This window comes from Aedes albopictus, chromosome 1 (genome assembly GCF_035046485.1).
Source record: "Aedes albopictus strain Foshan chromosome 1, AalbF5, whole genome shotgun sequence".
Classification (NCBI taxonomy): Eukaryota; Metazoa; Arthropoda; class Insecta; order Diptera; family Culicidae; genus Aedes; species Aedes albopictus.
In genome coordinates this window covers 94,326,479-94,470,657 of record NC_085136.1, presented here as the reverse complement: position 1 = coordinate 94,470,657, position 144,179 = coordinate 94,326,479, and the positions used below count along the sequence as shown (strand labels likewise).

Sequence of the window (144,179 nt, the reverse complement as noted above, 5' to 3'; positions counted from 1 at the left end):
TAAATTTTTCTCTTAGAGAAACTTGTGCGCCTTGACTTGCTTAACAATTCGTTCTTTGACGTTAAACTCCTAACTCTTATCGTTTTCTTACAATTTCGATTTGAACACCCTATTTCGTATCAATAATTTGCCTCAGTAAATGCCACAGATGAAAGCTCATTTAACCCCACTGTGTCATTGGAGCTGGCGTCTTGTTTTGCATCGTGCAACCGCGCGCACAGCACACTTTGTCCGTCATCCAATAGCAACAGCGTGGCGCGTATGAATGACAAGAACGACGCTGCTGTGGGTTCATGTTGAATGATTTGGTGTGATTACCGTGATCCTGAGAGGCTCTTCATGATGATTAGGGAAGTGGACTAGTGATTCTAGGTGCAGGTAGATATTTATCAACGAAAAATACAGGTTTTGATGGGACGGGAAGCGGCATAAACTGATGGTTCCGAGAAAATAGAGTGGGAGGGGTAAAATTACAGAAGGAATCTTGAAGTCACTGAAGGGAGTCACGTTGTTTCGGGGGAAATTAAATAATTCTGGTAGAGAATGAGGGTTCAAGTGATAGAGTTTCGGTAAAAAAAATAATTCCGGGACACACACTATTCTTAAAAGTGCAAAGTTGGAGCTTAGAACTAATGATTTGAGAAAGAATCTGATTTTAGAAACTTTTGCTCTGCAGAATGATAACAGTTTTTCAAATTCATCAAGAAATTTCCTCAACGATTCATCAAAATTCCTACAGAAAAACTATCAAGCATTCTAGCCACGGTTCTTTCGGGAATTTCTCCATAGATTCCTCCAAGTGCTCCTGCACGAATTCGCCCAAGAATTCTCCAGACCCCTATCCGAAACATTTTTAGGCGTTCCTCAAGAAAACATTCCAGAGGTTCCTCAAAGAATTTCTCCAGAAATTTTACCATGAATTCCTCTCAAAAGATTTTCCCGGAGATTTAACCAGATTTTTTTTCCAATAAGTCTTCCCGGCATCTCTCTAAGGAATTTGTTTCAATGATTCCTCTAGCAATTCCTCCAAGTGTTGGTATAGGAATTCCTCTAAGGAATCTTTCAGTAATTTATGAAAGGATTCCTGTATTAATTTCTCCAAGGATTACTCCACGAATTCCTGAGAGGGTCCCTACAAACCATCTAAAGCTTTCTATCAGAAATTCTCCAATGACTCCTCCAAACATTCTTCCTAGAATTCCTGCAACGATTCTTTCATGGATTCTTACAGTAATTTCTCCAAACATTTCTTTATGAAATTCTTCAACGATTCTCCATGGATTCCTCCAAAAAAAAAATCCAGCAGAAGTTCCCCGGATAATTTATCCTACAATTTCTCCAAAGATTCTTTGATAATTTCTTCTAAGAATTAAAACTGCAGGAATTCCTACCACCAGGGGTTTCAACAGGAATTCTTCTAGAAATTCCTCCAGGAATTCCACAACGAATTCCACCAGGAACTGCATAAGAAGCTTCTACAATAACTGTACCAGAAAATCCACTAGTTTCTCTAGGTGAAGTTTCTCTGGGAATGCCTCTAGGAATTCCTCCAAGTACTCCATCAGGAATTTCCAAAATTGTCAGTCTTCAGGTATGCCACCTGGAGTTTCTCGAGAAATTTCATCAGGAAGTCATCCGCGATATCCACTAGAAATTCTTTAAGGAGATCTACTAGGAATTTCACTAAGAATTCCTCCAGAAATTCCACCACGAAATTCCTCCATGAATTTCACCTGGGATTTGACCTAAAATTCCACTAAGAATTCCACCATGAATTCTTCCGATAATTCTAGAAAAAGCTACTCTAAGAATTCTCTCAGTAGTAACTCTATGAATTCTACCAGGATTTTCAATAGAAATTCCTCTAGAAATTTCACTGGGTATTCGTTAAGAATTACAACTAACAGGAATTCTTCCAGAAATCCCTCCAGGAATTCCAGCAGGAATTGCATAAGAAATTTTCTTCAATAATGATACCAAAAGTTCCGCCAGGAAATCCACCAGTTTCTTTTGGTGAAATTTCTATGGGAATACCTCCAGGAATGCTCCTAATAATTCCACCCCAAATTCCTCCAGGTTTTTATTAGGAGTTTTTCCAGGAATTCAATCAGGAGTTCTTCCACGATTCATTAAGGAATTCTACTAGAAATTCCATCAGGAGTCTCTCCAGGAGAAGATCCTCTTCAAATTCTTTCAGAAATCACTCTATTAATACCTCCAGGAATTCAATTAGAATTCCTCCGAGAATTTCACCAGAAATTCTACTCGGCATTCCTTCGAAAACTTCATCTGGAATTCCTCCGAGAATTTCACCAGGAATTGCTCCGAGAGTTTCACCAGCAATTCCTCCAGAAATTCCACCAGGTATTCCACATGGGATTCCTCAAGAAATTTTACCAAGATTTCCACCTGGAATTTCACCCGGAATTCCTTTAGGAATTTCAGCAGGATTTCCACCAGGAAGTTTCTCCATGAATTCCACCAGAAATTCTTTCCGAATTTTTCCATTGAGTTCCTCCTGGAATTCCACCAAGAAATTCTCCAGGAATTCCACCAGACGTCTATCTGAATTCCATCAAGAATCCTTCTAGGAATTCCACCAGCAATTCCTCCATTCATTTTGCCAGATCTCCCAGGAATTCTCTCAAGTTTTTCACCAGGAATTCCATCAAAAATTCAACCAGTAGTTCTTCCAGAATTTTCAGAATTCTTACTGGAATTCTACCAGAAATTTCTCCGAGGACTTCACCAGGAATTCCTCCAGAAATTTCAGCAGGATTTCCACGATGAATTCCAGCCAAAATTCCACCATGAATTCCACCAGGAATTCCGCCAGAAGTTCCTTAAGGAATTTTAACAGAAATGTTTCTTTACCTCCATTTATTCTACCAAAGATTCTTTGATAATTCTTCCAAGGATTTCTGGAGGGATTGAAAACTGCAGGAATTCCACAACGAATTCCACCAGGAACTGCATAAGAAATTTTTAACAGTAACTATACCAGTAGGTCGACCAGGAAATCCACTAGTTTCTCTAGGTGAAAATTCTCTGGCAATGCCTCTAGAAATTTCTCCTATAACTCCATCAGGAATTCCTTCAAAATTTTCAATTAGTAGTGTCTTTAGGAGTTTCTCGAGGAGTGCCATCAGAAAGTCCTCCGTGATGTCAACTAGAAATTCTTTAAGGAGATCTACTAGGAATTCCACCAGGATGTCTACCTGAAATTCTACCTGAAAATCCAGCAGGGATTTCACTTGAAGCTTTTTCCAATAATTGCACCAGAAATTCCTCCACGAAATTCTCCAGGAATGGGGCACGTTCGGTGTAGTACTAGATTTGTAGTAATGAGCTGAATTTTTGTATGGTGAGAAGGTCAGTTCTCTGTTTCTGCAATGAAATGGTACAAAAAGCGTGGGTATTATGATTCCTTGCCTAATTTGATGCTCTTTGAGCAAAACTTTGGATAACTATGTTGTTTATGTTGCAAGAAATGGTGAAAACAACAACATGTTGCCCAAAGTTTTTCTCAATCAGCATCAAATTAGGCAAGGAATCATAATACCCACGCTTTTTGTACCATTTCTCTGCTGAAACGGAGAATTGACCTTCTCACTATACTAAAATTCAGCTCATTACTACAAATCTAGTACTTCACCGACCTGTCCTATTCCACCAGGAGTCCCTCTATGAATTCCACCTGGAATCCTTCTTGGAATTCCACCAGCAATTCCTCCATGCATTTTGCTAGAAATTTTGCCAGGAATTCTCTCAAGTTTTTCGCCAGAAATTCCTGTAAAAATTCAACCAGCAGTTCTTCCAGGAATTTCTCTTGGAATTCTTACTGGAATACTACCAGAAGTTTCTCCAAGGACTTCACAAGGAATTCCTCCAGAAATGTCAGCAGGATTTTCACGATTAATTCCAGCCGAAATTGCATCATCAATTCCACCAGAAGTTCCTTCAGGAATTCTACCAGAAATGTTTCTAAATAAGAATTCCACCAGGGTTTCCTTTGAGAATTCTACCGTAATCCCTCCAAGAATTTCACCAGGATATCCATAAGAAATTGCACTTTGAATTGCCCAAGGTATTCCTCAAATAATTCCTGCAGGAACTCCAGCAAATATTCCTCTTAGAATTCCACAAGTAATTCAACCAGAAATTCCTCTAGGAATTCCACTTGGAACTCATCCAGCGTTTACACCTAAAACTCCATCCTGATTTCTACCAGGAATTCTACCAGAATATCCAGCTGGAATTCCACAACGAATACCACCAGGAATTAGATATGTTATTTGTCCTGTAACCATACCAAGAGCTCCACCAGGAATTTAACCTGAGAGTCCACCTTAAATTCCTCCAGGAATTCAACCAAGATTTCCTCCATCAATTCTAGCAGTAGTTTCTTTATTAATTTCTTCAGGTGTAACTGTATGAGTTTTTCCAAGGAGGGATTTCTTTATTAATTCCCTTATGAATTTTTCAAGGGATTGTTCTGGAAATTCCTCTTGGGATATTTTTCCGAATTTCTCTAAGGATTCCTTGAGGAACTTCTTCAGCAATTCCTTCAAGAATTCATTACAAAGTTCCTTCTATGGTTCCTTAGGATATTGCATCATGAGATCCTTTGTTTATTCGGAAATCCACCAGGAATTCCTTCAGAGATTCCTTCAGGCATTCCTCAAGGGATTCCTTATGGAGTTATTACCAAAATTCTTCCAGAAATTCCTCCGGGATTTCTTCGGATATTCCACCTGGAAATCCTCCAGGGATTGCTTCATGAAATCCTCTAGGAATTTCTTCCCGATGTCAATTCCCCCAAATATTCCCCTGGAAATTCTTCCTCGGATTCCTTCCAAATATTTTTCAAGTATTCCTTCGAGGATTTTTCCTATAGTTTTTCCAATAATTCCTTTATAGGTTCATCTAGAAATTTCTCCAAAGATTCTCCTGGCAGAACTCCTACTAGAATACATGGAGGAATTCCTGGGAATACTTTAGGAATTTTACCTGGGATTTCCTCAGGAATTCCACCAAAGATTTCTTTAATAATTCATACAGGCATTTTTTTCCATCTGAGATTTTTTAAGAATTCTACTGTGGATTCCTTTAATTTGTCCTACAGGCATTTCTTTGAGATTTTCTCCAGGCATTCTTTCAGGAACTCTTCTTCATATTACTTCAGAAATTTCTTCTGGGATTCTTGCTGCTTTCAGGAACTTCTCCTGGCATTCCTTTGAGATTTCCGCTCCCCATTGAGGAATTTCATCAAGGATTCCTTCGGGAATTCCTTCAGAGAATCGGTCGTGAATTCCTCATGAGACTCCTTCCACCAGGAACTTCTCCACAATTTTCATCAGGAGTGTCTCCTGGAATTTCATCAGGGTTTCTCCAGGAATTCCATCAGGAATTCTTCCACAATTCTTTAAGGAATCCTACTAGGAAATCCACCAGGAACTCCTCCAGCGGATGTTTTTCTTAAAACTCCCTCAGAAATCTCTCCATGAATTCCTACAGAAATTCCACCAAGAACTCCTCTAGGTACAAACTCTTCCGGGAATTCGGCCATGAATTCCTCCAAGAATTTCACCAGGAATTCTATGAGATATTCCAATCGGAATTCCTCATATAACTTTACCGGGATTTCAACCTGGAATTACTTCCAGAATTCTTCCAGGATTTCCACCAGAAATTTCAGCCAGAATTCCTCCAGAAACTTTACCACAATTTTCATCTGAAGTTACACCCGCAATTCCTCCAGGAATTTTACAAGGATTTCCACAAGGAACCTCTTTAGGAATACCACCAGGAATACCTTTAGTAGCTCCAATAGAAATCACTCTAGGAATTTCTCCGTGTATTCTTCTTCGAGTTCTTTCAGTAATTCTACCAGGAATTCCTGCAGAAATTCTACCAGAAATTCCTCCGAGAATTTCACCACAAGGAATTGCTCCAGGTATTTCACTACAAATTCTTTAAGGAATTCATCAAGGAAATCCTACATGTGTTATAATAGGAATTTCACCAGGAATTTCACCAGGATTTCCACCAGGTTTCCTCTAGCAATTCTACCATGAATCCCTCTAAGAATTCCAGTAGTTATTCTACTACGATTTTTTCCAGAAATTCTACCAGGTATTCCACTCGGATATTTTATCAGCATTTCCATCTGGAAATGCACCACAAATCTCACCAGAGATATCACCAGGAATTCCGCCAGAAGTTCCTCCAGATATTCCACCTAAAGTTACTCCACGCGCTCCACTTGGAATTTTTCAAGGAATTCCTCTTTGGAATCCACCAGGAGTTCATCTGGGAATTCTACCAGGCGTTCCTCAATGAATTCCATCAGAAAGCCCTTTATGAATTTAACCAAAAAGTTCTTCAGTATTTCCTCCAGGAATTTCTCCAAGAATTCCTTCAAGAATTCCACAAGTAATCTCTCTAGGAATTTCATCAGGAATTCCGCCGGGAATTCTTTGGAGAATTGCTACACGAATTGCACCAGGAGCTCTTCCATGACTTCCCCTAGAAATTCCTGAATGAAATCCTCTAGAAATTCATTCACAATTTCCTCCGGGAATTTAACCAAGAATTTCTCCAGTAATTCCACCAGGAATTTCTTCAGGTATTCTACTACGAATTTCTCCTGGAATTCTACCAGGAACTCCTGCGAGAACTTCGCCACTAGGAATTCCTCCAGGTATTATACTACGAATTCTTCCAGAAATTCCACCAAGAATACACCGAAGTATTCTACTAAGAATTCTTCCAGGAATTTTATAAGGAGTTCGTATAAGTATTTCACCAGGGATTCCACCTGGAATTCCTACCGGAATTTCACTAGGGATTCCCCCAAAACTATTACCAGTTCCATAAGTTTTGTAATTTCTCAAGATTTTTTTTTTTTTGAAGATTGTTTTTCCTATAACTGAATGAAGAAAATTCTGGTTGATTTCCTGAAGGAGTTCTAGGTGGAATTCTTGGAAGAATTTCTAAAGAAATTTTTGCTGAAATTTCTGGAGAAAATTCTGCTGGAATTTCGGAAGGCATTTCTGGTGGAATCTTAGTGAAATGCCTAGGTGAATTCCTATTGGAATTCCAGGTGAAATTCCAAGTGGAATTTCTGGTGAAATTCCTAGAGGATTTCCTTGTAGATGTTCTGGAATTTCGTGGAGGACTTCCTAATGAAATTCCTGGAGAAACTCCGGTTGGAATTCCTGGAGGAGCTCCTTGTGGAAAATCCTGGAGGAAATCATGGAACCATTCCTAGAGAAGCTTCTCCTAGAGAAACGGGTGAATTTCCTGGAGGATCTCCTAGTGGAATTTTTAGAGGAACTCCTGGTATAATTATTGGCGGATTTTTTGGTAAAATTCTTGGAGGGATTCCTTGTGGAATTCCATGTGGAATTCCTAATGGATTTCGAGGTGAAATTCTGAAGGTATGAATGGTAAAATTCCCTGGAGGAATTCCTATAGGGAATCCTGGAGGAAATTCTGGAGGAATTCCTGAGAAACTTTGGTTGGTTTCATGGACAAAATCTTGAAGAAATTTATGGAGGAATTTCTAGTGCATTCAAGAAAAATTCCAGAAGAAATTTCTAAGGTATTTCTGGTAGAAATCCTAGAGGAAATTCAGGTGGACATCCTGGTGCAATTAAAAATGGAAATCCTTGGAAAAAAAATTAGTGGAGCTCGTTGAGGAACTCTTGGTAGAAGTTCTGGAAAATCTCCTAGCGGAATTGCTGATGGAATTAATGATGGAATTTATGGTGTAATTCCTGGTGAAAATCTGAGTGAAATTCGTGGAGGAATTCCAGGTTAAATACCAAGTGGAAATCCTGGTAAAACTCATGGTGAAATTCTGGTGGTATTCCTAGAGGGATTCCTGATGGAATTTCTAGAGCATTCCTTGGTGGAGTTCCCGGAGGAGTTCCTTGTGGATTCTTCGAGGATATCCTGAATAAATTTCTGGTGGAATTCATGGAGAATATTCTACTGGTGCAATTCTAGAACAAAATTTCAGGTGGAGTTCCTGGAAGAGTTTTAGGTGGATATACTGGTGGGATTCATGAGTCAACTCCTGGTAGAATTCCTGGTATAACTTCACATGGATTTCCTGGGGGAGATGCTGGTTTAATTATTCGAGAAATTGGTTATTTAAGTTCTGGTGAAACTCGTTGTTGAACTACTTGTGAAATTCGTGATGGAATTTCTGGAAGAGTTCATGGTGAAAGTACTGGAGGAATTTTTGGATAAATTAATGAAGGAAATCCCGGTGAAATCTATGGAGGAATTCCTCAAGGAATTTCTCGTAGAATTTCTAAAGGAATTATCGGTAGAAATCCTGGAAGAACTCTTGGCGGAATATCTAGTAGAATTCCTCAATGAATCGTGGAGGAACTCCTGATTGAATTCCTGGAAAAATCCTCCTGATGAAAATCCTGGAGGAATTAGGAGCATTCCTGAAGGTATTCCCATAGAAATTTCACCAAAAGAAACTGGTGGATTTCCTGGCGGAGCTTTTGGTATCATTATTGAAGAAAATTTCTTATGCAATTCCTGCTGGAATTCCTGGAGGGATTTCTGGAAGAATTCCTGGTGGTTGTAATTCTTAACGAATACCCAGTGAAATTTCTAGAGGAATTTCTATTGAAAATCCTGGTAGAATTCATAGAGTTACTCCTGAGAGAATTCTTAGAGTAGCTTTTTCTAGAATTATCGGAAGAATTCATGGTGGAATTCTTAGTGGAATTTTAGGTCAAATCCCAGGTGAAATTCATGGAGGAATTTCGTGGTGGAATTTCTGGAGGAATTCTTAGTGAAATTCCTAGTAGATCTCCTTAACGAATTTCTAGTGGATATCGCGGATGACTTCCTGATGAAATTTCTCGAGAAACTCCAGGTGGCTTACCTGAAGACACTACTGACTGACAATTTTGGAAATTCCTGATGGAGTACTTGGAGGAATTCCTAGAGGCATTCCCAGAGAAACTTCACCTAGAGAAACTAGTGGATTTTCTGGTACAGTTATTGTAGAAGCTTCTTATGCAGTTCCTGGTGGAATTCGTTGTGGAATTCCTGGAGGAATTTCTAGAAGAATTCCTGTTGAAACCCCTGGTGGTAGGAATTCCTGCAGTTTTAATTCTTAGAAGAAATTATCAAAGAATCTTTGGAGAAATTGTAGGATAAATTATCCGGGGAACTTCTGCTGGATTTTTTTTTTGGAGGAATCCATGGAGAATCGTTGAAGAATTTCATAAAGAAATGTTTGGAGAAATTACTGTAAGAATCCATGAAAGAATCGTTGCAGGAATTCTAGGAAGAATGTTTGGAGGAGTCATTGGAGAATTTCTGATAGAAAGCTTTAGATGGTTTGTAGGGACCCTCTCAGGAATTCGTGGAGTAATCCTTGGAGAAATTAATACAGGAATCCTTTCATAAATTACTGAAACATTCCTTAGAGGAATTCCTATACCAACACTTGGAGGAATTGCTAGAGGAATCATTGAAACAAATTCCTTAGAGAGATGCCGGGAAGACTTATTGGAAAAAAAATCTGGTTAAATCTCCGGGAAAATCTTTTGAGAGGAATTCATGGTAAAATTTCTGGAGAAATTCTTTGAGGAACCTCTGGAATGTTTTCTTGAGGAACGCCTAAAAATGTTTCGGATAGGGGTCTGGAGAATTCTTGGGCGAATTCGTGCAGGAGCACTTGGAGGAATCTATGGAGAAATTCCCGAAAGAACCGTGGCTAGAATGCTTGATAGTTTTTCTGTAGGAATTTTGATGAATCGTTGAGGAAATTTCTTGATGAATTTGAAAAACTGTTATCATTCTGCAGAGCAAAAGTTTCTAAAATCAGATTCTTTCTCAAATCATTAGTTCTAAGCTCCAACTTTGCACTTTTAAGAATAGTGTGTGTCCCGGAATTATTTTTTTTACCGAAACTCTATCACTTGAACCCTCATTCTCTACCAGAATTATTTAATTTCCCCCGAAACAACGTGACTCCCTTCAGTGACTTCAAGATTCCTTCTGTAATTTTACCCCTCCCACTCTATTTTCTCGGAACCATCAGTTTATGCCGCTTCCCGTCCCATCAAAACCTGTATTTTTCGTTGATAATAATCTACCTGCACCTAGAATCACTAGTCCACTTCCCTAATCATCATGAAGAGCCTCTCAGGATCACGGTAATCACACCAAATCATTCAACATGAACCCACAGCAGCGTCGTTCTTGTCATTCATACGCGCCACGCTGTTGCTATTGGATGACGGACAAAGTGTGCTGTGCGCGCGGTTGCACGATGCAAAACAAGACGCCAGCTCCAATGACACAGTGGGGTTAAATGAGCTTTCATCTGTGGCATTTACTGAGGCAAATTATTGATACGAAATAGGGTGTTCAAATCGAAATTGTAAGAAAACGATAAGAGTTAGGAGTTTAACGTCAAAGAACGAATTGTTAAGCAAGTCAAGGCGCACAAGTTTCTCTAAGAGAAAAATTTAATTTACCACGCATTTTTCAAAGTTAATAAGCAAAAACTTGTCAAAAATAGATAACTTTTAACTTTTTTGCCCTACAAAACTTACTAAATTACAAAAACCAACAGGTTCAAAGACGTTATTAGATAAAAAATTTAATTATCTTTCCAATGCAATCAAAAGAACTTTGATAAGATGAACCATTTTGAAGTTACAGCCAGTTTAAGGCAAGAATAGTCAAAAACATTAAAAGTTCAATAACTCCGAAACGGTTGAGATTTGACCATATGCGTAGAACAATTTTTTTCACCTATTATGGTCCTCTATCACCCCCCGAAGGATTAGCATTAAGGAAAGGAACACCCTGTATATTTAGAGGAATTTCTGAAAAACTCCATGGAAGAACTTTTGGAGAAATTTCTTTGCTGAGATTCCTGAAGAAAACCCTTAACTTTAAAAAAGGCACTGGAGATATTTTTGAAAGAATGCTTGTAGTAATTTAAGAAGGCGTCCCAGCATTAATTTCCGAACTAATCCCTGCAGCAATTTCTTATATACAGTTGATAGACATCTCATGGAGAGCTCTTGAATAAATCTCTACAGGAATTTCTGAATAAATCGTGGGGAAATTCATAAAGGAATCCGAAGAGCAATTATTGAGGTAATTATTAAAAAAATGATTTGAGAAATCCTTTAACAAATTTATTTTACGATTTTTTGGGAAGTATTTCTAAAGTAATCTGTGGAAGAATTTGTGATCTGTGAAGGAATTCCTGTAGAAGTTGCTTAGAAATATTTCTGAATAAATTTCTTGAAGAATCCATGGAGAAACTATTGGTGTTACCCTGAGAGGAATATCTGAAGGAAATACTGAAAGATTGTCTGTAAGACCTCTTGCAAAAATCTTTATAGCAATTCCTGACTGAATTTTGTAATGTTCAGAAATTATTGGAAGATAAGCAATTCTATTGTAACTGTTTGGTGGTGAACTCCGTGGCACTCCTTTTTAAGGGCTTCCATTGGCAATTTGTTAAAGGAAACCTCTAGTAATTGATTTTGAAGCCCCTAAAATTTCTTTAGGACTTCCTGTTGAATCTTTCTCAGGAATTGCTCCTGAAATTTCTAAGAAATAACACCGATCATTCTTTTAAGCTATTTTTTTCGGAAATTGCTTACTATCTCCTCAGATTTTTTTTTGGAATACCTTATGTAATTTCTTTAGGAGTTCGCTGGCAATTCCTATAAAATTTGTCCGAAAATTTCTTCAGATATTCTTCTGCTAGACTTCTTCCATAAATAATATTTTGCGAAGCTTCTCTGGTTATTTCCATGGAAGAACCCCTAGCCATTTCCTTAGGAACTCTTCCGGTAAAATCTTTAGGAATTGCGCAGGAAATTTTTATACAAATTTGTTTGGAAATTCCATTAGTAACTTCTCCAGAATGTCCTTCAGTAACTCTTCAGCTTATTAACCTTTTGGAGCAGATCTTTTTCGCCGCTTTCGACGCAACCTCGCTGGTGTCGAACACGTTTGTTATGCTGGGTTTCATCGCCGGGGTTATATATGACCCCTACGGCTCCAAAGGGTTAAATTAGAAATGCTTCCGGCAATTGCCTTGGAAATTTCTCGGCAGTCTTTCAAGAATTGCCCCAGATACTCAGGATTAATTCCGAAAATTCTTCCAGGAATATGCAATTTGTAGCTAAATTGAATTCCAAAAGATATTATCAAAAAATTCAAAAAGATTATGTTCAAGAATGTTTTGAGGAAAGTTGCCGAAATTTTAAATTTATTTCTTTTATACAATAATAATTCGTCAAAATTCTTCCCGAGCAGAAGGGAATAACAACAGCATAACAAAATGCGTTATTTTGGCAAAATAACTGCATAATGGAATGAGTTATTTTTATGTTATCAACATAACATACTGAGTTATAAACTTGTCTGTCATAAGCGGCAAAATAACAAGTCACATAACAAAAATTTGTTCCTGGAAAGTCAATTTAATAACATGTTTTGTTAGTGCCAATAACAACTTAATAACAGTGAATTTAGGAAAAATTTCAATAACAAATTTTGATATTAAAGAGTTATTGATAACATCCCGAAAGCAAAATTAGTTATGATATCAAATAATCGCAAATGCTGTTGAATAGGATGCTAAAGTGGAGGCGATATGTGTACACTTTACCCGTGGTTAAATGAAAGCGTGTACGCATATGGCCTCCACATTAGCATCCTTTTCTACCTCATATATGACTTCGTGTTGGCTGAGAATGCTATACATATTTAGACCAGCATGTGAAAATGGCGGAACAATCATTGCGAGCTTCAGTTTCTCTCTTCCCTCATAGGCGTATTTTCAACTATTCATGTAATCTTTTACCACAAATAGGTAGACCCGACTTCATCCTTTGGAACGACAGGGAAAACATGTGAAAATACAAAATATTTCTGAAAAATCCCATTCAAACCCATCTACAATTTTTGATTCAGCTGTCTGTATTAGCTTCGTTTAAGCAAGTTTACTCAATAAGTTTGACATTTTTATCATTGATATTCTCATGTCAAAGTCGGAATCTGGAACGTCCCTTTCAAACCTCACCTTCAATATCGTCTGCTATGTTCTAGTTTTGATGTATGTAGGGTGCTGCGTCACTTGGGCAGTGGCTGATACACGCGAAATCGCGAAATACTGTAAATAACGTTGTTGAATGACGTAGGATTTATTTCAAAACTTGTTTTAGTTTTGATAGCAATAGCATAAAGTATTTGTACACTCTCAATAATACACTAATAACCAAGCTTGTTCCACAACAAAATGTAATATTGAAATGTTATTTAATGGCTGTATACCAATAGCTTGGTCATAACAAAATAATATTGTCCAACAAAACATGTTATGGAAACATGATGCCTTGATAATACAATAATAACAAAACGAGATATAAAAACATGTTTTGTAATTTCGTAGTTATTAATTTGATATTCCCCTCTGCTCGGGTTTCGCATGTCTTGCGGAATTCCTCAAGGGGTTTCTCCTGCAAGACATCCAGTGAGATCTCCTGGAATTCCTCTAGAGATTCCTGCTGTGATTCCTTCCATAATTTCCTCAGGCGTTTTTTTTTTTTCTAAGAAAGCTTTTAAGCATCCCTCCAAAAATTCGTTAATAACTCCTCCGGTATTTTACTACGTAAATTCCTTCGAAAATTCCTGCGTAAATTATTTGAGAAATTTCTTAGCTGCAGCCATTAGGAACTATTCTAATAAATCTTCCAGGAATGTCTTCCGAAGCTCTTAAGAAACATCATCATCATCCAGAATTTTCTTTAGCAATTACAATAGAAACTCTTTCAGAAATCCCTCTAGGAATGCTCCAATAATTGTTTTAAGTATTCATACGGGATTTCCAAAAGTACTTCTTTTAGCTATTCCTTTAGTCACTGCTCTGGTAATGCTTTGGAGATTTATAAAAGGAATTTAACCAGCAATTCTTGAGGAAATTTTCGAAGGAAATACATATGAAATTACAGGTGGGACTGCTAAAGGAAAGGAATTGTCGGATCCCTAAATCCCTGATATAATGTCAGAGAACTTCGTTCGAAAATTGCATGAGGAATTTTCGGGTGAATAATTACTGAACACATTCTCAGAGAAAGAGAGAAAGTCTTGAAGAAACTTTCAGGGAGTTACACAACCGTATGCAGGAAGAATTTTTGAAGAAATTTATAGACAGAATTTTGAGATATTCTACAGCAAATGCCAAAATAATTTCTGAAGTAACTACCTGGACAATTTCCGGAAGTTACTTAAAGAATCGAAAAAAATCTTGAGTAATAGCCAGCTAAACTTCCATAAAAAACTATCATAGGTATAACTGTATGAATTGTTGTAGGAATACCTAAAACAACTGCTGGAGAAATTTCTAAAAATAAATGCAGGAAGACTCCTAGAACGTTTCGTAAAGTTTAAAAATTATCGGAAAGTTCTTTCGAACATAACTGAAAAACTCCCGAAGAAAACTCTGCGGAACTTCAGGGGATTCACAAAAAAAAAATCCTGAAAAAAATTGTTGAAACAATTTTTAAGAAAATTTCTCACACAATTACTACAGAAAATATCGATTAAATCAGTGACAATCTATAGTTACTGTAAGAGAAAAAAATCCTAAGGGAATAAGCAATAAAGGAATACCGAAAATACATAAAATAAATTGACAAGAAGTCCAAACGAAATTGCCGTCAAATTCCAGAACAAATTGCATATGCAAGCAATTCCCGAAGTGATTATTTGAGGGACTTAAAAAAAAATCCTTAGCGATTTCAATAGGATTTTGCGGAAGAAATCTTTGAAAAGCTGACTTGGAAAGTAATAAGAAAATGTCGGTCTAATTTTCAAGGGAATTCCCGAAGTATCGCATCGCAATTACTGAAGAAAACCCTATGAGAATTTTTGGATATATTTGTATTGAGTGTGCCAGAGGAATTCTTTACTAAGTTAGCAGACTGGAACTCCGTCCGAGGTATTTCTGAATCTTGTAAAAACCAAAAGAAAATCGTTAAATAGATAACCGCAGAAAATCTATAAGCAAAATTGCAGAATTTCCGAAGAAATTGCTACGGAAACTTCTGAGAAAAACTCTCAAAAATTGCTGGAAGCGTTTCTAAAAAAAAAAAACTTTGTTTTTGTTTTTTAAGGGATTTTTTACTGAGAGCGTAAAAATTTTTAAAAAAAGAAATTTTTGGTAAAATTCACAATTATAATTCCGGAAAAGTTCCTACAAGATAACGCCATAAGAATTCCAGTGCGCTGCAGTTTTTTTTACGACGAAAATGGTACCGCGTAAAAACCCTCGTGAAAAACCGTGTCATTAAAAAAAATAACGTCCTAAAAACCGCGTAAAAATAGTCAAGTCACGTTATAGATGTGAATAAAACTACAATAGCTTTCAGGATGTTCGAGGATGTTTCAGGGGGCTGCAAGGGGCGTTTCAAGAGGTTACAGGGCGTTCCGGTGAGGTTGCAGAGGCGTTTCAGTGGGTTTTTAAGGGGTTCTAGGATGTCTCAGATGAGCTTTCAGGAGCTTTTCAGGGGGTTGCAAGTTTATAGGGGTTTCAGAAGGTTCCATGATGCTTTAGTGGCGTTTCATGGGGAAGATTTCGGAGACAATTCAGGGGATTTCCGACGGGTTTCAGTTACGTTACAGAGACGATACATAGGCGTTTTCAGAGGTTTCGGGGGGTTTCAGATGCGTGACATGGGGTCCGAGGGCGTTCATGAGGGATTTCGTGCGCATTTATAGAAGCTTCAGGAGCGATTTCGGGTGTATCGGACAGTCTCTGATGCGTTACTAGGGATCCGGTGGGATGTCAGGTAGTTCTGGACGATTCAGCGGGTTTCAAAAGCAGTATAAAGGGCTTCAAGGGCGTTTTCGGGGCATTTCAAGGGGTTGCAGGGCATTTTTAGGCGTTTTAGGAAGTTTCTGGGGTTTCAGGGAGTTTCAGGTTCAAGGGGATTTCTGAGGCATTTTTCTGGAGTATCGGAGGGTTTCAGGTGCGTTACATGGGGTCCGATGAGGTTTTAGGGGGATTTAGGAAGCATTTTAAGAAGCATCAGAGGGTTTTCGGCGGGTTTTGAAGACGCTACAGAGGCGTTACATGGGTGTTTCCAGGGGCAGGGGTTTCAGAGGGTTTGAGATGCGTTACATGGGGTACAAGGTGGTTAAGGGGGAATTCGGAGACATTTCAGGAAGTTTCAGAGCATTTTCGGTAGATCTCCGAGACGTTGCTGAGGCGTTACATAGACGTTTTCGGTGGTATCGGTGGGTTTCAGAAACGTAACAGAGGCGTTACGTAGAAGTTCCTGTAGCCATCTATAATGCTTATGAACTCCCTGAGATCCCATAGGACCCCTTGTAACGCACATGAATGCCTCCGATACCCCCGAAAGTGTCTCTGAAGCTTCTCGAAATGGCTCCGAAATCCACCTTAAACCTCCTCGGCCCGAGCAGAGGAGAATATCAAATTAATAACTACGAAATCACATAATCTGTTTTTATATCTTGTTTTGTTATTATTTAATTATCAAGGCATAATTTTTCCATAACAGATTTTGTTGGACAATCTCATTTTGTTATAATCAAGGTATTGATATACACTCACTCAGTTACGTTTCAATAACTTGTTTTGTAGAAGAACAAGTTTTGTTATTGTTTTACTATTGATCAACTTATCAACGATAGCACAACAGTATCCAATTTTGAAATCAAAGCAACAATTCAATAATGACGATTTTTCCTTTTGTTTTGATCCATTTTTGTACATATTTAGTTAGGAAGGAAATTTCCAAAAGAATCCTCTGAAAATTCCTTAAATAATATTCGGAAAAATACTTGGAAATTCTGGAGGAACCCTTCGATACCCTGGAGAAGTCTTTAAAAGAACTCCTGGCGCTATCTTTTTTAGAAATTCCAAAAGTAATTCAGGCCAAACATATCTAAAGGTCCTATCTGCAGAAGAGAGCTCTTTTTGGTTTCCCTCTCTTTCGTTAATATTGCAGCTGTTTATTTGAATTATAATTGTCTCCTTGCATAAAACGATGGTCAAAACAATCGTCTTTTGATTTGTACTGCAAAAAGTATTTGAAAAGTTTACCATTACATTGCAATAACTGAAAAAGAAAATGAATAACGAGAGCCTCTCAAATGCAGATAGGACCTATTGAAATGTTTGGCCTGAATTCTTCTGAGCAATTATTAGAATTCTTGGCAAAATGTTTTGAAAATCTCCAGAATTCTTCGAAAAAACTCCTGATGAAATTCTCAAAGAAATCTCAAGATGAAATTCGGGACAAATAATCACGCGAAATTCTGAAGAAATCCTTGAAGGGATTCTGTTCATAATTTTGGAGGAATTTCTAGAGGAGTCTTTGAAAATCTGTGAATAACTTCGTGGAAGAACTCTCGGAGAAATCTCTGGAAGATTTTTTTAATTCTCTTAGAACGAATTAAAAACTGAATATAATATTTTTCGATCATTCGTGTTATTGGGGAATTTGTGAGACAAAGTGAATAATTTTATATAATAAATATCATAATTCACTTCGATATAACATATTTTGTTTTCCGATTATTATCAATAACAAATTAATATCAAAATTTGTTATTGAAATATTCTTCAAATTCACTGTTATTAAGTTGTTATCAAAACTAACAAAACAAGTTATTAAAATGGTTTTCTAAGAACATTTTTTGTTATGATATTTGTTATTTTGCCCCTTATGACAGACAAGTTTATAACACAATATATTATGTTAATAGCTTAAAAATAATAGATTCTATTATTCAGTTATTTTACCCAAATAACACAACTCTATATGCTGTTGTTAGTCCCTTCTGCTCGGGGGACCACATGTAACGCGCCTTAAAACCTCCGATACCCCTCAAAAGACCTCAAAGGCCGAAAATCCATTTAAACTTGCATTTAAACTTCCTGAAATGTCTTCGAAATCTTCCTAATACACCTTCAGACCCCATGTAACTCTTGAAACAAGCCCGTGTACAAGGGAAGAGATTTGAGAGTTAGAATCCTTGGATTCCTTGAAACGCCCCTCAAACATCCTGGACCGCATAAAAACGGCGTAAAAACTTCAGTGTGCAATCGAATAAATAGTTACAAAGATGAGCAATGGGAAGTACCTAGCTAGAATTAGACCCTCTCTGATATTGTATCTTATTGGAAATCTTTTCCAATGTCAGGGGTTGATATGTGAGGTTCGAATTCATCCGACTATAAAATTTGTTTAACATTTGTTTTCTCTCCTCTTCTACTCCACACAGCTAATAGTTGGAAACACAACTGAGCGACAGCCGCCACCGCAGCAATCTGAATTCGCCGGGCTCAGCCTGGACGGGATGGGCACCGGTGACGATCGAAACGCCGGCGAGGACGACGACGAACACGACGATGACGACAGTTTGGTCACCTTCGGGTGACCAAACTTCATCCAACAATAATGCTTCCAATTGTACAGACAGAGTAACTAGAGAGAGGAGTTCTAGGAAAAAAATACAACAGTCAATGCAAATCGCAGTTAAACGCAAATATGTAGCTAAACAAAAAATGAAACAAATCAAAATCTAACCAAGGCAAGCAGAGACAAGGGAGGGTATCGGATGAACAGAACTTGCTATAAGAACATGGTGAACTGAGAGAAAGAAAAGTTAAGTTCAGTATTCTTTCCGTTAACTTTTGTACGGTTCAAGTTGCAATCGGATCACGAAGCATCGAGTTCGAAGAGTAGCCAAAGGTGGTGTGGTCAGCACGGAACGCATTACTCCAGCCAAACTCGACAAATTGGCATGAATTGTTGCGATGACTACCTCGAATCAGAAGAGGAAAGTGTTTCGTGGTTACCAACCGAGTGCCGAGGTGAGCTGAATTAAAATGCATCACGTGCGGCAACGCAGCTAAGCCACCATCAGCTGAAGTGAGTGTCAGGGTATCGAACGAATTGAAAACTTTCCAAAAAACAAGACAGGAATTATTTGAAAGTTGCAAATGATTTTTCTTTAATAAACTTTTTTTTTCGAAGATTGTCAGGTAGGATTGAGAAAAGTGGAAAAAACATGGACTTTTATCGCATTTCACGTATAATTTTCCCACCGTGTTTGCACTGTGCTGTTAACGAGCGCAAGAAGCGGACGGATGCTGCATCACCCATCCCAGAAAGCAAGCGCAACGATGGCGAGGAGACGAAGCAAACTCTATTAAAAGTTTGAAATAATTTGTAAATAATATTAATGTAAAAAAACAACAACTACACCGGGTAATCGAAGGAACGGTGGTGAGGGGAGGGGTAGTTGCATCAAGCTTCTATAGGATGGTGGGTGATGATGATGCTGCTGGAAGAAGAAGAGGAGGATGAGGAGGTAAATTGTAGCAAATAAATTTCAAGCTGAGAAGACTATAAAAAAGGTGATAGCTGCTGCTACTACCAGAGATGAGGCAGGAAGGGGAAAGAAAGCAGATCGTGAAAAGCTTGTTTGTAGGAGAGTGAAAGCGCAAAAAACGAGTATAGCAGTAAGGGAAAGGGAGTTTCCGTAGTTAGCCGTGTGCTATGGCTGGAAAACTCCAGGAGGTGGAAGGTGGGAGCACTCTTAAATTCAGTTCACATGGACAAGACAGGTGAGGAAAAAAAATGGTGGGAGACGACGGCGTAGATGAGACACTACTGAATAAGCATCGTGGATGGTACTTTGATGGAGTATAAATTGTTAGAGAATGACCCTGCGGCGGTGGTGGCGTGGGAGGGTTAAGAAAAATATGGTTTGAACTTTTATTTTGAAGTTTTGCTTGTCGACGGGATTGTGGTTATGGTTTTCTGATCATATTTTTGAGATGTTGCTTTTGGCAACATATTTCCATTGAGACAGAGCACAATTCTCAGCTTAGTGTTTTACGAGAAGTTCATAGTTATTTGACCTTGGTCACTAAATTTATGGTGCCTACTGTTGGGGCGCACTTGGCTGAAGCTGTAACCGTGCATGTATTCAACAAGGCCGGATCGACTCCCGGCTGGTCCAAGATCTTTCGTAATGGAATTATTATTCTAGCATTCTTGATACATTGAACAGAAAGCGATTGGCGAGGTCAATCTTCTTCTTCTTCTTCTTCTTCTTCTTCTTCTTCTTCTTCTTCTTCTTCTTCTTCTTCTTCTTTATGGCACGACGTCCCCACTGGGACTTGGCCTGCCTCGCTTCAACTTAGTGTTCATTGAGCATTTTCACAGTTATTAATTGAAGGGTTTTCTTTGCCTGCCATTGCATGAATTTGTATATTGTGAGGCAAGTACAATGATACACTCTATGCCCAGGGAGTCGGGAAAAATTTTCCCGACCGGAACGGGAATCGAACCCGCCGTCTCCAGAATGGCGATCCATAGCCTTAACCACTAACTGGAGACCCGAGGTTAATAATCTCGCAGCTAATAACTGAGGCAGTTCTCATTGACTTTACCATGATACCATGATAGCTTGTTGGCTACAAAGTAACTTTACTTCAACGCCGAGCGTATAGTCACAGGCAAACAGACATTACTTACACTGGCAACAAATCCAGTAACCATGGTTTGAACGATCATTTCAAATCTTGTAAGTTCTGATCTCCACAACCAGAGGTGCGCGCATCGGTATTCTTCGCGTTTGACGTTTGACACTAGCGCATTCTGTTGAAGATTGTAACCGTTCAACGACTCGAGGTTTTTATATACAAGATGGCTTTAGCGCCACTCTCGCTAGCGAGATTTGTCCGACTGAATATGAGACTATTCCCTCAGGGGACTCGTGAACGGCTATATTATATAGGAAAATACCAACGTGACAAACCGGTACCTTTTCTTGAACCCGTTTATACGCGAACTTAAGCTCACTCAAATCAAACGTACGCAATTGAAGAACAGAAGCCTGAAAGGTCAATCTACCAAAATAACGGAAACGGAATAAAGATATACGTAAAAGGGTGAATTCTCTAGAGAAATGTCCAAAACGGAATCAACTTACTCTCAGAAATTCAAACTCAAAAATTACATTTGTTCAAGGAAGTACTAGGCTGATTCGGGTTGAACTTTAACGAAAATGTCTATAACGGGGAGCTAAACACTATGGGAAACAAATCATGGCCATGAACAGAGTTTCCACGTACCTGCGCAGGTTTTTGTAGCGGTGCGGTGTCTCGATCTCCGATGCTGTCCTGGCCGCGGAGTTCCCGGCCGTTGCTGTCGAAGACGGCTCGTTATGATGACGTTTGATGCGACGTCCTCAGTAACGATGGCGGCAGATGGCTTGCCGCTTTAGCTGCTGCTACGGCGCGCAGCGATGCTGATTGAGCTCGGGAAGATGGCCGAATTACGGTGCGGAGGAAATGGTGGCTGGACGAAAGGCTTCCGCTTTATTACCCACGAGAGCTTAGCACGGACAGAGTCGTGCTTCCCGGGTTGATCCTCCAAAGGTCAATAGGGAAGCTACAGAACCCAGCGACCCGGTATCGTGTACTCAGATTCCTGCTAGGCCGAGGGGGGAATGCCACGTCTTCTACTTCCCAAATTCGGACCTGGTCCGGCGTACGCTGATTAGCGACGTACGGGGGACCGAGCTCTCGGACTCTCTCCACCGGGGTTTTTGACGTGTGGTGGAGTCGACGACGGTTTTTGGCGACCATCGGAGCTGTATCGTTCGACTTTGACGACGAACCTCGCTTCTCTCCGTTTAACTGCCTCGAAAGGCGGGTCTTAGTGGACACCCGAGCTCTATTTCCGTCCTTCCTGGACGAGGTTGACGCCTGAAGACTCCGCTTGTCGATTTCTCACACTTGCACCAGACCGTACAATAAAAAACGCCTAAGGGGCTGTCCATTTATTACGTAAGGGAATTTTTACGATTTTTCGACACCCCCACCCCCCCTTGTAAGATTTTGTGTAAGAGTCCAAAAAAAATGTATGTCTCGTAAGATTTTTCAAACCCCCCCCCCCCCCCTCTTCCCCCATAAACCCTTACATAATTAATGGACAGCCCCTAAGCGCTGGAAAAAGTCCATTGCGAATAAGTTTTTTAAGTTAAATAACACGAAAAAACACTGAAACACACTAAGTACGTTATAGAATGTCGCAAACACGGTCGCGCAGACCGGAAACACGTACTTATCAATAGCAGAGAATCAGAAAATGACGTTTAGGACATAATACGAAGAATTCACTATTTCACTAAATTACCTTCGGTACGTGTAACGAAGGGCATAATTCAACTTTAAAACGAATTAATTAACTTCGAAACTTTAACTTCCAAAAATCGCAATCACTTCTATACTCCAGCCTTGCAGCGGACGAAATGACTGAGCTTAAGTCATTTTGTTTCTAAGAAACTTACCCTAACAATCCCCCTATTATTTCATAAAATTGCGCCAACGAACTATGCGAATGACAATTTTAGTCAGTTGGCACCTATCTAGGTTCGTCAAGATGGTACACTTGAGATACATATGTCAGGAGCCATTACTGCACTCGCTACGTCGGTTATGGCATATGAGTTAGTCGAGACGCAAACCAAAAGTCGACATACATAATTTTATTGCTAACATAAATCAGTCACGAGCGAATTCAGGTTATGTTCAGGGTTTATATTTAATTCAAAACATTCGGTCAAGTACTAGACGTATGCTAATAAACTAAAACTAAATTAAACGAACTCAAAAAGCATTTTGCTTTAAAAAGAGAAAAACGTCAAAACCGTTTTTCAATCAACTCTATACAACATAAGTAACAGCAATTAATCTAAACCTAATCTAAACCTTCTCAAATGTGTGAATCAATTTCAAAATTATTTTACTTAAAGAAGAGAAAAACGTCAAAAGATTACATGTTGTACAACGCAGTGTTACGTGAAACATGTTCACCGGGTAGTGGATGTGTAAACGGCGCGATGGATTTTTAAGAAAATAATGAAAGTGTTATGTCTGTTTGTCTGTGGTATAGAAGATCATCATTTTCGTCCGCCTTCGAAGATGTACCTCCAGTGTGTAGGGATCGCAGATCTTCTTCAACCGCGTGCAACCAGCGCGTTTGGGGTCGCTCACGAAGTCGCCAATCTCTACCTTAAATCTAGCGTAACATGTGAAAAGGACCTAAGTGCTTTTTGTAAACAGTTTCGGTCGCTGTAGGGCTCCTTTTGATCCACCCACGAACATCAAAAATCTTAACAGGTAGCCCGAAGATTGCTCTTTCTGATAAGGGTGTTGATGTGCGTGATATTGTTTTCGCCCAGGTTTTCGCTATTCTTTCTTCCGACTTTCGCACTACATAGCCATTATAGTCAAGTCCGTCGTATTTTATACACAGGTGTTCCAAGATAAAAGGAAGAATTTTCAACAACTTCAAACATATCCCCATCAATCACTACCTCAGCACTAACACCACTAGACCTGTCTCTATCTCTACCCAATATCATGTACTTCGTCTTGGTAAAGTTGATGGTATCCTCTCTTCAGAGGAGCTAAGCATCTTTCGCAGCCCTACAATCGATGCTGATGAGATCAACATCGTCCGCATAACTGAGGCGCAGGTGCGACCGTATGATGATAGTGCCATGCCATTCCACTGCACGCCAGACTTCCTAATCGCTCCTTCAAGTGCAACGTTGAACAGTAAATTTGAAACAGCATCACCTTACTCCGATTCGTCCAAAGTCTCAAACGAGGTAGACACTTCGTCTGCGATCCGAAGACTTGATTTTTATCCATCCAGCTTTGTTCGTATCAGCTTAATTAGTTTCACCGGAAAACCATGCTCTGACATTATCCGCCAAAGATCATTTCTTTTCACTGAAAGCATCGCACGCTTTAAAATCAATGAATGGAGAATCTGCGACGTATATTTCCGAACTTTATCTAGGATCATCCTCAGGTTAAACATATGATCCGTCGTAGATCGGCCATCGGCCATCACGAAAATCAGCCTGGTATTCTCTGAAAAGGGACTCCTCAAGAGGTCTCCCGTCCCTATGTTATCCACGCCATTCAGGTGCTCGTCGGAGTGCTGCTTCCACCTTTCGATCACCTCGCGTGCGTCCGTAAAGAGGCCTCCGTCCTTATACCTGATTATATCGGTTCGCGGCACGAAACCGTTACGGGATGCGTTGAGGGTCTTGTAGAACTTCCGTGTTTCATGCGAGCGGCATAGCTGCTCCATTCCCTCTCTGTCCGCCTCTATTCATAACCTTTCCACGTACCCGAAGATGCTGTCGGCTGCGTCGTTGATGGCTGCTTTTACTGTTTTCCAGCAGTCCTTTAGAGGGATCACATCGAGCTCACCCCCGTCGGGAAACGCTGCTTCGAGATTCTGCGCGTTTGCTGGGGCAACATTTGCACAGCAAATAATTTTGTAATATCCAGGCACGTAATTTCTGGCGATGTATCCATGTTTGGATGTTGTTTCACCCGATTACATCGTTTTCCAACAATTATCACACTCACCATGTACACCCTGGTTGGCATCAGAAAGTGTCAACAAACTTGTTTCAGCAGAAACCTAAAAGCAGTATCATATTTATCATGAAATTTCAAATAACTCAACGTACATATGTACAGATGGGTAAATTATTGGTTAAATTGGGAAAAAATCCACAGCTCAGGTGAGATTTGAACTCACGACCCTTATTCGTTAGACAAGTGCTTTACCAACTAAGCTACCGAGCCAATTAATGACCCGGCAACCTAGTTGTCATAAGGTTCAATTCTAATCTCATCGATCTATATCATCTTCCCCTAAACCGCAAATATAACCATCTCTGTTGTACATATGTACGAAGAGCGAAAGCGATTTGTTAATTGTTTGAAACTGTTTGCCTATCGTACAGGCAACGCTTCCTCAACCACTTGTAGAGGAAGAACAATGCTACCTGGAAGGCGATCAAACGCGTCGTTCGCATTTTGTTTGATACGACGGGTAACTACGTAGAGGTAGATGCTCGAAAACGACTCACTCAAAGTGCAAATTTAGCTTAGTTGGTAAAGCACTTGTCTAGCGAATAAGGGTCGTGAGTTCAAATCTCACCTGAGCTGTGGATTTTTTCCCAATTTAACCAATAATTTACCCATCTGTACATATGTACGTTGAGTTATTTGAAATTTCATAATTGACCACACTGATTGGTATTACCGAAAATTTGCACTTTGAGTGAGTCGATATTTATCATGCACATTCTAACTCGGTGAAATAGTTGAGAAGTAAAGGATATGCTTCACAATCAACGGATCAGTATACGAATCCATGCCAATATTTTACCTATAAATGAGCCATCTATCAATTCAGCTCTATAGCGATTGCTAGACTCGCTTCAAGCTGCGGCGGCTAATTTGCTGCGTGGAAAGAATGTAATCTGTACATCACTTTTACGACGCGACTGATGTGCAGCGAAAGTGATGTGATATCACAAGAAATTTTTGCTGTGTGGTTGCTTTAGTCGCCGGAGTTGCCGGAACCAACATTGGATGCTCGTAATACATGTCGTGTCCATTGTCTACTGTTAAGTTTCGTTCAGTCTGTACAGCCTCTGGCTGAAGACGGTGTCCGTGTCTTTAAATGTTGATCGATTTTACTCTACGGGGACTCATATCCGGATTGGACGGGTCATATATTGTGAGGCTTCGCGATAGCTCAGCTCCAGACAGCTTCTTGGTGAAGATCTTAAGCCGGGATGACGTTATCCTCATTGGATCATCTTCTGCTTCCTGCACTGTGTTGTTGATGAGGATGTTGAAGCCATCAACGTCTTCTTCCATCTTGTTCTTTTTCACCTCGAAGTTCGGTACGGCATTGTTGCAGGTTTATAGGAATTTCTCGGCTCTGGCAGTCTGAGCGGGTAGCAAAAGGCTGTTTTGCTCCTACATCCTACATCCGACGTTTCGGTTTTATTTATTTAACCTTCTTCAGGGAATCTAAAATATTTGCAAAAACAATTTCTTAATTTACAACCCTATTTTCGAACATTTTTCCCATAGTGCTACTTACAGGAGTTAGCTTTTTTGTTAGGTTGTGTGAAGCTCTACATTTGTTTAGTACACTTCAAAGACCGACGGTCAGTGGGTCGACAAGTCCTCTCTTTGGTGTCCTCACTGGATGTCACCGACGACGGTGACAAACTCCTCTTACCGATGAAAATCCGGGTCGCCTTGTTGACCAGAGGAACAAACCACTCAGGGGTGATATTCTCGTTCACATCATTTCACGCCATTCGACGTTTGTTTCATGTCGCTTATATCCAACAGTTTTCTTCACTGATAACAGTAGATCTTCTGATTACAGTAACGTACCCGACTTACCTTACCGGTCAGGCTAAGGCCGGGGTGGCCTCTGCTGTACATAGTAGCCGCCTCCATTCCACTCGGTCCATGGCTGTTTGTCTCCAGTTCCGCACTCTGCGTAGGGTCCGCAGATCGTCCTCCACTTGGTCGACCCAGCTAGCTCGCTGCGCTCCACGCCTTCTTGTACCGGACGGATGACTCTCGAGAACCATTTTATTCGGGTTGCTATCCGACATCCTGATGACGTGACCCGCCCACCGTAGCCTCCCGATTTTCGCGGTATGGACGATGGTTGGTTCTCTCAGCAGCTGATGCAGCTCGTGGTTCATTCGCCTTCTCCAAGTCCCATCTTCCATCTGCACTCCGCCGTAGATGGTACGCAACACCTTCCGTTCAAAAACTCCAAGGGCGCGTTGGTCCTCTGCACGTAGGGTCCATGTTTCGTGCCCATAGAGGACGACCGGTCTAATAAACGTTTTGTAGATGGTTAACTTCGTGTTACGGCGAACTTTATTCGATCGTAGAGTTCTGCGGAGTCCAAAGTAAGAACGATTTCCTGCCACAATGCGCCTCTGAATTTCTCTGCTGGTGTCGTTGTCGGCGGTCACTAGTGAGCCCAAGTACACGAATTCTTCAACCGCCTCGATTTCATCACCGTCGATATGAATTCGGGGTGGCGGACGCGGTGATTCCTCCCTGGAGCCCTTTGCCATCATGTACTTTGTCTTTGACACATTAATGACTAATCCGATTCGCCTGGCTTCACTCTTTAGTCGGATGTACGTTTCCACCATCGTCTCAAATTTACGAGCAATAATATCAATATCATCGGCGAAACCAAGCAGCTGAACGGACTTCGTGAAAATCGACCCACTCGTGTTTATCCCCGCTCTTCTTATTACACCCTCCAAAGCAATGTTGAACAGCAAGCACGAAAGACCATCACCTTGCCGTAACCCTCTGCGAGATTCGAAGGGACTCGAGAGTGTCCCTGATACTCGAACTACGCACATCACTCGATCCATCGTCGCCTTGATCAACCGTATCAGTTTATCCGGGAATCCGTATTCGTGCATAATCTGCCATAGCTGTTCTCGATCGATTGCATCATACGCCGATTTGAAATCGCTGAACAAGTGATGTGTGGGCACGTTGTATTCGCGGCATTTCTGCAACACCTGGCGGATGGCGAACATCTGGTCCGTTGTAGCGCGTTCACCCATAAATCCAGCCTGATATTGCCCCACGAACTCTCTTGCAATCGGTGATAGACGGCGACATAAAATTTGAGAGAGTATCTTGTAGGCAGCGCTCATTAGTGTGATCGCGCGGTAGTTCCCGCAATCCAACTTGTCGCCGTTTTTGTAGATGGGACACACGATACCTTCCATCCATTCCTCCGGTAATACTTCCTCCTCCCAAATCTTGGTAATGACCCAGTGTAGTGCTCTCACCAGTGTTTCTCCACCGTATTATAACGTAACGTACCCGAACAAGAATTAAAAAACAAGTTCTTAGATCTTTGTCAAAAATTCCTACCATGTTTTTGTCGTGTTCATTTCTTTATCATGTTTTTGAGTTCTCAATTGCGGCCACGCGCAAGCTCTCTCAATCAGAAACCAATTGCGACAAGATGAATGAGGTTATTTGTTTGACAGAAACAAAACAAATTTACCAAAACCTCATCATCAATAAAGTTTAAATCGCTACCTTCCTTTCAACAGTGTACCAGACTACCAAATGATTTAACATGCTCCTCCGCACTGAACCGTACTTGATTACGGTCAACCCGCCACTTTCTAACCTCAATATGGGCGGATTCCTCAACTCCTTCCTTTTCAAAACGAACAGCCACAATTTTGGGACATCGTGTCCATTAATCAATCTGTTCTGTTGCTCTTCAACAAACCTTATAAATGTCATCATGTTCATTGCGTCTACCAACCCGAGCAAGGGGCAACCTTTGTGTGACCCTGTCTACATCTTGAACCACGAAATCCTTTCCGAAATCTTCCTTTCGGGATTTGGCCGCTCTGCCGTCGCCTTCGTCGGAGGCGAAAGGTTAAGCATCATCAATCAAATTCACCACCAAGTCGTTGCCGCCGCCGACACCGCCGAAGCAGGGTCCCCTACAGTAGTCGAGGCAGGAGATTAGGTTTGATTAAGTTTGCAATGCTTGACCATTGCGGTCGCCTGAATTGGAGTTTAGTTGTTTAGAGACGAAGGGAACCGGAATGATTCGTTTCATTGCAAAAGCCGCAAATCTCAGGTTGAAACTTCGAATTGATTGTTTTTCTCTTGATTTTGAGATGGGACAATGCCGATTGGATGAGACAGGGCGAAGGTGTTTGCTCTGACAAAAGGTGGAAATAAGTCTGCTGAATTAGTATACTAAAATAAAGCAAATCAATCAAGGCACTAATCGTCGAGGTGTAAATATCAACCGTTAGGAAACAAAACTGCTCTGAACATAAGGAAACCATCATATCCTGCAAAATAGAAACCCACTAGCTTAGGATGTAGAGACAAACATTTCGGCAAACCGAGTTCAGTTGTTTGTATTTACGAAACCCAAAGTAAACCAATCAAACTTGTGACAAAGCGATGGTTGAGGACAAACTGAAGCTGAACAAGAGGAACGTCAGCCGGAGTCAATAAACAAATTAGTTAATTTAAAGAAAATTCAAGTAGCTACAAAAACAAATCAAGCAAAAAAAAACCTTACCCGTTATACATATTGGAAAACCACATATCTCTCATGTAATTGTTTAGACGAATTTGGATAACAATCACAGAAAAGACAAAACCTTAAGTATGTTGTAATCGAACCTACTAAGCCTATCAATACTGGGAAATGCTTATGAAAATGGGGCTGCGCGCGCGATCATACACGAAAAATATGCACAAAAATCCAACAACGCACCAACCGCATCGTACCTACACACAATACACATGTACGTATGTATGTAGTGAGGTGAGGGTCATATCTACTTGTAAACTAATAAAATCAAAGGGACGAATGTTGTGTTGTGTATATCATCATAGGGCGGTAATGGGCAGGGGCAGGGAAACTACTATCTGTTCAGTGCTATTGATTTGTACCGGGAAGCTAAACAAATTGAGTGCGGGGTGGAACCCAGTGCGCAACTATATATATATTGAACCATTGTTTAAAATAAAGGAGGGAAATTGCTATTGAAAAGGGTGGTTTGTTGGTAGTTTTTGTTCATCCGAAATCCACTGAACCGTTCCCACCACTGGAGAAACGATGGGCTAGCAGTAACTGCTCTGCAAGTATCAAGAACTGAAACAGCTTGCACCGTGATTTCACCTTCTGAAGACTAACACCAAATGGGACCTACAACTGCTACGGACCTTGTCGAGGTCTCCTTTTCATCCACGGGCTGGCATTGGAGATTGACACTACGACAGCGACGCTACCAAGATGTTCTCCGCGCGACCAGAGTTGAACTCTACCGTAGGACACCGGGCCATGACATTCCATAACACCGGACCTAGGGTGGAACCTTGCAGGATTCCTGAGGTTATGTAAAAGCAAATCCGATTCACCTCTGTGTTGTAAAATAGTAAAACTGTAAACACAGTAAAACTGTGTTGTAAACGCTTTTGAACGTGTTCCTTACATCCAGAATCACTGCTGCACAGATGTGAATCCCCCTTCTCTTACGCTGAATCGCTATTAAGACGGTCTTTGTAACCGACAAGATAGCGTTTACGCTCGACTTCCCCTTCCGCAAGCCGAACCGGTTGCTGGTTTCATCCTCTGTGTCTCAGCAGTCTGTAAAGGATGATCTTTTCGAGCACCTTCCCCGCCGTGCCTTTCAAGCATATTGGTCTATATACTGACGTGTCTCTAGGAAGTTTTTCCCCCTTTGGCAATAGAACCAGGCTCTGCCTCTTCCAAACTTCTGGGAAAACTCCCTCGCCCAAACATTTCTACATAGCAAACATCTCGGGAGCCTCTGCAAAAGCTACTTTTAAAGCCAGGTTCAGAACTCTACTCTACAAACCTTACTATCCCCGCAAGTTCTTCATCGGTGACCCTCTTCTCATCGCCAGCCCCAGTCCCCGGCTGTCCTTCGAAAGGAGGCCAAGGACTAGGATCATGACGCAGAAAAAGCTCCTCGATGATACCCTCACACATCTGGAGATTGCTTAGTAGCAGCCATTACACCTCTCGTCTTGGCCATACTGTAGCGAACCGCCAGGTGATCGCTGTGAGTGTCCGTCTACTCTTCAGTTCGAACTAGTTGTTAGGCCAAGAATACAAAAAATAACATCAATAATCAACTCCGCACCGTCCCGACCAAAGCTACTTTTGGTATCAACATTAGCCAGGTCGACATCTAGTATGGCCAGTGTCTCTAGCAGGATCTAACCCCGCTGGTTCATGAAAAGGCTTCCCCAATCCACGGCACAGGCAGAAAAGTCCCCGCTATTACCACCAACCTTCGCCCTGTTAGCATGGTCGTTATGCGGTCTAGCATTTGCTTGAACTGCTCGATCGGTCACCGCGGAGGCGCATAACAACTACAGAAGAAGACCCCGTTTACTTTGGTGACCACGAAGCCCTCATAGGTAGTAGACACCAACCTATGAACGGGGTATTTACCCGTCGCCGCCATTTTTCTGGACCCATCCGCGACCCAGTTGCATCAGTTGCGGATTTCTTGAAGGCCGGGCACCTTGGACCTCCCGTTGGATGACTGTTGTTTACGGATTTCCCGGTACAGATCACTACACGGTTTGCGTCTGTCAGAGCCTTTGCAGTACATACCACGACTTGTGTCCTGGTTCCAGCAAACCATACGCCCATACGCACCAGCCTACATTTATCTTCCCTATTGAGTGATACCCGAGCAAAGGCAAATAACAAAGTGATATCACTTTGATAACAAACTATGTTATCGGTGTTATCTTTTCGTTATTTTTGTTATCATTTTCTCCAATTGATGATATCCAAATGATAACAAATTTAGTTATCAATAATCAATAATTATCGATAGCATAAAAATTCTAAATGATAACAAAATATGTTATCAGCTTCCAAACGCACATTTCAAAGCTTTCCCAAAACTGAGAGTATGATGAACCTCGAATTAAAAAAAGATTCCACTTTCCACATACAATGCGACTGCGGTACGAAAGCGTAGCCTTTTATTACTCTCACACTCAATGAGTCCCGTTGGTATAGGGGCTATCGGCTGCGACCGACAATTACTCGATCAGGGTTCGAGACCCACCTGGGCGCAATAGTTGAAAACATTGGTTGTAAATTATAAAAAAAACTTTTTTCAATAGGTGACGATGTCGGTAAAGTAGATTTTTACTATTTTGGTCGATAAAATAGCACTAAATGATAACTAAGTGATAACAAAACCAGTTATCATTCAGATGTTTTTTTCGTGTTGATAACTAAACGAAATGTTGAACAAAATTTTGTATAACACAATTAGTTATCAACTTGAACTCAATGATAACTTAACTTCTTATCATTTTGGTATTCGAGAACGAAAATATGAGTTATCATTTTTGTTATGTTGGCTCTTAATTCAACCTAAATGATAACAAACTCAATTATCAAACGAATGATAACCAGGTAACAGAACTTGTTATCATTTTGTTATCCGCCTTTGCTCGGGTAGTGAGCCAGTGTAGGTATGTAAAGCCGCATCGAATGGAGTACGCAAGAGAAGCTGCACTGGGTGAATTAGTGAAAGAGTTGATCGAAGCTCATATTGTGGAGGAGTCAAATTCACCGTATAACAGCCGAGTGGTGATGGTGCCAAAGAAGGACGGTTCGTTTCGTATGGCGGTGGATTATCGTTTGTTGAACACTAAGGCAGTGAAAGACCGCTAACCCATGTCGGACATCGTGTGGTGTTTGAATAGACTCAGCGGAGCAGAAGTGTTTATTACAGTGGACCTTTTCTTCGAATTTTCGGATTGACCAATGGCTGTTCCGTGTTTCAGTGGACCATGAACCGGTTAACGTCAAAACTTCGAAAATAATGGATTGTGGCCTATATAGATGATTTGGTTATGGGTGGGAAAACCGTGAAAGAAGTGTTAGAACAGTTCGCACAACTTCTAGAAGTGCTACAGGAAAGCGGATTTATTATTAACCTCAAGAAATTACATTTCTTCTAGACGACTGCTGAGTTTCTGGGATTCGAGGTTCTGTTACGTGAGAATATAGTTGCGAACCTCTGTGCATTGTCGGAGTTGACTGTTTGTACATGTGTATTGTTTTACACTTTGTGTTCTCCGTCATTCTCGTTCTGTCAAACGAGTCACACAACAGAGTCAGTGGAAATGAGACAGAATGGGTGCGTATGAATCGTGAGGATTTGTTTGTGGAGAAACCATCGTAGTTGTAAGTTGTTTTATTTGTTTTTATGTTTGAGTCTATTAATTAAGTATGGTTTTAGCTTTGTAGCTTGTGGCAAATAGCATGATCAAGTGTTTTATTTGCCCTGCTAAAAGATCGGTGCCCTCATAATGTCCCATTTTCAACAGTGTCCAAGAACGGAATCCGGCCAGCCGCGATGAAGACTCGTGCCGTTGAAGAGTTCCCGGTGCCGGAGAGTGTGCTACAGATACAGCAATTTCTGGGGCTGGTGGAATTTTTCCGGAGATTCATCCCACAGTTCAGTATCGTAGCTGCGCCTCTCTTCTCTCTGCTGAAAAAAGAGGCAAAATTTGAGTGCAAATGTGAGCAGTTGAAAAGCTGAAGAAATTGTGAAAGTGAGAGACCGTTATTAGTGTTGTTTGACCCGAATGGCGAGATAGATCTCCACACAGATTCGTCGCAAGATGGTCTAGCAGTCATTTTGTTAATGCGAACGGGAGAGGGCTGGCGTCCAATCAGCTGTTATAGTAAAAGAACTTCAAAAGTGGAACGAAAGTATCATAGTTGTGAGTTAGAGGTGCTCGCGGTGGTTTCGAGCGTAGAACAATTCTGTCATTATTTAATTGGGAATTTTTCCGTGTTACGAACGGATTGTAGTGCAGTGAAAGACACTTACCTACTCAAAACGGGACATGAACGCTCGAATCAGCCGATGGTTTCTGAAGCTCACCGAATAGGACTTTCGTTTGGAGCATCGACCAGGTAGCTCTATGCGGAACGTCCATGCGATAAGTTGAAACCCTGTCGAAGAAAGGAATAGTGTGGACCCTGTTTTGTGTAATATGTTATCAATCGAGGTGAGCAACACAGACTTTCTTGTGGCTCTACAACGACAAGATCCCCGCTTGTGTGATATGTTGGGGAGGGATCCACTGAGTGATGAGATGAGAGACAGATCAATCAGAATAGTGGATGGAGAAAAATGTTTCGTGGTGCCTACTCGAGTTCGATGGCGAATGGTTCACACCTACCATGATGAGATGGAGCATTTCGGTGAAGAGAAAGTGTTGGAACGATTGCGGCACAAATTTTGGTTCCTGAAGATGCGCAAGTATGTCCACGCCTGCATACAAACCTGTCCTCAGTGTGCGTTCCACAAACGTAAAGGAGGAAGAGGGGTATCTTACACAGTGTGCCGAAAAACCAGTTCCCTTCAGTGCAGTACACATGGATCACATGGGCCCGTTTGTACGATCTTCGCAAGGAAACTCCTATGTAGTGCTTCTAACGTATGGGTTTTCCAAATTTGTGATCATCTAAACAGTACGTTCAACAAAAACTTGGCCAGAGTTCATTTTTTTGGAAGAGGTGACTGCTACCTTTGGTACGCCTTCACGGCCAAAGTATTCGAAGAATATTGTCGGGTAAACGCCATTACCCACATTAAGACAGCCGTTGGATCGCCGAGAGCGAACAGTCAAGTCGAGAGAGCCAACCGGACCGTGGCTAACTCTATTCGTTGTATGGTGGGAGAAACCCATACTCATTGGGACGAGCAGCTACCGAAGATACAGAGGTCATGGTCAATCAACAATATGCCGAATTCGACTACTAATTTATCGCCTAGTGCTTTGGTGCTGTCCTACATACCACGTGATGTCCATCAGAATACATTCGTACTTGCGCTGCACGACGAGGTGACTTGGACCGATACGAACTGGAGGAGCTACCAGGCGTGCGCACTTCAGAACGTCCGAGAACTACAGTGTATGCAGCAGATCGAATCAAGTGGTGGTGTCAACTGCATGATGTTGACGATGGCGGAGAGACGGGGGATGATGAGCAATAGACGGAAGGAGTAAACAGTGTTTGGTTTTGTAAAGGTAATTTGATTGTGTCCGATTGTTAACCAATTTATAGCTGGTGCTATCGGCAAATAAAACGATACGCACACATTCGATTCAGTTTAATGGAGATTTTTTCTAGGAGTTAAAAGGAGATTTTCTCCAGGAGTATCATAGGGAATTCCGGTAGAAGTTCCACTGGAAATCCCTCTTGAGGTACCATCGGAAAATTTCCCGCCGGCAATTCGCTTGGAAGTTCCATTGGGAATGTTCTCGGAAGATCCTTCGGAAATGCGTCTACTTAGAAGTTCGTCAGGAAAATCCTCCAGTAGTTACACCGGAAGTTTCTTCAGGAGTTGCCCAAGGAGTTGCAAAACTAGGTTATATTGGAGTTCTACAAATTGTATCTCTACAGTCCAGGAGATCCACAGGGAAGTCTTCTACAGTATCAACGGAAATATTTCTGGGAGTTGAACCAACAAGTCTTGTAGAAGTTCCTTTGTGAATACCGGTAGAAGCTCCTCCATTAATACCTCCAGGATATCCACTAGGAATTCAGATGATCTATTGGACGTTTCTTTACGACATCCTACGAGAACTCCTATAGGGAGTTCCACCGGGGATTTCCCTAGGAGTTACAGTCAGGCCCGGATTAAGGATTATGGGTGCCCCTGGAGCTCCAAAAGCGATGAGCAATTTTTATTTTTTAATTTGGGAAATCTAAAACACAAAGTGAACGTGTAGTAACTAAAAAAGTTTTGTGGGGGCCGAGACCGGCCGCCTCCTCCCCCATCATCCGGCCCTGACAGTAGGAATTCCACTATTATGAGTTCCAAACAGAATTTCTATAGGAGTTCCACCAATTATTCTTAGAAATTCCAAGAAGAAGTCCGGCAAGAATTCCACCGGGAACTCATGGGGCAGTTCCACTGGGAATTCTTCACGAAGTACCACCAGAACCTGCTTTTGGAATTCCGAAAAGAATTTCTTCAAGAATTCGTCAGATGTTCCGCGGGGAATTCCTCTAGGAATTCTTCCACGAATTTTCCAAGAAGATCCTCTATAAATTGCTGGAGAAGTTCCGTCAGGATTTTCTTTGAAAGTTTACTGGGTATTCTTCTAATAGTTCTAACGGAAATTCATTTAAATTTCTGTATGAGTTTAACAGAGGAATTCTCTTTAAGTTTTACTAGGTATACGATGATGAATAAGTTCGGATACACCATATAACTTGAATTGATTTCACATCTGTAATTCAGATTTTCAAAGTAAATGTATTTATTGAAAGGTCATATAACACTGATCAAAGGGGCCCATATAGCCGAGGCGGTAAACGCACGGGTATTCAGCATGACCATGCTGAGGGTGACGGGTTCGATTCCCGGTCGGTCCAGGATCTTTTCGTAAAGGAAATTTCCTTGACTTCCTTGGGCATAGAGTATCTTCTTGCCTGCCACACGATATACACATGCAAAATGGTCATTGGCAGAGGAAGCTCTCAGTTAAAAACTGTGGAAGTGCTCATAGAACACTAAGCTGAGAAGCAGGCTTTGTCCCAGTGAGGACGTTACGCCAAGAAGAGAGAGAGAGGCATGTTGCAAGAATGCCGGACAACCCTGCAAAGCTGGTGTTTGCAACATCGCGGAGTGATCGGTACTACCAATAGCATTGACGGAACTTGGCTGCAACACTTGTTTTCAATCGACATCCAACGCACTCAGCTTCTCCCGGCCGAGCAATGGATACTTCGTGGAACCCACGACGCACAAAGGCAAATTATTCGGGGCACACTGAAATTCCACCGCCGCATCGAAGAATCCCCGTACATCAATGTTGGTGTTGCAATAACTGACCAACTTCAACGTACTTTTCCGCAAAGAAATATCCCGGAAGTACTTCTCATATTTAGCATTCGGCAATGATAATGGTGACCGGTCAATCAGGGTCCATCTCTAGATGCATCTGAAAACCGTTTGTTACCGGCAACACTGTTGACCGCGAATCGACAGTGAAAACACCGTCCGTTCCCTTGCAACTAAGCGGATGTCGCCGAGTGAACTGACAGATCGGATAGCAGCCGACCGAACAGATTTATTCAGATTTCGCTAGTGCACAGTTAGTTGACAAGCATCAATAGTGAATAGTGGTGTAATATTTTGATAATTTGTAGATAATTCGTATCAGTTTTGCAGCTATAGTCAGCACCTGCGCTGTAAAGGAAAAGTCTAATCCGTCAAGGTACATTTTTGTATAGAAGTCAGAATTGATAACCATTGTCGAGTCCGTAGTTCATAACCTGAAATGAAACAATAATGTAATTTCCATAGATTGTACAACCTACGTTTCCCCCGGTTACTGACACCCAGGAAAGTAACCGAAAAATACTGAATTTGTAAGTTATTACTTTACTCTGAACTGTTAACTGACCCCAACTAAACCAACTAAATTAAATCAATAAATTACAGCTTTGTTGCTGCTAAGTCTGCAACTAAAAGAACGGTGTTTGTTCTGGCGATCGGGAACACCGTTGAAAAGAACTGATGCCCACAGCTTCGCATAATCTGGCCGGCTGGCCACCATGCAGATTTCTTCAACTGTCAATATTTCCTTTTTCACACTGCTCATCGACGTGGCGTGCCCTTGCTGGTTGCGGCTTCACATCGGACGATCCTGGTTCGGGTTTCTTGCTTCCAGCCTTCTTCATGCAGACCCGCTCTAAATTCCCTTTGATTTTTCAAAACGAGCAAACAGTGTTTTGATGCTTACACTGTTTCTCAAGGTGCGATTCATCCCCACACCGAAAGCAGCGCAAATCATCTGCATTCCTGCTAGATGATTGCAAGGACTGTTACCGGACTATTATCGGCAACAATAAGACCAAGGGTCTTACAGTGCGTATAGTTAAATACTTGGAAAAATCGATAGGTTACTATTTACAAACAAGTAGCATTGCATTCCAGTCATTGGCGTAGCTAGGGGGGTTCCAGGGGTGCCTGGCACCCCCTAGAACAAATTTGGCACCCCCTAGAATTTTGACAGTCACCTAAAATTTAAATTTCTCACAATAATTACAATATTTATTAATTGCACATTTGAATAAAACTTAAGCACACCCAGAAATTCTTATATAACTGTTGTACGTTTTGGCGTTTTGGATATTGGTAAGAACAATCAACAGACTTCTCCATAGATTCCTTCAGAATTACCTCTACCTATTCATACAGTGATTTCTCTAGGCTTCCTTTACGGATTCCTCTCGACATTTCTTCAATGAACTTCCCTTAGGATCAAGGCAGTCCTGGAGGGGTTGTACATACTAGGAATTTCTGCAGTGATTAATCCAGCAAATTCTGCTAGGATTTCTCTGGAAATTCTTACTATGACTACCCAAGCAACCAAAAGTTCGGATAAAATAGCATGTCTGGGCTTAATCAGCTATTCAGAGGAAGATGAAAAGCATTCTATTCAACTCACTTTTTAAGTAATTAACCGAACTTGAGTTCACAAAAAGTTCACTTGTGTCGCTGAAAGGAACGCTATTCAGCTTAAAAATAAACTTCGAAAAATTGAAAAAAAATGTGTTTAGTCCTCAAAAGTAATTTATCATTAAGAAACATTAGTTCATGTGGAATCCAAATTGACTAATACCTTGAAATAATTTTTGATGTTTTTCACTTACTGAGATTTGAACTCGGGTTCTCCTCGTTGAAAGTCGGTGCCTAACCACTACTCCATGTATGTGTTGTTAGGCACTGTGGGATTTTACTCAATGTGCTGATATCATATAGTAGAGCTCAATCAGGTTCACGTGTGAACTTTCCCTGAACTTGGAATACTTTTTGAAGCCGAAAGTTCGAAAGAAGTTCACGTGGAACTTCTTGTGAACTTACACAGTTTGACATTTTCAGTTTGTTGTGGTTCGCAGTGCAAAGCAATAAATTAGGGCCAGTGTATCGACTTTAAGAAAAGATTTTAAGTTTTCAGCTTGGTTTCCAGTGACTACGATTGCATCGATTACCGGTGCGCTGAAGCGACAAGTGAGACGGGTGTGGAAACATCCAGCATAGCTGGAAAATTTGTGTGCGCAGCCGAGAAACCCCCGGCGGAATCCTGGCGGGAACAGTTGTCCGCTGCGGGGGCAGCCTTTGAGCCACACAATACGGATCCTTTGCGTTGATTACAAGTAAGTACGTTGAAATATTATAGTGGAACAAAGTGTACTTGTGAAATTACCGCAAGCTGTGGCTGCAGGGCTCGATTTCCGAGTGATTTAATTGAATGAGAACTTCTCCCCGGCCCCGCTGTCGCCGAAGTTCAAGTGAAGTTCACTTTTGGTACGGTTAATATTTATCCGAACTTTGAGTAGTAAGTTCAAAACAAGTTCGAAACAAGTTCGGAACGGATGATTTCAAGTTGTTGGAATATGTCCAAATGAACTATATTTGAATTTTAAAGGCACGCAAAAGTTCAACATGAGTTCGGTTAATATTTGATTGAACTCTGTTTTGAAGTTCAACATAAGTTCTTTTTGAACCTTTTTTCGACTTAAATATCGTTTTGGATAGAAGTCAAAAGCTTGAACATGTACTTCCAAGTTCATAAGCAATACAAGAGTATCTTTTTGGAGAAATAAGTTCAACGAAACCGGAATTGAACCAAACTTGAACTTCTGAGTTCGTTCTTCAAGTGGAAACCGAACTTTTGGTTGCTTGGGTAAGATACCCCTGGCATTGCTCTAGAAATTACTTCTGTGATAGCTTCCGGAGTTCTAGGAGTTCCTCCAGATATTCCAGCTGTGACTGCTCAAGCAACTCTTGCGGTTCTTCCAGCTATTCTTCCTCCAGAAATTCTAACTGTGGTACTCCAGAAATTATGCTACGGATTTCTCTAGAGCTTTCCCCTGGCTTTTCTGCTGAGACCTTTCCAGGCAATCTTTCTGGATTTTTTTGCAGAAATTCCTTTGGTTGCTCCACCAGGGATTTCTCCAAGGACTCATACAGGAATTCCTCCAGAGATTTTATCCAAAGATTCCTCCAAAAAATCCTCATGGTACTCCTGCAGAAACTCTTTCTGGCCTTTCTCCAAGAATACTTCAAACAACTCCTCCTGTGATTCTTTCAGCTATTCCTCCAGAAATTCTTACTATGATACGTCCAGAAATTCATCACTAGGAATAATTAAAGCATTAAATCCTATACGAAGTAGTCCTAGCATTATGGCTGGAATTCTTCCTGAGATACCTTCAGAAAATCATCCTGCGATTCCTTCAGGGCCTTCTCTATAAATTCTTATACCTCTACCGGTTCTTACAGGGACTTCTCTAGGTATTACAAGAATTTTATCTTTGGATCCCCCCCGGCATTCCTGATGAGATTTCTCTAGAAATTCCTGTACAGTTTTCTCCAGCAATTCCTTCTAGGATTTCAGCTGAGGTTTCTACAGTAATACATCCCAGAATCCTTCTAAGAATACCTCCTGATATTTTTCCTGTGATCTCTTCAGAAACTCTCCGGTGATTCCTCCAGGAATTGTTATCCAAGATATTTTGTTCACGAATTCCCTCACAAATTTCCCATGGGATTCCTACAGGATCTCCTTTCGGCCTTCATCCAAAAAGTTCCCGAAGTTGCACGTCACTGCGATCCTCCGTAGTGCCACCGAATACTCATCCACGGTTTTATCTGCGGAAGCGGCATTTTTGTCTCCTTGGCGCCGGCATTTGATGCGGAAGTCCTCACTTATCTCTAGAGGCTGCGGGTTGAAGTGAGATTCCAACGTGTCCACTGGTAGTTGAGTCCACGAACGTTTTGCGATGCTACCTTGTCGCACGCAATCTCGTATGTCTCTGGTCCCACCAGGTGCAGTAGAAGATAACGACGCAAACCGGCATTGTTTACATCTTAAATCGCATACGTAGTTTCCAACCTCCCTACCCACCGACACCAGCGAATTTTCCTTCGGTCATATAGGTCAATGTGGAAGTTTGGAGGCAGAGCTCGAGCCCCTGCCGCAAGCGCACCGTTCGCCGCTGAAAGAATATTCCGTGCAGGATTAAACTGGACTCGCATTCTGCACCATCCTCGTCGCCAATTCTGTTGTATCGGAACAGAAATGGGCCCGAAAACATTAGTCAGAACCGGACACGCTGTACACCCAACTGAAACGCGAAGTAGCAAAGGTCGGAATGAAGGTGGATTGATGAATGCATCAAAAACAAACACTGGTAGGTGGTACATAAACAGTTTATGTTTAAAAACGCTTTATTTTTGTCATGTGTATACAATACTTTTACTGTTAACCCCACAAACTTCGTTCAAGAGCGCTGACCGAAAGTGGCTCTGTTATTCCTGCTAGGGCGAACGCGTTTCTTCCTATTGCTGACTGGAAGACGTACCTTTACCACGGCCGACCGTGTTCGTTCGCGGTTCCGTTTGAACAGTTCTGGGTCCACCCTATCCTTGGATACCGGCGGCAGATAACCAGCAATATCGCGGCTTGGATGATCCGTTTTTATCAGATCCCTCGAGTAGGCCACTGTCCGTTCCATGAGCAGACCTAGTACTAGCGCGAGAGCGACTACTAGAGTTATGTGGAATGACTTCATTTCTAACGAACTTTACGTGGTACTATGAACGAGGTCTGAGTTAAGCGTGGCATTTAAATGTAACCCAGGTTGCTGACGTATCAGCGTTTGCGAAAGGTGTTTAACAGCTGGTCGTAAAGTGCTGTTATGAAACACTAATCATCTAAAAATCGTTAAAATCAAACCATATAATTTGAACAGCTTTGACTGTCCGGCAACAGTTTGGAACGTTCGTTGAGTCGAGTAGCAATGTGTCTACCTGTGAGAATTTTCGTACTCGTAACCGTGCTCCTGGTCGTGGCGGACGCAGCTCCTTGCTGCATGTCGTGCTGCTCCTGTTGCAGTGGTTGCGGTGGTGGAGGAGGAGGCGGATGTGATGGCGGAGGCAGCAATGATCCTTTTGCAGCGCAAGCCACCGAAATAGTGCGAAAAGTTATGGCTAAGAAAAGACCAAAGCCACCAAAGACCAATGCCGCAGCAAAGGCACCACCACCACCGCCGCCACCACCTGCAGACATAGACGGCGAAAAAGAACTCTTTGCAAACATGGACGATCCGTCTTACACCGATATAAGGGCAGCTAAACCTGCGAAACCTCCGGCAGCTGCTGCCGCTGCTGGTGGTGGTGGTCCACTTCCGGGCGTCTATCCAACTCCTGCGCCTTCTGCCGGAAAGAAGCCAGCGAATGCCCACGACGGAGTTGGTCCAGTTCGGTACGAGACGGCACCAGGGGATCCACCACCAAAAATGGATCCTCCCCCAATGGCTCCCGGAGCGGATAAAGCGAAAGTAGTCGAACCGGTCTACTGGACTGATTAGGTGTTTCATGAAGATCCGATCACGGATCACGAGGAACTAGAGCACGTTTGTTGAAATAAAGACAGTTTTATTTATCGCATACTATTTGGCCGTATATTAAGCTGTGATTTACTATAATCAATGGTGAAATCGATTATAATTGATCAATCTGGAACCAAATTGAAATTTTGCTGCATTTCTGAATTAAAAAGATCTACAGACCATGCTTAGGATAAGTTTTATTAAACAAAGGATTTCCTTGTATTCGAGAGTCTGTTGACACGTTCTAGAAGAATCTTCGCTAAATAACGTTTAACCATGGGGTCTCAGAGGAGCTACAGGGTTTCAGATGGTCTCAGTGAAATTCACTTCAAAGGGGCTCAGGGTTCCAGGGGATTTTAGGGGCTACCAGATGATCTCAGGCGCGTTTCTAAAGGTCTTCATCTTCTTTTTGACGTAAAATCCCAACACGGACAAATCCTGCTTCTTAGATTAGTGTTCTAACTGACTGAGAGCGTTCTCTGCCAAAGCCCATTTTGCATGTGTGTTTTGTGTGGCAGGCACGAAGATACTCAAGGAAGTCAAAGAAATTTCCATTAGGAAAACTTCCTGGACCGACCAAGAATCAATCCCAGCACCCTTAGCATGGATATGCTGATTACCCGTGCGCTTACCTCATTGGCTGTATGGGCCCCAGGTTGTTAGAGCGGGTACGATGAGGTCACAGAGGCGATTAAGGGAGTGTCAGGGCATGTGTCAGGGTCTTCTCAAAGGGTTTCAGGGATTATCAGAGGGGCTCCAGGGGATCTCAGGAACGCTGTAAAGGGTCTCAGGGTGTCTAAGGGTGCTTCAGGGGGGTTTCATGTTGACACGCTCCTGAAATCTCCAAAGACCCGTTTGAAACGCCCCTGAGACCTACTGGCACTTCCACGGAACCGCCTAAGACGCACTTAAAGGTCTCTGAGGCCCCATGGAACCCCCTGAGACCCTCTGAAACGCTCTTGAGATCCATGAAGACCCTTGAGACCCCCGGGAACACCTCAAAGCACCTGAGACGAACCTGAGATTCCCTCAAGCGCCCCTGAGTTCTCAAGTGACCCCTCAAAACCCTTTGAGACTCTCTGGAAGGCCTCTGGGTTCTCCTAAAACCTATTTCAGACCACTATAAGCGCCCATGAGATTTCCTAAACCGCCCCTGAGACCCTTTGAAGCGTTCCTGAGCCCCCCTGGGATCTCCTGATACTCCCTAAAATTCCCTAAAACGACACCGAGATCTCGGGGATGTGCCCTCGAGACCCCTAAGAGCCTGCCTGACACGCCCCTGAGATCTCCTGGTACCTCCTAAAACTGCCTAAAATACTCCTAAGACTCCTTGAAGTGCCCCCGAGGCCACATGAAACCCCCCTTAGACGCCCTGAAGCGCCTCCGGAACGTATTAAATTTCTTTTGAAAACGCATGAAACGTTACTAAAACGCTTAAAAATTGTTACGCTCCTGCGACCACAGAAAATCCTCTAAATCCTCCTGAAATACCTTCGAAAACCCCCTCATGTAACGCACCTAAAACCCTCCAAAATCCCCAAAAACGAAAATCATCTGAAACTTCCTGAAATGCCACCAAAAACCCCCTGGAACTCCATGTAACGCACATAATACTCTTTGTAACCCCCCGAAAACGGTCCCGAAGCCCTTTGCAACGGCTTTGAAACTCCCATGCAAACCCCCTGAAACCCGCATGATCACCTTTGAATACCTTAGCCACAGCCCAACTTGGCAGGGTTTTTGTCTGGCATTATTGCAACATGCTCTACTCACGATATCCCTCCGGCTTTGGTCCGGCTTTGCCAACCACGTTCTCATAGAAGATGATTACGCGATGGATGATGGCCCAGCGCTTCAAGGGATCACTGGGGCGTTTTAAGAGGTCCCAGAGAGTCTTAAAAGCATTTTTGGAGTTTCAGTGGCGCTTCAGAGGGTCCCAGCGTGTTTCAGCGGGGTTCCAGTAGGTCTCTGGGCACTTTAGAGAGTCTCAGGGACATTCCATGGGATCTCAGAGCACTGAGAGTCGTTCCAGTGCGTCTCAGGGGTGTTTCAGGAGGCTCATAGGTGTTTCATAGGAGTTTCAGAAGAATTTTGGTTTTTATGCGTTTCAGGGGATTCCATGAGTACGTGGAACGGAATCGACGGAACGAATGGTTCGACGAAGAGTGCAGAACGGTTTTGGAGGAGAAGAATGCAGCGAGGGCGGTAATGCTGCAGCAAGGGACTCGACAGAACGTGGAACGTTATAAACAGAAGCGGAAACAGCAGACCCGCCTCTTTCGGGAGAAAAAGCGCCGCCTGGAAGAAGCGGAGTGTGAAGAAATGTAACTGCTGTGCCGTTCCCAAGATACACGGAAGTTCTATCAGAAGCTCAACGCATCCCGCAACGGCTTCGTGCAGCGAGCCGAAATATGCAGGGATAAAGATGGAGGCCTCTTGACGGACGGACGTGAGGTGATCGAAAGGTGGAAGCAGCACTTCGATCAGCACCTGAATGGCGTGGAGAACGTAGGCACGGGAGCCCACAGCAACGGAGGAAACGACGACGCCAGTGCAGCGGAGGACGGAAATGAACCAACTCCCACGCTGAGGGAAGTTAAGGATGCCATTCACCTGCTCAAAACCAACAAAGCAGCTGGTAAGGATGGTATCGCAACTAAACTCATCAAGATGGGCCCAGAAAAGTTGGCCACCTGTCTGCATCGGCTGATAGTCAGGATCTGGGAAACCGAACAGCTACCGGAGGAGTGGAAGGAAGGGGTAATCTGCTCCATTCACAAGAAAGGCGACCATTTGGAATGTGAGAACTTCAGGGCGATCACTATTTTGAATGCTGCCTACAAAGTGCTATCCCAGATCATCTTCCGTCGTCTGTCACCTAAAACAAATGAGTTCGTGGGAAGTTATCAAGCCGGCTTCATCGACGGCCGGTCGACAACGGACCAGATCTTTAACGTACGGCAAATCCTCCAGAAATGCCGTGAATACCAGGTCCCAACGCATCACCTGTTCATCGACTTCAAAGCGGCATACGACAGTATCGACCGCGCAGAGCTATGGATAATCATGGACGAAAACGGCTTTTCTGGGAAGCTGACTAGACTGATTAAAGCAACGATGGACGGTGTGCAAAACTGCGTAAAGGTTTCGGGTGAACTATCTAGTTCATTCGAATCTCGCCGGGGACTGCGACAAGGTGACGGACTCTCATGCCTACTCTTCAACATCGCTCTGGAAGGTGTGATGCGACGAGCCGGGCTCAACAGCCGGGGAACGATTTTCACAAAATCCTGTCAATTTTTTGTGCTTTGCAGACGATATGGTGGACATTATTGCCAGAACATTTGGAACGGTGGCAGAGCTGTACACCCGCCTGAAACGCGAAGCAGCAAAGGTTGGACTGGTGGTGAATGCCTCAAAAACAAAGTACATGCTGGTAGGCGGAACCGAAAACGACCGGGTAGTAATGTTACGATAGACGGGGATACTTTCGAGGTGGTGGAGGAATTCGTCTACCTCGGATCCTTACTGACGGCTTACAACAACGTGAGCCGTGAAATTCGGAGGCGCATCATCAGCGGAAGTCGGGCCTACTACGGGCTCCAGAAGAAACTGCGGTCGAAAAAGATTCACCCACGCACCAAATGCACCATGTACAAAACGCTAATAAGACCGGTAATCCTCTACGGGCACGAGACATGGACCATGCTCGAGGAGGACCTGCAAGCACTCGGAGTTTTCGAGCGACGCGTGCTAAGGACGATCTTCGGCGGTGTGCAGGAGAACGGTGTGCGGCGGAGAAGAATGAACCCCGAGCTCGCTGCACTTTACGGCGAACCCAGCATCCAGAAGGTGGCCAAAGCCGGAAGGATACGGTGGGCAGGGCATGTTGCAAGAATGCCGGACAACAACCCTGCAAGGCTGGCACAAGAAGGTGTGGAGCGCAGAGAGCACGATGGGCGGACCAGGTGGAGCGTGACTTGGCGAACATCGGGCGCGACCGAGGATGGAGAGCGGCAGCCACGAACCGTGTATTATGGAGAAATATTGTTGATTCAGTTTTATCTTGAATTTGATGTAATACTAAATAAATGAAATGAAATGGGATTCCATGGGGTCTCTGGGGCACTTCAGGGGGGTCAAGGACGTTCTAGAGGATCTAGGGGTGCTACAGAAAGTCGTTTTGGGCACCTCAGGAAGGTTCCAGAGGTTCTCAAGGGCATTTCAAGGTGTCCCATGGGCGTTCCTGGGGGTATCAGCGATGATTCAGGTCTCAGAGGCTTTCCAGGTATACTCAGGGGTGGTTTCATTAACATTAGAATCTTCTGTTTTGTGAAAAAAGTTGTATAGAAAAAATACATTTTTTGTATTGATACGATACTTAACAATTCAATGTGAAATGCTCATCCACAATTGGTTCTACTGTTAGCAACGTTTGATTCTATTGTTTTTCTATTGTTAACAACGAATTCTATTGTGAAAGAATGGTTTTTAATGGTACTGTAACCAGGGCTGGCATTTCCTCACTCACTGCTTCTAAACGCAAAGCGCAAAGAGCAGGTGGCTACGCAATGAGAAATAAAAAGAACGCAGTGAGCAAACTCACACGCAGTTTGCCATTACACACTGCGTTATTTGTTCTGCCCACTGTGAAAGAGTGTGAATGTAAATTGACAATGAGTAAGGCGAAACGAAGTGAAATCATAGACTAACAGACGTAACACTGTCGAAATTTGCTTCCTACACACTCAATTTAGAATGCCGAATCTCGGCTTAAGAATGCCGAGTTTTGCACAGCCGAGAAGTCAGCTAAATGTTTTCATGAGATCTCAGCTTACAAATGCCGAGAATCAGTATAACACGCCTTGTTGCCAAGCAACCAACCATCTTGTTAGCTGAGTCTCGGTTAAAATTCAGAAACCGAGATTTGCACAGCCGAGCTCGTGAAATAAAACTGAGTGTGTATATTTGTCAAGATCCTGATTACTTTGAGAATTGATGTTTTCGATAAAGTTGTTAGGCTGATCAAGGGCCTAAAGGTTATGGATCGTTTGATTCAGTATTCCACCACTAGGTGGTGCTAGAGGTCAAACATATTTTATATTTCTTATATCTCAGGACTCTGATCACTTAGAAAGTTGGTGTCTTCGGCATTGTTGTTTGGTAAATCAAGGGCTCAAAGTAAAGGGACCCCTTTTTTCGAAACTCCGCCACTAGGCGGCGCTAGTTACACATTTGCAAGATCATGAAAATGATTGATTTTTTTCATTAAGTATTCAACATGCTGTAATTTTGTTTTCTTTGAACATATTCAAGTGAAGTCAAATGTTTTACAAAGACCAATATGTTGGCCGTAAATGTGCTAAATTTCATTTCATTCGGTTCAATAAATTCTGAGATATAGCAGTTTAATGATAAATACTCAAATATGAATCATTTAACTAGAATCACTCTAATTTAATGTAAAATTATCCAATCAACTCCAAATTTGTACCATTCAGAGCTAACTAGTTGTGCAATAAGCGATAAAAATTTGAGAATTTTTGGTGCACTCTATAGAAAGTTACAGCTTGCTGAATATTTTCGCGATAATTAATGAAAGTTGCATGCTTCTTCTAATTGATGACTAGCGCCACCTACTGGCAGAATATTGAAACAATTTACCAATCAACTGAAAGGCCTTAACCAATCAAACAACATTGCCGAAGACACCATCTTTCTAAGTGATCAGAATCCTGAAATATATATAATATAAATTTTGTTTGCTCTGTAGCGGCGCCCAGTGGAGGAATTTTTAATCAAACGAATCATAATTGGTAAGTTCTTAACCAGCCAAATATTTTTTTCCGAAGACATCAGCTCTCGAAGTTATCACGATCATGAGATATTTGGTATAAAAAACTCGTCAGTATTACGTCAGTTTGTTTCTGACATAACAGAAATCACAGACAACAAGATGTGACACTTGTGAAAATTTCATACCGTATATCTCAGCACCATGATTACTTAGATAGTTAGTGTGTTTGACAAAGTTGTTAGAATAGTCAAGGTCTTGCTAGTGATAGGCCGTTTGATTATAAATACCTCCACTAGGTGGCGATAGCGATCAAGCAAATTTTATATTCCATATATCTCAGGACTCTGATCACTTAGAAAGATGGTGTCTTCGGCAATGTTGTTTGGTTGGTTAAGGCCTTTCCGTTGATTGGTAAATTGTTTCAATATTCTACCACTAGGTGGCGCTAGTTAAAAATGAGTAGAAGCATGCAACTTTAATTATATATCGCAAAAATATTCAGCAAGCTGTAACTTTTTATTAAGTGCACCAAAAATTTTCAAATTTTTATCGCATATTGCACAACTAGTTAGCTCTAAATGGTACAAATTTGGGCTTGATTGGATAATTTTACTTGAAGTTAGAGCGATTCTAGTTAAATGATTTATATTTGAGTATTTCTCATTAAACTGCTATATCTCAGAATTTATTGAACCGAATAAAATGAAATTTTGCACATTTACGGCTAACATATTGGTCTTTGTAAAACATTTAACTTGACTTGAATATGTTCAAAGAAAACAAAATTACAGCATGTTGAATACTTAATGAAAAAAATCACTCATTTGCATGATCTAGCAAATGTGTAACTAGCGCCGCCTAGTGGCAAAATTTCGAAACAAATTGTCCATGAACTGTAAGCCCTTGTCCTACAAAACAACAATGCCGAAGACACCTTCTTTCTAAGTGATCAGAGTCCTGAGATATATGAAATATAAAATTTGTTCGATCACTAGCGCCGCCTAATGGAAGAATTCCGAATCAAACTACCCATTACCAGTAGGTCCTTGACCAGCCTAATAAATATGCCGAAAACACCAATTCTGTAAGTTATCAGGATCCTGAGATATATAGGAAGAAATGTTCGTCAGTGTTACGTTCGTTTATCTGTGATTTCTGTTATACCAACTGCGCAATGAGCAGCGCAATGAGTATGCGTGCATCATGTGTCCTTTACTCTTTGCGCAAAACGCAGTGCGCCTCAAAGAGCAAAAGATCCGTGAGAATGAGCATCCGTACGCAGCACATTGGTTTGTATTGAGTGCGCGCAGCCAGTGGCTCACTGCGTTTTTACGCTTTGATGAGAATTCCAGCCCTGAACATTCGAATCTTATTTTTTTTCTATTGCATTTTTTATCCGGGTACCTCTCCCTCTTTTTTTGAAGCGCATAAATTAAGTCTGCATAAATAAAAGCTAAAAAGAATTTTCAATACCATTTTTGTTTCGTTTACACCCAGAAAGATTACAACTTAGTTATTGAGGAAGTTTTACATATAAATCAATAAATATTTTGATTTATTAATCAGTTTCCGTTGAAAATGGGAAAACCCATTGTAAACTTTTATCTTTACTAGACTCTTGCTTTCTCCGCCCTCTAATCGTAAATAATACCGAATGGATGCTCATGCTTCTGCTTTTTGTGTTTCTTCTTTTTCTTCTTTTTGTGCTTTTTAGGTTTTCTTTTTCTTGTCTTGGACACATTTACTGTCGTTTTAACAGTCAGAGATCTTGTGATCAACTCATCTGAATCCTGCTCATCTTCCTCATTGGACTCCATGCTGTACGAACTGTGATAATCGTATTCGCCACTATCATCATCACCATCATAGCACATCGTTCCCGGTGGATACATGGTGGGAGCGGCCACCGTGAGTTCGGTGGTGAACTGCCGCCACTGTACCGAAGTACAACATGTAGGACAGCAGCATGGCTGTGGATAGCCTTCCGATGCCGGAGTGTTGAATATGACCAGGGTGATCAGGGTCGTAATGAATGGCAGGAATATGACCATAACGGTGGCCGAACCAGAACGAAACGCCAACTGGTCAGAGACTTGTTCTTGCAAAGGTAGCTTAATGTCATTAGGTTTTCATTTACACTCACAGATGTTGATTCCGCGAGTACCTAACTGCCAGATGTGAAAAACATGTTCTAAATAGAAACACTGTTTCTCCGTTGTAATCAATGAAGATTCCCAGTATTATGAGAGGATCCATGAAGAGCAGAGGATCGGACGGGCTTGATGATTTAAATTCCATCGCTCTCGATTTGTATGCAAAAGTTCTTGGGTTCAATCCCTGGGCCTATTCCTTCCATCCTACTCCCCTTTCTCCACATTAAAAAGACAATTCACACCATCTTCCGCCAGACACACAGTACACACAGTACACCCAGTGGCCCTGTGATGAATTTTTCGTATGACGAAATGTTTCCACCGACTGGAGCGGGAATCGAACCCACACTCCAAGACTTACAATACACCTAGACGACTGCCGCCGCTAACCGCATGGCCACGAAGCCCACTGATATGAAATCTCAAAAATCAGGCGCCATTCCTACTTATTAGTAGACGATCATCAACGCTTACACATTTTAAATTTCTGTTAGTCTCTAAGTTGGGTCTCCAGTTAGCCTAGTGGCTAAGGCTATGTATGGCTGTTACATCGACGTTGTAGCTTCTTGGTGCGTATCAAACGGAATGGAACTGAATGCAATCAAATGTAAAGTCATCAGCTTCAACAAATCGTATTCACAGTTGAACTTTGCGTACAGAGCAAACCGTATTGCGTTAGACCGTGTGACTTCTATCAAGGACCTAGGAGTAATAATGGATTGCAAATTAAGTTTTAATGAGCACGTGGCATCCACAACCGCTAAGGCTTTTGCGGTACTCGGGTTCATTCGTCGAAATGCTTCAGAATTCCATGACGTGTACGCTCTTAAAACTGTATATTGCTCGCTTGTCCGAAGTATACTCGAGTATGCAGTTCAGATCTGGGCTCCATTTCACGAAACTCAAATTGGACGTATCGAACGGGTTCAACGGTGCTTCGTTCGTTATGCCTTACGTCGACTACCATGGTCTAACCCGCTACAGCTGCCTCCGTACAACGAACGATGCCAACTGATAAGGTTGGAGTCACTGCGCAAGCGTCGAGTGTATCTTCAACTGATGTTTGCGTTCGATCTTTTGAGCAACCGAATTGACTGTCCTGAGCTGCTTCAGCAAGCTCAATTTTTCGTACCGGCACGACGAACGCGTCAGCGATCTCTCTTCAGGGCTGCTCGACATCGCACCGTGTTTGGACAAAACCATCCGCTTGAACGGTGCTTCAATGCACTCAACGAAGTCGATGTTTTTGATTTTAATGTAAGTAGGGATCGATTTAGAAATTTTATTAGAATTAATTTAGTATAAGCAATAATCAGTCTGTACAGTATTTCTGAAGACAGTGACAAATAAATAAATAAAAAAACCCTGATTAATCCACCTAGTGGTGATAGCGCCTTTCTCGTCGAATATGTACTCATGATGTCGACGTAAGCCGAAGTGTTCCTGAATCCTGAGAATACTTTATTGAGAAAAGCAAGAATTTTATCAAAGCCATTATCGAATAGAAAAACTTATTGATGACGCATATTCCGGCATTATGTTCAACGTATAGGCAGAGTTTAAAAATATCAGAGCTCTCAGTTGACTGCTTGACCACATTCACTGTCATTGGAGGCCAATCATTATGAAGACGATGATAACAAGCTAAGATATAACCTTTTCCACAACCACAGATCACTTTGGGGTCGTCGACAAAGTTTTTTCTGTACACTTCAGGCTATATTTTATTATCGCTGATTACAAGATCCATGTAAAATTGAACAAAAACAATGCAAGCAAGTGAAATTTCCCAAACTAAATCCCAATAACATTTCAACCACATTATAGAGCGCGAGGGCGCAACCAGTCACATCAGAATTTTGTGTAGTAATTTTAGACGCAAAAGAAGATTGAAAAAAAATGTTCAGGGTTGTTGCGATTAAATTTTAATTTTCCCACACAACGTTGACTGTAAGTATGAGTAGGAATCTGAAATGGTGTGATTTGATGAGTTCTGAGATCACTTTAGTTTTGTCATGATGAAGAGAACAATTACACATATCTATCGCTTGCTAAGATTTTGCTCACTTTCGTAGTTCTGGCAAAGCACCCAAAGTTGGTTCTGTAATACTGCTGGTAGTCTCTAATGTGGTTTGAGCCTATTTTCTTGCTAACCGGTAATCAGGTTATCAAAAAAGCCGACGTGTGGCATGCATTAATTTGGTTAACTTCCAGCGGGACACCCGAAACCACAAACACTACCGGTAGTAACTTATGTAGTCTGTGCCTATTTTCTTACCAATCGTTCATCAGGTAATCGAAAAGGCCGTGATTTGATGCACCGAATGCATGAGTTTGGTTCAATTTTACATTTTACCACTTACGGCGGGACATTTGGAACCAGGACAGTACCAATTGTCCCAAATATGGCATGAAACTAGTTTCCTCTAACTGTTCACCCGATTTCCTAGAAAGCCACGAAATGATGTGTCACATGCATGGGTTTGGATCATTTTTACATTTTACCAATTCCAGCAGGATACCCGGAACCGGTTCTGGAACACTACCGGTAGTCTTTAATGTGATCTGAGACTATTTTCTTGCTGATCGTTATCGAAAAAGCCGGTATTGAATGAGCCGCACGTGTTTGGTTTCCTTCCACACTCGTCCACTTCCGGCGGGACACCCAGAATCGGTTCTGGAACACTACTGGTTTTCCCTAATGTGGTCTGAGTTTTTTTTTTGTTAACCGTTCATCAGATTACCTAAAAAGCTGCGATTTCATGTGTCACATGCATGGGTTTGGTTCTCTTTTACATTTGACCACTTCCGGCGGGACAACTGGAACCGATTCCGGAACACTACTAGTAGTTTCTAATGTAGTCTGGTTCTATTTTCTTGCTAATCGTTCATCGGGTTTTCGAAAAAGCCGCAATTTGATGTGTTGCATGCATTACTTTGGTTAACTTATGTATTTGGCCACTTCCGGCGGGACACTCGAAATCGGTTCCGGAACACTACCGGTTCAGATATGGTCTAAGACTCTTTTCCTGCTAACCATTCATCAGGTTTTCAGAAAAGCCGCAGTTTGGTGTGTCGCATGCATGGGTTTGGTTCACTTTTGTATTTGGCCAATTCCGGCGCGACACTCGGAACCGGTTCCGGAACACTACCTGTAGTTTCTAATGTGGTGTGAGCCTATTTTCTTACTAACCGTTTATCAGGTTATCGAGAAAGCCGCGATTTGATGTGTCGCGTGCATAGGTTTGCTCCACTTTAATATTTGGCCACTTCCGGCGGGACACCCGGAACCGGTTCTGGAATACTACCGGTTCAGATATGGTCTGGGACTATCCTACATACCGTTAATCAGATTATCGAAAAAGCCGCTATTTGATGTGTCGCATGCATGGATTTGGTTCACTTTTTTATTTGGCCACTTCCGGCGGGGCACCCGGAACCGGTTCTGGAACACTACCGGTTCAGATATGGTCTGAGAGTATTTTCCTGCATACCGTTCATCAGGTTATGGAAAATGCCGCGGTTTTATGTGTCGCATGCATAGGGTTGTAGCATGTTCATATCTGGCCCCTTCCTGAGGTACCGGTCCGGAACACCTAAATGGCCATAACTCCGGAACGGCTGAACCGATCCGAACCATTTTCAATAGGAAACAATGGGACCAGATTCCGCTTCGAATGAACCGTCGGTCATTAAAATCGGTTGAGGTTTACTGCCAAAAAGTGATGTGAGTTTTTTGTACACACACATACACACATGCACACATACATACACACACACATACATACACACAGACATCACCTCAATTCGTCGAGCTGAGTTGATTGGTATATGTGACTCGACCCTCCGGGCCTTCTATCAAAAAGTCATTTTTGGAGTGAACATATAGCCTTTCCAGTACACTTAGTGTACGAGAAAGGCAAAAAATATGGATCGCCAATCCGGGGACGGCGGGTTCGACTCCCGTTCCGGTCGTGAACATTTTCACGCCTCCCTGGGCATAGAGTATCATTGTGCTTGCCTCACATGATACAAATTCATGGAATGGCATGCAAAGAAAGCCCTTCAATTCATAACTGTGGAAGTGCTCAAAGAACACTAAGTTGAAGCGAGACAGGCCAAGTCCCAATGTGGACGTAGAGGCATAAAGAAGAAGACGAAGCAGCCTCAAAGAGTTATGGAGACATAAATCATACAATTAGTTTGCATATCATAATTTTATTGTTCAAATGATGCATACATATTTGAATTGATCACACGTAAACGTAATCCCCCGCCGCCAGCCTGGCAGCCGTGGCCCGTAGCTGCGGTCTCATGTCCGTAACCACTTTGGCATCCTTCATAGGGAAGTTCTGCGCCGCCAGAGAGCTTCGCATAACTGCGTCATCGGAGGCGGCGGCGATGGAGGCGGTCGGGGTCGGGTCGATGGAAACGCCTTGATCGTCCCCAGGCGCTTCACCACAGTCTACTCCCGGCTCGTAGACGGATGGTAGTGCAATGATGAATTCCTTGTCGGTGGCCCGATTCTGAGTGCTGGGGCAGTGGGAAGTCTGGCAACCACATCCGAGTGCCGAAGGGACGGTGATGATGGCCAGCAGGATCCAGAGTGCGAAAGGTATTGGGAGTATCGACCTCATTTTGAGTAAAGAACTTACTTGATACTCTGTCTGTATTGGATTGGCAGAGAAAATGGTTGAGATCAAATATGTAGGGTATTGGTTCCCTTCTTAAGCATGTGGCTCCCATTTTCATCCTACGAAAAACAAAGGATTGAAGCGCTGTTTGTTTTGTTTCTTATTTTTGTATTTTTTGTTAGAAGTGAGCACCCATTAAAACAAAAAGAACGGAATCAATCGGTGCCGTAATCGCTTGTTTTCGAATAGGATGAATATGGGAGCGTGAGATTAATGATGGAACACATACCCTAAATGATTTCTTGTTCAATGTTTCGCCAGTTGTTCGTAAAATTGATTAGGTGAATGAGTGTTTTATTGCAAGTTTCACTCTTCCATCCTTATTTTTCTCGTGTTTGTTTAGGAAGGAGAATGAGTTAGAAATAATGAAATGCTGCACTTGCTAGTGAAGTTATTGTTATTGGAGCCAGACGTGCTCAATCGAGAACAGCGTACGAGAATGCATTTAACCTTCCTAGTGCACTACGGTGGGGACAGCTCACTGACGCAGTAGGGGAAGATGGGGTAATAAGCAAATGATGTGAAATAACTATGATTAAGGGGTCTCCAGTTAGCCTAGTTAAGGTTATGGATCGCCAATCCGGAGACTCCCCGGAGCTCAGAGTAGATGAGTGCACTATCCCGTCAAAGCGCTCCGTCAAACACTTGGGCGTGATGATCGACGATAAGCTTACATTCGGTAGCCACGTTGATTATGCCTGTGAATTAGCCTGTCCCGGATGATGTCTAATGACTGCGGTGTACGCCAATAAGCGAAAGCTTCTGGCTAGTGTCGCTACGTACATGCTTAGGTATGGCGGCCCGGCGTGGGGCACTGCGCTAAGTACTGAATGCTACCGACGGAAGCTGGAAAGTACTTACAGGCTTATGTGCCTGAGGGTTGCGAACGCGTACCGTACCGTGTCACACGACGCTCTCTGCGTCATTACTGGTATGGTGCCTATCGGCATCCTTATCAGGGAGGACATGGAGTGCTTTGAAATGCGTGGCACAAGAGGCATACGCAGGAATGCCAGGATGGCCTCTATGGTCAAATGGCAGCGCGCGTGGGACAGTTCCATCAAAGGAAGGTGGACCCATAGGTTGATACCGAGAGTAGATAGTTGGATTAATAGGCGCCATGGGGAAGATACATTTTACCTGACACAGGTTCTTTCAGGCCATGGTTGCTTCCAGTAGTATCTACACCATTTTGGGCATGCGGGTTCTCCCGAATGCCCAGTGTACAATGGTTTAGAGGAAACGACGGAACACGTTTTGATCGTGTGCCCGCGTTTTCACATAATGCGTGACCGCATGCTTGCCACATGCGGAGAGGACACAACTTCGGACAATTTGGTCCAGAGGATGTGTAGGGATGAGTTTGGCTGGAACGCCGTTTCAACGGCTATCACCCATATCGTCTGGGAGCTACAGAGGAGGTGGCGCGTGGACTCGGAGAATGGCTAGTCCAGATGCAGTACAAGAGGTGGTCCAGGGGTTCGGAGTCGGCTTCGTAGGTCATACCGGTGCCCTGCGGTCGAGACCGACCCTTACAGCGATTGAGTGGCCGTGGAGAGGAAGTCTCGGTAGTGGTGCTGTGGTGGCGTCGGTCTACTGGATTGGATCCGAGCCCGCGGTTGGAAAGGGTCCCCGGCAAGGGTCGAGGCAGGTGGAAACCCTGCTGTCAGCAACCTTCGGGTGCATCTGATAGGGCCTGAAGGGTAGAGATACCCTTCCTTTGCGGGCAGGTCAGATTGGGTTGCACGTGGGCATCAGTTCTTGATGTCTGCTAAGCAGTTGGGCGCGGGCGGGGTTGACCCTGCCCGCCTCCCGAGGACAAAGGGAGTGGTAAGGACAACTCGGGAAACTGGCTAAGCGCCAGCATGTTACCGTGATGGACTCTTCAGAGCGAGTCATCGATGTTCGTTGCTGCAGGCTACGCAGCTAACCTTGAGGTTGCGATGTGCACTTGCCCCTCTCTGAAGCAATACCTTCTAGGTGGTTCTGGAGAGATGTAGGGTTTGGTGACCATAGGAATGTGTTTAATGGGTACGAGAAGAGAGTAGTCCTGACTTTTACTATTGTAGTAGATCCTTGATGTTAGGGTGTCTGTTCGCAGATTTTTCCCCTATGGTTTAGAAGAAAAAAAAAGAGGTTTGAAAGCGGCAGAGCCTGATTCTTTTGCTAAAGGCGGGGCAACCTCCCACAGACCCGTTGCCATTGTTGAAGCATACTGTTGGTCTTTCAAGTAAGATATTCGGTTTACGTCGGTTACAAAGACCGTCGAGATAGCGCTCCAGCGTAAGATAGTTGAAATGTTGTTTCTTGCACTTTGAACCCCCTTTTTTAAGTATCGGCCATGCCATCAACATTTCGATATATTTCACCAAGAGTTCGATAGCGGTAGAAGTTTGAGAGTATAATGGGAAATTTCTCGGTCATATACTGCGGGAGGCGGACACGAAGTCTGCCAACAAACGATAGTGTGAAACAGCTATTCGATCAACATTTGTTGCTAATTACTGCCTCACTCAGGTCTGTTAATAAAATTGTTAGTCAAGATATCAATGCCTATCAAACATTAAAACACATATGTGCCTGCTGGTTAAAAACAAAACAAACTACCCTTATATATTAAACCAATCATAGCGAACTTTTTCACAGTAGTTCACTTGAATCGATCACCGCAACCAAAACCCCCGGAAATGGTTTCGACATCAAACATCGCTATTTTGCTTCTAAGTACGATAACCTTTATCTCACCAATAGCAGAAGCATGCTGCCCATCGTGCGGCGGTTGTTCGTCTTGTGGCTCTAAAGCAAGAACTAAAGAATTCCTAGCCACTGCCACCGTGTATCCCCCAGGAGAGGACTGCTTCCCAGATGAAGGAGCCCCACAGATCGCCGCCCCACAAATTGCCGCCTCGCTGAACGCCCCCGTTGAATACCCCGAGCTGGAGATGCGAAGCCCTCTGGCAGGAGCCTTAGCTGCCACTAACGACGGGGGCCTCGAACGGAAGGCCTCAACCAATGCCAGGGGAAGAACACGCTGGAAGCAAGACGCCATAAGCACGGCAGCAGCAGCAGCCCAGGGCAAGATGGATGCCAAAGAAGCGGTGATGCGAAACAAACGCACATCTATGCTCGCGAGAGGACAACGGGCGCTCCAGGATAAGGCAATGCAAATGTCTTCTTACATGGTTTAACGTGGAAATTTGTAATCATCATAAATAAAACTTAAACTGGTTATCGAAAATGCTGTTTCAAATTTCGTTCAACTTGCAAAAAGTGATTAGTAAGTATTTGTTAAGAGCTTGTTTAACAAGACAATCTGGTGGAAATATAGATGAAACAAAATGTTATAAACTCAAACCTCCATTTAGGTCGAATCCATTTAGGTATACCTAATTTTATAAAATCTATTTAGGTCCCTCCAATTAGGTAACGTTACCTAAATGGAATCTGATTGTGTTCAGAGCAGTTGGATTGTTTTTTTTTTATCCAATTTATTTATTAAAGGCTCGCTTGTTTAATTGAAAACTCTACTGAGCCGAGAGTCGCAAAGAATAATTTGTTATTCTAAAATACAATTCATGTAAAAGAAAACACTAATAATGGGTTCGGCGAGCGCATTTCTTCCTAGGTGTAGATCCGGAACTAGAATCCGACCTAGAAGCGAATTGGGCACGACGCTGAGCGGCCTGTGGATTCGTCATCGCTTCCTGGATAGCCTTTGCTACTTCTTCCAATGCCTTTATACCTTCTTTCCGGCGCACTTCTTTGTCTGCATCAGCTGCGGTTTCACAAACGATTGTTTCCCATTGCTGCTCTTCCGCCAGGTCCGTAGGCTGCTCCGTAATTTCTTCTTCCAGAATCTCAATAATTTCACTTTCTGCTACTGTTTCCGAAGACAATTCCTCAGTCACTTTCCCAGATACTACGGCTGCGTATGATTGCGAACTTGATGGTTCCTGTAGTCGCTTGTTCCGAATTGCACGCTGTGGGCAAGATTCCCGTCGGTGCCCCGTTTGTTGACACGAAAAACAAGTGTCCTTGAGTCCACTATAAAAAATCCTACCCTTCCGATTAAGTACTTCGATCGACGGCGGTATCTCCTGCTTCACGTCGATGTACACACCGCGAACACCGGTGAACATATGATCCAGTCCCAAATCCGCTGGGAATTTTTCGCGTATCACACGATCCACATGTCCGTACGCTCCTAGCACCAGTGCAAGATCATTGTCGTTCAATTCCGGCGGCAGATCAAACACGCGAACGTATTGCATGTTGGTACCAGCCATACACATACGTACCACGATAGATTCACCATTTGTGTAGGTAAATTTTCGCGGCTCCGAGTTCCTTTTTAACGCATCCATCATTGCTTCCAAGTTAACAAACTTGACAAATAGTGACCGGTCGTTTGCTGTTTTGTATGCCGTCTCCATAAGCATTGGATCTGCATCCAACTGCTTAATGAATTGAGCAATTTCTTCCAACGACGGTCGGCGGCTGCCGGGTGGGAACCGAAATTGTGCCGTGTTTACAATGTCACTCATTTCGATTATGCGGTGCTAGCTTCGACGACACAAAAAAGCACCAACTTTTCGAAGCCAAAGCGAGCAAACGAGAACAAAGCGCGCTTGATAACACTGCTGAGACAACAGCGGAGGACAAAGCAAAACCGAGTAGCAAAGAGCACACAGGCTTCCGTCTATACTCGACGACCGCTGCGGCAGAACTGCAGTTGGAGTGTTTTAGCGAAGACTACTTCATCAAGAAAGACATGCAATTCTGTTATTTTCCCAGACTAACGGCAAGCGTCACCGACGGCACCGCCATCTGGTGAGCTAAGGTGGTACCTTTGTGTAAAAGTGTAAGAGTGTATTGGTGCGAGTATGAAAATTTACACACACTATCATGAATAGTGCCACCTTTATCCGGGGTGGCGCTGCTAGCAGTGACTCCCGATTTTCAGCAGTGCTGCAAGTCTTCCTGATAATGTGGTCTTCGGTTTTAGATTAGGGATAAGGTTGGTTAAACCCTTATGTGGCCGACATGGTTCCCGGGTACCCAGCGCCCATTTAAAAAGCACATTGTAGAAAAAAGCAAAAAGTTTGTCGGACACTTAACGGTTAAGGAAATTAAGTTCCAAGTGGAATAAAGGGGAGTTCAGAGCGTGCTCAGAGGGAGAAATGAGGGGGGAAGGGGTTGGTTTGGGACTGTTTAAGGTTTCCTAAGAACTTTGTTAGATTGAATAAAAGTCATGCTTACACAGCCTCATGCAACTTTGTACTGAGAAGTGATAAGTTCAATGTTTGTTTAAGAATCTCTAAGAGCTCCCTTGAGTATGGGTCATCGGATCTACAATCGTAAACAGTCTGGAACGTATTGAATCTCTTCTGAAACCACCAAAAACGTTCAAGAAACGCTTTAAAGCACCGCTGAAATCTCCTTGAAACTTACTTAAGAGCTGTGATACTAAATGTATTTCAGAAATTGTAGGCCCCCTTAACCCCCTTCAAAATCCCCTGTAACACCCTGAAACCCTCCGAAACCCCCGAAACGCCTGCGTAACGCCGCTGAAACTATCTAAAACGCCCTCGAAATCCCCCTAAAACCCCCACGGACCCCGTGTAACGCACCTGATGCCTTCTGAAACTCCCCAAAAACGCTTACGTAACGTCTGAGTAACGCCTCTGAAACTTGCTAAAAATCATCTAAAGCTGTCTGTAATGCCTTAAAAATTCCCCTAAAACCCCCTCAGAAACCCCCGAAAACACCATCGTAACGCCTGGGTAACGCCTCTGAATCTCGCCAAAAATCTTCTGAAGCTTTCTGAAATGCCCTCGAAATCCCCTTAAAACCCCATTGGATACCATGTAACGTAACTGAGACCCTTCGAAACTCCCCGAAAAAAACCCCCCTGGTACAACGCCTCTGACACCCCCCTCCTGTAACTCCCATGAAATCCCTCTGAAACCCCGCATGGCCCTTTTAATTTCCAAGTCACTCGCCCTTCTTAATCTTATATGCAATCTTCAACTCCAAATAGTTAATGAACTGAATCCATTTAGGTAAAAACTCTATTTAGGCAATCCCGACTCGTAACCTAAATGGAGGTTTTGGTGTAAACAATATTTTGAACATTTAATTGAGATACTTTGACAAATCTTCTTCTTCTTATTTGTGGCTCTACGTTCCCATTTGAACTCGGCCTGTCCTATCTTCAACACAGTTATTGATTGAAGGGCTTTCTTTGCCTGCCATTGCATGTATTTGTATATTGTGAGGCAAGGACAATAAACAATGCCCAGGGAAGTCGAGAAACCCCGACCTCGCTTATTATAAGTAGGGAAACATTGGGTATTATCGGCAAATTTGTTCTCTTCGTCAAAGGAGGTTTTGTGAGGAATAACAATCAACTTCACTAATTCTTCCAATAGTTCAAAGTGTATTTCTTTAATGAAATCTCAGGATTTGCCTTCTTACATTCTCGTCAAAAAACTTCTTTTGGGATTACAGCACAATATCCCTCCACAATACCTTTCAAATTAATTGAAGAATATGAGTACCACTGGGATTTCTGCAGAACTTCTTTCTACGATTCCTCCAGAAGGTCTATGTGGAACTGTTTCCAGAAGTTCCGCAATCCCCATTAAATTTCCGTCAGGGACTTCAATGTCCATTCGTCTCGTCCCACTTCTGTCCCGCAGTTCATTTTGAGGTTCCTGCAGGAGTTTTTTCTAAGCTTGTTCCACGTGTTTCATCTGGCGTTCATCCTAGAAACCCGTTTCTATTCTCCAGGAATATCCCCAGGAATTCATTAGAAACTCATCCAGGAGTTCTCTAGGAATACCAGTAAGAATTCCTCCCGAACATGCCTGAAAATTCCAAAAGAAAATTCACAGAAGTTTCTGTAGGAATTGCTCGAACATTTCTTCAGGAGTTCATCGGGAATATCTGGAGATTTTTTTTTAAATTCTTCCAGGAGTTCCTGCGGATTTTCTCCAGGAAGTCATTGTCACCACGAATTTTTCGGCATATTTTTCAGTAGTTTCCTTGGAATCGCTGCAGGAGTTTATCGGACATTTTTAACTTTGCGAATGCATCACGTTGGCAGCAGCCCGCTGATGTAGTGAACGGTTTGGGGAAAAAATACCCTTATGCACAAGGAGGAATACAGGTACTCCTAAAGAATTTCTCCAAGAGATCCTCGCAAACTCCCCCAAGAGTTCCCGGATATCCAATAGAGTTTTCTAGGAAATTTCTTCAGGATATCCTCGGGAATTCCTCCAGGAGTTTTCCAGAAATTTCGGCAGAAGTTGCTCGGAAATTTCATGAGTTGTTCCCCAGGAATTTCTCCAGAAGTTCCCCTTGGATTCCTCCACGCATTCTCTGTAAGTTCCTCAAGGAGATTCCCCGAAATTCCCCGAGGAATTATACGGGAATCGCTGCATGAGTTTTTCAGAAATTTCTGCAGGACTTCCTTTAAAATTTCCCCAACAGATCTCCAGGAGTTCCTCGTGAATTCTTATAGAAGTTCCTCGGGAATTCCTTGGGAATTCTTCCAGCAGTTCCTCGAGAATTTCCCAAAGGTTCCAAGGCAAATCCTCGGAATTCTTCCAGAAATTCCATGGGAATTCCCGGAATTATTCGGCAATTTTGAAAAGGATTCTTGGAAATTTTTTAAGGACCTTCTCAAGAATTTCTCAAAAAAAAATCCCCGGATTTTTTTCCAGGAATTCCACTGAAATTTTTTAGTAATGCCTTGGGAATTCTTCCAAGAGTTCTTCAAGAATATCATCAAGAATATGTATTTATCAGGAGCTCCTCGGGAATTCCTCCAGGATTTCTTCGAAAATTTAACTCTCGCGAGTCGAACTCTGTATATCCGTATTCCAAGATTTCAACAAAAGTTCCACGAGAGTTCTTCCACATGTTCCCCGGGAATTTCTGCATGAGTTCTTCGAATGCATACAGAAATTTCCTGGAAATTTCTTCAGCAGTTCCACAGAAAAGAGAACTTTCTTTAGGAGTATCTCAGGAGTTCATCGGTAATTCCTCCAGGTGTTTCTTGAGATTTTCTCCAGGAGTTATTTGAGAATTATTCCAGGCGTTCGTCAAGAATTTTCCTAGGAGTTCCATGGAAGTGTCTTCAGAAGTTTCCCAAGAATTCATCCAGAAGTTCCTCAGAAATTCACGCAAATGTTCTCCTGGAATACCTACAAGAACTCTTTGGAAATTCTGCCGGAATATCCCCGGGTATTCCTACAGGACTTTCTCAGAAAATTCAATGGCGTTTCTTGCTTCAGGTTGCGTTTTAAGGGGATTTCAAGAGGTGCTAGGAGCGTTTGGTAGCTTTCCAGTAGGCGCTTCACCGGGTGTTTTCGGGAGCGCTTAAGTGGGTTTCTGAAGCCTTTAAAAGGCTTTCCAAGAGATTACAGGACACTTCAAATTCATTACGAGGATATTATAGACGTTTCAATGGGATTACGGAGGTTTCAGGAGCGTTTCGAGCCATTTCAGGGGCACTTCAAGAAGATTTTGAGGGCCTCATGGGTCAAGGGCAATTCAAGCTTGAGGAGTCATTTCAAGTAAATTACGCCGATTTTCATGGCTTTCAATGGAAAGGCGTTTCAAGGCATTCCAGAGGTGTTTCAAAGGGATTTAAGGGGTTTTATGGAGGGTTCTCAAGACCCTTCCCAAGTAACAATTCGCGCTGAACAGTGAGAGTGTAAGCTGAACATTGGCTGGGTAATGGTGTCAGTGGATTAACATAATGACAGCTGCATGTTGGTCTGACGTATTGCTTAATCAGCAGTTCATAGATGGTTGAAAAGAATATCATTCATCTATGTAACCAGATTTAAAACATACACCAACATGCAAATTTGATCATCTGTTGTACAACCGTCAATCAAATATTATTAGGCAGTTGGCCCAATCAACTTTTCGTAAAGACCACAACGTTTTTTCAGCCTCAATACAGGCTTAGCAACTTGTGTTCTTGATTATTCAGACACAATAAATAATGCTCACGTTTTCAAAAATATGTTTACACTTGCTTGTGGTGAAGGTGCTAAGGTGAGTACAGGTCGGACTCGATTATCCGGGTGACTCCAAAATTATTTCACCCCGGATAATCGAATCACCCGGATAATCGAGCCATGCTTCTTTTCTTTTCTTTTTGATGTTCTTCAATCAAAAACAGTTCGTTGAACATAGAAGCTATCATACGTGACGTTGTAGGGCCTAAACTCAACGTCTGATATTATTATAACCATGTTTTTTGGAAATGAAATTTTGGATGAAAAATGTGAAAAATAAAAACAGACGGGCTTGGTGGTCTAGTGGCTACCGCTTCTGATTCGTATGCAGAAGGTCATGGGTTCAAACCCTGGCCCGTCCTTTTCATCCTACTTTGTATCTTTCTATCCACTTTCTCTCGCTCTCTCTTCTCTACATATACAACTCATGTATATTCATATGTTCATAGCCATCGCTAGAACCAGAAACGAATTGAAAAAAAGTCGTTTCCCTCCCTTCCAACTTCCACTCACAGCACAGTGTATATAACGCCTATCAGTTATGCAACCAAAGCGTGCTGTGCCGCTTGACCTTATTCACCTTATTCACCACACACACGGAAAAAAATCCATTCCCAAGACCATGAATATGACTCATAGTTTCCCGATATTTTTATGATTTTATGTTATAAATATACACCATGATTAAATTTTATGATCTTATGATTGATTTCACCATAACGCTATGCACCCGTTATTGTTTTGGCTTTCGACGACCAAAAATGGAAAATATAATCATGAAGCTATGATTAAATAAGCTGGGATCATGAGTAGCATTCATGAAGCCAAGAATAATTTTCATAAACCTGGATGCAGATCCTGATGCTTTACCACCAGATTCATAAAATTATGGTTTGGTGAGGTAGAACCATGCATAGAATTCATGGAATCAAAAAATACTTTTATGATTCCGTAAGAATTACTTTTATGATTCCGTCGTCGTCGGTCCCAAATGCTTTTAATTAGATTAATAAAACGATGCAAGCTAAAATCATAAGAAAATAAAATACGTGATATCAGAGCCCATTTCTATGATTTTGGGACCTATTCATCATCCTTTTTTCTATGAGCAAGCAGCACTTTTTAGTTGGCCTCTTGTTAGTGAAGATATGTAATGTTCAAATATAAAAGAGAACAACAATGATCGAACTCACCGGATAATCATATTTAGCTGGTTTATTATTTTTGTCTTTGGCACCTACATCCAACAGGCTAAGGATGCCCTCCAAACCACATCAATTGTTCACTAGTTCACATCACTTGCTGAGTCTCCGAACTCGTCAAACGATTGATAAACCAAAAAAATAGAGAGAATTACCGAAAATTAACGCGCGATTCTCACTTTGTTTCACCCTCCGTACATAAACTCGGAGCTACGGCGGATGGCACAACGAAAACGCGAACTAGGCACTGTTTACTTTTTGCGCGTTTACTTTTTAGTCAATCAACTCCCAACAACCTGCCGAATCTTACGGGCACACTGTTTCGATGTTCCATTTCCTCATATATGCACATTTATTACTCTAACCAAATAAAAACTTTGCAAAAATAGCAGGTTCAACTTTTTCCACATGTCTGTGCTGGACGACCGCGCGATTTATATATTTGCATATGGCAGATAAATGTAACGCTAGGAAGCGACCATGAATATATTTTATGAAAATGCTTGTTTCTATTCATATTTCTGGCCAACTCATTCATGATATTATGAATTTTAATTATGATATTATGAGTTGGCAGACATCATAAGAACATGATTTTTTATTCATGATTAGGGGAATGGATTTTTTTCCGTGCAATCTATCACGAATACTATAAATAACCCTATCCATGGATCGCATCACCGACCCAACGGTGACTCCCAGATCTCCCATCCTTTCCGTCTAACAAATACCCCCCAGTCCGTGCTGCGTTGTGGGGACGCAGAGTGCTCTCGGTCTCTAGTAGCAACAACCAGTACACTCTAACATTCGTTTCCCTTCCCAGCTGACTATAAGGACTTGGCCGGCGCCGTTATTGATCAAATATGCATGAGCTGCTAAAATTGCACTTTGAGAATAAGTGGAATGTCCCAGCCCCTTATTCAGTTGGATCTCAGTGCAACTGGTACCAGTTCAGATCAATCACGGAGGAGCAACCATTGACATGTATAGTCAGAATTGATTGTTGATCGTTTGATCGAAAAATGTGAAAAAATAAAAACAATTTTCTAATAGGCTAAATCCTATTTACAGGTATTGTATTTGATGTTTATCACGTTTTTGATAAATGGTAATTTAAAAATTTGTAAACAAAGCAAAAACAAACTTTTCCCCGGATAATCGAGCCATTTTTGCCGGATAATCGAGTCCAACCTGTAACTGTAAATCAAGAAGATCAAGTTCAATTCCCAGTTTTCCCATATACCGTCAAACGGGTTTACTTGCAACAGCCAGCGGTGTAACTTGCAACACGATGACATACACTAAATGTGAAGCATTTTCTAATAATAATGAAAGCTAGTAAGGAGTGTATCGTAAAGTAGTTGAAAATGTTTACAATAGCCTCAAAAATAGTTTAATACAATTTTTGAGTAATTTTATTTTTGGAGATACTGTATAAATCCTTGAAAAAAGCAATGGATTTTATGATTTTCTAAAAATGTTCTTTTAAAAGGGGTTTTAACTTAGATCACTGAACGCATGTTTTAAAATTTTTGCACACCTTCCAAATAATTAAAATTGCGAAAAACGTTCGATAATGTTCGAAAATTGTTAACTTTTTTGTGCACATATAATAAGCTCCAGAATCCTCATGATATAGGCAAATTATCTTTTTCAAGAAAAATGTCCACTGCATTTAAGCGCAATTCTTAAAAATGAAAAAAGGCAATTTTTGAGGAACCCCGTTTTTCTATGTTCCTCCATATCATGTTTACGCAAATAAAAAATACATGAAATAAAAAATTCGCATTTTTTTATATAGGGTCTGTTTTTTTAATTTATGGACGAGTAAGTTAGAGCAAAAAATAAAATTTTATAAACTTTTTAGATATCAAAAGCAGAACATCAAAGTTTGACCAAAAAATATACGATTTTTGGAGTGGACCATTTTGTAGATATAGGAGATTTTTCTATCGAAAATATGAATTTTGAAAGTCGGTTTTGAATTATATGTTATGTGTACATAACTGTTATCAAGCATCAATATTTTCCAGATTTTTTATCGTACAAATTTTATTCGCTACAGATTTTTGAAATGTTGAAAAACCTTAACAAAATTGCATTTTGTGCAGATTTTTATTTTGTGTGGTGTTTTCATTTCACCATATTTTCAATAAGACTTAATATTTTTTAATGTTTTCCAAGCTGTTCTAAACTTATCTATATTGTGAAGATTTCATAGAAGAACCGAAACGAAAAGTCCAACCCAGCTTCGAGATAGAGCATCCTGAACATTTTCAACTACTTTCCGATACACTCCTTATGTCCTACTATTTCGGTTATAGAGATTATGTGTATCAAAGATCGATTTAGTATAAAAATTAGCTTTGTTTCTTTGTTTATGGTGTAGCTACACTGTTAAAACGGATTGCTCATTTTATGCCATAAAAACAAGTATGAAAATCGTGCTTGACCTCTCCCTTATGGTAAGTGCGATAAGTCTGATGACCTTGCTTGCAGTTAGGGTACCTAATAGTAAGCTTAGCTAAACGATAAAAGTTTGATAAACTTATCGACTAAGTATAGCATAGCATAGCATAGCATGAATACTTGCACAAATCTTGGATGGAGTTGCAAAGTTGAATATTTCCATTGACATTGCTGATGTCGCTACTACCTACAATGTCATAGATTCACTCAGCTCCACACACCTGGCCAAGTCCTTGCAAGCATTTATAAATCCCTTCATCAACTTAGAAAGAGCCCAGAACTGAAGCATCTTCCAATAGATGAAAGGATGTTGAAAATAGCGAATTTTCAACTTATATGCAGTTATAAAATAAATATACTCTTTGATAAACTTATCGACTAAGTAATGCAAAAAATCATTATTATATCCGACAACCACTATGGGGTAACTTGCAACAGTTGAATTTGACGAAACCTTCTATTATTTATCTTCATTTCACGATATATTTGACAGAAATAACCGAAATGGATCATTTATTGATTACGTTACGCGGTTATTTTTAAATGACAATTCATTTTTCACATTTTTTTTGCACGTGACCTTCAAGCATTGTTAGGAAATACCACATTTTGAAGTTTCATTCATGTTTCATCATGTTTAAAGTTCAATTTTTGTTTATGAACGCTGTAAAGCAATCACCAACATCAATTCTGAAAGGATGGAGTAAATTATTTCAGATTAATGCCCAAATTAGCGAGTTTGACATTTAAAAAGTAGAATAGGTTGTTTCAATCATGTTAATTTAGCTGAAATTACCAAACACCACTTCAAACTGAAAACTACTTGAAGATGACTCACTCTACATTTTCAAGAAATGACAATAATCATTGTTGACATTTTGTAATGAGTGCTAAGTCACGGGAATCATATATATATTTTGTGTTTGAGAGACGTGAGACCTGTTGCTAAACGATATACTCTCGCTTGCAATAACTATTGATCCTTTCATGAAAAATTATATGTCAATTGGTTAGTGTACATCTTTTCATGGTATGTTTCATGCATAGCATCAAAAATTTACAATACGACTAAATACTAGAATGTTAGTGCTGTTTAATGATAGCTAACTTAGCTTCATGTCTTATGTTGCAAGTTACCCCACAGATGGGGAAACTTGCAACAAGCATGTATTTCGCACCTCCTGATTAGGTGGCAACGTATTTTGGTAAACCAAGTGCTGCATAGTATTCAACTCGGGGTAATTAGCGTACACGATGCTTCACAGGATGTTTCAAATGTTTAGATTTTCAATGATATTGCTTCAAAGTCGAAAAGTGTTGCAAGTTACCCCATTTGACGGTACAGTTTTATACATTTCTAAACATCTCTTCTGGAAATAGGAATCACACAACAACAATTTTGATTAGTTACTGATTACTTAATGAGCCTCACAACAGCTAAAGGTTGAATACAATCGCTAGAATTGGATTTTTAGGAGCTGAATAAAGGATTGTACCTCTTGTGTTTAAATTTTGTTCGAATGAAAGCTGCTTTAAAATAGTTAGAAAAACGTTTGTGACATCAAATTTTAACCTGGGCAAGAGGTTTCAGGGGGACTTGAACCTCATAAAAAGCCACTGAGACCCCTTAAAAAACCCACGAGGCCCCCAGGAAAACCCCAGAGACCCCCTGAAGCTCCCATAAAACCCTTTAGAACCCCCCAGAAACCCTCACATACGATCTTGAGACCTCCATGTACCCCCATGAAATCAACTGAAACTCCATGTAATTCCCCTCAGACACCCTAGGGCCCCAAGGACCTTCTGAAACGACGCTGAAACCCCCTCAAATGAATTTTATACCTTCTTAAACGCCCTGAGGCCCGCTCTTGAAGCTCTGGAATGCTTTTGAAACTCCCTGCGACCCCCATCCCAAAATGCTCCTGAGACCTCAAAGTGCCCCTGAATCCTCTAAAACCCCCCTTAAACATCCCTGAGACGCCCGTGGAACGCCCTTGAGATAGAAGTGCCCACGGAACTCCCTTCGACCCCTAGAAACACCCTCGAGACTCACTAAAACGCCCCTGAGACAGGGGGTCGCCGGAAGCGCCGAAACCCCCAGGGACATCACGAAACGCACTTGAGACCCATTGAAATGCCCTTAAAATGTCGTAATACCTTCCTTAACTTCATCTGAGTCCCCCTGGAACCTTCTTGGATCCCCTATAATGCCTCTTAGACACCCTGCAACGACCTTGACCACCTGAAATGCCCATCAAACTTCCTGGAATATCCCTGAGAACTCCCGGAACTCCCAAAACTCTCGGGACTCCCTAAACCACTCCTGAGACCTCCATCTATTCCCCGTGAAGCCTTCTAGCACGCCCTAAAACGTCCTTAAAATCTCCTGGAACACATCTGAGATTCACTGAAGCGCCCTTGAGACCCCCTGGAATCCGGGGCCTCGTGAAATGCTCCGAAAATCTCCAGGTACCGTCCTGAAGCCCCTTGAGATCGCTTAAAACGCGGTTGCGTATCCAGATTCACTTTGTTTGACTAAGTTATCCTTTTCCAAATAACATACACCTGAGGTGATTCGAAGCTTGGAAAAGATTTAGATGGTTTTTGATTCCTAGATTCCGACTATCAACCGGTGTAGACAGGTGGTCAATTTTTCTGGATCAATTTCAGAATGTGTTGGTTGTTATATCTGATGTGAACAATGCCTAATAAATTTCAAACGCGTGTGGATGTAATTGCTTGAAATATCTGAATAATCCAAATCCGAACTGTTGGCTGTTCTAAATATCACTTTGTTTATAAATAACCCAAGTAACAGTAGGGGAGACTGGGGAGACTTGATCCCTTTTTCTTAATTCACCTGAAACTTTAAGAAAAAACACAAAACGAGATCCGATTTCCATACAAAATGACAGGTAAACATCTATCGCAAGTTAACACACAACAGAATGCCTTTAAATTATTGTTAAAGTTTTCAAAACTGTGTTTTTATGGAGGCATGTCTTATGATGTATTTTTCAAAAATGGGTGACACTTGATCCCCCTTTGAGCACATGGTTTATTTAAAGGGTAAATAATTCCAGAGTCTTCCTATTCGTTTTCTTTTCGAGTTTTCTTGTATTTTCGATGGATATGGAGTGTTTGAAATTGTAAGATTTCCTTAAATTTTTAAGGATATGCCGTATTTACAAAATGGGGAGACTTGATCCCCCTTTTCTTGGTTTGTACTAAAGTTATAATTATCTGACACATTTTATCATTGAATAGACTAGAATTCCAAGTAAATAGGGGCTTCCGAATAGAATTTTATTTTTCACATGTATAATGTGTGTGTAATCCTCGAGGGATCAAGTCTCCCCATGTCACTGTTGTGTATACTAAGCTGAATTAATTAAAATATGTTAACAACAGCCTTATTTGGATCAATAAGTTTGAAAGTATTTTATTTAAACTATGTGCTGTGAAATTTTGACACGATTTGGTTCAATTTTCATAAAGTTATTAAGATTTTTCGGAATCGCCTTAAAGATTTCTGATAGACTGAAAACAAACCATCAGCCGTTAAAAAATAATGCAATGTACAATCAAAATCACTTGTAGCCAAAACATAGTCGTTTGTCCAGGAGTAGTTTTGGAAAAAATATGCTAGAAGAAAAATGTTTTTGATTCCGAGCAAATATGGGGGGAACAAGTCTCCCCAGGGATCAAGTCTCCTCAGTCTCCCCTACTAGCTGAGCAACAGTTTCTTTAGCTAAATTTTGCTTAAGAGTAGTTTGTTCCACTATTATACAGCAAAAATATTTGTTGGGAAACAACTGGCGCATCAAGCAAAGTTAAGTAATGTTGTTAACTAATGGCTCACGTTCACACGTGCTTCTACCTGCCTTGCATGGGAAATCTAGTTCACCTACAGAAAGCTCAAGCAAGCACGCGCCAAGCAGAGCAAACTTCAGTGACTCCATTATCAGCTAACCATTCACACCTGGACTGAGCTGGAAGGTGAGTCTCACAAAATAATTCTGGAAAGATTCTGAAGAAGTCTTCTTCCTCACATACGGTTCATGCACAACACAGCATCTGTATCAGCAGTCAGTGGCAGTATGTCAGAAAGCTGTCTACCTTAATTTAATTTATTGCCATTATGCCATTAAATGTTCAACCTTTAGTTTTATTGCTGTTTGTTCTTGGCGTTCATATACGGAAACGGAAATCTCCACCTTTCGGCGGCGCTTGGAAACTGCTCAGCAGTTTGTCCATCCGGGCTTAAGACGACGATGACTTGTGGATGTGGATGCGGAAGGCGTGGGAGGACATGTTGAATTTTATAAATTTATTTATTTAACGAAATAGATCCTTGTGGTTTGGTTTCCGTCTGCAGTCGCAGAAGCTGGCAGAACTCCGGAAACAGTGCCGGGAGGCACTAAGTAAACTCATTTCTCCCCGAACAAGTCGCAGTTGGTGGATGGAGTCTTCTGCAGAGCTCCGTCTTTGCGGTCGTTTGGATTTATCGTGTGTACATCCAGTTGACACATTCTGATTTTATTTATAAGCTCACACATCGCACACAAATCGCCGGGTATTTCCTCACCCAGATGAGAAAATATCACCTCCGCCGCCGAGGTTGCTGCTGGGAACAGAGCTTGAGAGAGATAGGTAAGCCTTGCCTGATTCGCCTATTGCCATATCGTGTGGTTGGTTGGTTCGAAACATAGAATAAGATCTTCTCGGTCAGCACCAAATCTTTTAACGTGTTACTGACACCTACATCTAGACAGACTCAACGGAACTGTGGAGGAGAATGGGATAAAGTGTGCTCCATGAAAGCATTCATTGTTAGTTTTGGAACATCAATAGAACCATTATTGGAACATTACCTTGTTCCGTTGAAATGCACCAACTTCTTCAAGGCGTCCCTAACGAAACAGAGCCTGCTTTTCAACCTAGTGTTCCAAGATCTTGATGAATAGCGGTGTTGAAAATGTCCATATTATGGCGCATTTCACACCGAAACCCTCCTACAGTGCGGCTCATATTGCTAAGTCGAACTCGGGGCAGTTTGCAAGGATCTGTGGGTGAGGATTTTCACTTAATTATGTTTTATGGGATTTTTCTTTTGCTGTCCCCCATCTCTGTCCGCAGAACAGAGGGCCCGCCACACGAACGGCAATTGTGCAAGCTTCTTTGCTAAGACTTTGATGCCTTTTATCGAATGAGGAAGGAGGTGGCAGGGCTGGGAAGAGGTAGCAAGTGCCGAAAGAGCTTATGTTTGTATATCCTACAATGTAACGCTGCAGAAAGATGTTTGATTTGATCCTTCCACAGTACCATCAAGGGAAACAAAACGGAACAGTAGAAGATGAAACTGTTCGAGCTTATGATGCGATTTCTTAGCTGATAGAAACGACATCATTACTTAGTAACATTAGAATAAGTCTGATGACAGATGGTTGTACTCCCACTGCGCAGCAATGTGATAAACATTCAGCCTATTCCTGTAGCGAATTTTGGAAAAGACTAATATGAGGAAAGTAGGGGGGGTGGGGGTAAGACGGACATGTTTAGGAAACACTCTATTTTGACAGTGTAAACAATGCGATAATTAAAATTTTATATCCATACTATATACTTCAACGTGCCTCTAGAGCCGACCTACTGATATACTTCAACTAAGGTACTTTACAGTCTGCAAGCCGATTTTGCAATAAAATTTGATTTTCCATGACTTTTGAGATAATTAAAAAGTGATCTCCAAATGTATGTTTTTGAACAGTGTGGGTAAGACGGACCGGTAGGGTGGGTAAGATGGACACGTTTGGAAATTTAGCTAATACGCTTCTAATTGTGTTAAATAATGTTTGTGGCCGTTTGTATTCGGTAGATCAAACATAGTAGAATATAAATTTGGCCTTAAATCTCTTAGCGAAACGTGTTTTTGCAAATTAAAATCTATTTTTTAAATTGGCACCCCAATAGACTGATAAACGCCTAACAGTATGCAATGCTCTGGTAATTTTACAAAGTTCAAACTGTTCCAACAACAAAAATTCTAATATAAATAATTTTTGAACAAAAAATCAATATGAAATGCTTTTTACGGCTTCCACAATTATTTTTGTACTCCATAGATTTCAATCTGTGAACAATGTGTGGGTCTTAATGTATTTCTTACGGCACTATCAAAGTAACCCCAACACTGTCCGTCTTACCCACCCTCAAGGCGGACCGTCTTACCCCCAAACAACGCAAAATATTCATTCCACCACCGTTATCCATAATCCATGAAATTTACCTGAATTTCGTTGTGTATAGGACGGAACAGTTTAAAACTGCTGGGAAACTCAAAATAAAATGCAAAAACTTAGCAATTTAATGTTAAAAAGCTTATTTATTGCCGCCTCAAAATTAGATCCCAGCACAATAGCGTGTAGCCTTCTAAATGATTGATTATTTTTTGCACTTTTGACATATGCATTCTCTTATGGAGTGGTTAAATAACCATCAACTGATAAGAAGATATAGTTAATCGTAAAAGAAAGTCAAATTTCAGCTCTTAAATGACAGAACTAGTCAGTGGTCCGTCTTACCCACCCGGTTCGTCTTACCCCCAGCCCCCCTACTCTTTCAAACAAGTTGAGTAGTTTTGCTTTCCAACAGAAGAATAGGTGACTAGCCTGCCTGTACCTACAACCTATGTGTTAAAATGGGCAATGAAAACACTTTTTTACAGCAGGCCAAGGAGTTCTACAGATTTAAGAGCTATTAAATTTACTATAATTGCAACAGTTAACCATTTTTTATTCTTTTTGCATGAATGGAAAACTGGATGTAGTATTTTTCGATCATTTAGAAGGATAGTATTTTCGTTGAATTGAGAAACACGACTTTGAGTTTGACAGCATGTAAACAATGCACATCAATGAGAAAGTGGACAAAATTTGGTTGATTTTTACCCAATGGTAAAAAAGTTATGCTCTATTGAATGTGTCGCAATAATTTCGTGTTCGCCCTTTAGCCATTTTGGCAACCCCCTGACCCCAGCACAATCCGGAATATCTCCGGAATGGTTCCGGATATTGCATGGCCACTTGAGTATAATAAACTAGCACCAGTTTAAGATTTATTGAGGGCGACTTCAAAAAAATCGAATGAAAATTGACAAAATGCCAGCATTTTGAAAATGAGTTGTCGGGGATCGGGTACGTGAAGGTTAAAAAATATCGCTCTTTCATGCGTTGAAAATCCATTTCTTAGCACCAGCAATCATATCGTTTACCATGCTTTTTATTTTTTACTCCTAAACATTGAATTTAGAGCCACCATCTTTGATTTTATCTTCGCTATTCTGGTCGCAATTTTTAGACTCCAGACATTTTATCCATACCAAATATACCCACAACAGCGGCCACCTTGAATTTTGAGTCGCCATCTTGAATTTTAGAATGCCATCTTGAATATTATTTTTGCCATTTTCGGACACCAGACATTTTCCTTATATGATATACACTCATATTGCGTGGCTTTAAAGCCAAAAACTTCATTGAACAGCCGGCATCTTGAATTTTGAGTTCATATTTTGGATTTTAGAACACCATCTTGGATATTATTGTGTCCATTTTTGGACTCCAAGCATGTTCCCCATAGCAATTATACCCATATAGCACGTTTTAGAGCACAAGCAGCTGCCATCTTGAATTTTTATATGCTATTTTGGATTTTAAACCGCCATCTTGAATATTCGGGTGGCCGTTTTTGCACTCCAGACATCTTTCCCATACACAATATACACATCCCAACTAACAATCACTCATTTTACAAGCACCTTCACGATGAATTAATTCATTATGATGCTTAAAAAAATTTGAATAATTTTCAGGCACAACCTTTGCTCGGGTTTTGTTCACACAAATTTTGAGAAACTATAAAGCGTAGTGTTGTGTACCAACTGAACTGTTTGCTGTTAAACCGTTTTACAACTATGTAGTAAAGCTGTTATTTTGAGTACCAAAAATGATTAAAAACAAATGAAATGCATTTTTTTTAAATTTCCGCGAGAGTTTATGATTGGCACTTATGCTGTGGAGAATTCAGAAATAAAAACTGCACATAAATTTACCTAAATCAAGATTCGAACACGAGACCCGTTGATTTCCAGCTGCATGTCTTCCTATGCGCGCCATCCTAGAGATGATGAATTGAACCGCTCAAATCAAAACATAAACATCCTGTGGTTTAATAATAATCACACTTCGACTCCTATTCAGCAGTGGTGAATTAGCACTGAACATTATGGTTAACAACTGAACAACACATTAATTCAGCTGTTGTTCAGTAAAAAAACACGTGTCTTCCATTCTGTACTCTGAGTCGAAGTATGATGAAACTAAAGCGCTTATTTGACTTGTGAAAAATACATTATACAGATACATGTGCTATTTTGTACATGAACATAACAAGAAGCAAGGGCCGAATATTTCTATAGGTCCTAAGTGCAGATGAGAGGCTCTCTTTAAGTCTCCTCTCTTTCGATTATAACGTGCTTGTATTTATAAATTTTAATTTACTTCTTGCGTCGAAAGGTAGATTAAACAATCCTTTTCCGATGTACAAATCATAGATTGTCAAAATGTCCACTGTGGCATCGTAATAATATAAAGAGAATCGGAATGGAGAGAGCCTCTGTTTTGCAGACTGGACTTTTAGATATGTTTGTCGCCATTTTGTAAAGGAATAACGGAGAGTCGAATAAAAATGTTATTAAACGCTTGAAAAGTCTTTTAAACTATCATTATTAATACCGAAATCAAAGGTTGAACATTGGGTACTTCTTCAATTGAAAAAGCATTTCTACAGTAATGTGTACACCATATTGGATTTTAGAACATCATCTTGGATATTTAGGTGACGATTTTAGAACTCTAGACAACTTTTACACACAAAATATACCCATATTTCTTAGATTTAGAGCCTAAAACTCCAATAAACTAACGCCATGTTGAAAAGTGGGCCGCCATCATTGGATTTTAGACCGTAATCTTGGATTTTCTGGTCGCCATTTTTGGGCTCCAGACAACCTCCCCATACCAAATATATCTATATTGCATTGTTTTAGAGCCCACGACTCCATTAAACAGCCGCCATTCTGGATTTTAGACTGCCATCTTCGATATTTTGGTCACAATTTGTGGACTCCGGGCATCTTTCCCATACCAATCATATTCATTTTTCTTGGTTTTAGAGCCTAAACACCATTAAACAGCCGCCATCTTGCATTGTGGGCCGCCAATTTGGATTTAAGTCCACTATCTTGGATATTCTGGTCGCCATTTTTGGACTCTAGACAACTGTCCTTTACCAAAAATACCCATATTGCATGGTCTGAATTTTGAAGGAACTTATGGTCTCCAGTGTTTAGTTGCACAGCCCACACTCCGGTAGCACTGATGATGACAAGGACGCATTTTACACGCAGCTCGAACGCGAGTACGATCGCTGCCCAAGCTTCGACGTCAAGATCATCATAGGGGATCTAAACGTTCAGGTAGGCCAGGAGCAGGAATTCAGACCGACGATTGGTAAGTTCAGCGCCCACCAGCAGACGAACGAAAAAGGCCTACGACTCATTGATTTCACCGCCTCCAAAAATATGGTCATACGTAGCACCTTTTTCCAACACAGCCTCCCTTATCGTTACACCTGGAGATCACCACAGCAGACGGAATCTCAAATCGACCACGTTCTGATTGACGGACGGCACTTCTCCGACATTATCGACGTCAGGACCTATCGTGGTGCCAACATCGACTCCGACCACTATCTGATGATGGTCAAACTGCGCCCAAAACTTTCCGTCATCAACAATGTACGGTATCGGCGACTGCCATGGTACAACCTACAGCCGGATGTCACCTCCGCATACGCGCAGAATCTCGAGGCCACGTCGCCAGACGAGGGCGAGCTCGATGAGGCCCCTCTAGAGGACTGCTGGAGTACAGTGAAAGCAGCCATCAACGACGCAGCCGAGAGCACCATCGAATGGTTCGACGAAGAGTGCAGAACGGTTTTGGAGGAGAAGAACACAGCGAGGGCGGTAATGCTGCAGCAAGGGACCCGACAGAACGTGGAACGTTACAAACAGAAGCGGAAACAGCAGACCCGCCTCTTTCGGGAGAAAAAGCACCGCCTGGAAGAAGCGGAGTGTGAAGAAATGGAACTGCTGTGCCGTTCCCAAGAAACACGGAAGTTCTACCAGAAGCCCAACGCATTCCGCAACGGCTTCGTGCCGCGAGCCGAAATATGCAGGGATAAAGACGGACGCCTCTTGACGGACGGACGTGTGGTGAGCGAAATGTAGAAGCAACGGCTTGGAGAGCTTAGGCACGGGAGCCCAGGAAAGACGACGCCAGTGCAGCGGAGGACGGAAATGAACTCCCACACTGAGAGAAGTTAACCCTTATGTGGCCGACAGGGTGCCCGGTCATCCAGCGCCAATTTAAAATGCACGGTGTAGAAAAAAGCAAAAAGTTTGTCGGACACATAACGGTTAAGGATGCCATTCACCAGCTCAAAACCAACAAAGCAGCTGGTAAGGATGGAATCGCAGCTGAACTCCTCAAAAAATGGGCTCAGAAAAGTTGGCCACCTGTCTGCAGCGGCTCTGGGAAACCGAACAACTACCGGAGGAGTGGAAGGAAGGGGTAATCTGCCCCATTCACAAGAAAGGCCGCTATTTGGGATGTGAGAACTTCAGGGCGATCACTATTTTGAATGCTACAAAGTACATGCTGGTAGGCGGAACTGAACACGACCGGATCCATCTGGTGAAGCAGCAAAGGTTGGACTGTTGGTGAATGCGGCTAAGACAAAGTACATGCTGGTAGGTGGGACTGAGCGAGACAGGACAAGCCTTGGCAGCAATGTTACGATATACGGGGATACTTTCGAGGTGGTAGAAGAATTCGTCTACCTCGGTTCCTTGCTAACGCTGACAATAACGTGAGCCGTGAAATACGAAGGCGCATCATCAGTGGAAGTCGTGCCTACTATGGGCTCCAGAAGACACTTCGGTCAAAAAAGATTCACCCCGCACCAAATGTGCCATGTCTTCTTCTTCTTCTTCTTCTTCTTCTTCTTCTTCTTCTTTATGGCTCTACGTCCGCACTAGGACTTGGCCTGCCTCGCTTCAACTCAGTGCTCTTTGAGTACTTTCACAGTTATTAATTGAAAGGCTTTCTTTGCCTGCCATTGCATGACATTGTACATTGTGAGACAAGTACAATGATACACTAAAACCCCAATTTACGCTCAAAACGGGGGGAGCGTAAATTGGGGGAGCGTAACTTGGGGGGAGCGCTATTTGGGAATTAGTGCGTAAATCGGGGGAGCGTTATTTGGGAATTAGTGCGTAAATCGAGTTTGGAAAATCGAAATCACAAAGTTCCTAACCTATGAAGAGGTTATAAGTTATTCAATTACATACAATTAATAATTTAGCAGTTTTGTTAATTTCAGTGGTTCCCAACCTTCGGTCACGGGCCACGTGAATATCTCAAGAACCGGAAGTGCTAAGAAGAAGAGCAAATGTTTAACGGATTGATCATCTCAAGGATCAGTATCTCTGATATAGATATGTCGAAAAATCAGTGGTTTCCGACCTATGGTCACGGGCCACGTGAATATCTCAAGAACCGAAAGTGCTAGGAAGAAGAGCAAATGTTTTTCGGATTGATCATCTCAAGGATCAGTATCTCTGATATAGATATGTCGAACAATCAGTGGTTTCCAACCTATGGTCACGGGCCACGTGAATATCTCAAGAACCGAAAGTGCTAGGAAGAAGAGCAAATGTTTTTCGGATTGATCATCTCAAGGATCAGTATCTCTGATATAGATATGTCGAAAAATCAGTGGTTTCCAACCTATGGTCACGGGCCACGTGAATATCTCAAGAACCGAAAGTGCTAGGAAGAAGAGCAAATGTTTTTCGGATTGATCATCTCAAGGATCAGTATCTCTGATATAGATATGTCGAAAAATCAGTGGTTTCCAACCTATGGTCACGGGCCACGTGAATATCTCAAGAACCGAAAGTGCTAGGAAGAAGAGCAAATGTTTTTCGGATTGATCATCTCAAGGATCAGTATCTCTGATATAGATATGTCGAAAAATCAGTGGTTTCCAACCTATGGTCACGGGCCACGTGAATATCTCAAGAACCGGAAGTGCTAGGAAGAAGAGCAAATGTTTTTCGGATTGATCATCTCAAGGATCAGTATCTCTGATATGGATATGTCGAAAAATCAGTGGTTTCCAACCTATGGTCACGGGCCACGTGAATATCTCAAGAACCGAAAGTGCTAGGAAGAAGAGCAAATGTTTTTCGGATTGATCATCTCAAGGATCAGTATCTCTGATATAGATATGTCGAAAAATCAGTGGTTTCCGACCTATGGTCACGGGCCACGTGAATATCTCAAGAACCGAAAGTGCTAGGAAGAAGAGCAAATGTTTTTCGGATTGATCATCTCAAGGATCAGTATCTCTGATATAGATATGTCGAACAATCAGTGGTTTCCAACCTATGGTCACGGGCCACGTGAATATCTCAAGAACCGAAAGTGCTAGGAAGAAGAGCAAAGTTTAAGTTTAAGTTCGTTTGGCCGAATGCCATCTGGCTGATAGGGTCGTTCTTCCGAATGTCGTTTGGCCGAATCATGATCAAAAGAATTCAGAGGAAGTTTTTGACATTCTAACTGCCAATATGACCATCAGAAGTATTTCCTTCTTTCAATCATAGGCTATTCTTTCGACCAGCAAAGCGAGCGAACGCTTCTGTCAGATCAGCATAGACGCGAACATTTTCCTATATGAACACACGGGGTTTGGGATCCACCCAGATAACCAGAAATCCTATAAGATGTTGCATAAGATGATAAAGTGGAGGCCATATGCGTACATGCCTCCATTTAGGCGCATGTAAAATGTACGCATATCGCCTCCACTTTATCATCTTATGCAACATGTTATGCGATCACCGGTTGACTGGGCAGCTATCGAACCATCGCGAACCGTTATGGGGGTGGCGGTAGTGTTCGGCTATTTTTCATTATGGCGTCGGGGACAACAAATTTGAATTTGTTTGTTCTACCTGTCACGTCGGTTCGTCGGTGCTTAAGGTTCTTGCGAAAACAGCATGGCCCGTGTCCCCAGCTTGAGAACCACTGTATCTCATCTCTCATCTAATCTCTCACCTCATCTCTCATCTCCCATTTCATCTCATTTCATCTCTCATCTCATCTCTCATCTCATCTCTCATCTCATCTCTCATCTCATCTCTCATCTCATCTCTCATCTCATCTCTCATCTCATCTCTCATCTCATCTCTCATCTCATCTCTCATCTCATCTCTCATCTCATCTCTCATCTCATCTCTCATCTCATCTCTCATCTCATCTCTCATCTCATCTCTCATCTCATCTCTCATCTCATCTCTCATCTCATCTCTCATCTCATCTCTCATCTCATCTCTCATCTCATCTCTCATCTCATCTCTCATCTCATCTCTCATCTCATCTCACCTCTCATCTCATCTCTCATCTCATCTCTCATCTCATCTCTCATCTCATCTCTCATCTCATCTCATCTCTCATCTCATCTCTCATCTCATCTCTCATCTCATCTCTCATCTCATCTCTCATCTCATCTCTCATCTCATCTCTCATCTCATCTCTCATCTCATCTCTCATCTCATCTCTCATCTCATCTCTCATCTCATCTCTCATCTCATCTCTCATCTCATCTCTCATCTCATCTCTCATCTCATCTCTCATCTCATCTCTCATCTCATCTCTCATCTCATCTCTCATCTCATCTCTCATCTCATCTCTCATCTCATCTCTCATCTCATCTCTCATCTCATCTCTCATCTCATCTCTCATCTCATCTCTCATCTCATCTCTCATCTCATCTCTCATCTCATCTCTCATCTCATCTCTCATCTCATCTCTCATCTTATCTCTCATCTCATCTCTCATCTCATCTCTCATCTCATCTCTCATCTCATCTCTCATCTCATCTCTCATCTCATCTCTCATCTCATCTCTCATCTCATCTCTCATCTCATCTCTCATCTCATCTCTCATCTCATCTCTCATCTCATCTCTCATCTCATCTCTCATCTCATCTCTCATCTCATCTCTCATCTCATCTCTCATCTCATCTCTCATCTCATCTCTCATCTCATCTCTCATCTCATCTCTCATCTCATCTCTCATCTCATCTCTCATCTCATCTCTCATCTCATCTCTCATCTCATCTCTCATCTCATCTCTCATCTCATCTCTCATCTCATCTCTAATCTTATCTCTCATCTCATCTTTCATCTCATCTCTGATCTCATATCTCATCTCATCTCTCATCTCATCTCTAATCTCTCATCTCATCTCTCATCTTATCTCTCATCTCATCTCTCATCTCATCTCTCAACTCATCTCTCATCTCATCTCTCATTACATCTCTATCTCATCTTCCGTCTTATCTCTCATATCATCTCTCATCTCATCTCTCATCTCATCTCTCATCTCATCTCTCATCTCATCTCTCATCTCATCTCTCATCTCATCTCTCATCTCATCTCTCATCTCATCTCTCATCTCATCTCTCATCTCATCTCTCATCTCATCTCTTATCTCATCTCTCATCTCATCTCTCATCTCATCTCTCATCTCATCTCTCATCTCATCTCTCATCTCATCTCTCATCTCATCTCTCATCTCATCTCTCATCTCATCTCTCATCTTATCTCTCATCTCATCTCTCATCTCATCTCTCATCTCATCTCTCATCTCATCTCTCATCTCATCTCTCATCTCATCTCTCATCTCATCTCTCATCTCATCTCATCTCTCATCTCATCTCTCATCTCATCTCTCATCTCATCTCTCATCTCATCTCTCATCTCATCTCTCATCTCATCTCTCATCTCATCTCTCATCTCATCTCTCATCTCATCTCTCATCTCATCTCTCATCTCATCTCTGATCTCATATCTCATCTCATCTCTCATCTCATCTCTAATCTCTCATCTCATCTCTCATCTCATCTCTCATCTCATCTCTCATCTCATCTCTCATCTCATCTCTCATCTCATCTCTGATCTCATATCTCATCTCATCTCTCATCTCATCTCTAATCTCTCATCTCATCTCTCATCTCATCTCTCATCTCATCTCTCATCTCATCTCTCAACTCATCTCTCATCTCATCTCTCATTACATCTCTATCTCATCTTCCGTCTTATCTCTCATATCATCTCTCATCTCATCTCTCATCTCATCTCTCATCTCATCTCTCATCTCATCTCTCATCTCATCTCTCATCTCATCTCTCATCTCATCTCTCATCTCATCTCTCATCTCATCTCTCATCTCATCTCTCATCTCATCTCTCATCTCATCTCTCATCTCATCTCTCATCTCATCTCTCATCTCATCTCTCATCTCATCTCTCATCTCATCTCTCATCTCATCTCTCATCTTATCTCTCATCTCATCTCTCATCTCATCTCTCATCTCATCTCTCATCTCATCTCTCATCTCATCTCTCATCTCATCTCTCATCTCATCTCTCATCTCATCTCTCATCTCATCTCTCATCTCATCTCTCATCTCATCTCTCATCTCATCTCTCATCTCATCTCTCATCTCATCTCTCATCTCATCTCTCATCTCATCTCTCATCTCATCTCTCATCTCATCTCTCATCTCATCTCTCATCTTATCTCTCATCTCATCTTTCATCTCATCTCTGATCTCATATCTCATCTCATCTCTCATCTCATCTCTCATCTCATCTCTCAACTCATCTCTCATCTCATCTCTCATTACATCTCAATCTCATCTTCCGTCTTATCTCTCATATCATCTCTCATTTCATCTCTCATCTCTCATCTCATCTCTCATCTCTCATCTCATCTCTCATCTCATCTCTCATCTCATCTCTCATCTTATCTTTCATCTCATCTATCATCTCATCTTTCGTCTTATCTCTCATCTCATCTTTTATCTCATCTCATGTCATCCTTCCCTAACCCTACATCCTATCCTCTACTCTCCCCTCTACCCTACCTTCTACCTTACCCTCCACCCTAACCCTCTACCCTACTCTCTACTTTAACCCTCTACCCTAACCCTCAACCCTACCCTCTACTCTAACCCTCTATCCTATTCTCTACTCTATCCTCTACAATAAATCTCTACCCTACCCTCTACGCTAGTCTTCAACCCTACCCTCTACCCTACCTTCTCTTCTACCCTCTACCCTAACCTTCTACCCTAACTTCTACCCTACCTTATACCCTAACTCTTTACCCTACCTTTTACCCTACCCATTTTTTTTTACTCTACCCTCTACCCTAATTCTCTACCGTACCCTCTACCCTACCTTATATCCTACCTTCTACACTAACCCTCTACCCTACCTTTTGCCCTACCCTCTACCCTACCTTCTACTTCTACCCTACCCTCTACCCTAATCATCTACCCTAACCTCTTTCCCAACCCTCTATCATAGTCTCTACCCTACCTTCTACCCTAACTCTCTACCCTACCTTCTACGCTAATCATCTACCCTAACCCTCTACCCTACCTTCAACCCTACCTTCTACCTACCCTACGTTCTACCCTACTCTCTACCCGAACCCTCTATCCAACCCTCTACCCAACCCTCTACCTTAATCTTCTACCCAACTCTCTATCCTACCTTCTACCCTAACCCTCTACCCTACCCTCTATATTGCCTTTTACCCTACCCTCTACCCTACCATCTAACATTACCCTCTACCCTAACCATCTACCCTACCCACTACCCTAACCCTCTATGTATCATGTGTATCACATGTTACTTGTTCCCGAATACCTAAAACCCCAATTTACGCCTGGGGAGCGTAAATTGGGGGAGCGCTATTTGGGAATTAGTGCGTAAATGGGGGGAGCGTTATTTGGGAATTAGTGCGTAAATCGGGGGGCGCAAATTGAGTTTGGCGCAAAAGAAGTGAGCGTAAATTGGGGTTTTAGTGTACACTATTCCCAGGGAGTCGAGAAAATTTTCCCGACCGGAACGGGAATCGATCCCGCCGTCTCCGGATTGGCGATCCATAGCCTTAACCACTAGGCTTACTGGAGACCCTATCACAATTTCTGTAGAAATTTCTGTAGACATTTATTCAGCGATTTCTCCAGAGATTTCTTAAATAAAACTTTCAGCGATGCCTTTAGACACTATTCCAGAGTTTTTCAGAAAATGTGTACTGGAGTTACTTTGGAAGTTCTTCCAATGAATTTCTCACAGCAATTTCCAATTACTCCATGAATTCCACCAGAAGTTGCACAAAGAACTGTGTATGAGTTTCATCAGAAATTCCTCCAGGGATTTCTATAGAAAATCCTTCATAGATTTACCCTATTTTTCGGGACTTTTTACTTAGATTTTTGCCGGCTAAAGCATTCTCTCAAACGATCTTTTATAGGTCCTCGTTTGCTTCAGACATTGCTCCATGGATTTTTACTTGAAAATCTGAATACAGAATCTCCCCAAGGGGCTCCTTCACATTTTTTTCGAGGGATACTGTCAAAAAATCTCCCATGGCTTTTATTATAAATTCAACTAATAATTTCTTCAGGAAAAACCTGAAATTTTTTCAGGCACTTCTTTGGAAAAATTTACTTTAAAAAATCATCCGGTATATTCTAAGCAAATTTAGTCAGAAATTCGTTTCCCTCTGGAAATTTCCTTAAGAAAGTCGTACACGGATAACATTCAAAAATGTTGCATGGATTCCTTTAGAAAATACTTTAAGAATTCCTTTAAAAAAATCTTGCTTCGATTGTTCCAGAAAATCATTTACGAATTTCTTCAGATTTTTTTATCATACAGATTCTTTCAGAAATTTTCTCAAACATTTATCAGAAAACCTTCCATCAAGTTTCTTAAAAATATGCCATGATTTTTTTTAAGAACGTTAGAATGTTGGAATGGTGAAATTTAGTATTTTTTTTAGAAAATGATACATGGATACATTACAAATCAGAAATTCAAAACTTCTTCATAAAATTTTCAGAATCTTTCTAAAGATTTCTTTTCAAGGATTGCTTAAGAAATTCTACAATAGATTATTTAGGAAATTTCAAATTTTCTTCACATTTTTTTGATATTTTTTCAAGGCATTTCTCTACCAGAAATTACTCAACAGATTGAAAGATTTCAAAGATTCATTTCGAAATGTTTCTACAAATTCTTTCAGAGATTCTTATAAGGATTCTTACAGAAATGCTTTAAGACATTCTAACAGAGATTCCTGCAGAAAATCATACAGAGGTTTCATCAGAAATTCCGCCGGGTATTCGTCTATGTATTTCTCATAAATTCCTTCAAGATTTCCTCCAAGCGTACCTCTAGGAATGTCTCTCCTCCAGGAATTCATCAAATAAAATTGTTTAGTATTTTTATTAAGGGATTTTTCAGAAATTTTGTGTAGAATTTTCTTTAGATTTTTATAAAAAATCCTTCCAAAAAATATTTTAATTGATACTTTCGAAAATATCTTTCGAAATTTCTTCAATATTTCTATAATAATTTCAGAAATTTCAGCAGGGATTTCCTCAAAGGTTGTTCCTTGGATTCTTTCAGAATTTGTTTCAGCAATTCCTCCAAGAATTGCTCAAGCAGTTCCTTCAGAGATTCTTCCAGGAATACATCCATGGGAACGTACCAGGGAAGGGGCGCTGAAATCGGGAAACATTGACTAAAAAGCTCCGATTTTACCTTGACAGTACTGGTAATAATTTATCGCACATTTTGTCAATAATCTGCTGAAGCATTGCAATAACCTTTTTATGGAATTTGCTACAAATTTTGAAATTCAATCGTCTGAGTACACTCCACGATGGAGGTGAACGTGCCTCTGGAACCGACCTACTGATACACTCCACGATAATACCTATAAGGCATTTATCGAAAGTATCAGGAATATATTACAATTCTCGGTGCGGAAGTCATAAGAAATATTGAAAGAAATTTGTTAAAACTATGTTCATAGAATCGAAATGGGTTTATGTAATCGAACCAAATCGAGGTATACCTGTACAATGGAAAACGAAACACTAGGGGTACTCACTAAACAGATTAAATTGCTGCGTAATCCATGATTTTCTGCTTATTTGAAAAGTTTCATGATTTTGCGAATGAAATAATCAAAGATTGCCTTGGTGATCGCGACGTTTAATCAGTTTAATCAGTTTACGCTGTTAAGTGAATCCCCCTACTATGTTTTTAGTTTTCTTTGATTGGGTTGTGAATCGGGCACTTTTTGGATATTTTTGAATTTTACATACAAAATTGCATTTTTCCTGCAATTTATTTTCGGCTCAAAGTCAGCTCGACCTTATGTGCATAGACCGAAATTCATACCACAATAGCAGGAAATTAACAACGAGAACCATTAACAGTAACGGTTGTGCGTTAATTGTTTACTTCTGACCGTATCTGTAACCTACTTTATGCACATTACTTCCCCTATGCTGCCCATAATCGCATAGTTGACGTAACCACCATTGACAATGATAGCACTCACAAGCTAATATCTATCAAATGTGCATAATTTTGACCAGTTTTATTCAATAGAGCACAAGATCTAATCACTAGCTTGATATCAACGTTAAAAAAAATCATAAACTTTTCATAATTCATTGTGAAAATTTCTAAAGTGTGTTGAAAACTACAGTGGCGCTTACGTCAACTATGCGATTATGGGCAGTATGCTGGTTTCACGATACCAGTTTTGAATCATGTTTTGTATCTCCGTGAGCCACTGGGAATGGTTGCTGATTCGGTTGAAGTATTACCTGGCTTATCGTATGTAGGGGTAATCGGGGTAATTTGGCCAATGGGGCAATATGAGCACCTCACGAAAAACATATAAAATCTAGTAATATCTGCAAATTCACCTTTCAGTTCTAATACTGGCCTGATATTAAAGCGTTTGAGCTGTTATAAAGAAGTACTGCAAGCTCACATTAAATTAGAAAAATAATTTTCAAAATCATTGGCCAAATTACCCCGACGAGCGCAGAATAAAAACACCACATAAATCTCCTCTTGTTTAAATACTTTGAATAGCTTTCAAACTAGTTTATTTTCCATATCTTTCAAGTTGATGCTATAGGATTTGATGAACAATTATGCATATCAAGTTTATTTTACATTAGGTGGGATGAATTCTTCATCAAAAATGGGTTGCTCATACTACCCCGTCGGTTCAAAATCGACTCAAAAACACAGCTTTTTCCAAAAATCTTTTTTCGACATGTTAACACATTTTAATGAAAGTATTTACATGCATGTAGTTTAGTTTTATCAAAATTTTTAAGTTCATACGAAGTGCGGAAGTTACAACGTTGTTTTCTGCATCTTCTGTCGACTTTTCCTTAGGGTGGCCAAATTACCCCGGTTTACCCTATGCTATTAGACTCTGTGTTGCTCATTATAGAAACAATCATGTTTGCAATTTAATGTTTCCAAAGGTTTCAATTACTGCATTGGGAACTCTAACATATGCTTCAGTAAGTTTTGATGTTTTTCTTAATAAGGAATACGAACGCTATAACAAATGCATCTTTTTGCTTCTTCTTACTTTGTTGGGTAACGAATCATCAAAGACCAATGCAATGTACACAAATTCATACTCGCTTCCATTCAGTTGATTGCTAATTCTAGAATCTAGATAAGTGAACATTTCTTCGAATGTGATTCTGATTCGCTTTGCTTCAAAATCAGTTGATCATCAAAGGCGAGTCAAATATTGTACGTTGCTGATTGATTGTTCAAAAAGATAGCATGTAATTGATCACCATTTCAACGTAACGTGATGCATAACTACCCAGTTCCAAGAAAACGTGTGATATAAAAAATACATATCGATGTATAATGCATTGTCGAAACTTTAATAAAATTTCACAGTTTTAAAGACCACAACAAACACTGTTAAGCTTAGTTTATTACACATTAAGCACATCATTCATTACAACTCAAGTGGTTGATTGGCACAAATACACATCACGGTAAACTTATCGAACTATACTGACAAAAGCGTCACACTCTTGTAATTCAGAACATCTTCACGTCGACGATTGATCCACTGTCCTTGGAATGGAACCTAAAACGAAGAAAGCAAGGGTTAGTATTACAGAATTACACATTCCTGCTCAAACGCCTTACACCTAAAAGCTATCTTAAAAATCTACAGATAATCGGCAGGTTCCCCTTCGATCCACTTTTTGTCCCTGGGGACAGCTGGTGGCATTGGGTGATCGCAAAACGTGCGCTATGTTATCGTTGGAGGATCGCAAGCTTTTCCGGAAGATCACCCGAACCGATCGTGCCGACTCCAGACAACCGGCCACCACAACCAGAAAGATTACGAGAAAGTGGAAAAGTTTCATTCTGTTCTGTGAAATGTGCTAGAAATTCTTCCAACAACGATCGGCACTCGCCGGCAACTAGTTCCGACCCGAATGGGTGCAATCAATATAGTATAGTACGCACACCTTGCGGTTGAAGTCGATGGGGCTGCGGCGGCGCAGCAGCGGCAGCGTGCCCAATGCGACACTCCGCGAGTTATCTTATCTCTTTGTCCACAAATGATTGACGCCAAAATAAACACTAGAGAATCTATGCTTGCGCACCACGCTGGTTTATGACGACATCGACGAGTGGCGAAATGAACCTCGCGGGGATCCATAATGAGTAAGGTAAGGTTTTTTTGGGGTTAACGATGACGTTGATGATGATGGTTGAGTTATTCCTAAGAATATAGTTGGGATAGGCATTGGTGACGCTAGGAGTATTTCCATGTATCCCAAGTTCCATATGTGGCTGATTACCCACTTATTGCGTGTTCACAGTTTATTAGTAGCGGAGCATCTATAAATCACGTCTCGCAAATATTGCCCCTTCAACCCCCCTCTGTCACACTTTTTGTATGAGACCTCTGAAATTTTTGTATGGGTTGTCACACCTTACTGAATCCACACCCCCCCCTCCCCCTAAAAGCGTGACGTAATTTATGGACGTTCCCGAGGAGAAAATTGTGGAAACGATTGATAAATTGGCAAAGTAATCACTCTACGGTTGGAATTTCGGTCAGTACAAATTAGATGCGGGGTGATACCCTTTCATCCGACGGACGTTTCGACGCTTGGTTTGGCCCACTAATGGACATACCAAACTTGAAAAATCAACAGTCAATGCCCAGCAGTAGTGAATTCGGACACTACAATGGTGCTGTCCATAAACTACGTAGAACAATTTTTGGTTCTCAGACCACACCACCCTCGTCCCTCGTAGACTTATACGCATACATTTATTTTCTTTTGAAAATTAGTATGGACCGTACAGCCCCAACTCGCATAACAGTTCCATATGACTTTTCATCAAATTTCTGTTGAATGCCTTATAAAATTGCTGCTTTTTTATTCTTAACCGCTTAGCCTAATGTACATCTCTATTAGCCACTTGCAAGGAGCAGAGGAGAATATCAAATTAATAACTACGAAATCACATAACCTGTTTTTATATCTTGTTATGTTATTATTTAATTAGTAAGGCATAGCTTTTCCAAAACAAATTTTGTTGGACAAACTCTTTTAGTTATAATCAAGCTATTCACATGCATTCACTCAATTACATTTCAATTACACTTTTATTGAAGTACAAGTTTTGTTATTGTTGTACTATTGATCAACTTATCAACAACAGCACAATAGTAACAAGTTTTGAAATCAAAGCGACAATTTGATAACCTGTCCTTTTGTTTTGTTCCATTTATGTATTCAGTTAAGAAGGAAATTTCCGAATGAATCCTCTGAAAATTCCTTCAATAATATTCAGGAAAACACTTGGAAGTTCTGGGGGAACCTTTCGATAGTCTGGAGAAGTCTTCAAAAGAACTCCTGGCGCAATCTTCTTAAAAATTGCAAAAATTATTCTTCTGAGCAATTATTTGATTTCTTGACAAATTTTTTTGAAAAATTCCAGGAAAATTCTTCTGAAAAAAAAAATCCTGGTGAAATTCTCAAAGAAATTTTCAGAGAAATCGCAAAATGAAATTCGGGTCAAATAATCACGGGAAATTCTGAAAAAATCCTTGAAGGGATTCGGTTCATAATTATGGAGGAATTTCTAGAGGAGTCTTTGAAGTCTGTGAATGACTAGGTGAATGATTTCGTGGAAGAACTTTCGGAGAAATTTCCGGAGGATTTTTTCTTTTACATTATCTTTGAGTGAATTAAAAATTTAATATAGTATTTTTCGATCATTTAAAGAATTGTTACTCATGTTATTTGTGGGTTTGTGAGACAAAGGGAATAATTTTATATAATAAGTATCATAATTTACTTAGTTACGATTTTGATATCATAATAAATTTAGCTTTTCGATTATTATCAATAACAAATTAATAGGGGTACTCACTAAACAGATTAAATTGCTGCGTAAGCCATGATTTTCTGCTTATTTGAAATGTTTCATGATTTTTGAGTATTGTGTTGTTCTTTGCTGTGCATACATCGCTCCTGTAAGGGGTGAGTATGGCAGCATAATCGATCGCGTTCGCTATTGTCTCGCGTCAAAATCAAAACAATAGATGCGCGGGTGTTTAGTGTTCAGTATTGTGTTGTTCTTTGCAGAGAAGAACATTAATCAAGACAATTAGATGATCGGCATTGAATCACAAAAACCACACAATAATTGGTGAGATCTTTCCAATATTATTTATTTATAAATAATTCTACTTCAGTATATATTTGCTATATAACTCCATATAAGTTGAAAATTCGCTATTTTCAACATTCTTTCATCTATTGGAAGCTGCTTCAGTTCTGGGCTCTTTCTAAGTTGATGAAGGGATTTATAAATGCTTGCAAGGACTTGGCCAGATGTGTGGAGCTGAGTGAATCTATGACATTGTAGATAGTAGCGACATCAGCAATGTCAATGGATATATTCAACTTTGCAACTCCATCCAAGATTTGTGCAAGTATTCATGCTATGCTATGCTATGCTATTTGAAATGTTTCATGATTTTGCGAATGAAATAATCAAAGATTGCCTTGGTGATCGCGACGTTTAATCAGTTTAATCAGTTTACGCTGTTAAGTGAATCCCCCTAATATCAAAATTTGTTAATGAAATATTCTCCGAATTCACTGTTCTTAAGTTGTCATTAAAACTAACAAAACAAGTTATCAAAATGGTTTTCCAAGAAAATTTTTTTGTTATGATATTTGTTATTTTGCCGCTTATGCTGATGTTATTCCCTTCTGCTCGGGTTACACTTTCTACAGCGTCCAATTGTATGGTTAGGGTTTTTTTTTGTTAGAAGTGAGCACCCATGAAAACAAAAAGAACGGTGTTGTACCGACTTTTCGAACCCTCTATGCAGAATACCCTCTTCGAATGAGTGTAATCAGTTTCGTACCTTTTAATTCCGCCCTTTTTTAAAATAAAATAGGGCGGAATTAAAAGGTATGAAACTGATTACACTCATTCGAAAAAAGAACGGAATCAATCGGTACCGTAATCGCTGGTTTTCGAATAGGATGAATATGGGAGCGTGAAATTATTGATGGCACCCTATTCTATTCTACTTTATCGAACTGGTTAACAATGTGCTGCTTTCACTCTCTACTCTGTCCATACTAGAATTCAATTCAATTCGCTTTATTTTAGAGACTTTCAGCCTTCCATACTAGAAGGATGAGCACAATTATGTTGATGTGTGGCTCTTGTTCGTTTTCCAGGCCGATTGAGGGTCCATTATGAGTTACCGTTCACTAAAAATTCTGGTCCGTTAGAGCTATTGGCTCGGAAGAGGGTCAGTGCCAGCTGCTCTCGGGGGAAGAGCAGCTAATGAAAAATTTCAAGTGCCGGGGCTGAGATCGAAGCCATGACCATTCACTTATGAAGTGAAAGTGTGACCACTGCGCCACGGGCTCCGTGAATTTCTGACATAACCCCAGTATTTTTTTCCTGGTTCCTTCAGAAATGTATTCCAGGGTTCCTCTAGCTAGAGTCTAGAGGTTACTCTTTGATAACTCCAGATTCCTCTTAACGTTACTTCAAAAGTTCTTACTAGGGTTCTTGCTGGATTTCTTCTGGGATTTCAAGGAATTCCTTTCGAGATTTTTTCCAGGAGTTTCCGAAAATCCTCTAGGAGTTGTCTCCGAGATTCTCCTGATAGTTTCTTTTGGGAACCCGACTAGAAGATTCTAACAAGAATATAACATTATTATAACAAACCCTGATATTTATAACTCATTGTGATATAATCAAGTTTTAATATCTTTGGGGTTTAAAAATATTATATCTCAATTATATCATATTATGTTATAAATGATGTTTAATAACTCATTGTGAAATAATTTAGTTTCAAATACTTGACATTCAGAAAATCATTTTGTACAATTGTATCAAAATATGATAGGAACTAGTTTTCTTGAAGCTAAAACTTATATCATATTTTGTTATAATATTGATCAGATCATAACAAAATAGGTTATTATTTTGATTAGATCGGTGTACTTTTTGTTACAATTTTAGTTATTTTAACATCATCCTGCACCTAGTTTATAACATAATAAGTTATAGAAAATTTTTATAACATCATAACACAATGTGTTATAAACTTGATAGATTTTTCTAGTCGGGAAGCCTTCCGATTTTTTTTCCTATAGTGTCCAGAATAATTTACTAGAAAAAAAAAATGATTCTCGGAAGAAACTGTTGGAGGAAACCCAGAAGGAATTCCAAGAGAAATCGCCTATTAAGCTGATGGAGGAATTGATGGATAAATTCCTTAAGGAACTCATGTAGGAGCTCCATAAGGAAGTCCTTGAGTTATTCCATAAAGCATGCTACAAAAAAAAATCCTGTATAATTTTCCTCCCTTGAACATCAAGGAGAATTCCAGACTGAATTTCTAAAAGAATTCAAGAAGGACCTGCAGGAACTTCAGCAATAGCTCCTGGAAGAATCCAGCACAGGCTTCCGGAAGAAATTCTTGATGAAGTTCATAAAAAAAAATCCGAAGCAGTTTCTGAAGAACAAACTAGGAGGATTTTCCGAAAGAATCCCATAAGATGCTTATGGGGGAATCCCGGAAAAAGTCCTTGAAGGAATCTCCGAAGAAGTTCACGGTAAAATTTCAAAAGGAGTTCCCGGAGGAATCCCGGAAGTAGTTCTTGAAGCAACCCCGGAAATTATTCCTAAAAGAATTTCGAGAAAAATTTCTGGAGGAATCGCGGAAAAGTTCTTGGAAAATACCAAGATAAGTTTTGACGAAGGAGTTCTTCTTCTTTTTGGCTTTATGTCCCCACTGGGATTTGGCCTGCCTATCTTCAACTTAGTGTTCTTTGAGCACTTCCACAGTTATTAATTGAAGGGGTTTCTTTGCCGGCCATTGCATGAATTTGTATATTGTGAGGCAAGTATAATGATACACTATGCCCAGGAAGTCGAAAAAATATCTCCGACCGGAACGGGAATCGAAACCCGCCGTCTCCGGATTGGCGATTCATAGCCTTAACCACTAGGTTAACTGGAGACCCCTTGACGTAGGACTACGTCTTTCTTTTCACCCGAGTGCCTTTCAAAAATTTTGAAAATCGAGTCCGCTTTGTTTGCTGAGGTGATTTTCAACACCTAGTGGTTTTCGATGTTTTTACATTAAAAGGTAGGAAATATTGCCAGCCATTTTGTCAATAAGAGGGAACTATTGTTTTCAATTACTATTGATAGCGGCAGCAAAATTTCACAAAAAGATCTTCAACGGATGAGTAAACAGGTGCGACTACGCTCTGTCCAATGAAGCCTTGATTATTTCCGAATCAATCGATTTAATGGAAATCTGCTGCGGAAGATGATCCCGGAACGCGGGTAGATCATCTTAGAATGGTGCGTTGCGGTGTAAGATCTATCAAATCAAATTTTGATCTTGATATTTACCATGTTTATAAATATTCCAAGTTCAAAGTTTGATGCACTTTTTTGAGTTTTGTAATATTTTTGTTTCAATGTACTACTAATTAACATTTTATTTCAGCAGGATGCAGGTAAATTTATCGTTTTATATAAATAATATTGTAAGAATATGTAACTGTGGCGAGCCTATCATTAATATGTAGCTTATTTGACGTACGATGTTGATATTATTTTATATTTCAGATTATCAACCGAAGAATCTAATGATTCAACCAAATGCCATCAAGATGACTAGGAAACCAGGATGAATTGGACAGACAAATGATTCGAAGCCCTCTAACAATAGTGTGTCTGAACGTTGACCAAGCGTATCCTTTGGAGTTTACGCTTCCACTAACAACGCCCAAGTTCGCGTGGCACCTAGGCCTGAGAGCTCGTAGAGCTGTCTACATTTTTCGTAGGTGTCGAAACCTAACCATCCTTTCTCACCCCTCAGTAGTCGCAAGGACGTGGCCAGGACAATGCTCGACCATTAGAGAATTGCGTCAGTCTTATCTAAGAGTCAGAGATTAGTCCCAAATCTTTGTGCTTTGGTTCGGACGGGAAGGAGGCAACCCTCATAACAGCGGTCTAGGACTGTACCACCTACGAATTTGTGCGACTCGCTCAATGCTTATGCTAATGCTAATCTGCTGCGGCAAATGAATAAACTTGTACAATAATTGCCCTTTCATGACCCAAAAGTTTCCTTGTTTTCCACCATTTCAAAATTCCTAACCCATCACATTTTCATTTGAAATGCAATGATAAATTTACTTTTCATAGTTTGTTACATTTTTGCACCATTTATTGGTGCATTAAATCTGCATGTTGCAAATAAAAAAGCGTTTTATTGTATACGTAAACAACTAGTCCTACGTCAAGATTTTGTTTTCGAAAATTCCCGGATAAGGTTCCTAGAGGAATTTCGCAAGTAGTTCCTTCAGGAATTCAAGAAGATGTTGTTGGAGAATACCGGAAGAGGTTCTTGGAGGAATCTCGGAAGGATTTCTTAGAAGCATCTCAGTATTCATAAAAAAAAATTCAGGAGGAGTTCAACGCAGGAATTATGGAAGAAGTTCTTAAAGGAATTCCTGAATGAACATAGGCTAGAATCCAGAAAAAAAAATTGGATGAAATTTCTGGAAGCATCCCAGTAGGAACTCCTGGTATAATCTCAGAAGACAATCCTTGAGGAATCCCAGAAAAACAATGGAAGGAACTCATAAGGGAAATAAGGATAAATCTCAGGGAGAATTTCCTGGAGGAATCCCGGATGGAAACTGTTAAGGAATCTCAGAAGAAATTACTGGACGAGTCCCAGAGGGAACTTCTGAGGGAATCCTAAATAATTGTTCAGAAGAATTTCCCAAGAACCTCCTTGGGAGTTTCAGGCAAATATCCTGGAAAAACTTTGTATTAACCAACCGACACACTGTTGACATGGTGGATATTCTGGAGTTTGGTAATTGTACTTCCCAGTGTAAGTCCAAAAGCAGATTCAGTTTCCCTGCATAGAGCATTTTTCTATACAGTCATTCCATAGGAAAACGATATAGTGCAACTCCGATTGTCGTGAAACTTGGTGGGTTCGTAGCTCTTCGAAAATAATAAGACCCGTATCTTTTTATTTCGTCATTACGTTGACAAATTTTCAGAAAGAGTGGTTCTTAAAATCAAGGTTTTTAAAAACTAAAATTTTTCAAAAATCATAACTTTTGAATCAGTTGACCGATTTTAAACTTCTTTTTTTGTTTGAAAGCTATTGAATTCTAGTTTTCAGGAAAAATGCGATAAATAGGCCAAATTGTTTTTTGTGAAAAAAAAAAAATTTGCAAATATATATGTTTTTTCACGTTTTCAAGGTCTTGGGACCAGAGGGGTACCCTAGTTTTATATTTTTATTTATAATTTATTTATTTAGAGACTGCTTCCTATTCTGTATGGATCATTCTTGGAATCGTTTCAACCAATTTATTTTAAAGAATTTTAGCTTATGAAAATCTGTATTTTTTTATTGCTAAATTTTACGAAAAGAATGGAGCATTCGACAATGTTTCATTGATCAAAAAAAAAAACAAAATATCACTTGCCGCATATTTTCCAAACGCACTTTCGTAGTTAATCATCTCCTGCAACATTTCCGCGTTCACTCTGAAGCATATTTTGCAAAAACAACTATTACACGCAGCCGAGTGCACTTCGACAGCACAAAGATGGGTGCCGAAGTGATTTCTCATTTGATTTTGCTGGAAGTTCGGCACTAGTGCCGGGAATTGGCACTGCACTGGGTGCAGTAACTCGTTCAAAATCAACTTTCCGGCTGAAAATCTTCACAACAATCACTGTTAACAACAAGTTCACACAATAAGATCTCTGATGCAGGTGGAAGAAAACGGTCGTTTCGTTGCGTGTTGTTGTAATGCACAATTTTGTTTACCTGTAATGCCGGGAATGCGTCATAGTCATAGTTCATTTTATAAGGCGCAAAAAAACACGTAAAAAAGTCAAGTCACGGCAGCTGTGAAAAATAAGACTTCATGTTTCAGGAGGCGTTTCAGGAGAGTTTCAAGAGGTTTATGGGGTTGCGAGATACTTTTAGGGGCATTTCAAGGGGTTGCAGAATGTTTCAGAGAGGTTCCAGAAGCGTTTTAGGGGGTTTTAGGGTAACATGGAGTCCGAAGGCGTTTTCGAGGATTTCTGAAGCATCTAAACAGTTTCAGAGGATTTTCAGTGGGTTTCAGGAACGTGACAGATGTGTTCCATAGGCATTTTGGAGGTTTTAGAGGGATTCAGGTGAGTAATATGGGGCCGTGACGGTTTAGAAGGATTTCGGTAGCATTTCAAGAAGTTCAAGGGTCGTTTTCGAGGATTTCGGAGGGTCTCAGGTACGTTATAAGGGGTTCGACGACGGGATTTCTGGGACTTCTAGTTGATTTTCATCAGATTACAGCAGCATTGTAGAGCGCTTCAGGGACGTTTTCGGAGGTTCTGAGGGTCTCAGGTGCGTTAGCCTCAGAAACCCCCCGAATCTCTCCAAAACCCCTGAAAAAGCCTCTGAAACGTCTTTTAACCCGCCGAAAATCCTCTGAAACTTTCTGAATTGCCTCCAAAATCCTCCTAAAATACGAGGATGTCCATGTGACGCCTCTGCAACGTCTCGGAAACCCGCCGGAAATCCTATTGAAATACCTCAGAAATCTCCCTAAACCCCCAGTAAACTTCCCCGAATCGTCCTGCAATCATTGGCGTAAATAGGGGGTTGGCCCAGGGGAGGCTGGCCCACTCCAGAATAATCAATCCAGGGAAAAAAATCACGATATTAGTATCTTCGGAGCATGCTTCTTTGCATGAAAAAAAAACCTTTGACCATTGGAATGTGATCTTTGGTAATGCATGTGGGGATTTTTTTTTATTACCGAACAGTTTGAACCGAAGGGTCTCCGATTTTCATGAAAATTTCACCAGAGCTAGAGGTCGTGTATATATGATCATATATGAAATTCAAAAAAATCATAGTGGACTATTTTCCCGGAAAACGCTAGATGAAATTTCACGATTTTGCGAAATTTTCTAAAATACCCCAAACTTCAATAAATCATATCTAAAAAACTATGCATCATAGAACAAACTTTTTTTAGTGAAATCGACGCCAAATTACCTCAGAAATCTAATAGAAATACATTGAGAAAAAAATTTCTTAGAAAATTTTTCACCATGGAGAAAAAACGTCTAAAAATGCTGTTAAAAGTACCGTCTGTATCATAGATTATTTTTAACAAAATTTTTCTAAGTGTAAAAACTAATGTTCTTCCTTTTGTTTTTTTGACACCAAAATGGAATCTCTTACCGTTTTAGAGATATAGCCAAAAAACCAACGGCTAGTCGCTATATTTTCATAGGAAGCCATCTACAATAGCAGCCGTTCACTTGTTGCAACACATTTGCATTGCAATGAGCAAATGACATTCGCTACTTGCAACGTAACTTTGACACTAACGTGCATAGGAGTGCACTGATAGCACCTCTATGGCACTTGAGTGCCGTTTAAATGCATTAAATAGTCATATTTTGTAATGATCGGGTTTGTACCTAAAATGTGTTTCAAATAACGGGTTAACAACGCGCGAATGCCACCGGTGAGCGTGAGATTACTTATGGAACTCAAACCCTATATGTTTTCCATTTCAATTTAAGAAAACAAAGACTAACTAGGGCATTGGTTCCCTTATTAAGCATGTAGCTTCCATTTTCATCCTACGAAAAACAAAGGATTGAAGCGCTGTTCGTTTTGTTTGTTATTTATTTTTGTATTTTTTGTTACAAGTAAGCATTCCTGAAAACAAAAAAAAACAAACAAGAAACAATCGGTGCCGTAGTCGCTTGTTTTCGAATAGGATGAATGTGGGAGCGTGAAATTACTGATGGCATACATACCCCATTAACGGAGAATGGTTACTATACAGCGAAATTTCTGTAAATTATACCCGATATACCTAGGCCTGAGAGCAGTCGCCAGGACGAGGCCAGGACAACTCTAGACTGTTGGAGGATTGCGTCAGTCTTGTCGAATCGGTCTAGGGCTGTACTACCTACGAAATTTGTGAAACCTGCTTAATGCTAACCAGGTAAATGATTAAACCATGACAGCTTCTCATACGCTTTTTCGCCAAGGAAAGCACCCCATTAAAACCTATCCAAATTCCAACTCCAGATATCTATGAAATGGGCCAAGTTCTTGGACACATTCTGAGTAGATATCTAATCAACATTTCCTCCTCATCCCCGTTGATCGTAAGGACCTGGCCAGGTGTCGAGAGTTCGTTAAATGAAAGGTTTGTCAAGTCCCAGGCAACTTTTCTGGTGCATTAAACGTCTCTATCGACAGCCACCCCAGGATGTGTACGGTCGGCTATGCTATGCTATGCTATGCTATTGCTTAACATTATTATCGTCACTGTTGAAATGGTGTCGCTTCTTAGAACAGGATGCTTAAAGCAAAAAGGTTTTATCAGCGCGTTAAGAAGTTGTAGGCATGGTAAACTCTTGGTTCAAATATGTTGCCCGTAATAACTAGCACATGTTTGTTCATCTAATCTATGCTATATATCTTTTAAAGTTCTGTTAAGTTTTAGATAAGTGTTTCTCCTAAAGTATATTTTACAAACACATTTTGCACAGATCATGCTACTAAATATTGAGTGGAAAATGTTATCATTATGGTGTATACAAGAATCCACATACCAATGAAATTGTAACCTTCCGTTAATCGCGCTGTTGTACTTTGTACAACACATGAGAATTATCGACTATTACTTTGAAACCATCTTTTCTATCGATGTCAACCCCAAATGTATTCTACAGCTATCTTATTTGGAATATTATAAGACCTTTTTTGAAAACAGTATAACTCCTTATAATGCGGAAAATTGAAAATCGCAATATGAAGAACGTACTATATTTAAGATAAGATGGACAGTTGAATGTGAATTAGTGTATTTCAAAATCTAAATGATCTAGAAATATGGTGTCTTCGGCAAAGTTACTTGGGATATCAAGGGCCTTCGCGAGGTGATCTGAGAAATTCAGATTTCAACCGATAGGCGGCGCTAGTGAGCATGTAATTTTTCTATCCCATATAACTCAGGATCCTGAGTACTTAGAAAGATGATGTCTTCGGCAAAGTTGTTTGGTTGGTTAAGCACTAACTGATGGAGAGTCGTTTGGTTTGAAACTCCACATCTAGGTGGCGCTAGTGGGCATTGAAATTTTATAACTCATACATCTCATGACCCTGATTACTTATAAAGATGGTGTCTTCTGCAAAGTTGTTTAGTAGATCAAACACTAACTGATGAAGACAAGTATGATGTGGAATTCCACATCCAGGTGGCGCAAGTGAGTACTCAAATATTATAACTCATATATCTCGAGATCCTGATTACTTAGAAAGATCATGTCTTCAGCAAAGTTGTTTAGTAGATCGAACACTAACTGATGGAGAGCCGTATGATTTGAAACTCCACATCTAGGTGGCGCTAGTGGGTATTCAAATTTTATAACTCATGTGTCTCAGGACCCTGATTACTTAAGGCCCGTTTAGACTATCTGATTTTTCGGTCTGATTCGAGCGATTTGAGTGACCTTTGTTTACGATTTCATATTTTTTTTCGAGCAGTCACTCAAATCAGACCGACAAATCAGATAGTCTACACGGGTCTTTAGAAAGAGGGTGTCTTCTCAAAAATTGTTTAGTAGATCAAACACTAACTGATGAAGACAAATATGACGTGCAATTTTACATCCAGGTGACACTAGTGAGCATTCCCATTTTGAACCTCATATATCTCAAGATCCTGATTACTTAGAAAGATGATGTCTTCGACATTGTTGTTTGGTGGATAAAGGATGGATGTACTTATCCCGTGACATTGACAACCTTAAGATAGAGTATATTGAAATACGACGGTCAGATATTAAATATTTTACTAAGCGCTTGAACTTCATGTAAAATTAATCAATCAAGTGCAAATTTAAAGAAATTATAATCAACTAGTTGTGTAATTTTCAAATTTGGAAAACATTTGGAAGCATAAAAATTTACAGCTCGTTGATTTTTTTTTCTAGATGAATAATAACACGTTCATGCTTTTGCAAATTTACAACTAGCGTCTTCTGGTGGCAGAAGCACGAATCAAATGGTCAATCAACTGAAAGATATCAACTTCCCAGGTAATCAGACTCGGAGATATATAAGATATAAAATTTGCATACTCATTAGCACCACTTACTGGCGAAATATTGATTTCAAGACCCACCAACCAAATGCACTTAACCTATTTGACAACTTTGCCGAAACCACCATCTCTCTTCTAGTAACCAGGATCCTGAGAACTATTGCATATCCATTTTTCATGTTCACTAGCGTCATCTAGTGGTGAAATAACGATTCAAACGGACAACTATCTGTAAGTTTTCGATCTTTTAGAAGGTCGGCACGAGAGGTAACTTTTCCTCCATTCGATCTTTGATCTACCAAACAACTTTGCCGAAGACACCATCTTTCTGAGTAAAGTGGAGCTTCGCGTCCGTTCGGTTAGCGTTACCAAGCGTATAACCGCACCATGCTATCCACTGGTGCATGTAATGTATGTCGTGGTCCAAGGTCTAGTGTTAAGTTCTGTTCAGTCTGTACAGCCTCTGGCTGAAGACGGTGTTCCGTGCCTTTTTAATCGGGATCCTGAGTTACATGAGATTAAAAATTTACATGCTCACTAGCGCAACTGTCACTCATCTATAAGCCCTTGATATACCAAACATCTTTGCCGAAGACACTATCTTTCTAAGTAATAAAGGTCCAGAGATACATAATATATAACATTTACGTTGTCACTAGCGCCGCCAAGTGATGAAATTTCATATTAAACTGCGAATCATCCGTAAGTACTTGACCTACCAAACAACTTTGTCGAAGACACCATCTTTCTAAGTTATCAGGTTTCCCGAGATACATAGGATATAAAGTTTATTTGCTCACTAGCGCCGCCTAGTGGTGGAATTTCCAATTAAACGGCCAATAATCTGTAAGCCGTTTACCTACCAAACAACTTTGCCGAAGACATCATCTTTCTAAGACATCAGGATCCTGAGATATAAGATATAACATGAAATTGCCCACTAGCACCGCCTAGTGATGAAATTTCAAATTAAACTGCGAATCATCCGTAAGTCCATGACCTACCAAACAACTTTGTCAAAGACACCATCTTTCTAAGTAATCAGGATCCCGAGATACATAGAATATAAAGTTTATTTGCTCACCAGCCTAGTGGTGGACTTTCCAATTAAACGGCCAATAATCTGTAAGCCGTTGACTTACCAAACAACTTTGCCGAAGACACCATCTTTCTAATACATCAGGATCCTGAGATTTAAGATATAACATGATATTGCTCACTAGCGCCGCCCAGTGGACGTATTACGAATCAACTTTGTCAGCATCAAGTAGCCCATGAAATTTACAACAACTTTACCAAAGACAGTCCTCCTCTAAACAATCAGGATCCTTAGATATTTCAGAATGTATGGGTGTTGTACAAAATATAACGCGCGACTGCTCGCGTTACAAAAATTGGCGCGAGTACTGAACAGAGTTGATGTACACGTGCTGTAGTCCCATGTGCGGGAGCCACATGGCAAGCGAGCTCCCAGGAGCTCTGTACATTTTGAGACTGAAAGTCGTGCGCCTAATTTTTATCAAGATGTGTCTCATGCGCTGATTAAATAAGAAAATTTCACGACAAAAACTTCCTAAACGAACGCGAATTGAAACCTTAATCTTTGCATTGAGAGTCCCTAGTCGTATCGTATAGACCAATCAAACACTTGAGTTGTGTACGGAAAAAAGTTGTTGAGGTTCTTCGTTACCAAGCAGTTGTTTTTCACCTAAGATACCAACAGCTCACGCAGCGCATGAGACGAGCTCCCCGGGAGCTAGGTGCCTAGCTCGCACCCACCAGATTTTCGTGAGCCTCCTAGCAGCGCAGCACACTGCGATTTTGAAGAGCTGGGAGACAATTTGGTAGGAGGCTCGTTGTCACATTTATGTACACATGAGCAATGGGAAACTCTGGTACTGAAAGGTTAAGCAGCAAACACACTACAAAAAGAAAACAAAGCTTTATGTGTTTAAAGAGAATTTATAATTAGGTACCTGCCTGATATCCTCTCATCTCTAACCATTTGTATATGATTCCTTTGATTGATATGGAAATTAAATGTTCAAATATGCGTTTGCTCGTTGTAAACTTGTTATTTGCAACGCTTTTTAGGTACAAATCCATTAATTTCAAAATTTGATAATTTGTTGCATTGAAACAGCAATAAAGTGCCATAGAGGTGCTGTCAGTCATGCTGGCAGTGTACTGCAATGCACGTTGGTGTCAAAGTTACGTTGCAATTTGCGAATGTCGAATGTGGCAACAAGTGAACGGCTGCTATTGTAGCTGGCTTCCTATGAAAATATAGCGATTGGCCGTTGGTTTTTTGGCTATATCTCTAAAACGGTAAGAGATTCCATTTTGGTGTCAAAGAACAAAAGGAAGAATATTAGTTTTACACTTAGAAAAATTTTGTTGAAAATAATCTATGATACAGACGGTACTTTTAACAGCATTTTCAGACTTTTTTTCTCTATGGTAAAAAGTTTTCCAAGAATTTTTTTTCTTAATGAATTTTTATTAGATTTCTGAGGTAATTTGGCGTCGATTTCACTAAAAAAGTTTGTTCTACGATGCATAGTTGATTTTTTAAAGTTTGGGGTATTAAAGAAAATTTAGAAAAATCGTGAAGTTTCTAGCGTTTTCTAGCAAAATAATCCACAATGATTTTTTTTGAATTCCATATATGATCATTTATCCACGACCTCTAGCTCTGATGAAATTTTCATTGAAATCGGAAACCCTTCGGTCCAAACCTGTTCGGTAATTACAAAAAAATCCCCATGTCTTAATAATGAAAACATATTTGGAATTCGTCAATTTTCCCTTAAGCTACACGTGTATGAAAACCAGGGATAGGGTGCGACTCAAAACTATTTGGGTGCCGCACACGCTGCTACGAGACAGCACAACAAACTAGAAGGAGACGAGTACGCGCAATCGGTTGTGCGTTGCTCACTTACTTTGCCGCGCGCTGGAGCTCTCCTGTCTCTCACGCTCTGTCGTATGCACTCTCTCGGTGCTTGTCTCCGTGCTTTGCACCTGGCTTGATACTACGCATGATTGGAAAAATTTCGAATCAAACGAGCCATCACTTGTCAACCCTTGACAAGCTGAACAACTTTGCCGAAAACACAAACTCTTCAATTAATTTATTAAGTGATTTTTTTCTGATTGGAGACAAGCACAGTCCCAAGCACCGTGCATTACTCCCTGCGCCATAGAGCTAGTGCTGCGATTGTCTCCCGCACAATTACGAAAGCTCTCACTCATACGTCTCTTGTCTCTCGGCAAAACGGGAGACAAGCACTTAAGATTGTGTGAAGCACACGCTTTTTTCGCACCGAGTTTGTTCCGCATTGATAACAAAAGAAGCTAATAAAGTTCAGGTCAAGGTTGATACTACTTACCAATAATATATTATGGGATGGCTATGATATTGAAATTCTAAAAAGTATCAATCCACCTGATGTTTCATCAAGCCAGAATTTTTTTTGATGATTTATCAAAAATTATATTATTGTTCTAGAAACCTCATTTTTTGAAAGGAACTGCTGGCAACTACGAGGATGGCACCATAAAATGTTTAATTCCATATTCGCAATACATATCTGATGAGATATTTCAGATAACATTTTGACCCAATCTCGCCCCTCTGACCCATTGTCACTCCCAATGACGGTAGTCTTGTGGGATTCTATATACACTCGTAAAACTGCAACGTAACGATTTGGATACGTATTTTGGTAGATCTATACATTCGAACATGTAAGCATTCAGATGAGTAGATTCAAAATTCAAAAACTTTGGCTCCAAGTGTCAGATTCTAATTATTCGCATTTGATTGATAATGTGAGATTGGAATCCGAGTTTTTTCACCGAGATTATTTTTAATGCACAGTAAAGAACATTTTGTGTAAACCTTTTTGCGTAAGTGTTGTTTTTACTTAACCATCAATGCAAACATGTTATACCCTCCTTGGCACGCGAGAGAATCAACCTTTGCTACGCTAAAGTGAACAACTTCCAAAAATGCTTGCGTCAGACTTACGGATTCGTCATCCTAGAAGTACACTGCCGATCGGCACATCCCATGGGTATCGTACATCTGTCCCGATCCGCAAACTGGCCTTATTCCACCGGATCGCAGTATGTGCGCCGTACTATGACTGTTGTCGACCAGCATTCGCGTATTCCGAAATATCACACGGACAGCCTCAGAACCACCACTGCTGATAAGCGCCACTAAAATGCCAATCACAACCGCCGAAATCAATCTGGACTTCATCGTGTGCACCTCTACAGCGCCGGAGCTCACCCACAGAACTGCCTCTAGAGCTAATTAACTCCCAAGAGCGAAAACAATCACCGCTCACCCCGCGCACTATCTTATCGCATCAGACATCCAAAAATACCCCCGAAAATTTTCGAATCACAGCACCAAACCTAAAATTACGAAACATCCCACATTGTTACCTGCGAATTGTTACCCCATCAGCACTAGTAGACCAGCTTTCGGCAGCGTCGGAACCGATCCAGCCCGTAACCCGGGGGACATCGCAGCGGAGACACGAAGATGTTGGACGTATTGACCGTGTTGTTCAGATCGTCCTTCGCAGCCGGATTGTAGTAGATGGTGCGACCCTCGGTAACCTCCAGCAGGGCGAACGCGAACAGTGACATCAACAGCAGCCACACCAGCAGCGTGCCGCTGCTCAAGATGAGGAAACTCCCGAGCTGACGACGATGAGGACGCATCTTTTCCCCGCGGAGTGAACGATCTCTGTTGATGATGGCGCGCGGCGCGGTGACAGACAGTTGACCGATTGAGCGTATCGCGAATGGATGACTGATTGCGGCGGTCGTGAGGCGGCACGAATGCTAAAATTTCGAGAGTTGTGAGCAGTAGGTATAGCGTTGGGTGGTGGATGAGCAGCGGGGGCAGTTGTACGTGCAGAAGCAAGGCGGAAAGGGAATCGAAGACACAGTGTAAACAACATTCCGCGACGCGACCGCAGCGTCGTCGTCGTTGTCGTGATAAAGTGGCACTGATAAGAAACGGGCCAGTTTGGAAAGTGAAGATGGGTTAGAATTGGCGAGGGGATTCTCAGCAATAAAAATAAATTCCGAAAAATACACATAAATGCTTCAAAAGCCGAATAAGCATTGTTGGGATTGAATTTGTGAGGCCCGGTCGGAAAGAACTTAACCCATAAAGTATCACCGTAGTCAATATCGTTATTTAGCTAGTAAATAATTACAAACGTTTAAGTTAGATGCTGTTTTGAAGTTAAATAAAGTCTTTTGCCAACATACAGGGATCGGATACCAGAAGTAAATTCCAGTGGCGTCATCGAGGTTACTTCAAGTTACTCGCTGTCGCTGATTAACCACCTCTTGAGATAAAAAAAATACTCTCTTCCAGTATGAGCGTCTTTGCAAATAGGGGTACTCAGAACATAAGAAATTCATTCGAGGTCTACCCCACGAATGTCCTCAGGAACAATTCCTCGGGATCTTTTTCAAAATCTATCAAAGATTCAGGAAGTTTCAGAGCATTTTAGGTGGGATTCAGAGGCGTTACGGAAACGTTATGGATGAGTTTTCGGGGGTTTCAGAGCAGGGATGCCAGATGTGAAGACATGTCTTGAAATTGAAGACATTGAATTGAAAAATAATGTTTATTTATGTTGTTAATCAAAACCAATAATTCAAATCTAGAAACAATTTCAGATGAAATGCGTTTCAGATTTTGAAGATAAATTTCAAACTTTTAAATCCTTAAACTTACAATTTCATAATTTTCCGGTCTTTATATTGGCGGAAATTTTGAAGCAGTATTAAATACTAAATTTTAGTTCAAATACGGATCAAATTAGATGCCCAGTTCCTTGGGAAATCCTCCAAGAGTTTGCCGGTTTTTTTATTCAGGAGTTCCTCGGGAATTCATCCTGAAGTTCTTCGGGAATAAGGTGTTCCTCGAGAATTCCTTTAGGAATTCCTTGGGATTTCCCGCAGCAGTTCCTCGGGAATTCCTCCAGGAGTTGTTCGGGAACTCTTCCATGAGTTCCACGAGAAATCCTGTCTCGGAAATTCCTCCAGGACTTCCTCGGGAATTCATCCTGGAGTTCCAAGGGAATTTCTCCGTGAGTTGCTTGGGAATTTCTTCAGAAATTAGAATAACCAGCCACAGAAATCCAATGTCGCGACTGGTCGTGTGACTAACATCTAGTTTACCTCGCCCTTACAGCGTCAGTAGCGGTCTATAAGTGTCAAATAAATTTTGTTTACCAAAACAAAAGGTCCTCTACAAGATGAGCATTTAAACATAATCATTTATACAACTAAAGTTATTAAAATAATTAAATAGGAAAACTGAGTACAGCGCCATTGGCATTCTATTGTATTTCTATTCTTCAGAAGTTCCTTGAGAATTACTTTAGGTGTTCCTCGAGAATTATTTTAGAAGTTCCTCGGTAATTACTGTAGCAGTTCCTCGAAAATTCTTCCAGGAGTTCCTAGGGAATTCCTCCAGAAGTTTCTAGGGAATACCTTTAAAAATTCCTCGAGAATTTCTTCAAGGAGTTCCTTGGGAGTTCCTCTGGAGCTTCTTGAGAATACCTCTACAAGTTCTTCCGGAATTCCTTTAAGGGTTCCTCCCCAAGTAACACCGAAAACATAATCCGAAATAGCAAAATATTTACTTTGTCCTACAGCAGTTGCTATGAAATTTCTCGAAACATATTATGTCATGGATTTGTCGTTTTCATGATACCTAAAACTTATTCACAGTTATCTTCTATTTAGAAGTCTTATTAAAGATTATACTTTGTTTTCTCAAACAAAACTTGCATGTTGTTTTCGATTATGTTGGGTATGTTCTATTTAAGTACACTTTATTTGTTACCATACATGCTCAGTATGTTCTATATGTCATATTGGAGTAACATTTGCAGTTTCTTGTTTAAGACTTGTTTTCAATCATGTTTAGACAAAATATAGTATATTTCGTATGTTTATAATTGGTCGAATTCTGGTTTTCTGCAATGTGATAGAAAACATGTGTAACATAATCCTAATTCATTTTTTTGAACAGGGACATGCTACACTACCGATCATAGAAATGTAGAATCGATTTTTATTACCTACGTAAAAAAATATACTCCAGAATCTTAGTTATGAATACGTATATAAAAAAAATGACAGGAATATATGTTACCACAAAATATATGATTGTCTGTAAGGGCCGATTTTACCAAGCATAATGCTCTTTGAGCCGCTTCAATGTATAAAATGTGATAATTATTTGATACTTGATATTTGTTGTCTTTCCAAATCGTGACAGATATCAAACAGTTCAAATGCCAAACCAAACATGAGAACCAACAGCAACCACAACAAAATAATCCACAAAAACAATATCAAGCCAATTTTGAATCATATCTCAAAACATGTATCATGCCATGTCACAGAGTGCCATTTAATTTTATTTCTAAATTATTAAATATTTATCAAATATTCTATTATGTTTCAATAATTTGTGAGATGTATGTATAAATTTGACAAATTCTTGAGAAAAATAAAGCATGTTTGAGTTTTTGTATTAAAATAAGTTGAATACTATTTATTTATTTTGACGCAAAATTCGTCAAAAATACTGATTTAAAAGGCGCATTAATTTTATCGGGGTACAATAGTCTATTTCACCGTCAAAAATGATTGGCATTAAAATTTATGATCACAGCATGGCAATTAGGCGTTAAAGTGGCTTGGTAGAATTATTGATGCATGTCGGTTTTCGCAGTTGTCGATTTTTATTATCGACATTTTGAAAATTAATTATTTACAGTAATACAACATCTTGATTTCCATGGCACTGTTTTCTGGAATTTGTTGAAAATATGTAATGGAAAACATACTAAGATGCATAATCAAGTATGCTCAGATTCATATAGAACATGAATATGACATCACAGAGATGTTGCGCAGGCTCCACCTTCTGCGCTTTTTCAGTCGTATAGCAGTCTGAAAATCGGTTTTATTGTTTCAAACCAAAACTTTGTAGCTGGTCATACTGGAGTCAAAATAATTTCTATAAGAGATGTTGTGTTAATCCTCCAAGAATTCCTCGGAAATTTTCCCAGAAGTTTCTCAGGAATTTTACCAGGAATTTCTTGGGAATTCAACTAGGAATTACTCGGGATTTCCTTCAGGAGTTCCTCGGGAATTCATTCTGGAGTAGACCTGTGCGCCGCCGCGCCACGCCGCCGCCGCCGACACTTTTTGTCTCACGCTGACGCCGACCGAGGTATCGGCGGCTCGCCATACGCCGCTGTTTGTCACGCCGCCGATTTTCATTTTTCACGCCGGTGATCAGCGCACGAACAAAATTAAGTTTACATAAAGTTGAGATAAAAAAAATCTCACGATCACTATCATAAAAGTTTGATTACAATAACTGATTTCTCAACTCTTAGAAAACACATTCACATCTCTCCAGAAGTTTTTTCTTCCAGAAGGATTCAGTGATGCCTCCAGGAGATCCTCCTAGGATTCCTCCAGAAAATTCTACAGGGATGCCTCCAAGATGATTTTTTTAGATGATCTAAGGAAGATCTCGACAGAAGTAACTTCAGAAATTTATTTAGAGAATTCGAAGATGCCTCCTAGAGATACATCAGAGATTCATCCAGAAGAAGATCCTTCAGGGATTCTCATAGGAGGTCCTTCAGAGATTAGTCTGAGAGTTCCTTCCTGGATTCCTTCAGAAGTTCCTTCAGGAGTTCCTACAGGAGTTTCTTTGGGAACTAGTCTAAGAGTTTCCTCAGAGATACCTCCAGGAGATCCTTCAGAAATTCCTGGAATTTGTTCAAGAATCCCTCCTGAAATTTCTTCGGAGATTCCTCTTGGAAATACTTCGGGATGCCTAGAGATTTTTTTTTTCAGAGATTCTTTCAGGAGTTCTTTCAAGGATTGCTCTACAAGTTCCTTCGGTGATCTCTCAGGGATCGCCCTAATAGCTCCAGGAGGATTCATGGATGCCTCCAGGTGTTTATTAGGAATTACTTCAGAAGTTCTCTAAGCTATTTCAACGGGAGTTCGTTCATGTATCCTTCCAGAAGTCCCTTTAAATATTCTTCTAGGAGGATTCATAAATGCCACCTGGATATCCATCAAGATTCCCGTGAGAAGTTTCTTCATTAGTTCCTGCATGAGGTTTTTAGAAATTAGTCCTCCATTCCATCACCCAAGCAACACACACGTTATAATAGAGTTACGACAGCGCAAGTTTTGGTTGTATAGAAGTTTATTTTACGTAATTCTAACGTTGTGTTGAAATGACGTAAAATAAACTTCTATACAACCAAAATTTGCGCTGTCGTAACTTTTATATAACATGTGTGTTGCTTGGGCAGAGACTTCTCCAGGAGTTTCAGGGATTCTTGCAGATGTTTCTTCAGAGATCCCTCCTGAATTTCTTCAGGGATTCCTATGGAAGTTCCTTCAGAGAATCTTATACGAAGATACAAGGATACCTCCAGGGGAATTAAGGGATTACCCCAGAAGTTTATTTCGGGATTCCTATATAAGAGTTCCTTCCCAGATTCCTTCAGGATTTCTTAGGGGATTTCACGAGAAGTTCCTTTGGGAATTCTTCCAGGGATCGCTCCTGGGGTTCCTTCAGATTGTAGGTTGAGATTGAGATTTTTCCAGGAAGATTCACGGATGCCTCCAGCAGTTACATCAGAGATTTGTCCAGAAGCTCAATCAGAAATTCCTACAGGAATTGCCTTAGGGAATCTTGTAGGAGTTTCTTCATTAATTCCCTTAGGATTGTAACTAGGCATATCCCCAGGATATTCTTGAGGGATCTTTCATGGAGCTTCCACAAGAACTCCTCAAGGATTTTCTTCTGGAAATCTCTAGAGGAATTCTTTAAAGAATACCTCCTGTAAATCCTTCCCCCTACTCGGAAAGATCCGCTGAAAATCCTTCGAGAACTACGCCTGGAAATCCTTTGGATATTGCTACCGGAATACTTTCGAGCATTCTGCCGGAATCCCTGCAAGGATTTCTCCTGCATTTTTTTCGGGGATTCCTCCTAGACTTCCTTCAGTGGTTCCCCTGGACTTCCTTCGAGGATTCCACATGGGCTTTTTCCTGGAATTCTTTTGGGGATTCCTCTTGGAATTCCTCCGGAGATTCTTCCTAGATTTTCTTTCGGGGTTTCCTCCTAGACTTCCTTCGTGGATTCCTCCTGCAATTCTTTCGGGGATTCCTTCTAATATTCCGTCAAATTTCTTTGGTGATTCCTCTTAGAATTCTTTCGGAGATTCCACCTGGATTCCTCATGGAGTTCCTCCAGGATTTTTTCCTGCATTTCATTTAGGGATTCCTCTTGGACTTCTTTCGAGGATTCCTCCTAGAACTCATTCTGAAATGTCTCCTGGAATTCCTTCGGGTATACCTCCTGGATATCCTTCATGGATCCATCCTGAAATTTCTTCGGGATTTCCTCCTGGAATTTCTTTGATGGTTTCTCTTAGAATTCCTTCGGAGATTCCTTCTGGATTTTTTCAGGTATTCCTCATGGAATTCCTTCAGGAGCCTTTCTGATATTCCTTTGGGGTTTTCTTCTGGAATTGCTTCATTGATTTCTCCTAGAATTCCTTCGGGGATTCCTCCTGGACTTCCTATGGGGATTCCTCCTGAAAATCCTTCGAATATTCCGCTTGGAAATGCTTCGGAAATTCCTCCCAGATTTTTTGCAGGCGCTCCTTCTGGGATTTCTGCAGGGATTTCTCCTGTAATTTCTTCAGTAATTTCTACTGGAATTCCTTCAGAAATTCTTCCAGGGATTCCTTCGGGTATTCCTGCTGGACTTCCTTCAGGGATTTCTCCTGGGCTTCCCTCGGGGACTCCTCCTGAAACTCCTTCAGGGATTCCTCCTGGATTTCATTTGAAGATTCCTCCTTTAAACCCTTCGGGGATTCCTCCTAGAGTTCCTTCGAGGATTTCTCCTGGAATTCTTTCGAGAATTCCTCCGGAACTTTCTTCGAGGATTCCTTCTGAAATTTCTTCGGGGATTCCTCCTAATATTCCGTTGGGGATTCCTCCTGAAATTTCTACGAGAATTTCTCTTCGAATTTCTTCGGGGATTCTTCCTGGAATTCTTTCGGGTTCTCCCCTTGGAATTCCTGCGGGAACTCCTCCTAGAATTATATCAGGGGTTTCTCATGGAATTCCTATGAGGGTTCCTACGAGAATTCCACCTGGATATATTTCGATGATTCCTCCCAGAAATACTTCGAGGATTTCTTCTTGAATTTAAAAAAAAAAATCTGGAATTTCTTTGGGGCTTCCTCCTGGACTTCCTTCATCAAATCCTTCTGGGATTTTTCGGGGATCCCTCTTGATATTCCGTCGTGGATTCCTCCCTGAATTCCTCCGGGATTTCCTTCTAGAATTCCTTTGGTGATTCCTCTTTGATTTCCTTCGGAGATTCTTCCTGAAATTCCTTCAAAAATTCCTCATGAAATTACTCCAGGATTCCTCCTGGAATTCTGTCGGTATTTCCTTCTTTAATTTCTTCGGTGATTTCTCCTAGAATTCCTTCAGAAATTTTTCCTAGTATTTGACGATTCTTCCTTCTTGAATTTCTTTGGAGATTCTTCCTGGACTTCCTATGGGGATTCTTCTTAGAATTTCTCCGGGGTTCCACTTTGAAGAATCCGCTTGTAATTCCTCCGAAGGTTCTTCCCGGAATTCCTTCGGAGGTGCTCTCTCGGATTTCTGCAAGGATTTCTCCTGTAATTTCTTCTGGGATTCTCTCTAGATTTCTTAAAATTCATTGCAAGGTTTCCTCCTGGAATTCCTCCGGTGATTCTTCCTAGAATTCCTTCAAGAAGTTCTCCTGAAATTCTATCTGGGATTTCTCTTGGAATTTCTTTGGAGATTCCTCCTATAGTAATTTCGGGGATTCCTCTTGAGGGGTTCTTCCTTCGAGGATTCTTCTTAAAACTCCTTAGGAATTCCCTCTTGGGATTCCTTTGGCGATTCCTCTTTGAATTTCTTCGGAGATTCCTCCTAGATTTTTTTCGGGGTGCCTTCACGGAATTCCTCCGGGAATTTCTCTTAGAATTCCTCCGGGGATTCTTCTTAAAATTCCTTCGGAGTTTCCTGCTGAAATACCTTATGGGCTTCCTCCTGGAATTCCTTTGAGGTTTCCCCATGGAATTCATTCGGATATTCCTCTTAGTATTCTCTCAGGAATTTCTCCTGGAATTCCTTCTCGCTATTTTTCGTTGATTCCTTTAGAAATCCGTTTGGGATTCCTCTCGAATTTCTTTTGAAATTCCCGCTGGGATTCCGTAGGAGATTACTCTGAGAATTCTTTTTCCCTTGGGATTCCTGCTTGAATTAATTTGGGGAATCTTCCTGGATTTCCTTCTGAAGTTCCTCGAATACTTCAATCAGGGATTTGTTCAGAATTTTCTGCAGGAATCTCTAGAAGAGATTCTTGAACCACCAGAGATTCCTGCAGAAGTTTCTTCAGGGTTTCAAACAGCAGTTTCTGCAGAGATTAGTTCTGAATTTTCTTCATGGATTGCTTCTGGAGTTTCTTTCAGGCTCCTCCTACACGAAAACAAATTTAATTATTTTATTTATTAGGATCGATTTATCCTTTCTATTAGATACGCTCTAATTGCTTTTATAACATTAACTTATTTTGTTAATAAGAAAACATATTGAAAGGTATAACGTTTTCTTATACCATGTATAAGTTTTGTGTTATGGTGAAAATGTATAAGTTTCTACTAATACATTGCTTAAGATATTGCTTTGAAAATTCTCTCCACTACAAACAAACGGCACCGCCGCACGGTGTCAAAATTTTGATTATTATCGAACTTTCTTGTACCTCGGATTTTTCTTCATAGAATGTTAGAATTTTGGCTATAATTTATAAATGCAAAATTTGAAAATATTCTATCGGGGAAAATTTGAGTTAGATGAGTTTTTAGCTATTTTCCATACTAAAAATCATTAATTACTATTTTAGCCTAAAAACGTCCCATACAAAATGTATGGAAAAATTTTCGCCGATGAAATATTTTCTAGTTTTCCGATTATGAATATATAGCCCAAATACTAATCATTTTCGAAGAAAAATCCGAGGTACATGAATGTTCGATAATAATCGAAATTTTGACACCGTGCGCCGTCTTCAACGAAGGAAGCCATTGCTGTCGCGCGACAGTTTTGTTTCCGCGCAGCAGAAAAGTCTTTTTAGAAGTTATTTTGTGCGATACTCAGCCAAGTGCTCAGCATAAAGTGCATTAAAACGTTTGCAGATCACGGTAGGTATTACCCAAATCAAATATATGTTTAGTTTATGCTGCAGCTCACACCACTTTTTTCTTTTACAGAGTATCCCTGGAGCTATTGAAACCCTGTCTGAAACGCGATAACAAGTTTCCTTGAATACCAGCAAAACACCCTGACCGGATCTTCCGTTAAACCTCATCGGTTTCGGAAGTACAGCTCCACACGCCGCAGCAGAAGCCATGGGTGTCGTTGCCGAGAATGGGACGGAATCTTGGAAGGAGATCAGCTTTACACCGAATGAGATCGCACGTGTTGGCCGATTAGGAGCAGTTTAGGAGGGAATTGAAAGCATCGGAACCGATTCAGGTCCGTTTATGTAAAGCGGTTTAAATAATTATTATACAATAAACTTATCATGTCCAAATCGAGGATTTAATTTTATTTTTATTCCAAAAAGAAAAAAAAATAAAATATTAAGACAATAATCAAAATATACGGTAATAAGTTTCATAAGACTTGACGCATACATACTGTTACTCTCCTAATACCAGTTATTAGAAATAACGAATGAAATTCATTAGTTAAACTTATACATTACATTTATTGTTTGTTATGCTTCATATTACACTCTCAGATGAGCTTTATTAGAAAAACGAAATGGCGAAAATGTATAACATTTTCTAATACATTAATTAAGGAAATTTCTTTTCGTGTAGGATTCCATCTGAGATTCCTCCCTGGAATCATTGGGAGATTCCTTAGTGTAAATAGTGTGACCTTATTATCAATTTTGATTGCTTATGAAGGTTCTCAGACAACCAAACAAAAAAACTGTAGCAAAATCAATATTTTATTGCCCTTCATTTGCATTGGAGTAATGCAATATGCAATACATTTAGGATACCGGTAATGTATCAATATTCCTTTCCAATTATAAATATTTGTTATCCCTAACCTCGAAACAGCCGCGAGTACTTCGGCTCCCCAAACCATTAGTATTATGGCTGTTGACAATTTGAAAAATGTAAACAACGTAAAAACAAAAATGTATAAATCATTTCGACTCTGTTATGTCCATGTGGCCCCCGAGCCTTCCAAATAAACGAATAAGTAAAAAAAATGTCTCAGTAGATCTAATGGCAGTGATGGACCCGTACAGAAATAAAAAAAGGTATTCATTCTAACGTAATAGTTAATGTCATCAATAATGGTCATGTTCTTTGCTTTGCCTAATATGGTCAAATTTTGGTCACGCCGATTCACGCCGCCGCCGCCGAAAGCTGCCACCGGCGTGACGCCGATGACGCCGCCGCCGCCGGCCAAAAATGGCCCTCACGCCGCCGCCGAGCAAAATATAGTCGGCGCACAGGTCTATTCTGGAGTTCCTCGGGAATTTCTCGTCCAGTTGCTCGGAAATTCTTTAAGAGATTCTCGAGTATGCATCTAGGAGAATACCTCTAGGAGTTTTGCAAATTCATCCAAGAATTTCTTAATAATTTTCAAAGGAGTTTTTTTTTATTTCTCTAGAAGCTCCTTGGAAATTTCTCCAGAAGTTCATCGAGAATCTCTATAGCATTTTTTTCGGGAATTCTTCCAGAAGATTCTTGGGAAATGTTTCGGGAGTTTATCAAAAACTCATCTGGATATACGTATGAATACCTTCAGGAAATCGTCGGGAATTCCCAGAAAACTCCTGGAGTAGATTTTCTGGGGACCAAGAAGAATTCCCGAGAAACTGCCGGAAAAGAACTTCGAGAAACTATGAAGAACTGCACGTGGAATTCTTGGAGGGAGTCCCGAGAAGCAAGTAACTCCTCAGAATATCCCCGAGGAATCCCAAGAGGCCCAAGGAACTCCAGGAGGATTTCCCGAGAAACTTTTTAAGGAATTCCTGAAGGAAGCTTATAAAAGAATTCCGGTGGAACTCCTAGAGGAGTTCTCAAGGAACTTCTGGCAGAATTCCAGAGGAACTTTTTAAGGAATTCCTGAAGGCATTCTCGATGAACTTCTGGAGAAATTCCCGAGGAACTCCTGCAAGAATTCCCGAAGAACTCCCGGAAGGAATTTACCGTGGATCTCCTGTAGAAATTCCGGAGGATCTCTTGAAGAAATTCCTGAGGATCCTTGGATGAATTCTAAAAGAACTCCTGGAGGAATTGTTGAGGATTCTTGTCAATTTCCTCCATGGATCTCCTGAGGGAATTTCCAATAAACTTTTGGAGGATTTTTCAATAATCATCTGAAGGAGTTCTCGTGGAACTCCTGGAAGAATTAGCTCTGGGAAGAATTTCCAAGGAACTCCTAGAGTAATTCCCGAGCAACTCCTGGAGGAATTAACGAAAATCTCTTGGAGGAACTCCCGAGGTTCTTCTGCAGGGATTCCCGAAACTACTGAAAGAATTCTCGATTCGATTCGACCTCCTAGAGGAATTCCCGATGAAGTCCTAGAGAAATTCCCGAGAAACTCCTGTAGGAATTTCCGAGGAACTTCTGGAAGAATTGCCAAGGAAATCCTGGAGGGATGTCCGGGGAACTTCTGAAAAAAATGCTGAGGAGCTCTGAGAAAATCTCGGGAAACGTCTGAAGGAATTCTTGTCAACCTTTAGAGGAATTCCCGAGGAACTTTTGGAGGAATTTCCTAGGAACTTCAGAAGGAATTCTGTGAGAATTTCCGAAGATTGCCTGGAGGAGTCTTTGATGAATTCTTGGAGGAATTCCTGAGTATCTACGGGGGGATTTTCCGACAAACTTTTCAATGAATTTATGAAGGGATTCCCGATGAGATTCTGGAGGAATTTCCGATAAACTTCTGGAAAAATCCCGAGGAACTCCGACATAAATTTCCAAGGAACTTTTGTAAGAATTGCCGAGGAATTCCGGGAGGATCTCAGGAAAAATTCCCTAGGATCTTCTGGTGGAATTCCTAAAGAGCTCCTAGATGAATCCCTGATGAACTCCTAGAGGAGTTCCCGAAGATCTCGTGGAGGAATTCCCTAAGAGATCCTTGGATAATTCCCGAAGAGCTCCGGGAGGAATTCCCGAGGAAGTCCTGGAGGAATTGCCGAGGAACTCCTGTAGAATTTTCCGAGGAACTCCTGGAGGAACTTTTGCAAGAATTCCTGGGAGAATTCTCGGGAAATTCAACTCCTGAAGAAATTCTCGGGAAGCTTATAAAAGAATTCTGGTGGAACTCCTAGAGGAGTTCTCAAGGAACTTCTGGCAGAATTCCAGAGGATCTTTTGGAGGAACTGCCGAGAATCTGCAGGAGGATTTGCTGAGTATCTTCTGCAGGAATTCGCGAGGAACTCCTGGGGGAATTCTCAGGACCACTTGGGGGAATTTCCGAGGATGATCTGGGGGAATTCCCGAGAAACTCCACGATGAATTTCCAGGAACCTTCTGAAGGTATTCGCGAGGACTTCCTGGGAGAATTTCCGAGGAATTCGCGAAGAAATTCTTAGAGAAATTCCTGGATTTTTTGGGAACTCGTGAAAATTAGTCCGAGAAACTTGCTTAGGAATTTTCGGGAAAACTCCTTAAAATTTGCATGGAAATTCTGGAGAGAACCATACATTATTGCTGGATGACCTCACGATATATTCCGCCATTTTATAAGTGAGAACATGGCATAAATTTTGACTTCTAACATGAATTTTATACTAAAGCCAATATGGGGTGTGAAGACTTTTTAGCGTGCCTTAGGAAGACATTTGAAAATTTCACCTGGCATCCCTGTTTCAGAGTGTCTCGGGTGCGTTACATGGAGTCCAGATCATTTTTAACAGGTTTCAGAGGCGTTAAGAAGGCGTTTTCCAGTGTCCTAGGTGCGTTGCACAGTGGGATCATTCTGAAAAAAGACGATCAAAACCTCTGAGAGCCGTTAGATGACATTTTAGCATATAGGTGTCTTTGGAAGATATGTTCAGAAAAATCTTCTCTACTTTTATGCATATTCACTGTATGGTAAAACTGTAGGGTGAACCCGAGCAAAAAAATATTTTTTCAAAATAATTTTTTAGAGGGTAGATGTCTTCAGCAAAGTTGTAGAACAAGTAATTTCAAGTAACTTTGCTGAAGACACCATATAGCTTGGACTTCATTTTTAGGGAGAAAATATGAAAGTTTAATAAACAACCTCAAAATCAGTTTTTTGAATTTTTCCATGATTATAGCGTAAAATTTAAACGTGATATGTTCTACAAGTTTGTAGGTACTACTGGAATACACTATCTTGCCGAAGACACCAACTCTGTAAAATTGAAAATTGCTCCAGTAAACCAATTTTTTTGAAATTTTTTCACTATTTTCTCTATTGAATATTTTTTGAAGAGGCACTTTTTGGCAGCCGTGCTATCAAAATTTCAATGCTGTATCATGTCCAGAATAGACCAAAAGTGACTTAACAATCGGGTTTGATAAGGCACTTTGATTTCTGATGCTATTTTAATAGTCATTTTTCAAAGAAAATATTCACAAATTTCATACAAATCAATCAATACAAACTGAAAACTCACGAAAACTTTTCGACATTAATATTTGTTAATCAAAATAGTATTCTTGTTGAAATAGTCTACATTTCTAACACTGTGGTTGACTTTACATTGAATACCCGATAAAAAATATCGTTTTTTAAATTTTTAGATGAGTTAAAAACTCACTATTGAATATTTTTTAAGTAGGCACTTTTTGGCAGCCGTGCTGTCAAAATTTCTCTGGTTCATTATGTCCAGAATAGACCAAAATTGACTTAACAATCGGGTCTGATAAGGCACTTTAATATCTGAAGCTATTTTAGCAGTAATTTTCAAAGAAAATATTCACAAATCTCATACAACCTTTCGATATTATTTTTAGCTCATCCAAGTAGTACTTCTGAATAAAAAAAAACAAGTTAAATAAATGTAGACTATTTCAACTGTTAGTGTCATTTATTTTGAACTACAAATTTTGAAAGAGGCAAAAGCCTCTTTCTTTGAGTGATTTCCTCATCTACGAAATCTTTCTCAAAAAGGCACAAAACCTTTTTATCTTTTCAAAAAATCGTTATAATATAAAGTTAAAACTAAAGGCTCTTCCGGAAAAGTATCCATAATCGAGCCGTGATCTTGATGCGGATTTGTCAAGGGATGAACCAAGGTAATATGTCTACGACGAAGGAATTTTGAAAATCATGGACAGGAATCGACCTAACGGACGCAATTCTTGAAAACTGGAAAAAATAAATTTTAAAGAGTATCAAACAGCATAACCAATGTAAATAAAATATCTGTGAAGAATTTTCATCATAACGTAAGATTTACAACCTAGAATATCTCTAACAGATACTGGCTATTTCAATGTGATGTAACAATGTTTCATTTTAGTTGATTGATTAATGTATGTAACGTAAACAAATGCATTTGGAATTACAATAAAAAAATAGATAAAAAACACAGTTTTTAATTGGTGTTATAAACTTATTCAATGTAAAGTCAACCACAGTGTTAGACATGTAAACTATTTCAACAAGAATACTATTTGGATTAACAAATAATAATGTCGAAAAATTTTCGTGAGTTTTCATTTTGTATTAATTGATTTGTATGAAATTTGTGAATATTTGCATTAAAAAATGCCTATTGAAATAGCATCAGAAATCAAAGTGCCTTATCAGACCCGATTGTTAAGTCACTTTTGGTCTATTCTGGACATGATACAGCATTGAAATTTTGATAGCACGGCTGCCAAAAAGTGCCTATTCAAAAAATATTCAATAGTGAAAATAGTGAAAAAAATTCAAAAAAATCGGTTTACTGGAGCAATTTTCAATTTTACAGAGTTGGTGTCTTCGGCAAGATAGTGTATTTCAGTAGTATCTACAAACTTGTAGAACATATCACTTTGAAATTTTACGATATAATCATGGAAAAGTTCAAAAAACTGATTTTGAGGTTGTTTTTTAAACTTTCATATTTTCTCCCAAAAAAATGAAGTCCAAACTATATGCCCAAGCAACACATATGTTATATAAAAGCTAAGACAGCGCAAGTTTTGGTTGTATAGAAGTTAATTTTACGTTATTTCAACACAATGCTGAAATTACGTAAAATAAACTTCTATACAACCAAAACTTGCGCTGTCGTAACTCTATTATAACATGTGTGTTGCTTGGGTGGTGTCTTCAGCAAAGTTACTTGAAATTACTTGCTCTACAACTTTGCTGAAGACATCTACCCTCTAAAAAATTATTTTGAAAAAATATTTTTTTGCTCGGGTTCACCCTACAGTTTTACCATACAGTGAATATGCATAAAAATAGAGACGATATTTCTGAACATATCTTTCAAAGACACCTATATGCTAAAATGTCATCTAACGGCTCTTAGAGGTTTTGATCGTCTTTTTTCAGAATGATCCCACTGTGCGTTGTGGGTTTTATGGGAATTTCAAGAAGTTTCAGAGGAATTACAGAGGCCTTACAACATCTTTTGAACCACCCCTGAAATGCCTTTTGATTTAAGGGTATTTTTGATACTCCCTGATATGATCCTGATCTGAAATGCCTGGAAATGCACCTGAAACCTCCGTAGTCCCATTGGAAGGCCCTTGAAATCATCATAATCATTTGAAAAGCCTCTGAAAGCCCTTTGAACGCCTTCAATAGGCTCCAGAAACGCACCTTCGAACCCCTTGAAACACCTCTTAACCCTCTCTTTCCCATTGTAGCACAGGTGATCCACTACTTTGCACTGTTCATACAAATACAGGATAAATTAGATCATTTCCATTGTTTCATCAGATGTTTGTATATGTTTAATGAACTATTATACCAAGTTTGGGTAAAATTTCTCTGCTCCTTTTTGTTCTAGAGTTAAATGATTTAGTGAAAGTCGGTATTTTTTCTTTTTTTATTCCGTCAATATTTGAATATTCAATATTAAGAAACCTGAACATTATTTCAATCGCAAAAAAAATACTTGCATGCTCTGTAGTATGTATATTGGCCGAATAAAATACCGTTTAACAAACAAGTTGACGATAAAACACTAATTTAATGAACAATCATGTGGATCATCAGTGATCCATTGGGAACATAACGACATTTTATCCTTCCTGATCTAACCTGTTCCTTGTTAGCATGTTTGTTTACATCCAAGAAATTTGCCATTGTTAATAGTGTTTAATGCAAAAATATCATTATTTCATATAATATTATCTATTTATCGCCGGCAATAAGTCGCTGATAAATCCAGGAGGGTATATATGGTACGAGAGGAGAATCCATAGATTCGAAGCAAACCCCGAATAACAACTGCCTAGTCATGATAATTGGGTTCTTCAGGGGTATCCGAATTATTTTATAATCGGATTCTCCACCCAAAAATTAGCCGAAATCCAAAATTTCATATTTTTTGAAGTACGGGAACTATATTTAAAATGCATTTAAAGTTTGTATGGACATTTTTTTTTGTTCGGGTCGAACTGTCATTTTATCGATTGAACTGTCATTCTATTTACGAAAATAAAAACTGTTTTGTTATTTTAACCATTAAAACAAAGCTATTGGAATCCAATAAAATCACGTTATACTCAGTAAAATGAGATCTATCGATCAGGCTACAGAAAATAGCAATATTTTATTCACTAAACAACCCAACTGCAAGAAGTCCGACAAGTTTCATTATATTTTCCAGAAGGGCTAGATTAGAATCCCGAGATAAATAAAAGGTGTAATTGACGTTTTACAAAAAATATAGTTTTTGAAAAAAAAAATATACAAATAAAAAACAAAATTTATATATGTGCCTTCAGTGCATCCATCTTCCCAATGGATCACAGGTGATCCACCCCGAAAATCAAATTTTTCATTTCTAACGATATTTTGGAGTAAAACTATGCATCTTTTGTTCTGGTGGTTTGTTTAGAAACCACTTAATCTATTTTTAATTGTCAAAAAACCTCGTGGGAAAGAAAGGATTAAAATGCTATATAACGTCCTTGACCCTAAAAGGGATACCTTCATGGCCTCAGTTTCGTCACCTCGCTGAGTGTGTTCCATCAAAGACGAGCTCTGAAAGGCGCCCGGGGTCCAATGGACCCCAGGTATCCCTTTTAGGGTTAAAACCGTTCTTAGAGGTACTCTTAAAATGTTTCTGAAACCACCTGATATTCTCTTAAATTACTCTAAAATGCCGTGAAACACTCCTCAAACCTCTTGTAACGCTCTTTAGCCCTTAAAGCTCCTTGAAACGTCTCTGAAACTCCCTTAATACTATTAAAATGCCAATGTATTCCCCGAAATTTCGTTAAAACGCGAACAAAACGTGACAGAATGCCCTTGAAAGGCTTCTGAAATCCCTTGAAATAACCCCATTGAACGCCCCTTGGAACCCCCTTTTTTGGACTCTCTAGGAACATTCGGGGAACCTGCTTTTCCCCACCTCAAATGTCCAGGAGCGAGACCTGATCTCGCAAACTAGATTCCCTCATTTAAGTCCAAATTTAAATTTTGCACATTTTTTTTCTCTTTTTTGCCTTTTTCAATTTATGCACATTTTTAATTTATTCACCCCCAGCCATGTGCTTAAAAAGAGGAACCAGTGTATTAGATCACTTCGTAGTCTCCAACAAAGTTTTTCAGCTCATCCTAGGCTATGATTTTACATTTGAATTCCATGCACTATTTTGGCATTCGGCATTTGGCTAATCGTGTTAGCATCATACTGGCATCATGCACCAACTTTGAATGCAATGCAGTATCATATCGGTATTCCATGCATCACGCACCATCCTAATGATCTCAGTGTTACTAGGGGTTCTATACAGAATGCTGATAGCATTCACCTTTATGGCGGTACACAATTGGAATTTCATGCACCAACTAACTTGAGAACCATCTTCAAATTCCCTGCTCCATCTTAGCATTCTATGTAGGTGAATTTATGTATTTTCGGCAGTTTTATTCGCTTCGTCATGGTTGTTTTTTAAACCTGTTGAGCTGAGAGTTGACCTTAAATCCTTTCTAACCAACCTGAGTTACATGCTCAAATAGCAGGCAATTTGGCCAACAAAAACCCAACTTGACGAAAAGAACAAACCTGTCGATAATACCCTTTGTCACCCTATGTATCAAATGCACCATTTTTGTAAATCGTGCACATAAATAGCATTCCGATTTTCAGAATCACTCAAACACCTGGAAGAATTCCTGGAGGAATTCTTGAAAGAACTGCTGGTGAAATTTCTGGAGCATTCCAGGAGAAATCTCTGGAGGAATTTCTGGAGGAATCCCTAGAGGCATTACTGAAGGAATGCTAGAAAGAATTCTTAGAGGAAGCTCTAGAAATCTCCTGGAATAATTCCTGGAGGAGTTTCTACAGGAATTCCTGTAGAATTTCCTGGGAGAAGTTTTCAAGGAATTGCAAGATAAATTCTTGAAGGAATTCATGAAGAAATCGTGGAGGAATTCCATGCTAAATCCCTGGAGGAATTTCAGGAGACATCCCTGCAGGCATTCCTATAGGAATCCATGGAAGATTTCCTGGAAGAATCCGTGAAAGGATTCCTAAAGAAATTTCAGTAGGAATAATTGGAGGAATTTCTGGAGGAGTTCAATGATGAATCCCGGTAGAAAATTTGGAGGAAATGCTGGAAGAATTCTTGGAGAATTTCATTGACGGATCCCAGAAGGAATTCCTAGAGAAATTTCTGAAGGATTTCCTGGAAGAAATCTTTGATGAATTCCTGGTGGAATTTCTAGTGGAATACGTGGAGGCACTCCAGGAGAAATACCCGGATGAAATTCAGAAAGAATCCCTGATGGAACTTCTGGAAGTATCCCTGGCGGCATTACTAAAGGAATGCTTGGTGGATTCCCGTAGAAAGCTCTGAAAAACTCCTGAAGAAATCTCAGGAGGAATTTCAGGAGGAATCGTTAGAAGATTTTTTTGGAAGAATCAGAGGAATTCCTGGAAGAATTTCTGGTAGAATCCCAGAAGGAATTACCGGAAGAATTTGTAGAAAAATTTCTGGAAGAATTCTTGGAGGTAATCTTGTAAGAATACTGGGAGATGTTCCTGGAGAAATTTCTGGAGGGTTCCCTGGATGTATTCCCTTAGGAATCCCTGGAAGAATTCCTGAATGAACCCATAGAAGAATTTCTGGAAAACAATCTAAAAGAATTCCTGGAGGAATATCTGGAGAAGTTGCTAGAGAAATTCCCAAACAAATTCCTGGAGGCATCCCTGGAGAAATACTTGAGAAATTCCGAGAATTACTGGAGGAATCCCTTGCGCGATCCCTGGATGAATTTCAGGAGTAATTCCTGAAGAAATTTCTAGATGAATCCCTGGAAGCATTCCTGAAGGAATCCTTTGCAGAATTCCTGGAGAAATCCGTGGAGGAATTTCCGAAGAAATCCGTGGAGGAATCCTTGGAGGCATTCCTAAAGGAAACCTCAGAAGAATTTCTGGAGGAAGTTCTGGAAAACTACTGGATAAATCTCAGGTGACATCCCTGGAGGAATTCCTTAAGGAATCTATGAAGGAGTTCCAAGAGGAATCCCTTGAGACATTCTTGGAGTAATTCCTGGTGGAACCCCTGTAAGAATTTCAAGAGGAATCCGTGAAGAAATCTCTGGAGGAATCCCTGGAGACATTCCTGAATTTATTGAGGGAATCCTGGAGAAGTTTCTGGAATAATTCATTGTAATCTGTGTAGGAATCCCAGAAGGAATTCCTAGGGGAATCCCTGCAAGAATTTCAGGAATAATTCGTGAAGAAATTTCGGGAGACATTCCTGAAGGAATCGTTGGAAGAATCGAAGAAATTTCTGGAGGAATCGCTGAAGGAATTCCTGGAGGAATTCCTGGGGAAGAATCACAGGAGCATGAATCCCTGGAGGCATTTTAGGAGAAATCCTTGAAGGAATTTCTAGAGCCATCCCTGGAGGCATTCCTGAAGGAATCCTTGGAAGAATTCCTGTAGAAGTTTCTGGAGAAATCCGGGGAGGCATTCCGGGAGGAACTCCTAGATAATTTTGTAGAGAAATTCCTACATGAATTCCAGTAGGTATGGCTGCAGGTAATTCTGTTAGTATTTCCGAAATTATTTCTTGAAGAAATTTATAGAGGAATACATAGTGGAATTTCTGGATGAATTCCTGGTAGAATGTCTGGAAGAACTCCTGCAGGCATTCGTGAATTTCTGACGGATTTTTTTTTTTGAGGAATTTCTGAAGAAATTCTTGGGAGGATTTTTTTAATACGTGGAGCAATTCCTAAATAAATTTCTGAAGGAATCCTGGAACGAATCTCTGGAGGAATTCCACGAGATATTCCGGGAAAAATTCCATGACGATTGTCTGGAGGAATCCGTGGAGAAATTCCTGAAAGAGTCCTTGAAGGAATCCCTGGAGGAAATCTTGGAGGTATTCTGGGAGAAATTTCTGAAGGAATTACTGGAAGAATTCCTGACGAGATTCACAGAGAAATTTCTGGAGAAATTCCTGGAGAAATCACTGGAGAAATTCCTGGAGAAAACCGTGGAAAAGTACCGAGAAAAAATCTTGGAAGAATCATTGACGAAACCCCTGGTAGAATTTCAGGAGTAATTTCTGAAGAAATTTCTGGAGGAATTCTTAGAGGCATTCCAAGAAGAATCCTTGGAATGATTCCTGTAGAAATCCGTGAAAGAATTTCAGAAGTAATCCATGGGGGATATCTAAAGAAATTCTTAGAAGAATTCCCTGATGAAATCCCTGGAGGAATTTCTTAAGGAATCTATTTTGGAATTCCAGGATAAATCCCTGGAGGGATTACAGAAGCAATCCCTAGGCCTAGAGGAATCTGTGGAGAAACTCTTCGAACAATTTCTATGGGAATTCCTGTAGGAATTTCTGGATCAATACCTGGAAGAATTTCTGGAGGAATCCGTAAACGCATTCCAAGAGATATTCCTGAAGGATGGATACCTGGAGGAATTTTAGGAGAAATCCTTGAAGGAATTTTTGGAAGCATTCCCGGAAACATTCCTGCAGGAATCCATGGAGGAACTTCTGGAGGATTTTTTTTGAGGAATCCGTGGAGAAATTCCTGGAGGTATTTCAGGAGGAATCCCTGGCAGCATTCCTAATAGAATGCTTGGAAGAACTCCTGCAGAAATCCCTGGTAAAATTATTTAAGTAATTCCTGAAGGAATCCCTGGATGAATTTAAGGAAGGTTCCTTGAAGGATAGCATTTAGAAAACTTCCTGAAGGAATTCGTGGAGCAATTCCTGGAGGATTTTTTTAGGGAACTCCTGGAGAAGTCCCGGAAGGAATTCCTGGAGAAATCCTGGAAGGAATCCCTGGAGAATACCCTGGAGTTATCCTTGGGGCGATTTCTAGAAGAATCCCTGTAGGAATTCCTGGAATAATTCCTGGACCTGGTTTTTTTTTTTTTTGAGGATTCCCTAGAAAAATCTCTGGAGAAATTGCAGGAGGCATCCCTGTAAGCATTCTGGTGGAATTTCGGGAGGAATTTCTGGCGGAATTCTTGGAGGATCTTTGTAGATGGTAACAAGAATTCCGATAGAAATGATTTATCTAGGAATTCCAGCCTAATCTATGGAAGTTTATTTCATTCTAGCTTCGCTTATTATCCAGGATTAAAATTCTTTTACAGAAACATTCATATTTTTCTAAAAATTATTGATAATTTTCTCATTTTTTTTTTATTTTGTATGATATGTTATCCAATTTCATCAAGGTCGAAATAATGACTTCATTGCACTGCATGCCAGTGCTGATTACCCTTTCTAATATGTATTTTTTATGACGAAAATGACATTTCAAATCATGTGAAGACTGTGAAACTGTGAAGATAATTAAAAATAAAATAAAACTCGTGGTGTTTCAAACTTAACAAATTTCTATTTTTTTTCCTTGTAGAGGCGAAGTCTTTGAAATAGTTTTTAAGTGGAGGGACGATTTAAACATGACGTGCAACTTTTATCGAAAATTTTTGATTTTTTTCTCTTGAATTTATGATCGAAAAGCAGTTGCGTTCAGTATCCAGTTTTTCGGCATTTTTAGCGCTGTACCAAGATAACGAAAAATCTATCTGTGAGCTTCGTATAGTGTATTTCTTCGGACTTTGTTTACGGTAGGATTTGGAGATATCAAATAATAAAGTTGGTGGTTTGTTCAGCGTGAGCCTTTCTACACCGAGAAAAAAATTGTCAATGGCAATGGGTTGTCCCACTTTTAGCTGAAACTGAGTAAGAATACAAAGGTTTTTTTTTAATTTCTGAGTAAGGCCTACTCAGCCTTTGAGTGGAAATTTTTCTCAATGTAATCATCGGTTTGACAAACAAAATCTCCCGTCGAAAAAGCCAACCCGTTATAAAGTCGACTAGCAGTAGCAGACTTTCGTGCTACAGTCAACTCTCCACATGTCGATGTTCTACATCTCTCCCTATCTCGGTTTGGTCGGTCCCTTCAATCTGCCTACATTTTACTGTTCTAGATGTCGATATATCCTTATCTCGATATCTATCTCAATGAGATCTCGTTCGATTCTGTTCTAGATTTTCTCTCCATATGTCGATATGCCCGTTTTTACAGGTTGCTTGATCTCGTTTCTTGGGTGCAAAACATTCTGGGAAGACGAAGTGACATCTCACGGCGTGTGTATGGGAAAGGTTTATAACAAAAAATTGGGCATCGCCAAATTTTTCGCTATTCAAAAATAGAGACTTCCAGCTTTCATTTGCACGGTCCCTCAAAAAAATCCACCGAGGGATCTCGAACAACTTTTTCAGAATACTGTTTTTCCCCATACAAAATGAACGGTTCCAAATTAATCCCTATTTCTACTTAACAAACATACCCAATTTTTGTATGAAAAAGTTCCCCCGATGGAATATTTCGATGTTGGGCTTGAATGAAAGCTAGTAGCGTCAACTTCCACGTAACGTAAAAATTAGCGATGCCTATTTTTTTGTAATAAATTTCTTATACCAGACACACCGTGATCTGTTTGTTGACGGTTTTTCCTAGTTACGGTCGATTTTTCAATCTAGTGTGCATAACAAATTGGTTCTTGAATTCGATTTCTCCCTATCTCGATGGTCCCTTCAATATCGAGATGTAGAGAGTCAACTGTACTACGAACACAGGCTGTGCATAGGGAGTTGCCCGCTGCTAGGCGTAATCTAAAAGCTCTACCTCTTCAGTACACTTCTCACTCATACTAGAGCCCTTAAAGCTCCTTGAACGTCTCTGAAACTCCCTTAATACTATTAAAATGCCAATGTATTCCCCGTAATCTCGTTAAAACGCGAACAAAACCTGACAGAATGCCCTTGAAAGGCTTCTGAAATCCCTTGAAATAACCCCATTGAACGCCCCTTGGAACCCCCTTTTTATGACTCTCTAAGAACATTTGGGGAACCTGATTTTCCCCACCTCAAATGTCCAGGAGCGAGACCTGATCTCGCAAACTAGATTCCCTCATTAAAGTCCAAATTTAAATTGTGCACATTTTTTTCTCTTTTTTGCCTTTTTTCAATTTATGCACATTTTTAATTTATTCACCCCCAGCCATGTGCTTAAAAAGAGGAACCAGTGTATTAGATCACTTCGTAGTCTCCGACAAAGTTTTTCAGCTCATCCTAGGCTATGATTTTTCATTTGAATTCCATGCACTATTTTGGCATTCGGCATTTGGCTAATCGTGTAAGCATCATACTGGCATCATGCACCAACTTTGAATGCAATGCAGTATCATATCAGTATTCCATGCATCACGCACCATCCTAATGATCTCAGTGTTACTAGGAGTTCTATACAGAATGCTGATAGCATTCACCTTTATGGCGGTACACAATTGGAATTTCATGCACCAACTAACTTGAGAACCATCTTCAAATTCCCTGCTCCATCTTAGCATTCTATGTAGGTGAATTTATGTATTATCGGCATGTATTCTCTTCGTCATGGTAGTTTTTTAAACCTGTTGAGTTGAGAGTTGACCTTAAATCCTTTCTAACCAACCTGAGTTACATGCCCAAATAGCAGGCAATTTGGCCAACAAAAATCCAACTTGACGAAAAGAACAAACCTGTCGATAATACCCTTTGTCACCCTATGTATCAAATGCACCATTTTTGTAAATCGTGCACATAAATAGCATTCCGATTTTCAGAATCACTCACACACCTGGAAGAATTCCTGGAGGAATCCTTGAAAGAACTGCTGGTGGAATTTGCATAACAAATTGGTTCTTGAATTCGATGTCTCCCTATCTCGATGGTCCCTTCAATATCGAGATGTAGAGAGTCAAATGTACTACGAACACAGGCTGTGCATAGGGAGTTGCCCGCTGCTAGGCGTAATCTAAAAGCTCTACCTCTTCAGTACACTTCTCACTCACACTAGAGTAAAATCTTATTCGAGCAGTGGCACAAAATTTGTTAGCTGAACCTTTGAACATTTGGTCAGCAAAACGTTCCTGTCACTATTGTCACCTCCAATCGCTTGGTCGTGATAGCATAGAAGAAAGCGTAGTTGCCAATTACTAAGGTGGTGTCACAAAACCTGTTATCTATAGACCTTAACCCTTCGGTAATCAAGAAAAACTAGGTTAAAAGGGTAGTCGTAACTCACCTAAGTAAGAACGTGAAGGGAAATTTTGCAAAACGTAATTTGACGCTCAGAACCATCTGAGTTCAACCAGTGCGGAACGTGAACTACGCTGACGACCAGTTTGGCGTCAGAGAAACATAGTCCTCCGGATCCACTTCCTGAAACAATGTTAACCCCAAAGATCGAACGATGCCCGAGTGGATGGATCAGTTGAGAATGCACAGACAATCAATAATACTATCGCTTCGGCCGACTAGAAATGGGCCCTTGTCGTAGGAAAACCCGTATATTTTCAACACATGAAAAAAGTGACGTCTTCGTCTTCAGGACAGAAGAGCCTAAGTACTCAGAACTCGTGAATGTCATGAGGAGCTCGTGCAGCCGACATACGCAGAACAATAAAATCCGCAAGGGCACCGCCTGCAAATGTTTGGCGGAAAAGGGTAGGGAAGCTCAAGGTGGGCTGGTCTGTATGTCCGCTGGACATACACGAGCCATGGGAGACTTGCTTCAAATCTCTTGAACAGGGACACAAGTCGTGAGACTGTAAAGGCCCTGACATGAGCAGCTATATAGGCGATGGAGGCGAAGGCCATAAAGCGCAAGACTGTGCAAATCCTCCCGAGTGCTTTATTAGTTCCGGAAAATCCAAGAGGCCCTAGGTGCCCGGCCCTCATAAGAGCCACATCTGACAAAACACAGTGCAGGTAACGCAGTTGAACTTGAACCACTGACTGTGACGCAGCCCAGCAGTTGTCAGGCAGTCGCTGAGTGGGGGACGGATATTACAACCAAAGCGGATCACCCAACCATATTGACTACCTGACGGTAACTGTAATGGATAGGTCCAAAATAGTGGTGATATGAATAACGGGGTAGATAATACCCTATCCAGTAGTTGTTGTCTACAACCTATAAGAACTTCCCTGTCGCCAGAATCAACGGGATCTTCTTTTATAGCTTGTGTGGTACACAGTCCCATCTTCTTTCGGTGGTCATAGAATTATATACTGACGCAAACGAATTACTTTATCGAGGTTTCATTCTTTGCCATGAACAGCTCAATATACAGTTCGATCGTTTGCATCGCGCCAAATTCGGACCGATTGATTTTGGAACGTGCTGACCGAGCATAAGTCACTCCAGAAGTCTTCCATAAGACCATGTATATTATAAACGGTGTGCAACACATTTTGAGGGTATAATACCTATTTTGGTTGCGACTGCGATGGCACGTTACTTGAAAATGACTTTTTCATTTTCGAAAAAAAAAATGAAAAACTGTTATTTTATCTTGTTCAACGTTTCGGTCACATGTAGGATCTTCATCAGGAACTAAATAATTACAGATTCCAGAGTGTTTTGTTGAACAAAGGTTGAGAAGCGAATTGAGTTTTCACTCACAGCAGTTAACGATTGGGATTCGGTAACTGTGGAAAATCTCTTCCGGAATTTTACCGCTCTGGAATTTGACACCTCGCGCTTGATCGATCACCATTGCTTTCCCTGCTGATGACGGTCCTACATGGGACCAACACGTTAGACAAGATTAAATAGCAGTATTTTTATTTTGTCGAGACTGAAAAAGCAATTTTCAAGGTATAAATACCGACCTGTTCAGAGAATACAGTCAGTTCTAATTCGACAATCAACTGAGTGTTTTAATTATTATTATCACCACCTATCGGGCCTATCACTTGTCCGGGCCTCCGAGGTGGTCGATCGAGCTATTCCCGCAGATGCTGGACTGTATGATGACCTAGATGACAGGACGAAGGCCGGTGATATTACCGAGTGACTTCAATGCCCGGACTGTGGAATTATATTATAAAGCAACAATTCAGCTTGCATGCTTGTTTGCGGCTTGCGATTCTTAGTTGGGAATACACCAGCGATCCCCCCATAATTTAAAACACTTTTAAGCGTTTAATAAGATTTTTACTCGACTCGCAGTAATTCCTTTATAACATAGTTTAACAATACTTTTTTCTGCTTCTTGTTAAGTTCATGTAAAAATTAGGACATGTATCTGTATAATGTGTTACACTCAAACCTCCATTTAGGTAGGATCCATTTGGGTAAAATCTATTTAGGTCCCTCCATTTAGGTAACGTTACCTAAATGGAATTTGATTGTGTTCAAATCAGTTGGAGTACTTAAGATTAGGTATAAGACTGGTTTATGGGAAAGAAGTAGTGAGCGGTGTTAGGGGGTGGGTATGGGGGGAGGGGGGTGCAATGTTGCCCCCTAAACACCCCCTCCCCCCTTCCATGCAGTGTTGAAAAGTGCCAGTATCCAGCGTCATTTCCAGCTGAAATTGAGATAATCAACCATCCTTCCATCATTCCATTGATATCAGCTCCAGCATTGATGACGTCAAACCCGACATCAACCTATCATTCACCTACTAATTTATGTGGGTTGGCTCTTTTCGGTGACATAAGAAAAAAGCAGCATAATTCGCGTTACGCGTTTCGGCTTACTACTCTTCAGCCCTCTTCAGACGCCTAAAACATTTATTGAGACATTACAATTTTCTTAATTAAGTTAACACATACAAAACGTTTATACAATACACTTACAACATGCTGAATGTGACCATCAGCTCGGTCTGTCACAGATAAACTAAATCAAATTTTCCCAGACCTCCCAATAAATCTTACACCCTATTCGACACCCATTCTGTTCGGTTCGTTTTCGACGTCATTCGTTCTCTCTCTCGTTCGAGCTCGGGTTTCTCCACGTAGTCGGGCCAATAGTCCATTGTACGTCGTGTTGAAATTCCCGCACTCTCGCTGGAGATTTACCGTCTGCTGTTCGCCTAGCTTTTTAATATGGAACACCTCCGCGATCATCCTGGTATCTGGGTGTTCGATTCGTTCCAAAATCGTTGTGCTATCGAAATCGAACACATGCCCTTCCTCGATCGTGTGTACTGCAAGGCCAGATTTGGGAACTCTCTTTTTACTGTCGTTCTTGTGTTCCGCAATTCGTACCTCCAGCATACGTTTAGTTTGCCCGATGTACACCTTCCCGTCTTCGGCTCCACACGGTATGGAGTACACCACATTCGTCTGTTTGCCTGGTGGTATCGGATCCTTCATCTTACTGAACATTAATTTTTTTATTTTGTTTTGCGGTCGGGAAGCCAGGATCACGTTGTGTTTTTGCAGGATTTTTCTCAGCTTCTCGTTCAGACATGGTATGTAGGGGGCGGATGCATATTTTTGGGGTTGGTCCGACGTCGTTCTTTCTTCCATTGTGTTGTAGTGTTTGTGAACTCGTTTTTTCCTCACTCTGTTTACAAACCAGGTCGGATAGTTGTTTTTCCGCAGAATCCTTGTGGCTTGATCGAGTGCTTCCTGCGGAGAAAATCCGCAGGACAGCTTGATCGCTCGATCAATTAGGGCTATCGCGGTATTTTCCTTGTGTTGGAATGGACTTTTCGAGTTAAAGTCCAGGTACCTGCCATCCGTTTGTTTGGGGAGCCATGCCGTTGTTATTTTGTCAGCCTCCCGTTCGAGCATCATATCCAGGAATTTAATTTTCCCATCCTTCTCGTACTCCACTGTAAATTGCAGTCTTTCGTGGAAGCTGTTGAATGTATCCACGATCGTTTCGATGTGCTCTCTCCTGGCTACACACAAACAGTCGTCGACGTACCTTCTATACACCTTCATGTGTATTTGTTTTGTCTCCAGATTGCTTATGCTCTCCTGTTCCAGCTTTTCCATTACGACATTGGCGATGACCGGTGATAGTGGCGATCCCATTGGAACTCCGAACGTTTGTGCGTATACCGTCCCTCGGTACACGAAAAAGGTTGACTCCAGAACTACCTTTACTGCTTCGATGAAGCTTTCCTTGTCTATGTTCGTGTGTTGTTCGATTTCGGTCCACCTTTCCTCCAGACATCGTAGCGCGTAGTCGACTGGCACGTTTGTGTAAAGAGATACGACGTCCAAGGAAAACAAGACCTCTCCTTCGTCCGTCTGCACTCCTGTTATTTGGTCTGCGAATTCAAAACTGTTGCGTACGTGGAAATTCGTTTTTCCGACCACGTTTCCAATTATGTCCGACAGGTATCGGGCTATTTTGTATGTTGCCGATCCTATCGTGGAAACTACCGGGCGCATTGGTCTGTTTTCCTTGTGTGTTTTCGGAAGCCCGTATATCCTGGGTGGGTTGCAACTGGATTCTTTCAATTTCCGTTGGATACGGAAGTCGATATATCCACTTCTATGCCACATATCGATTATACCGTTGATTTTCCTCAGGATCTTGTTCGTTGGATTCGACGGTAACTTCTTGTAGGTGCTTTCGTCTTCGAGAAGGCTCTGCATCTTGCTGTGGTATTCTTCAGCGTCCAAGATAACTGTTTTGCTTCCTTTATCTGCCTTTGTTACCACCAGATTCGGATTCTCCTTCAGGTATTTCCTGCTTTTGATGACGTCCTTTCGAATCCATTCTTCCGGGGGGTGACGGGGTTGTCGCTGGTAATTGATGTGGTTGATCATCGCATTGGAGACTTCTGACCTTATTTCCTCTGCGTTCTCCTTGCATTGGATGGCTTTCTCAATACTCGCTACCAATTCGATGTAAGGAAGATCTCTGTTGTCCTCTATGTTGAAGTTTGGTCCCAGCATAAGAGTTCGTTCTACATAATCGGGGATTTCCGCAGACGTTGTGTTTTCAATCCAATTGGATTCACTATTCATTTCTGTTATTCGAACAGCCTTCATTCTGGCCATTTTTCTTATCTCCCTCGTTCGCACTTTTCTGTAGACGGTTGCAGTTTTCTCTTTCACCATCTTCCGTACTCTTTCTGCATCCCTTTGATCAAACTTTTCCTCCATCTTACGGTCCATCGATTGTTTCGCTTTCTTGGTACTCGCCATCGTGCGCTTGGTATCAGCGATCATCACGCTCAGAAGACGGATTTGATGTCGCCATGTCACTTTCTCCAGTTCTCGTCTTGACGCCTCGTTGTCCAGCTTCAGGTGGTCTTTGGACTTAAGGCATGGTGGAATGATCTTGCACCTTCTGCAGTTTAACAGGAACTTCATTCTGTTGTTCGCTTTTGCTAATCTGATTGACGTCTTCAGAAAACGCCAAATCGATCGCCTGCTGTCTCCACCATATTTTCGCTCAAGTTCGTTCACTAGCAACATTTTCTTTGCCAATTGACTTGTACTGATCGGGATTGATCACCGTGGAATTTTACTAATTTATGTGGGTTGGCTCTTTTCGGTGACATAAGAAAAAAGCAGCATAATTCGCGTTACGCGTTTCGGCTTACTACTCTTCAGCCCTCTTCAGACGCCTAAAACATTTATTGAGACATTACAATTTTCTTAATTAAGTTAACACATACAAAACGTTTATACAATACACTTACAACATGCTGAATGTGACCATCAGCTCGGTCTGTCACAGATAAACTAAATCAAATTTTCCCAGACCTCCCAATAAATCTTACACCCTATTCGACACCCATTCTGTTCGGTTCGTTTTCGACGTCATTCGTTCTCTCTCTCGTTCGAGCTCGGGTTTCTCCACGTAGTCGGGCCAATAGTCCATTGTACGTCGTGTTGAAATTCCCGCACTCTCGCTGGAGATTTACCGTCTGCTGTTCGCCTAGCTTTTTAATATGGAACACCTCCGCGATCATCCTGGTATCTGGGTGTTCGATTCGTTCCAAAATCGTTGTGCTATCGAAATCGAACACATGCCCTTCCTCGATCGTGTGTACTGCAAGGCCAGATTTGGGAACTCTCTTTTTACTGTCGTTCTTGTGTTCCGCAATTCGTACCTCCAGCATACGTTTAGTTTGCCCGATGTACACCTTCCCGTCTTCGGCTCCACACGGTATGGAGTACACCACATTCGTCTGTTTGCCTGGTGGTATCGGATCCTTCATCTTACTGAACATTAATTTTTTTATTTTGTTTTGCGGTCGGGAAGCCAGGATCACGTTGTGTTTTTGCAGGATTTTTCTCAGCTTCTCGTTCAGACATGGTATGTAGGGGGCGGATGCATATTTTTGGGGTTGGTCCGACGTCGTTCTTTCTTCCATTGTGTTGTAGTGTTTGTGAACTCGTTTTTTCCTCACTCTGTTTACAAACCAGGTCGGATAGTTGTTTTTCCGCAGAATCCTTGTGGCTTGATCGAGTGCTTCCTGACGTTTTTCTCCGCAGGACAGCTTGATCGCTCGATCAATTAGGGCTATCGCGGTATTTTCCTTGTGTTGGAATGGACTTTTCGAGTTAAAGTCCAGGTACCTGCCATCCGTTTGTTTGGGGAGCCATGCCGTTGTTATTTTGTCAGCCTCCCGTTCGAGCATCATATCCAGGAATTTAATTTTCCCATCCTTCTCGTACTCCACTGTAAATTGCAGCTTCCACGAAAGACTGCAATTTACAGTGGAGTACGAGAAGGATGGGAAAATTAAATTCCTGGATATGATGCTCGAACGGGAGGCTGACAAAATAACAACGGCATGGCTCCCCAAACAAACGGATGGCAGGTACCTGGACTTTAACTCGAAAAGTCCATTCCAACACAAGGAAAATACCGCGATAGCCCTAATTGATCGAGCGATCAAGCTGTCCTGCGGAGAAAAACGTCAGGAAGCACTCGATCAAGCCACAAGGATTCTGCGGAAAAACAACTATCCGACCTGGTTTGTAAACAGAGTGAGGAAAAAACGAGTTCACAAACACTACAACACAATGGAAGAAAGAACGACGTCGGACCAACCCCAAAAATATGCATCCGCCCCCTACATACCATGTCTGAACGAGAAGCTGAGAAAAATCCTGCAAAAACACAACGTGATCCTGGCTTCCCGACCGCAAAACAAAATAAAAAAATTAATGTTCAGTAAGATGAAGGATCCGATACCACCAGGCAAACAGACGAATGTGGTGTACTCCATACCGTGTGGAGCCGAAGACGGGAAGGTGTACATCGGGCAAACTAAACGTATGCTGGAGGTACGAATTGCGGAACACAAGAACGACAGTAAAAAGAGAGTTCCCAAATCTGGCCTTGCAGTACACACGATCGAGGAAGGGCATGTGTTCGATTTCGATAGCACAACGATTTTGGAACGAATCGAACACCCAGATACCAGGATGATCGCGGAGGTGTTCCATATTAAAAAGCTAGGCGAACAGCAGACGGTAAATCTCCAGCGAGAGTGCGGGAATTTCAACACGACGTACAATGGACTATTGGCCCGACTACGTGGAGAAACCCGAGCTCGAACGAGAGAGAGAACGAATGACGTCGAAAACGAACCGAACAGAATGGGTGTCGAATAGGGTGTAAGATTTATTGGGAGGTCTGGGAAAATTTGATTTAGTTTATCTGTGACAGACCGAGCTGATGGTCACATTCAGCATGTTGTAAGTGTATTGTATAAACGTTTTGTATGTGTTAACTTAATTAAGAAAATTGTAATGTCTCAATAAATGTTTTAGGCGTCTGAAGAGGGCTGAAGAGTAGTAAGCCGAAACGCGTAACGCGAATTATGCTGCTTTTTTCTTATGTCACCGAAAAGAGCCAACCCACATAAATTAGTAAAATTCCACGGTGATCAATCCCGATCAGTACTATCATTCACCTGTTTTTATTTTGGCCACCAAACCCAATATAGACTCAACAGTTGTTTGATGTTGGTCCAACATTGGCCCAACATACGATAAAAATTGACCCGACTTTGACCCGACATTCAACATTTTTTCAGTCTGGCGGAATTTTGCAGGGTTTTTCACAAGGTTTTTCGTGTTTCGTGCCCAGCTAGTCATTTGAATGACAATTCTGATCTAAGACCCTCCAAAACCCCCGAAAACGCCCCTGAAGCCCATCCCCTCCTGAAACCCACAACCTCCTGAAACTCATTGAAAGCCATCTGAAACTCCGCATGATCTCGTTTAAATCTCCTAGTAACTCTCCCTTGTTGAACTTCTTTGCAACCTTGTAATCCATTTAGGTAATAAACTGAATCCATTTAGGTAATGAATCCATTTAGGTAAAAATTCTATTTAGGCAGTCCCGACTCATTACCTAAATGGAGGTTTTAGTGTATTACAAGTCAAATAAGCGCTTTCGTTTCATCATACTTCGATTCAGAGTACATGATGAAAAACACGCGTTTTTTACTGAACAACAGCTGAATTATTCTGTTGTTCAGTCGTTAACCCTTAATGTTGTGCTAATTCACCACTGCTGAATAGAAGTCGAAGTCTGATCATTATTAGACTACGGTAGGTTTATGTTTTGATTTGAGCGCTGCAATTCATCATCTCTAAGACGGCGCAGATAGGAAGGTATGCGGCTGGCAATCGACGGGTCTCGAGTTCGAATCTGGATTTAGGTAAATTTATGTGTAGTTATTATTTCACAATATTTGTTCACAACATTAAGTTCCCATCATAAACTCTCGTGGAAATTGAAAAATTTTGCCTTTTTTAAATTTTTAATCATTTTTGCTAAAGCGGAATAACAGCTTTACTATATAGTTGTAGAACGATTTAACGACAAACAGTTCAGTTGGTACACAAAACTATGCTTTATAGTTTCTCCAAATTTGTGTGAACAAAACGCGAACAAAGATTGTGCCTGAAAATTATCCAAATGTTATTCAGCATCATGCTGAATCAATTCGTCGTGAAGGTGCTTGTAAAATGAGTGATTGTTAGTTGGGCCTACCTCGGTATCCTCCTAGAAGAGCGAGTCATGAAATGCATAACTGCAAAAAAAATTATGAGCTTAACGGCTGAGGGAAAAGTCCTTTTATCTTGGTTGGCATTTGAGATGCTCCCATTGCCTCACTATCTAGGTTTCACTCTCCTTCAAGCCACCCCCCTCAAAAAAGTTAAAAGAGACTAATCAAACTAATGAACTCAACTGCGGAGCTACAACAACATAAAACATGTTTAATCTAGAGACGAACCAGCCAAGGGCTGAAAGTCTCTTAAATAAAGACAAATCAATCAATCATTCAATGTTTAATTGTTTAAGGAGAAACATCAGAGAATACAAATATGGTTGCCACAATGGTCGACTTGGAACCCTTCTCACGTTTTCAAAAGCACCAATCTTAAAAATTCGTAAACAAATGCGTTCGATTTGGAAAAGCTGCCTCTTTTTACAAGTGAGCAAAGCCAGGATAAACAAGTGCTACTTAATTCGGTGCTCCGTTCGTCAGGTTTATGCCTCTGAAGTTTATATGCAAAATTGGGATATATTGATGGTTCACCTTAAGAAATATATCAGAACTATTCTTCGAGACAGATTTTTGCAAGTCATGTCTAACTTCTCAGCTTAATCAACAATAAGTCAAGACAACTCGAGCGTTTGATCTACAATAAGTGAAACTTGATCTCACTCACCTTGCCCAGTTTCTACTGCGCCTAATAATCCACCTCCTCCGAGTACTGATAATCCGCGGCATCGGATGTTTTCGTAACACCTGCCAGCTTAACCGATGGTTGTGCTTTTCCCCGATCGGACGCCGCCGCCGCCGCCGATTTTTCCGCAGCTTCCTGGATGATGATCGTCTTCGGTACCTTGTAGCTGGGATACTTGGTCATCGAGATGCTCGGACGAAAAAGCTCCGAATAGTCCGGGTTCCGGTTGTCTCCGTTAGGGACTGGATACGTTGGACGAACCGTTGAAGTTTTTGGGGTTGTGGTGGTGGTAGTAGTGCTGCGACGGCGTTTCTGTAGGTAATCGTTTGCGAGGAAGGCGTTGACCTCCTGGTTGTAGACCCCGTACCGGGACGGGCGGGAGTTTGTTTTGAACACCTCGAGCACTTCTTCGACGTGAACTTCTCCGGGAAGCCGTGGTGGACGCGTTCGCAGGTATTTGCGATAGTCGGACTCGGCACCGGCGGCCAAGGCCACTAGCGAGATTATGCCGACGGCAACGGCGATCTTTTGCAACATTTTGCGTTGGGAATAGCCGTGGAACTGATTTGTTAAGCGTGCGGCGAGAATGAACAAGGCTTATCTGTACCGGAGCTTGACCTTTGTGCGTGTTCAACATTCTTTTCACAGCATGCGGTGTATGAACGAATGGTGATTGCTCCAGAGGAATAACTTTCTGAATCCGTTAACTTGAATTAATTTTTACTTGGTCGATGGGGATTCCCTAACTGCTACATTGTTAAGTATGTTAATACGATGTTCGGAAGATGCTTGAAATGTTGCATTAAATTTAGTCTTGAAAATAAATGCACGAGCGCACAGTGGGATAATTTTGTTAAGGAAAGCTCAACATTTTTTAGAACTTATACCATATTGAAGCCCACATTGTTGATGCTAGGATACCTTAAAGTGGCCATGGCCAGCCATGGCCCCACGGGAAGCCTGTTCCAAAATCACAGCTTCAAAGTTGACACGTTTTATGTTCTCAAGCTGATCACCCAAGTAACACAGAAAACATCTTCAGAAATAAAAATTACAGAAGATGTTTTATAATAGTACCATAAGCGGATCTAACAACTTCTTATGTTGTAATTAAGCTGAAACTAAGTTGACCAAAAACAAACATCAATAAAAACTACTTTGACCCAATTACGCATGAAATATGCTACTTCTACAGTTATATAACACTATTAAATCAATAAAATTCAAGTTAGTTTCTATATGAAATGTTTTGCATATGCTATAGTTTGCTGCCGCTGATAAGTAATCCGTTTTATCAATATATATTAAATGGTTTCGGTAAACAGACCAGCAGTACGGGTTTCTATAAAAAAAGCACCCATCGAGCTTACTTCTCGTAAGTCAGTAAACCCCATGTTCTGATCACTATGGTAAACAAGTGTAGCCACATGAATCTTTCCTTAAAACAATGCACTCTCTGTGGCCTTTTTTGTGCCAGTTTCGATTGCAACTTTTAAAGCAATACCGCACAGCTTGCACTCCGGCCACCGTGAGTGTTAGTGTAGCCGTAGCTCTTCGAACGTCATCTGGTGGTGGCCGATGGTCATCGGAATGAAGATTCTGCCGGGCCCCTTTCTCAAAAATCTCACGAACTGCAAAGCCGTTCATTGCTGAAGGATATTCCGAACACGCGATGGTCGGGTGAATCATCGACCACCCAGGAATTCCGTGGAAACGAAATTAAAAACTCCGACGGACCACCATCAAAACAAGTACCGTGATGCTAATGAAAATATTTTGACATTTGACAGATACAGCTACGCGTTGGTAGATAAGCTGTAAATGAGTTATTTTGGTGTCGAAAAATACTTTCCATAACAAAATTGAAACTAATGTATGAATACGCTAGAAAGATGCTATTTAAATGTATTATTTCCGTTATTTTAAGTACTTTTACAATCTTTTGCAACGCAGTTGTTGGAAACTTATTTTAACGTAATTTCAACTTATTTACAACCAAAACACTCGGTTTGAATTGCGGTTTGTGTTCCACCAGAAAAAAAAATGCAGATCACACCACCGCCCAAAAATAAAAGTACAGAAACAAAAAAGGAATTCAAAATAACATTCTTTTCTTTATAATTTTGATATTATTCAGCTAAAAAAAATCTTGAACATAAACACATTTGAATCGCATTGAAGTACGATCAGCATTGAACTATAGCTATTGTTGATTTTTTTTTAAATTATTCTTAACACTTTCAACCGATACTGTAATTCTCATGGAAAGCTGCCATATTGTTTTTCAAGAGAAATATCCCAAATTTTCATAATTTTAATGTACATTTTTTAATTTGACTCCATGGCGCTTGAATTCTGATGAAGTTAAACCAGAAGTTTCACCATGAATTTAGCAGCGCATGTGAAAAAGCTCCGCCTTTATTGTATGAACTTATTAATTATATTGTCAACATATTTTATAAACTATCATATTTGAGCCTAGCCTTCATCACCTGGAAAAAATGTCATGTTGTTGTAGTGACTCGGGCACGTATTGATGTACAATACATAGTTTATATTTATATTGGTTTTGCATTATGGGATTCAACTAGTTATATCACCTTCAAATAACTAAATTCCAACAAATGCTTATGGTATGTTATATTAAAGCATTCTATAAGCATTAATACTTGAAAATTACCTTATTCCAACTAATGAAAATGATTGTATTATAAAGGTTGTTTGCTAGTTGTTGATTATGACAAATAGCTTATTAGCAATCGAGGCCTTGGGTACCATGTACTTGGAACGAAATTATTAGTACTGTAAGTGTAATGGCATACATCTTGTATAACTTATATGATGTTTTATAAGCCGCCATTTTTTGCGCTGTTTTGAATATATAAGTGTTCCATATTATGTTAATAATGCAAGAAAAATACATCAGATCTAGTATGAAACGTGTATTTTGAACTGTTATATAACAAATTGTGTTACCTGGGCAGATACAATATATACTGAAGCAATTTTAAGATAATTGATACAGATATTGCTACTAACCTACCGAAAATCTCGTACATTGTATTGTAAAAAAAAAACCAAATTAATCCACCTAGTGGTGATAGCGCCTTTCTCGTCGAATATGTTCTCACAATCTTTCCGTCGACGTAAGTCAAGGTGTTCCTGAATCCGGATATTAAAAAAAGCAAGCATTTTATCAAAGCCATCTTTGAATTGACTTAAAACTTATTGATGGCAGCCATGGCAGAAAATCTCTTTAATAAAGAAATAAAAAAATATTGCTGGCACATTGTCCGACGTTATGTTCAATATATAAGCAGGGCTGAATAATATCAGACTTCTCAGTTTACTGCTTCAGCACCTTCACCAACACTGAAGGCTGATCAATATCAAGACGATGCTAACAAGTTAAGATATAACTTTTTACACAATCACAGATTACTTTGCGGTCTTCAACAAAGTTTTTTCTACACATTTTAAGCTATATTTTATTGGCCGTTGAAAACAAGAACGATAGGTAGTGAGTATAGTGAAACGTCCCTTTGTATGTGGGTTTAATTTGTCAAGATTTTGTTCTCTTACACATATGTATCCCTTGCATTGATTTTATTTGCTTTCGTAGTTCCGGCGAAGAACCAAACGCTGTTTGTGCAATCCTACTGGTAGTTTCTAATGTGGCATGAGCCTATTTTCTAGTTAACCGTTCCTCGGGTCATTTAAAAACCGTGATGTGATGTGTCGCATGGTACATTTGATTACTTGCGATGCGGTACCGGAACAGGTTCCGGAGCACTACCGGGTCTCCCAAATATAGTCTGAGACTATTTTATTGCTAACGTCACTTAGGTTACCTAAAAACACGATTTGATTTATCTCATGTATGGGTATAGAACACTTTTACATTTGACCACTTCCAGTGGGACACCCAGAACTGGTTTCGGGACACTACCGATTGTCTAAAATATGACCTGAGGCTATGTTCTTACGATCATCGTGTTATCAAAAAAGCTGCTATTTGATATACTCAAACCCCGCGTATTCAACACTTTTTAATTCGTATTTGTGGCTCGACGTTCGCATTGGAACTTGGCCTGCCTCTCTTCAACGTAGTGTTCTTAGAGCACTTCCACAGTTATTAATTGAAGGGCTTTCTTTGCCTGCCATTGCATGAATTTGTACATTGTGTGGCAAGTACAATGATACACTTTGCCCAGGGAGTCGAGAAAAGTTTCCCGATTGGAACGGGAATCGAACCCGCCGTCTCTGGATTGGCGATCCATAGCCTGACCCATAGGCTAACTGGAGACCCCTCATGCAGCTGCTACTTCCGGAAGTTCAAATTTGGTGCTATATCCGACACCTGATTCGTTTGGTGATCAATTGCAGTGAACTTTGGAAGCCAACAATCCTAAAATCAACAAGTTATCAATTCGTATCACCTCAATATCTGTGAGATTTGTGTTTAAAAACAAATCCTACAATCTAAACAAAATCTAAAATAGAGTTAGTTGATCGAACTAAAAGTTTACCCAGGTAATTTGACAGCAATTATTATCGAATAAGCGTGGTTTTACATTTTACCACTTTCCAAGTCTCTTTCGGTTCACATTTTACCACTTACCGATTGTCCCTGATGTGGTCTTAGACTAGTTTCATGCAAATTGTTAATCAGTTTTCCTAGACAGTCGCGAACTGATGTACCGCATACATGGTG

At 40.6% G+C, this 144,179-nt stretch overlaps 4 protein-coding genes and 1 non-coding gene across 7 annotated transcripts in view; 2 read left to right on the top strand and 3 right to left on the bottom strand.

Annotated features, from left to right (window-relative positions):
• Window positions 1-22,029, top strand: part of LOC109402049 (carbonic anhydrase-related protein 10) — a 451,175-nt gene extending 429,146 nt beyond the window's left edge. Inside the window, exon 9 of the mRNA XM_029855977.2 lies at window positions 18,328-22,029. Within this exon, the coding sequence (XP_029711837.2) occupies window positions 18,328-18,350 (23 nt within the window). The 3' untranslated portion in view covers window positions 18,351-22,029. The remainder of the gene's footprint in view (window positions 1-18,327) is intronic.
• A 2,632-nt stretch (window positions 22,030-24,661) lies between these two features.
• On the bottom strand, window positions 24,662-24,733 carry Trnav-aac (transfer RNA valine (anticodon AAC)). The gene has a single exon. It is a non-coding gene; the product is annotated as a tRNA-Val (tRNA).
• Window positions 24,734-41,390: 16,657 nt separating this feature from the next.
• LOC109402050 (actin nucleation-promoting factor WAS) lies at window positions 41,391-41,960 on the top strand. The gene has a single exon (XM_019674651.2). It carries the CDS (start codon window positions 41,391-41,393, stop codon window positions 41,958-41,960), a length of 570 nt encoding a protein of 189 aa, XP_019530196.2.
• Window positions 41,961-88,303: 46,343 nt separating this feature from the next.
• LOC109406346 (uncharacterized) lies at window positions 88,304-140,111 on the bottom strand. Of its 3 annotated transcripts, none has more exons than XR_002129246.3 (2): window positions 105,168-105,586; window positions 88,304-88,536 (listed from the first exon to the last, which is right to left on the bottom strand). XR_002129246.3 is itself a non-coding variant. In XM_019679447.3 (2 exons), the coding sequence occupies exon 1, from the start codon at window positions 140,000-140,002 to the stop codon at window positions 139,469-139,471; it is 534 nt and encodes a 177-aa protein (XP_019534992.3). In that variant the 5' UTR covers window positions 140,003-140,111; the 3' UTR covers window positions 88,304-88,536; window positions 139,448-139,468. The 3 variants fall into 3 exon arrangements, 1 of the variants encoding a protein (XP_019534992.3); XM_019679447.3 differs by lacking the exon at window positions 105,168-105,586 and adding an exon at window positions 139,448-140,111; XR_002129245.3 differs by lacking the exon at window positions 105,168-105,586 and adding an exon at window positions 88,599-105,155 and having other exon boundaries at window positions 88,360-88,536.
• On the bottom strand, window positions 132,716-135,115 carry LOC134288748 (uncharacterized). The gene has a single exon (XM_062854557.1). The coding sequence runs from the start codon at window positions 135,113-135,115 to the stop codon at window positions 132,716-132,718; it is 2,400 nt and encodes a 799-aa protein (XP_062710541.1).
• Window positions 140,112-144,179: the final 4,068 nt, after the last annotated feature.

What these genes read in the sequence shown, in the direction of transcription:
- LOC109402050 (XM_019674651.2), top strand. Translation starts at nt 41,391, where the DNA reads ATGTGTCTACCTGTGAGAATTTTCGTACTCGTAACCGTGCTCCTGGTC.
- LOC134288748 (XM_062854557.1), bottom strand. Translation starts at nt 135,115, where the DNA reads ATGAAGTTCCTGTTAAACTGCAGAAGGTGCAAGATCATTCCACCATGC.
- LOC109406346 (XM_019679447.3), bottom strand. Translation starts at nt 140,002, where the DNA reads ATGTTGCAAAAGATCGCCGTTGCCGTCGGCATAATCTCGCTAGTGGCC.